The sequence below is a fragment of the Lemur catta genome, chromosome 1 (assembly GCF_020740605.2).
Source record: "Lemur catta isolate mLemCat1 chromosome 1, mLemCat1.pri, whole genome shotgun sequence".
Classification (NCBI taxonomy): domain Eukaryota; kingdom Metazoa; phylum Chordata; class Mammalia; order Primates; family Lemuridae; genus Lemur; species Lemur catta.
In genome coordinates, this window is record NC_059128.1 from 192,913,056 (window position 1) to 193,057,234 (window position 144,179).

At 31.3% G+C, this 144,179-nt stretch overlaps 1 protein-coding gene, 1 non-coding gene and 1 pseudogene across 2 annotated transcripts; all 3 read right to left on the reverse strand.

Moving 5' to 3' along the window:
• Window positions 1-6,962: 6,962 nt before the first annotated feature.
• On the reverse strand, window positions 6,963-94,160 carry SI (sucrase-isomaltase). The gene is made up of 47 exons (XM_045556529.1): window positions 94,043-94,160; window positions 92,410-92,540; window positions 89,515-89,635; window positions 89,102-89,211; window positions 88,021-88,172; window positions 86,016-86,187; window positions 84,161-84,260; window positions 83,091-83,203; window positions 80,049-80,174; window positions 79,176-79,307; window positions 78,969-79,088; window positions 77,359-77,472; window positions 68,970-69,054; window positions 68,406-68,523; window positions 66,441-66,612; window positions 62,976-63,092; window positions 60,830-60,984; window positions 59,730-59,814; window positions 59,182-59,238; window positions 58,166-58,290; window positions 56,179-56,267; window positions 52,851-52,900; window positions 51,946-52,116; window positions 49,538-49,693; window positions 44,201-44,407; window positions 42,998-43,152; window positions 41,394-41,562; window positions 39,931-40,027; window positions 39,725-39,837; window positions 39,505-39,630; window positions 37,433-37,564; window positions 36,609-36,719; window positions 34,843-34,905; window positions 31,807-31,923; window positions 30,422-30,509; window positions 29,428-29,566; window positions 23,182-23,315; window positions 22,147-22,181; window positions 21,940-22,056; window positions 19,447-19,595; window positions 17,533-17,617; window positions 17,391-17,447; window positions 16,568-16,692; window positions 13,027-13,115; window positions 9,485-9,534; window positions 9,117-9,284; window positions 6,963-7,031 (listed from the first exon to the last, which is right to left on the reverse strand). Exons 1-47 carry the CDS (start codon window positions 94,158-94,160, stop codon window positions 6,963-6,965), a joined length of 5,484 nt encoding a protein of 1,827 aa, XP_045412485.1.
• LOC123631034 lies at window positions 47,124-47,264 on the reverse strand. Its single transcript, XR_006732918.1, has one exon. It is a non-coding gene; the product is annotated as a U4 spliceosomal RNA (small nuclear RNA).
• Window positions 94,161-135,197: 41,037 nt separating the features above from the next.
• LOC123641658 lies at window positions 135,198-135,679 on the reverse strand (annotated as a pseudogene).
• Window positions 135,680-144,179: the final 8,500 nt, after the last annotated feature.

The following is a 144,179-nucleotide window of genomic DNA, read 5'->3' on the forward strand; positions in this document are numbered from 1 at the left end:
GAACTATCATTATTTTCTAAAACTTACTATTAGGAAATGAGACACCAGTATGATGATAAGTACAAAGTCTACAGTGATAATGGGACTAACATACAGTAATGTGTGTTTTCTTTTCCAGTTAATCTATTTTATTACAGTCTCATTTTAAAGTAAAATAGTGTTAGTAAGTGGTCGCTATATATTGTTAATATTCATATCAAAAGTAAACCAATATACATATCTATAATGAACAGAAAGTAACAGCAAAGAGTCTTAAAATATTTACTAAGGTGATATGAAGGATCATGAATATAATGTAATGTGTCATGGGAGAAAAAAATCTTGAAGATAGTTGGCAGAAACATAAGTGAAGAATAAAATGCGAAAATCCTAGGTGATTAAGGGAATAATTATATGATTGAAGGACTAATAATTTCAAGACCCACATGATATTTCAAGTTTAAAAATCACCTATATAGAGATATCTAGATAATTTCCATGATTACTGAAATATTTAAGACTATTACAAGGAGATATACAAATGGACAAGGAACAGAAGATATAGAATTATAAGTAAGAATATACTTTGAACAATTTCTCCAAACTTTAATTAGGCCTGAAATAGAAACTACAACAATTTAACCAAATAATATAAAAAGAAAAAATATTAAAATTTTGAGACAACACAATAAAAATTAAGAAAAGTATATGAAGGAGCAACTGCAAACAATAGTACCTAGTAACCATAAGATACTACGCATACTCCTAAGAGGGGTTTTGAGAGGATTTGTTTATTGATTAGGTTGTCATTTCATTCAATCTCTGGGGTGTAAGAGCTGTATCTTGAAAAATAAAACACATTATGGGCTAATAAAATAATGTTTTATTTCCCCTAATGTTATGACACCTATATTAATTTTGAAACATATATCCATAAAAACTTGTAACGACACAAAAGGGAAGCACTTTAATCTTCTCTGCAATCCTTCAAACTGCTCAAAAGATGAGCCTCAACACTTTCTACCTAGTTCAACCAAAAGATCTCTCAAGAAGAGAGTCCTTTGTGTGCAGTGTGAAGCTGCATTCATACCATCTATGTAAGTAAAAAATATTAGCTTTAGGTAAACTAAATTAAACACATTTTATTCCCAGCAGAGAGCATGATTGATACTGATTAGTTTGTCCCTTTCTTATTCTTGAATTTCTCCTCATGATTTTCTCAAGTCAATGCAAAAAAAACAAAAAAGAAACCATTTTTTCTTGTTTTAATTATTAAATATCAGATTATTCTCTAAGCTATTTCCCTGTCAACCACTATTTTTATTTATGTCAAATAAAAATTTTTGATTTGAATGACTTAATAATAAGAGGAAAATACATTTACTTAATTAATTCACCATTTAATTTGTAAACATGGAAAAATTTAGAAGAAAACAGAAATGTGCACAATGTTTACATAGCTCAGTCTGGATTTTTACATAATTGCTTATTTTATTTTTATATTTTTCTCTTGTTCTAATCTCTTTAGCCTCAAATTACTTAGAGGGATGACTGGTAGATACTTAGAGTATAAATTAATTTGCCAAGAAGTATGTTGCTTAATATATATAATAAGGCAGTTTTTAAAAATATAAATCCCAGTGAATTCAATACATGGGAAGCAATGAAGATTTTTGGTGCCAACAATGAAGCAAAAGACAAAAAGGAGAAGCTTAAAGAAAAGAATATAAAATTAACAGGTCTGGTACCTTGTCAACAAAGATGGCTGTCATTAATTTCTACCCCCCTTTTACATGCCATTCTTGCATGGAGAGAGTCTGTTCCTTCAAATCAGGCTCCAAAAAACTGAGCTGGTTTGTGACTATTTTTACTAACTGTACCATGTCCTACGTCTTGGACCTCTGAGCTTCCACATAAGAAGTGCAAGCAGCTCAAATATATAGATAGGCATGAGTATAAAAACTGAGATATCAAATGTGAATGAAGATGTCATCTTGGATTTCCAGCCTTCAAATGATTCTAATGCCAACCTACATCTGACTGGCACCCAACATAGGCAGAACTGTAAAAGATAAAACTTTTGTTTTAAACCACAAAATCTGGGGGTGATTTCTTTTACATACTAACAGATGGCCAAAACAACAAGTAACACCATTTATTTTTGTAACTGAAACTAAAAAATGTAGAGAGAATATGAAACATGAAAGTTATGGATAAACAGAGGCAAAAGTTGGAAAAGAGAAAATCCCTTGGGAGTGTCTGCAGAAAGGTAGTAATAAAAAAGGGAAGTGGAATGGCAGACTAGTAAAGTTGCCAATTCTCTAATAAGCCTGCCTGTTCTCCTCCCTTCTATTTCCTACTTGTGCATCTTACTTCCCTTTATGTACAAGTTTCGTTGCCTGAGTCAGTCTCTTGCAATCTAAAGAATCTAACAATTTAAGATGAGATAAAATCTATGCTAATCAAAGTTGGCTGTCAAAGCTGTTATAACATAGAATCTACCAGTCCCTCTTGGAAGTGTCCAAAAACAAGTGTCTAGGAGACTTTAAAACAATTTTAAATTATTCTCTGCCCAAATCTCATTTCTCAGTCTCTGTAACTGCAATTAACAAATTCCTTTCTTTTATAAATTACCTAGTTCCAGGTATTCTGTTGTAAGCAACAGAAAATGGACTAAGACAAAATTCTTCACATATTCTTCCAAGAAATAGACAAGGTAAGAACCTTTCCAACTAATTTTATAAGACCAAAATTAGCCTTACTACTATAACCAAAGATCTCAAAGAAGTATACTATATAAAAATATCGTTTATGTTTTGCTAGTATTTTGTTGAGGACATAAAAATCCTTAACAAAATATTAGAAAACCAAATTGAGGACTATAGAGAAAGGAATATAAACCATGATTAATTTGGGTTTATTTCAGCTATGCAAGGTTAGTTTGCCATCCAATGAACAACCAATGTAGTGCATCATATTAATATAATAAAGAACAGAAAACACATAATAAACTGAGTAGATACAGAAAATGCATTTAACAAAATCCTATACATTTTTATGGAAAAAATACTCAATAAACTAGGAATAGAGGAGAAAATCCTCAACCTGATAAACAGCATGTGCAAAAAACTAATAGCTAACACACTGGTAAAAGACTGAATGTTTTTCCCCTCAGATCAGGAATAAGACAAGGATATCTGTTCTCATTACTTCTATTAAAAATTGTAGTGGAGGTTCTAGCCAAGACAAATAGGCAAGAATAAAGGAAAAGCATACTGATTGGAAATGAAGAAGTAAAACTATCTCTATTTTCAGATGACATAATCTTTTTTGTAGAAATCCTAAGTAATTCCTTCCAGAAAATAATTATAACCAATAATATACAAAAACCAATTGTACTCCTATACATTAGCAATAAATAATCTGAAAATGAAATTAAAAGGCAATTCAATTTACAGTAGCATTAAAAAGAATAAAATATCTTGGACTAAAATTAATGAAACAAATACAAAATTTATACACTAAAAACTTTAATGCATTGTTGAAAAATATTTTAAAAATTGAAATAAATTGAAAGATATCTCATGTTTATGGACTGGTATGCTTGATATTGTTAAGATGGCAGTACTCTACCAAACTGAGCTAAAGGTAAACAAAATCTCTATCAAATTCTCACCTGCCACAAAGAAACTGAAAAAAAAAAAAAAACTAACCTGCCATTTTTGTAGAAAATGGGTGATCCTATAATAAAATGTATAAAAACAAGCTGATCCTAAAATTTATAAAAATAAAATTCAAGAGACCCAGGATATCCAAAACTGTTCTGAAAAAGAACAAAATTTGAGGACTTATACTTCCTGATTTCAAAACTTACCATAAAGCCAAAGTAATCAAAGCAGTGTGGCACAGGCATAAAGGGAGACATATTGATCAACGGAATAAAATTTAGATTTTTTTAAATAAATTCTTAAATTTATGGTTAATTTTTATATTTTATAAATGACATAAAATTATACATGTTTATGGGGCACAATATGATGTTTCAATACATACATTGTATGATGAACAAATCAGGGTTGTTAGCATGTCCATCATCTCAAACTTTTATAAATTCTTCATGGTGATAACTTTCAAGATCTTCTTTTCTAGCTATCTTGAAATATACAATTCATTGTTCTTAACCATTATCACCCTACTATGTAATATAACACTTGTACTTATTGCTCCCATCTAACTGTAAATTCGTACCCATTTACCAACCTCTCTCCATTTCCCCCTCCTCTCTCACATTTCTAGCTTTTAGTAACCACTACACTGCTGTCTACCTCTATGAGATCTTTTTTATTAATAGATTTCATATATGAGTGAGATCATGCAATATTCATCTCTCTGTGCCTGGCTTATTTCACTTAACATTATCTTCTCCAGGTTCATCCACGTTGCCACAAATGACAGGGTTTCATTCTTTTTTATAGGTGAACAGTATCCCATTTTGTATAATATACCATATTTTTTTTAGCCATTCATCCATTTGTGAGCCTTAAATTGATTCCATTTCTTGTCTATCATGAATAGTACTGCCATAAACATGGGAGTGCAGATACCTCTTCAACATAGTGATTTCAATTTTTTTGGATACATAATCAACAGTGGAATTGCTGAGTCATTTAGTAGTTTTGTTTTTAGGTTTTTAAGGAACTTCCCTACTTTTTGTCATAATGACTATACTAATTTACATTCCCACCAACAGTGTATAATAGTTCTCCTTTCTCTACAATTTGTCATTTTGATAATAGACATTCTAAATGGGGTGAGGTAAAATCTCATTGTGGTTTTGATTTGATTTTTCTGATGATTAGTGATGAGCATTTTGTCATATACCTGCTGGCCATGTGTATGTCTTCTTTTGAGAAATGTCTACTTAGTTCTCTTGTAATTTTAAAAATTGGATTTTTTTTTACTATTGTTTGAATACCTTATATATTATGAATATGAATACCTTGTGAGGTGGATAGTTTGCAAATATATTCTCACACTCCGTAGGTTTTCTCTCCACTCCATTGATTTTTTTCCTTTGCTATGAAGAAATTTTTTAACCTGATGGAATCTCATTTGTCTATCTTTCCTTTTATTGTCTGTGCTTTTGAGGTCCTATCCAAATAATTCTTGCCCAGACCAACATCATGGAGGGTTTCCCTTCTTTTCTTCAACTAGTTTTATAACTTCAGGCCTTAGATTTAAGTCTTTAATCCAGTTTGAGTTGATTTTTGTGTATGATGAGAAATAGGGATCTAATTTTATTCTTCTGCATGTGACTATCCAGTTTTCCCAGCTAAATGAAAAAAATTGTCTTTTTCTCAATGTGGGTTCTTGGTGCCCTTGATAAAAATCAATTGAATGTAAATTCATAGATTTATTTCTAGACTCTATTTTGTTGCATTGGTCTATATATCTGTTTTTATGGCAGCACCATGATGTTTTTGTTACTACAGCATTGCAGTGTATTTTGAAGTAAGATAATGTGATGCCTCCAGCTTTGTTCTTTTTGCTCAAGGTTCCTTTGGTTATTTGGGGTCTTTTGTGTTTCCACATGAATTTAAAGAATATTTCTTTTTCTATTTCTGTGAAGAATGTTATTGATATTTTGATAAGGATTGCATTGAATCTGTAGATCGCTTTGGATAGCATGAACATTTTAACATTAATTCTTGTAACCCATGAGCACAGAATATCTTTCCAATTATTTGTGTCCTCTTCAATGTTTTCCATCAATGTTTTATAGTTTTCATTGCAGAGGACTTTATCCTCTTTAGTTCAATTTGCTCCTATTTTTATTTTTATAGCTATTGTAAATTGGATTGCTTTCTTGATTTCTTTTACAGATAGTTTGTTACTGGAATGTGGATATGCTACTGAATTTTGAATGTTGGTTTTGTATCCTGAAATTTTTCTGAATGTATTTATTAGTTCTTACAGATTTTTCATGGATTCATTAGGTTTTTCTATTTATATGATCATGTCATCTGCAAACAGGGACAATTTTTCTTCCTCCTTTCCAATTTTGATTTGTTTTTTATTTCCCTCTCTTGCATATAAAGCAAAGCTAGAAAAAGAAATTTGGATTTCTGGATTGATGTTCGTGCTCTCCAAATTTATACTTTGAAACCCTAATCACCACAGTCATGGTATTTGGAGATGGAACATCTGGGAGACAATTAGGTAATGAGAATGAAGTTCTTATGATGCGATTAATGTCTTTCCAGGCACGAGACAACTTGTTTCCTCTCTATCATGTGAGGACACAAGAAAACAGATGTCAGTAAACTAAAAAGAGTGCCTTGTTGGACACTGGATCTACTAATGCCTTGATCTCAGACTTTCCAGAATCCAGAACTGTGAGAAATAAGTGTTTGTTGTTTAAGCCACTCAGTCCATGGTAAATTGCTATAGTAGCCCAAATTTATTAAGGCAATTACCTTTAGGAAAGAGAGAAAAAGTGCACTCTTTATATAATTATATACTTTTTATTTTCTGTTTTCTAATTAAATGTACATACTAAGAAATAATTAAATCTTGTGACAACTGTTGTTACATATCTCAAATCTACTAAACATTGAGAAACTATTGTATATAATTTACAATTACATGAGGATTTCACTTAATTTAAAATCACCTGTTTAAATTGTATCTTAGGTATACATATACATACTTAATAATTAGTTTACACTTAAGCTGATACTTAACAAGGGTAAACAGAACTATTCAAATTCTGTTTGACATGTTTTAGAAAATTGAATCCAGCCCATACTAATATAAAATTAGCACCACCATCCATGTACACTGTGCAATAACTTTTAAATAGATGTTATGAAAATTATATTTTATAGAATATAAGAAGCCAATGAAGAAAGAAAATTATAAGTGCTGTAAAACATAAATCCATGTATTTCTTTCTCTTTGATGACTGGAACTGATGGTAACCTTCACGACCAGGAGATTTCTATTGGGTCATCAAGAGTAACACTATTGCCAGTCAGGTCAATATTTAATATCTAAAACAAGTAAAATGATAATTAATTATTTAATGAGAACCACATTTTTATTTTCATTTCTGTTTTAGTGAAGACTATTTTCATGAAAGATGTTTTCTATGTAAATAGGATATACCTTGCTTTTCTTTTTTATTTTGATGAAGTTTTCTTCTGGAGACCTTACAATTTCAGCAATAATCTCACTAAATCAACCCATTTTACAGAGGATGAAAATAAATCCAAGAGAGGCAGAGTGAATGTCAAAAGATAATAAAAATCCAAAATTCTTAACCAATTATATTCATTTCTATTTTTTAGTTTTTCCACATGATTACCATGATACATATGGAATTATTTGTCACTGCACTACATGGATTTCTAATGCTTCACTTCCTCAAATGTTCTCCAGTCATGTTCACCCAAAATTTAGATTTAAAAATATGCATTATTTTGCCTCAATCACAAATAGTTTTGTGATGCTTAATTGATTGCTAATAATTACAGTTTTATATGTGTTGCTTTCTTTCACTGGAGAAAATCTCACTTTATATAGGGGTTAATCATAGAGATGATGAATTGCAACTCTAGTCAAACAATCATCTGTCATATTTTTATGACATGATGATTTCAGGAGACCTTACCATTGCTATTTTTTCCCCAGTATACTTACAAGACTCTCTGTGCCTTAGCTCAGAAATTTTGGATTCAAGGATCAAATATGCAAGAGAAGGGGAAGTAAAATTAACATTCCTTTGCTGCCTAGCACACACCAATCACTCTACTAATGGCTTTATAATATGTATTCTTCACTAAAGCACAGCAATTTTGGATTAATACCACACTTTATAGAAGAAGAGTTTAAAAGGTAAAAGTTAATAATTGTATCAATTATTAAACTTAAACTAGCTCTTTTTATTGAAAGTGACAAGTAACAAATATACTACATAGCTTTTAATACCATGTGCAAAAATCAACTAGGCATAATTATTGCTAGGAAAATGTTATAAAAATCATATTGATAGAGCAATTAAATCATCAATTGCATAAAGTGAAGAGCAACCAGGACAGAGAAAGAAACTAACCGTTCTCTCCTTTTCCTATGTATCTATGAAGGTTTGGAAAATAGGAAATGCTCATAAATATTTGCTTAATTTAAATGCACTTAGAACTGCCAACTGTTACTGGTTAAAGTAAATATCTTCTTTTGATATCTAGTTAAAGCAAACATCTTCTTTTGATATCACTAAGGTAATAAAATATTGTCAAAGATATTTTTCTTACTACTGCTTTAAGTTGAAGTCAAACAACTATTTTGTAAGTTAAGTTCACCTAAAGTTTTTGATTAATAACTCATTGTTTTTACCCAAGTTTAAACACAAAAGGGTGTGTGCACATACATTAACACAGTTTCAAGCGTGTATACATAGCTTTAAACTTAGATCAAATACTTGCAACAGTTAGCTGTTTTCTAGAATATGTGTTGTTTTAAATCTACCTTTACAAGCCATAGATTCACGGAACTTAGGATAGGAAAGAGGTTAAGAGATTGTTTACTTGTATATTTTTTATTCAGTTGGAAAAAACAAGAAGGGCTAAAATTATTTATTCAAAGTAAAAGGCTAATTACTGGCAGCAGTGAAATTTTAACACAAGAATCTTGACTACTTGTTTACTGTCTGTATCAAATCTCTCATACTCCCATATTCATGAGTGCTAAGAAATAGTTCCATAAATTTTGCAAGAATTTTCAAATACATATTTATCTAAGACATATGCAATGTTATTTGTAGACATTTTATTTCGAAAAGATAATTTTTGAGGCACTTTACTATATAGGTTATTTATAAGTTTAATTTAACAGTTATTTACAAGTTTAATTTAATTTAATCTTGCTTTGTGTCAGGACAGTAATAAAATCGATGTCATTAGATTGACAGGTTACTAAGCATAATGTTTGTAAATAAATATAGAAGTTTAATGAAAATGAATATGTAAGGAATGTCATAATTGACTCATAATTATGTTTCTTTATGGCTGAGAAATATAAGAAGTTTTGTAGATGTTTTGAATAGCTACATTTAAAAAATATTTTCTTATGTCACTTACCTCCTTATCTGGTTCTTCGGTAAAATTAAGTGACACTGTATTTTCGTTATATAATAGATTAACCTCGTTGACACTATTCGTTCCTTTGCCCCACACATGGATGTATCCAAGCACGATTTCAGTTTTATTTATGTAACCACTTTTCAATATAGTGCTGGTCAAAGTGGTCTGTAAAGATAAAGAAATAATTTAAACCTCTGATTTACAAAAGCCATTAAATCTTTGAAAAATGTCTGTTAACCAAAAATATATTTCATAATATAGCGAATTGTTTATTCAAATATTTGAAATGAGGTATTTTACATTATAAACACGAATTAAAACTTCAAATATTCTTCTAAAAGTTGCATATTAGTGATTTTACGCACCTGGTTTAAATTAAATTGTACCAATAAGTATATGTCTCTTTCATAGGTGTCTGCAGAGAGAGAAAAAAGATAATATATTTTTATTTCCAAAGAACAATAGTAAATATTAGGATATTTTGCTTCTCTTTCCAGGATAAAGAGTAGCATATAGTATCAATGCATAACTAATTTTTCTCTAATGTTATTTAACTTCTTTAGACACAGGTCAAGAAGCACTGGAAATGAAGGATGAATCACCAGAAAAGATCCTAAGGGGACAAGGTAGATTGGGATGTGTGTGTGTGGTGTGTGTGTTTATGTGTGTAGGAGGGTAACACTAAAGCTGTAACAGGTATAAAATCACTATAGCACACATCTCTAGAAAGGTGGCAAGAAGTGCACAGAAGTGCAAGAATAAACAGAATTGGGTGGCAATAGCAGTGAACACTTACTTGCCACATCAGTCAGTGACTGATAAGATAGTATTAGTTTTAAAGGAAATGAAACACGGCAGCAACACATTGTCATTTAAGAAAAAATTCAATTAATAAATATTGTTCCAGGTCAACTAAAATCCAACTGATAAAGCATAACATTTATATCTACTGTTTTATCTAAAGTATAATCTTTCATATTTAAAATCAATTTTAATAATAATCTTACAGCTAAAACTTATTAAAAGCTTACTGTTTGCCAAATTCTAAGTACTTACCACAACTCCTCTAAGAGATATGTATTATTATTATGCCCACTGATAAAAGAGGAAAGTGAGTCTGAAAGAGGTTAAATAAATTGCCAAAAGTGAAACAACTAATTACTGTCAAGGTCTGGGATCAAGCCCAATTTTCCTTGACTTTTAAGATTGTGCTGCTATGTAAAAAGTAAAAGCATGCATAAGACAGAAAGGGAAAAGTAGAGTCAAATGAATGAAACAAGTACTGAAGTAACTTTGAAAAAGGAATGTATTTTAATTCTTGTCTACTTAGACATCATCATATTCATTAATCCACTAAAATTAATTAGCACTTAATTTTGTCTATACTAATATTAATATTCTGCCTAAAAATTTTTCTATATATATGCCAATCTATGCATGACTAATTTATTATGCATTATGAGGCATTTTAGTGTTAATATATCTTAAGTATTTGTTTTAATTTTAAATATAAAATTTTAGGATGTTTTGAATGAGTAATTTTAAGTAAAGAATTCTGAGACAAAAAACAAAAGTGGCAGCTATTTGGAGGATATGAGCACCTTTGTTGTTTTTAATGAATAAGAAGAAGATAAGGGCATACCCATATCTATTTCATTAGGAAAAGTAGGACAAATTAACATTTTACTAAGCTATACCTTTATTAAAAGCTAGAATTGTCAAAATTTATTTAATGCTCACAAGCTAAATGACAGATTCATCTCTCTCTATCTTCGATTTTTTTTTTGAGAGAAAGAATTTGTTAGCCCATTATAATATATCACAAAGTTTGAATGTATTTGCTTAAAAGGAAGGAATCATTTCAGATTGGTGTGCTTGCTGTGAGAGAAAACTTCTGAAATTGTGATCTAATAAATTCAGAGAGGTAGCATTTGCTGTATATTGTTTCTGTTAAGTGAAGAGATTTCAAGGGATTACTTAAAATTTTTATATTAATTATATAAAATATACTTAGATTGTGAAATATAACAAAATAAGCAGATATAATTGGCTAAAACAATTTTGTATGTTTGCATGGAGAGATCATAGAAAAATATTTGATTTATACTCAGTTACTTTCCAGTGATTACAAAAATCTGTCATGAAACGTGAATAGGGTAAAGGCCATACCAAGTTATTTCATCTACATCTTAGTCTGATAGGAAGAACTGGAGAAAAAAATTCTAAGAGAAGATTTATCTACCTAACTGTTAGAATTAATCAATTCAATTTATTAAATTGTGAGATTCAAAGATTCTATGACAAAGACACAAATTATGAGTACTTCAATTTTACACCCCAGTAATATTAATAGCAGGCAAATTCAAAGTGCATCCTGCTGGTCCCAGGTGAGAAAGAAAGGCTGCAAGCTTTGTAGGACCTCAGTTAACATAGTCCATCTATGTAAAACTTCAACTTTACATAGATGTTAGTCTTTATGACTGAAGTTTGTGTCAAGAAAATGTTCAGAACACCCATCAAGTAGAACTGGCACCATTGAATGGCAGTCAATATACTTCATTTACCAGTTTTTATGCACAGCATAAGAATCTCTGGGAACATTGTACTCAAAGGTAGATTCCTGGGTTTCTTTCCAAACTAATGGAATTTGGATGAGCCCCAGAATCTGCATTCTTAACAAGCTATCCCATTTGTTTCTGATGCCAGTAGTCAATAGAGTGCACAAGGCTAGGAGCTTAGAGTTCAGTCTGGTATTGAGGAACAGTTATGGAGGCAGTAAACATAGATCTAAGTTTAAGGATGTTCTTTCTTGTACAAAAAAAAAAATGTTAAATATTAAAAACAAAACCAACCAAACGAATAAGCAAACAATAACCATAAAATACACAGACCAAATTTATTTGAGTTTGGTTTCTGGACTGTCTCTTTGTTTTAGAAGCATCCTTTGTGCATTGTTGGGTCTCAAAAAATGATATTCCAAAATAAAGGCTTCAGAAGCAAAGTTTCTCTCTGACCTTCTCCTGCCTTCCTGTCTCTTGAGCCTCATTCTCCAGTCACGGAAACAAGAACCCTTTCCCCTGCCAAAGCTAGCCATAAATCCTAAGAATATTACTCTAAGCTTCCTCCTGCCTTTCTGTGTAATAACTTGCCTTAAAGAAATTAGATCTTCATTACAAAGAAGTTCTACCTCACACCTGGGAGGAAGAAATGCTACAACAAAGAGGACAAGAAGAATCTGAACAGACAGACATTGCTAGGTTTCCCCACTCAGTCTATTTCCATTAGCTCATACACTTTTTGTCCAATCACATTTCTCCATGGCTGTTCTTGCTTAATTGAATCAAAGCATAACATCAGATAACTTTCCCTATATCTTTGGGTCTTTATTTCGAAGGCTCCCGTGTCACATAAAACTATGATTAAATAAGTTTGTTATGCTTTTTTATTGTTAATTTGTCTTTTGTTATAGGGGTGTTGGCTATGACTCTTATGATATGGCTATGATCCCTTATGAAAGGGATCACACCTTTCATCCCCTACAGCATCAATATATTCACACGGAACATGACTGTTGAACTGACTAAAGTCAGTGTCTGTTATGTAAAAAGCACTGTGCTATCTTTTGGAAATACAAAGATCATAGATAAATAATCCCTACCCACACAAATTCTTAGTTATTCAGACATTTACCATAGGTATTAACTATATTTAGGATAAGGGAGGTCTTTAAATGCCTGTGACATTGTTTATCTATTTAAGTTGATTCAATAAATTATTAAACTCTTTTAATTTTGAATAACAGTAATAGCTTAATACTCAGCATCCAAAGAATAATAGGTAACATAAAATTAATGTTAGAGAATATGTATGTCACCAACTACATTTATCTACTAAATGGAACACTCACCTATAGTATCTCCATCATCCCAGAACAGAGATCCTTCTGCGATCTGATTATCATCAGCAGCAACGATGAGCTTCATGTAATTTTGTCGACTATAAGAAAGAAATATATAGTTTTACCCATGTTTATAGAATAAAATATGTTTAGTTATGATATGGCATACATATAAGTATCTAAAGGAACACAAATTAGAATAGCAATTAAGTAGAATGCAAACTGACATACAATATAAATTATGAAATTCTTTATATCTAATAGAAAATATCATTCATGTCTTTTGTTCTCAAGAGTTCACCTACTGTAACAAATCAGAAGTGGCCTCATTTACAGCAATTAAAATCACATTAAGTTATTTATTTATTTATTTTTATTTCAGAATATTATGGGGGTACAAATGTTTAGGTTACATATATTGACTTTGCCCTGCCTGAGTCAGAGCTACAAGCATGTCCATCCCCCAAACAGTGCACATCGCACCCACTGGGTGTGAATATACCCATCTTCTCCTCCCCTCTCCCACCTGCCCAACACCCAGTGAATGCTACTACTATATGTGCACTTAAGTGTTGATCAACTAATACCAATTTGATGGTGAGTACTTGTGGAGCTTGTTTTTCCATTCTTGTGATACTTCACTTAGTAGAATGGGCTCCAGTTCTATCCAGGATAATACAAAAGGTGCTAGATCATCATTGTTTTATGTGGCTAAGTAGTTATTGATATGGTTATTGATATATTTACTTATTCTTCTCTTTGGTAATCCTGTCAATGGCCATTAAACATAAAACTATTTTTATAGCATTTTGATCTCTTATGATTTAAGTCTTCCTCACATTGGCATACATAAATCACTGAATTATTTTTGGCCATTATTAATAAGAGTGTATAGAATAGCCAGCAAGTTCCAAGTTCTATCTTTGTAATAGAAAATACCTCCCAAGTATGTGCCTATGTAGGCCTATTTATGAACTAAATACTTGCTTCCATATCCAGTGATTATGGGACACAACTTGTTTTAGCAGCATCGTATTGTTAAGGAAGGATTTCTCAAACAAATAGTTTTAACTAGCTGCCTTTTCCAATCACAAATGTTGAAGGATGTATATCATGGAAGTCTCCTAAAATATTCATATTTCTGAAGTTCAGATCTCCACAGTAACTTGATATTTTCCAGGTAAAAGATGTTAACAAACTTTAGCATGAATACGCATAAGCATTTCAGTTCACAGTCACTGGGCTAAAAGTATAACTTAGAAACATTAAAAATCTGATTTAACCTGCAATTTCCAGACATATAATAAGACTTGAGATTAAAAAGAGTTTCACAGCTTTTATTCTATCCTGTACAATGGTCTCTCTCCTGTCTCATAACAAAAGCAAGGATTCTTCAAGGCACAACTTATGAATGGTTTCCTCCATGAAGCCCTCACTTAGCGGGTGAAATTGTTTTTCTCATCTTTAATTGATATCAGGATAGAATATTGACAGAAATGGAGCTGAGTGGTTCCAGGAGATGAGAAGAGTCTATTCATGTCAACAAAGGTGTCAGTATGCAGATTACCAAGAGAGTTGATATAGCATGAACAAAAAGAAAAATAGGGACCGAGTCCTCTAGAATCTGAATGTGAAAGCCGGCAATTTGGGCGATGGAAATAGAAACTCTGTGTCTGCTATAAGAGACTCCACTTTTGCATCAGTCACAGAAGAGAAGACAAAGTGGACCCATGGTCTCTGGCATATTGCTGAGTGAAAGAGAGTGAATACCTGATAGAGGTGCCCAGACAAAGAAGAGAGGGTCCTGGTCAGATGATAAATTATGAAGGGTGATAGAAAATCTGTGTTATCCTTCATCTCTATATGGGACAAGACCACTAAGAAACAAGTCTGGCTCCTCTGTGGACAGCAGGGAGCTTAGCAGTTTGAAGGAGTACTGAAATAGTCAGTGGATATATACATTTTCATGGACTATAATCAGTCTGGAAATATTAATATATCACAAGGAAGTCAGAGGAAGGCAGAGAAAGGGAAACAGAAAAGAACTGGGAAGGGAAGAGAAGTCTTCCAAGCAATATTGACTTAAAGTTTGTAAAAAGGTTCACAAAATGGAAAATATGTATATACATATATATATATTTCAGTGATAAAAAATGAGATACTAAGCCATGAAAAGATACAGTGGAAACTTAAAAGGGAAGAAGTAAATTTGAAAACGTTACATACTGTATGATTCCAACTATATGGCATTCTGGAAAAGACAACATGATGAAGAAAGTAACTTTTTACTGTGGTTGCCATGGGTTGGAGGCGGGTTGAAGAGAGGGAACATTGAGGATGTTTAGGGCAGTAAAATTACTCTGTATGATACTACAATGGTGAATACGTGTCATTATACATTTGTTCAAACCCACAGAGGCTACAATACCAAGAGTGAACCCTAATGTAAATTATAGACTTTGGTTGAAAATAATGTGTCAATGTAGGTACAACAATTTTAAGAAATCTACCACTCTGGTGGGGGATGTTGATAATAGGGGAGGCTATGCATGTGTGGGGGCAGGGATTTTATGATAAATCTCTGGCTTTTCCTCTCAATTTTGCTGTGATTATAAGACTGCTCTAAAAAATATAGTCTTAAAAACAAGTTCATAAAAAATCATGTTTTCATGAACTAAGTAATAGTTTGTTCCACAGGTTAGAGGCAGAAAAAAAGATGAAGACATTTAAAATATAAGACTTTCATTTGCCAGTACTTCTGCATATTATGTACAGAAGTCATAGAGTTTTAGTTTATATTTTGGTCTGAGGGGCGGGGGGCAGGAAATTCACAACCAATGGAAGTGGAATGCACTGTATGGGGGAGGGGCACCCTTGTAGCCCTTGCTTGGTTAGGGCAAACAGCATTACACGTAACCAAAATGTTTGTACCCCCATAATATCCTGAATAAATAAATAAATAAAAGAGAACAACACAGAAAAAAAAAAAAAGAGTGAATGTCATGTTGGAAGACAATTTTCCATTAGTCTCTTGCATTACTGTATATCTTACATGTAGAGATCCTGACCCTGACAGCTTTTCTTCTAAATTCTTTTCAAGGATATTTTAAAAGTGAATAGCATTGGAGGACAGGGAAAATTTTTTTAAAATATATTATTCTTATTATTACTGTCCAGTATAAAAAAGATAATGTCTTCCTTTAAAGCAAAGAAAGGATAGGTTTGCTTGTAGTCTTATAAAAGTTTGGGTTTTTTTAAACTTGGGGATCCTCAGCTGTGGCACAAACCTCCTATATGTGCAGCATCTGCCTAGGCCACTTCATGTCATCCTCATGGGGATTGGGGGACAAGAGAAACTGATGCTAATATAAAGTTCCTCTTTCTTGTTATGCTATAAATAATAAACACTTTTGTCTCTTCCCAAGCATCCATGATACTGTGGCAGACTACTGTACTAGCTTGCAATTGGGGTAAAATAGTTCTAGTTCCTGACAATTCCAGCATGATGTATCTCAAAATTTAATCTGAGCTCTGAAAACAGTTCATTTACCTGAAAACTGTGGTTTGAGCAGGCTCTTGACATGGTAGGATGTAGCCACCACGGACATGTAAGTTTATTGTATCATAAGAAGCGTTAAAATAATGATATTGTCCTCTGATACCAATATCTTCGCCCTGGAAATGAAAGGGGTGGAAAGAACAACAAAAGGAGCAAGAGGTGGAATCATCAGCAATATTGGTAAGTGAGGAGACACGTTTGTAAAGTTAAACAATACACTTTTCAATTTAAAAAATTTAGAAACAAACATTTATCCAGGAAATCTTAATTTAATTCACTATAGTAATTATTTTACTATTTCTGTGTATCCCATAATATCTATAGTGTATACCTTGCATATATACAATAACATTTATTTTTAAATATATCTTTAGTTCCTAAATATAAATCCTTATGATAACTTTGCAAGTAATTTACAGATATTTGGTTTTGTGGAGCTCACATGCAGAAAACGTGCGAATTTTTGAAAGGTCACAAAAGCTGTTCCTGAGTTGTCATGTACATTATTTTTGGAAGGACTGCACTACCATTAATGATCATTTTACATATCCAATAAAAGGCAATGACCTTTTTGTTTGTTATGTGCCCTTTCTATGTTTATTTGCTAAAATAAATCAATGACTGTATAACAAGCCATGGCAGAATAAATTAACTCTATTTCACTGTGTGTTAATTTGATTCAGGTATGAACAGCAAGAAATATCTTACTTTTTTAAGTAGAAAGTAAATCATATACATAATTAATGAAAAGGCTAGGACCAAACTATTACCCATTTCTGTTTAGACAATTCCCCAGAATTCTTTAAATACTTACTGTATGGTAGTCAAACCACCGAGCATTAGGGACATAGCCATAGACAATGTCAGCATACTGAAATTTAAATGTATAGCCATTAAAAAAACATATAAACCAAAGAAAAATTATTTTGTGAACAAAATTATGTGGTAGGACTTACAGGTTCCAATACAGGTGTAACCATAAATGCTGGACCCCATAAGAACTGCTTAAATATATCCCAGGTTTCTCTTTCATCAAAGAACCTTGACAAAATAATTAGAAATAATTAAATTAAGTCAAATAACTTTATCTCTTCAGAATACCACTAGAATAATATTCAAATCACATTTTACAGTATGGACTTTTGTGGATAAAATGAAAATCAACCTAAAAAAAAACCATCAAAAACAATCCTAGCCCTCGGAATTCAGTGTGCAGCAGTACCATACTTTATGAGTAATTCTGGACTATGAATAAATTTTCTGAAAAAATGCAGAGAATTGTAATGAACATGTAAGACCAACTGAATGAGGAATCACCATAGAAGAGAGCTCATAGAGGTACAAATGTTAACTTTGCCTAATGTATGATCAACAAACTAGGAAGTAAATATAAATACCCTGGAAGAAAATTGTGAGACATGTGCTATAAGAATCTTAATCTGTTAACTTTAAAAAGAGTTTGATTATCCTATTCAATAGAGCGGTCTAAATGCTGGATTTACATGTCTTTAAAGGTTTTTCCATATGCAAAATTTGCTGAATTTTAAATATGATGGCTAGAAAAAACAAAATCTGCTTTTATATTTTGAGAATAGCCAGTATTAAATGCTCACATTTCTTCTCCAACTTAAAGGAAAGAGAAAAGTTGTTTTTATAAATTTGTTTATTTTAGTTTCATTTTGTTTTGCTTTATTAAAAAGTGAGATTAATACTGAATTGGACAGCTGGGTTTACTCTTCCACGGACTTCCCCAGAGAGCCAAGACATAGGCATTCTCAATAGGACAAGAGTCTGCCTAATTAATAATGTTTGTGGTTGGGGACTCAGTCCAGAGCTGTTACTCCAATTATTCTGGAAAATTTATAGGAATAAGACAAAGGGGAATAGTCTGTAAATGAAAAAGGAAGAGGATCAATGAAATAAAGAAGGGATTATGGTAAATAAATTAATAAAGTAACTAGCACATAATTTGAATCTAGAAAGAATTTTTTTATTTTAAGAAAACTGGATTTCTTATACTATTATCAAAAAAGAAGGCATATTGATCAATTTATTTTTTTGGTAATGTTATTTTGGGTACCATTGCATTAATTCTGGTAAATATTTGCCACTGTTTTAGTGGTTTATCAATAGTGAAATCTAACAAATCACTTCATTTATTCTGATAATATAAGGCACACAAAAAGCTAAATATACTATGATTATTGAGGGATTTTTGTTTTTCTGTTTGATTATGTGTTTTGTTTATTTGTTAACATCCATAGTAAAAATCTGCTTGTATTTCCATTAAAAATAGAACAAGTTAAAATGTTTGCAACTATGCTCCACGTAATAGAATTTTCAAGGTTTTGTCATGTATTAGTTGAAGTTTTAAGGATGAATCCAAAAAAATAAATTTCTGAGGAGAATGATGGAACTGTTCTAGCATATCTTATTAACACACCTCAAGGAAAAGGTGAGATTGTCTTCTTCAGTTATATATACATGCACGGTAGATTTACTTAACTGCAGTAAACCTTAATTAATTAATTCATAAGGGATAATATTTATTTCCAAGAAATTTGTGAAATAGTAAATGAATTATGTATATAAAACATCTGAAATCATATTTGGTACACAGTTGTTATGCTTGAAAATTATTGCTTTTTAATAACTGATTAAGGTGTTTCATTCTTAAATTGTATATATTAGTCTGTTTATTAGTAGATTTATTTATGTAAATGATTTATTAACCTAAAATGAATGTTAAAATATCAAATAAAAAGTTTCCAATCTAAAATATTATATATTGCACTAAAAGAAATTATTGAATAAATTAAATGAAAGCTACATATCTGTGGAAGGAAAAAACAAAGAAACTTTGTACTTACTCATGCAAAAGGGGTCGGATAACAGTGCCACCATTAGCATGAATTTCATGCATTTGTGTATAGAAAAAGGGCAATAAGTTGTATCTAATCTTTAGAATGTCCCTTGACATAGTAGCAAAAGTTTCATTCCAAGAAACAGGATCTTGTCTCTGAAACAAATAAAAATTATATATAGCTATAAGCCCTTGCTCATGTTTAAATCATAATATTCAAATACATATCTGGAGGAAAAAAGTAGAAAATGATATCAATTCATTGTCTTGTGGTATGCATTATATTTTCTTCACAAAAATCTTATGGGATAATGTTTCTGTTATATGACAGAAAGAGAAGGCATAAATTAATATTTTAATAAGAAAAACTCCAATAATTTCACAACTTGGTTTAGTTTAGGTGAACACGCACAATGAATAGTTCACATTTTAATAGATGACAGATATATTGTCAATTAGGTGATAGTGTTGGGGTAAGACATCTAGGAGAGAAAAGAAATAATATGCTACACAAAAGTGGATTGAAATAAACACAGATATACAGAGCAAATCATAGTGGCCTTGCACATTGTGAGTGTTCATGAGAATGAATACATTATGGTGTTAAAGAATTAATAGTACAGATAGAATAGAGGACCTAATGATGAATGAATGGAAAGAACATGCCTACCTTTGCTTTGTCATACACACTCCATCTCAAAAGATTAAAATCAAAAGTGGAAGATTAAAAGCCCATAAAAATGTTGTTGGACATATTAGTTAAAAAATAATAGACAAGGAAAGTGACTAGTTTTATATTTTAATATGTATCAGAGGAATAAAAAAGGCTGTCACATAATTCCATGGGGGGTAACACTTTCCATGTTTGTTGTTAGCATCAGCAAAACTGGGAGCTTTTAGAGCTGTCATGTCTGTGAAGATTCCAACTTTTCTAGATTTGAGGATTGATAAAGTTTGGATGATGATTGTCATCACTGTTGTATGCAGTTTTAGAATAAGTAAAACCTTGAAAGTAAAAATGGTCCGAGATGTTTTAGGCTATATGTGATCCCATTGTTAGCACTTTCAAAGTTAAACAAGAAGAAAAAGACAAAAATCACATCTGTTGCTTATTGATTTCATTGATAGTTCAATTTTAAAATGTTGATTTAAGCATTTAATTCTAAACCATATATTCCTAAGTTCAATTATATTAACTTATATTTATATTTAAACTTAAGTGGAGGTTTCTGTCCCTGTGATTTTTATTTACAACTACATCCTCAGTCTTTCCCTCCTTTACATTTCAGTTTTCCTCAAAAAATACAACCACATTCCGATCTTACAGTGTTTCACTTTGTTCCTCCCATCTTCTCCTCCTCCATATATTTATATTGATTACTCTTCCCCTATGTCCATCTCTGCTCTAATGTACCTTCATCCAAGTCCTTTCCGAGCTCCCTTTCTAAAACAGAACCCCTATAAATCTCTATCATTTTAGCTTATTCTATTTTCCCTTATACACAAAAATTTACTGATATATATAATTGTTTATTATCTCTAACTCCCCTTAGAATATATAAGTCATTAGGACAAAGGCTTTTTTAAATATTAAATAGTAGACTCTGAATAAATACTTGTTTAGTTTAGTGAATCGCTGCCCAGGCTTTTATTGACTCTTGCACCATCTGCCCTGTATTTACAGCTCTCTAAAGTGCATTATTGACAGCAAATTTTCCTGTTAAAATATTCTTGTTCCATCAAGTTATATCTCTACTGTTCAATTTTAAAATTCTTCCAAATTGTAGTTCCATTCTGCCTTTTATTCTTGTATTGCACCATTTTCTAGAATAAATTCTCCTTTCTATTTCAATTAAAATTTCTCATGGGTGGCAAAATTTCACAGCACATCATGAGCCCTACTATTCAGTTACTATGACTGGAACACATCCTTCACAGACCTACCCTGTCTTCAACTCCTCCATGCTGTGCATTTTGCTAATTTATCTTTTCCCTGAACTTCTTCACTGAAAGCATTATGAAATTTTGTGCTAGTTGTGCTGTCACACAGAAATTAGTTCTCATTAATCCCTTTTCCTTTTATTAATATATTTTTTCAATTTCTCAACTTCTTCTAACTCTTGCCTTTTAAATCTGTTCATTTCATGCATTGATACAAGTGACTTTCACTTCTAATTATTTAATTTGTGGCTGATTTCCTTATTGTTCTATCTCAGTTTGGAAGAAGTTCCAGAGGCAGGTTGTTTTTTTCTCCTAACTACTCCAAAATTATATAGGACAGCAGTAAATATGCTGGCTAAGCAAGCCATGTGTCCTAAAGTATGATGAAGTGTATCCCAACTCAGAATACTCTCAAAGTGATGGTTTCAGATGTCTTCCATAATTATGAAGAAGTTTAAAAACATTCATCTGAAAATCAGCCAAGTAAGATGCATTCTATTAAAAAACTTCTAAGGTTAGTTGCAGAAGAAGATCTAAAGTAAATGCAGTAATTACATACTCTAGTCTTTTCAATGTTGTGATTTCTTGAGTATGGATAAAATGCTCCAAGCTGCATCCAGCGGGTACAGAGATGATATTCCGAATCATTGAAAAAACCACAGATGTCTGCTCCAGTCTAAAATATATTGTTATATTTAATTAGTTTTGAATAGTTTGTTTCTTAATATTTATAATTTAGAAAGATAAAAGGAATAAAGCTACTTACATATGATATTCCAAAGAGACTAAATTCCATCATACCTAAAAAAAAATAGGAAAAATTTTAGAAAGCTACTATTTCATGTATTTTAATACATTTTATTTCTATTCATGAAGATGCTCTCTTTCTAACATCAACCTCCAATTTAATGAAACATTTTTCAGATTATAAATAAAGTTTTACATCACTTCTCATAACGTTCATTTTTTATTTTATAGTGTTAATGATTATAAAAATAAGATACTATAAGCTTCCTTGACATTTGCAACATGACATATTTAGAGCACAAATCTGTTATTGAACACATTATAGTGTGATAAGAAGGTGGTAGTGGTTTCCCAGTTTGATTTTTGAAAATAAATAGACTGTTTCTGCAATTAGATAACAATACATCTTATCATTTGAGACAAATCAAATTATCTTCATTTAATAAAATCCTCTTAAGGAATGATCATTTCAATGCAATAGAATGCATGTGTTTTCTGAGCTCTTCTTTTAAAGGAATGTTTCTAAACATCAACTGTTTTCCTTGAATCTATTTATCGATCGTAAAGAATTTTCAATACTAGTCATGACTCATTAAAGTATCTTTTTTTTCCTTTAAAATGATAGTGTCTTATTTAGCACTTATTCAACTGTTGTCACAAAACCCTTTCCAATTTGGTGTGAAATGTTTCATTCTTCAGCATCTATTAGTAATTCTTATTCCCTACAATTTAGAATTTCTATTCATTTCCATTTCTTAGTTCTAGATGTTATCTTTCCCAGATTATGCCTTTTTCAACCAGAAAACTTAGGCCTAAAAGGAGAATATTATTTTCCCAAAACAAACTAGGTGGACATCATTAGTTTCTACACAGTATCCCCAATCCTGCTTCCTGGCCCACTGCCTTTTTCTGATTCTGATGATAATATTTCATAAAATATGATGCCACAGTATAATTCTGAGGACTTATAAAGTATATGAACTAGCACAAACAAAAGTGAATACTTAATAGAAAAAACAAAAGAATAGTGATAAATACAGTGATTCTCACTTACCAATGATCGATTTATCCAGGTTGTCCCATCGTGCATAGTTGTCTCCAAGCCAGTGTCCTGCCCACCGTCCACCAGTAGGATATGTGGAACGAGAAATGACAATCCCTCTTTTGCCAGTTGTCTTCTGTAATGCACTAATAAAGATAAAGAAGGATTTTGGGTTTTTACATGAAATATTGTCCTCAAATATTTCTACTTACATCTACTTTGTGGAAAAAAGTGTTTGATTTATGGTATTCAAGTTGTCTCTTTTTTCAACTAAGTCTTATTAAGTGAGTCTTCCCTCATTATACTACAAAGTCTTCAGGGTATGAAGGACATTTTTCTTTCCTCCCAATATTTACCAGAATGACATGCAGATATTAAGTGATCTTTATATATATATTTAATGAATACAAGTTAAATCAACTATTACTAACATCAAATCAACTAATTAATCTAACTTTTTAAATCTATTTAAATATTTTTTAATAAAGGGCTAGGCTCTATTTATCACTCCAGTTGTTCTCAATTATAACTTGTCAACACTTAATGTACATATTACTGTGCAGAGAAATCCTGCTATAATACTTCCTGTTTTTGAGGCTAGTTTAAAAAGAGAAAGGCTTTCTTGTGCCTTATTAATAAAACTAAAAATAATTGTTCAATTTCAAGCATAGAATCTATACCAAGTAAGATCTCATCAAGGAAAAAGATGATGTTTAATGACATTATATATTTTTCTTTTCTCCCCTCCCCAGTCTTTGGAGAGTGACTTTAATAATTTATGCATATTAAAATATGTTATAGTTTTAGGAATAATGCAATAATGCATTATTTTATATTATCTGCATCTCTTTTCCTCCATATCCTTTTTTCTGCCCTCTTTCTATCTTTTTCTCTCTCTCCTTCTCTGTCTCTCTCTGACTGTAGACTGAGATTACATTATAAGAATATAAAAAGGGAAAATTATTTTGTTATTATATTAACTGGAAATAAAAATTTATTTTTGTATTACTCAAATAATTTGTATATGAATAAGAACCATAGAACTATCTAGGGAGAAGATACCTCAAATACCTAATTAGACAGACTTTACTACTCACTGACATATTGTCAACATTATTGCATCATTTCCTTTTTATAGCATGCACCACAGTGTTTTTACTCATTTGTTTATAGATAAAGCTTCCTCCATGAGATTTTGAGGTTCCTGTAGTCAAGCATTATGTTTTAATTTTCCTTGTATCTCTTATACTTAATACAGTGCTTAGCATGTAATAGTAGCTCAAGAAATTTTTGAGGCAATGAATATCTCAAATCAAAAATACAGGAGATTAAAAATATATTAAATAGACATAAGATGATATATTGAACCATTTTTTGATAATAGAGACAATATTGTATTCATTAACTTAAAACTTCCAAGTTGTACATTATGTCCCTCTTCAAAAAGGTCATATAAGAAAACCATCTTCATTGCTTTATTTTCCATAACAAATATAAAGGGGCCAATATACATGGAATATTAATATTCTAAATACATATCACATATATTTGCTGATAATAAGAAATAAATGTGTACTTATAAGAGAATAAAATAATTGATAATAAGTCTATAAATCTATGTGAAAATATACTTTCTGGGTTTAGTTAATTTGCAAACAAAATTAATTTTATTTAAATGATATGAAAATTATTTACAAAGACTCAGTTGTCTCAAATTCCTAATGTGTTCACATGCAAGAAAATCATATTCCTGAAAGATTTTTTTTCCTATTGTATATCTTACTTCTGCAAAAATTCTTCATTGACACTTTAAATTAATAACTGAACCTATGCCTTCTCTGATTTTTCTTATTAAACAGGATTTTGCATAACATATTTTCATACAGTAAGTACAAAGTTACAGTTAGACAAAAAGAATAAGTTCCATTGTTCTATTGCACAGCAAGGGGACTATAGTTAATAGTAACATACTATATGTTTCAAATAGCTAAAAGAGAGGATTTTAAATGTCCTCACCACAAAGAAACGATAAATATCTGAAGTGTTAAATATGCAAATTTGGTTAATTTGATCATTCCACATACATGTATCAAAATATGACACTGTACCAAATATGTACAATTGTTAAACAAATATGTACAATTGTTTACTTAAATATAAAAAACTATATAAACAAATAGAATATTTTCAGAATAATTTTCTCCTGAAGGAAAATTAACCTCTTACATTAGAAGAATCTCCTCTGTAATTTTTCACATAAAATATTTATTTACCACCACTAAAAATAGAGTCCTATCGCTATAAATATATTCTAATTATTTCCAACAATGTCCCAGCTTTACAAATGGGTTAGTCATGATTAACTTAGCCTAACTTGTAATTTTTGAGAAAGACTTTTTAACCATAAGAGTGTTCATTCTTTGTTACCAGGTATATTTGGAAAATTGAGTTCATACAAAGGATTTTAATGTTGTGTTACAAAGGTATTTTTGTTATGAATTTATTATTGCCTATGTGAGAATTTTCTTGAAAAGTATTAGAAAAATTATAAACATATCTTTAATTTTTATTTTAAAATGTTTTCTAAAAGGAAAACAATATTTAGAAGCTCTACATGTGTACTATAAAAGTACCAGATGGGAAGAGGAAATAATGCATTTTAAAATTTAAAACATATTTTAAAGCTTTCAGCAATAAATGATTATCTTATCCTTATTTTAGTTATAGTTTCCAAAAGAAAAAATTTCAAATTAATTCACTTGATTATTGTCTTTAATTACTGATGAAATCAATTTATAAATGTGCTCTAAGCACTTCTAGTTCATGATTGGGTGCTATTAAATTCTTTTAGAATACAGACTGGTATCACATGGAGAAAAGAAAATTATTACAAGTTTTTGCTTCTCAACTTTATAAAAACAACTACTGGAAACCAAAGATACACTATCAAATCATTTTCAAAAAGCAAAACATTCAGTATTATGTGTTTAATATCCATTAGAAATAGAAACTTGCCCAATTCACATCTCAAATATTCACCATTAGGTCAGAAAATGAAATTTCAGTTTTAGTTTTAGACCTGGACAACAAGTATTTTGTAAGTTAAAATACTTTCATTGTTTTTTTGTTTTGTTTTGTTTTTTGTTTTTTGTTTTTTGAGACAAGAGTCTCACTCTGTTGCCCAGGCTAGAGTGCGGTGGCATCAACCTAGCTCACAGCAACCTCAAACTCCTGGGCTCAAGCGATCCTCCTGCCTCAGCCTCCCGAGCAGCTGAGGCTACAGGCATGTGCCACCATGCCTGGCTAATTTTTTCTATATGCATATTTTTAGCTGTCCATATAATTTCTTTCTATTTTTAGTAGAGACAGGGTCTCACTCTTTCACAGGCTGGTCTCAAACTCTTGAGCTCAAACAATCCGCCTTCCTCGGCCTCCCAGAGTGCTAGGATTACAGGCTTGAGACAATGCGCCCGGCCACTTTCATTGTTTTTGAGTACATAATAACTTAAATTTGAAATTTTCTCTAGTGAAGACAATGTGAAAAGTTAAGCCATGAAAATAGGTTTATGGATTAAGATCTTAATATTTTTTTAACACTGATCTACCAGCTGTATCAATGTTTTAATCAGTCGTATCATTGAGAATGTAATGTCTAGGAGACATGTTTTCAGTATTTTCTCAGGTAACTAAGAGTTAATCGATAGAAAGTTACAGCTGTAACTAAAAACTTCCAAATTAGTGGGAAGATGAGCTGAATTGTTTGTTTTTACCTACACTATTTTTTTTTCATTTAAAAAATGTAAGAAGAGACCACTACCTAAAATATACAACTCTCTCAACTGAAAAGGCACTCTTACTTTTCCAAGAAATTACATTAAACATAGCAAAGCAATATAATTTTCCAAGTTGCTAGTTAGCTAAGTCTCTATAAATACCTGAGAAAGTAATTTATGTCTATTGACTTTTTCATTCCATTCTCAATTATGATTATAAAAGTTAGGGGCACTTATTTAAAAATTAGAAAATAAAACACAACCTACACATCCAAAGGGAGTCAAAGATTTTATTTCTCTTTAAGTCCTCTCTAGTGAAAAGTATCTAGTAATTCCTAAAGTCTTTCAAGGTATTGTTGAAGACGAAAATACAAAAGATAGTTCCATAATCCTTTAATGTTTTTCTGAAATTTGAACACACAATTTGAGGTAGATTTTTAAATGTACTTCTCCCTATATTTGAAGCACAGGCTTTATTTCAGTACAACATTGAATTTTAAATTATGAGAGAAAAGCATCCGATGAAGACAGAAAATATTTTGTATGGAATTTCTGTATGAAACTTTTTTATTTTCCACTGGTATCTATGGTTCTTTCTCTAAAACTATTTACAATTTCTCAAGCTAATTATGTCCTGTTTCTGAATTTACTCAATCTATTTTTTATTGCATTGCATAATTTGTTTATTGTTAAGTGAAGAGCACAGTAGCAAGAAATAGTTGAATGTCAAATGTGTGGTAGTTTTTAGGTAGGAAATAAAAACAAAAGAACAAAATGCTGCTATGTTCTGGATGATTTAAGGAAAAAAATTAGGTTTATAATTTGTACAGCTTTCCTCTATGATAAACAAAAAAGTCTTTATTCTTCATCACTTGCTTAAATGTAAAATGTAATTCATTTATAGTGCCTGTTTACATTTGTCAAGGTCTTTAAACATAAAGTGAATATATTTAATCTCTAAAATCATCTGAAGGAGAATTAACTTTTTTCATAAATCAAAAAATTATAATATTAAGAAATAATCTGAAATGTGAAAAATCTAAAGCTATGTATAAATTAGGCTATTTAACTCAACATTTAACATTAAAATAATGTATTCCATTTAAATAACAAATATAATTGAAATTTTTACTGAAAAATGTTATGGATAAGAGCAAAATTAACATTATTAAATAAATGTATTTTGCTTTCATATTGAAGGATATTTTATGGAAGAATGTGTTGACTTATTCTTCATAAGTTTATTTAATAGTGGAAATGGACCTTAAATATTCTTAAATATCTTTGTATGTCAACCAGTTAGAAATTTATCTACATCTACCTTGAACATATCCACACAATTTTGATGCCTATAGTTATAGTAGGATAATAGTTGATTAATTTAAATTTACTAGGCATCCACAGTGTGTCAGGAACCATGCTAGACTCTTAATTTACTGCTCTCTGTGGAGAGGATGTCACCTATTCTGAGTTGAATAAAAAGTGCTTGAAATAAGGTAAGCATGTTTTACTAAGTGAGGACTTTTATTCATATTCTTTACTACAAAATGCTTCTCATTCTTTTGCCAACTTCAGTAATTTACTAGAATGGTGATTTTCAACCCTGGATGCTCATTATAACTACCTGGGGAATTTTCAAAATCCAGATGCTTTTGCTGTAGAAGAGACCAATTAAATCATCACTTATTAAAAATCTCCAGGTGATTACAATATGTAGTCAAGAGCTAGTGATCTAAAGCCTTACTGTCTAACATATGAATAGTAGCCATTTGTCATCTATTATTTTATTTTTAATTAAGTACTATTATTTAAAATTAAATAAACTTTACAATTCCATTCCTGAGTCACACTAGCCACATTGTTCAACCTCCATATATAAGCTAGTGGGCACCGTATTAGACACTGAGAATTATATAACATTTCTATTATTGCAGAAAGTTTTATTGGACAGTACTAATAAAAAACTTGATATTCAGAGAATGTTATATGTTCTATTATCATTGGCCTTACATAGGAGTTTGTTAAAAATGCAGATGACTAGTATGAATATTAAAGTTTGAGGAGCTCAAGATCATTCAGGAATGCTCTAATTTGCTAATAATGAATTTAAATAACCGATTTAGCCAAGATTTAATTTCTAAATTAATGACTTCAAATTATATGTTATGTACTCATGTATTCATTCAACACCACACACTGATAACCTGCTATTTGCCATGCACTGTGCTGGGTACATGGTTGGGAACAAAATAAAAATGATGATTCTCTTTGTAATAGGATAAAAACGAAAAACAATAACAACATAGATCAATACATACAGACACAAATTTTCTAAATTCTGTGAAGGAGGAACTAACTTACAGAAAATATCAGGAAGGAAAAGGCTACCAGATAAGGTCAGTGGGATTCTTAAGATAGGTACCATTAAATTTAAGGTCTGGAGGACAAAAAAGAGTCAGAGAGGATAATTATGAATGCTGCTTACTCATAAGTAGGTTTTATTTGTGACCATCCATACAGATTGTGAACATCGTAATGCAAAACTGATGATCCATCACTAAGAATCTGCTCAGTTTCCATGCACATTGTTCTGAAATGTAATCCGTCAGTTCTTTTTGTGAGTTCTGGGAAGAATCAATGAAAAAATATTAATATAGTATATAATCCCATGTATTGAAATATATACCACATAAATACATATACTTTTGGCAACATTAATCATTGTTTTAAAATAATTATTGATTTTTTAACCATTTGTATACTTTATGCTAATTATAAATAAAAAATCAGTTTGCAATTATAACGATTAGATAAATTAATAAAAACTTGAAAAATAAGTATATTTCCAAATGCATATTATTTCTAATGAATTTAGATGGAAAATACTAAATAAATTTTTACCAAAAAATCCACTTGGTAACATAATACCTTGAGATTAAGAGCCAGGTAAATGCTATAACTCTATTTACTTTTTCTCAGTTTAAGGTACCTTTTTTCAGAGCTTTGTTGTCACTTTATATGTTAATGGTTTATAAAGGTTTCTGCCTATACAAGAGAATGAGAATGAATGTGGAAGGTCTGGCCCTTTCCCTTCCAGGTGAGGGATAAGCAAAGAAGTATTATTAGTATACTTTCATTTATCCCTAGTAAAGAAAAAAATGAAAATAAACTTTTTAAGACGAATTTTATTTTTATCTTAAAGAGTATTTAAAATTTTCAAATCTGGGAAGATTCTTAAGAAAACCAAGGTAACAATTTAAAGCAAATTTAGGTTTGTGTTCATATACGTAAAACATGTTTCTTAATTTTTCTCAAACTATTGTTAAGGAATATTGGTAATGGGTCAAGTTGTCGTCCAATGTATGAGTGGGTAGTGAAAACTGGGAATGTGAATCTTACTCTGCATCCTTAGGTATATATAAACTGATTAATAAAAATAACAACATAATAATATCAGATGCATAGCAATAATATTGTACCTGGGAAATAAGGTGGATAATTTAGATCTACATTCCTGCATTCATTAGTAGTTGTTCCATTTACAAAACTTGATGGTTCATTCATATCCTTAAAAATGGCAAGAGAAAAAGACAAAAAATGAATTTAGAACATATATTCTGAAAAGAACTAATTCTAAAAGTGAGTAAATTAGAGTAGCATATTTGAATAATATTTCATTTGCTCACTATTATATAAAACAAAAATATAAAACACTTTGATGCTAAAGAATTTAGCTTAACTCAGTGTTTCTTAACTTTTATCAACCTATGCCTTCTTTTTAGAAACAAAAAATGTCCTATTTTTTTCTTTCCTGTGTATTACACATATAGAATTGAATAGATTTTTATATTTCCAAGACATGAAAATTAAATTACAATAGTGTATATCCCATTATCACCTTCCCCTCCATTCCTGCCCTGAGCCTGGTATTGATTGCTGTTATTTTTAAAAACATAAGATATTGTTCACAAATAGAGAAAATTTCAAGGAGTATCTCTATTGAGCACATATCTCAGGATTACATTAGCCATGCATAAGGGGACCATGATCTAAATATATAAATTAGCTACCATTTAAGTGACTTCCTCTACTTGAAAACAGGTTATTTTCTCTGAATCAAGGTATCATTCTCAGAATATACTTAATAAAATCCCTTATGGTACATAAATTTATACATCCAATAAACATATGTCCCATTAATTTTTTAAAAAATCTATTCCTTATGTAGTTTCATATCCTCAAGGCTCTACATAGTGGCACTTCTTTAAAACTATCTTTAATCTAAAAAAATAAGTAAATTAATGCCTTGCAGTGGAAAAACCAACAGAATAAGAAATTATACCTCCAGAAATTTTCAGAAGTATTATATAAAATCTCCTGTGCTAAATATTTACTTGTGGTAAAGTAAATTCTTTTTTATGCTATCTCAAAATTATATTACTAAAAATTTTACTCCTAATATTGTAAAATTACCTCTAAGAAAGAAACTATTTGAAAACAATATTGCTAAATTTATGAGATTATTTCTTACACTAAAGATTGACAGTTATTTGAACATGAGATTAACTCCTACATTAAATGACAATAAAATGCATGTTTACATGTATTTATTAGTAGCTAGAGTAAGAGGCCACATAGGTTCTTTGGTCAAGTTGAAAATGTCCAGGAAATACCATCAATAAGCATAAAGTGAATTTTTAAAAGTTTATATTGGGAGATTTTGTATAAGAAAATTCTATGGGAAAAATGAGTGGACTAATTTTTACAAAGAATATTTTACTGACATTATTAGAGCCTATAAGAACTTTGCATAATCACTGCACAATAAATAACTTAAAAGATAAATCTATCAAAGCTTACTTACAATCCACAAGCCATCAAACTTCATCTGGTCATTGTAGAAATCTATAATTTCCCTTGCCCACCACTGTGCTGTGGCATTCCTGAGGAAATCTGGAAAAGCTACATGAGCTCTGGAAGCCTTTAAAACCAAAATTCAGATCCACATGTTGAAAGTCATGACAGAGACCATATGTGTCTAAATCTAAGTTTATCTTTCAGATTTATTAATACAAGTCACACCTGAGTGATAATTAAAGCAACCTGATAAACTTAGTTATTAATACATAAATGTATGTGATTTTCGTTTAACCATCTCAGCAGCCAAGGGAAGTACAAGGAGAGAGAGACATATACATACATGGAGAGAAGAGGTCAGCCTTGGGGCCCTATGTGGGTTATAAAGAAATAGTTCAGAATACACAGAAATGTATTTTTAGTGCTTCCTAGAGTGATAGACAATATTTTTCTCTGTATCTGTAGAGCCCTATAATTCAGATTTATTTTTGTAGAGCATGGTGGGAGCAGAAAAAGCCTGAAGTAAAGCCTGTTTTTCTGACTGAAACATGTTTACCCTGGTTTCTGAACTCCCAGAAACAGCAGATCATCACACCACCCCAACCAACTGCTTCTCTTTCTCTCTCACATCTATCCCTTCCCATCCCAGTAAAGAAGAGGTATTTTATTCCATTCTCTACTAAGAAAATTTTCTACTTGCTAATTCACATATATGACTTCCAAGGTCAGAGGAACTATGTGTTAGCCAAAAGATTGACTTTCTGCAGGTAAATCAATTGGAAATGTCTCGTAAACATAGCATATGTTATGTATTAACAGCAACAGCAGGAACAGTCTTCTCCATGAACAGTGAGAACAGGGATGTGGGAGGGCAATGTGCATAGAGAAAATGCAGAGTAGGGAATCCAGAGATTTACAAAATATGTATCATGGATATTTTTAAGAGTTGAAAGGGACTTAAATTATCATCTTGTCCCAGAATTACATTCTACTCATAAGGACAGAAGGGTTAGTGGAATTGCACTGAATGAATATTTTCTATGCTAGGACCTCCTCCAGATCACAATGATAATTAAGAAGAAAGGAAGCTCCAGATCTTGTTTCTTAACTTCCACTTTTATACTTTTTCCACAAATCATTTTTTGGTTTATTTAATTCTTGTTGGTGAATGCTTTTATCTCTTTAGTACAAATCCTTGCTTATATCTATAAAATTAATCAGGTACTTGTGGTCCAACACTCCTTATATCTTTTGTGGAAGACACTCTCAAAGATTTCTACACAGTCATTTTACATAAATTGAAGCTGTCCTCCTACAGCTGTATAAGAAGTCATGCCTTTCTCTCCAGTGCAGCACTACTATCCAAGAGTAGTGCATAGAACTCAAATTGAATTAAAACTCTGGATTTTTCCTCAACAACATAATTAAGTATGTTTATTTCTTTGTCTCTGCATTAGAAGATGTTTTCATAAGTTTTAAGCTTCTTAATTTTTTATACTTATATGAACTTGTATGATTTAATGCATATAATTTCTTCTACCTAATAGAAGGATTGCCAGCTCTCAGCTTTGTTTATTTTTTTCTATTGATTTTGTATTCCTTATTTTGTTATTTTCTCCTCTAATGTTTATTTTCTTCCTTTGCTAACTTTGGGCTAAGTTTGTTCTTTTTTTTCTAGTTTGTAAAGGTCTAAAGCTAGGCTGTTTCTTTGAGATCTTCTTTTTTAATATAGCTGTTTATCATTATAAAATTTCTTCTGAGTACTGCTTTTGTCACATCACAAGTTTTGCTATGATATAGATTCTTTTTGGATTTCTAAGAAATTTTCTAATTCCACTTTGATTTCTTCTTTGACTCATTGGCTGTTCTATGGTGTGTTCTTTAATTTCCACCTATTTGTGAATTTTCTTGTTTTCTTTCTTCTGTTGATTTCTAGTTTCATTCCATTGTGGCCAGAAAAACAAAATTAGTATGATTTCAACATTCGTAAATTTTTTAAGACTTGTTTTGTGATCTAACATGCAATCTTTCATGAAGAATGTTCCATGTGCATTTGAGAAGAATTTATATTCTGCTGCTGTTGAGTACCATTTTCTATATATGTCTGTTAGCTCCATTTGGTCCATAGTGTTGTTCAAGACTGCCGTTTCTTTGTTAATTTTCACTCTGGTTGTTCTATTTATTATGGAAAGTGGAATATTAAAGTGTTCAACTATTATTGCATTGCTGTCTCCTTTTCCACTCCTGTTATTTTCTTTTTATACTTAGATTCTCTGATGTGGGGTGCATATATATTTATAATTGTTATATCTTCTTGATGGATTGACCCTTTTATCATTATGTAATTAATGACCTTCTTTGTCTTTTGTGATAGTCTTAGACTTAAAATCTATTTTCTATGATATAAATATGGCCACTCCTGCTTACTTTTGTTTATCATTTGCATGGAATATCTTTTTTATTCCTTTTGTTTTCATGGATGAACCTTGAGAATATTATGCTGAGTGAAATAAGCCAGTCACAGAAAGCCAAATGTTGTATGACTCCACTTATATGAGGTATCTAAAATAACCAAACTTATTGAAGAAGAGAGTATACTGGTAGTTGCCCAGGACTGGAAATAGGGGATATTGGAAGTTCCTAAGTAATCGGCATAAAATCTCTATTACTCAAGATAAACAGTCCTAGAGATATGCTTTACAATATCACCCTTATATTTTATAATATTATATTATGCACACAAAATTTTGCTAATAAGGTAGATCTTATGTTAAGTGTTATTACTATAATAATTTTTTTTAAAGAATGATTGCTTGGATTAAATATAAAATATAAAATTGGTTAAAATAGTGACTGATGTACTTTGTTATTTGGAGAAAAAAATGGATAAATTTGACCTAAGTATGATCTGATACAGATAATTAAAAATAAGTCATATATTTTTTAAGGGAAGTATTCAAATTAACTTATTGTTTAAAGTGATCATTAAGTACACATTTTGAAATTCTTTTAGTAATATATAGTTAATCAATGTAAAACTTACATTAACAGCTTCATCTTCAGTTAGAGTATCATCTATTGTTATATTTGGCAAATCCGGCCAAACCTACACAAGAGCAGAAATGGATAAACAGTTCAAAATAAATTCAATATGATATGATTATGATGTAAATAATGTGTAATGGAACACTAGAGATATATTAGACTCAAGATCTCCAGATCTATAATCTTTTCAATTCCCTTTTTAGCATATTTATCATTTGCAAGTTATTCCCACTTTCCATATTACTCTACTCTTTAATATAGCAAATAAAAAAAGAATTGCTAACCTTTGTGGTTATTAGTGATTTTGAAAACAATGTGTGTAACCAAAAGGTCTGGTAAAGAAATAATATGAAAAACATATACTAAATTTAATTTAAAGTCTTTCTAGAATTACTCCAGAATTGAAAACTAAAAATGATAAATATTTTTTATTTGGAAAGAATTGAAGATCTGGTTTGATAAAGTCATGCTGATTCAAAAATCCCACTGATTTCAAAAGTTAGTACTAAATTCTCATCTCCCTTCATCACCACCCCAAGACACACTGCCTACCAATGTTTTCCTCTACTCCAGCAAGAAACACACAAAATAGAGCTCAGGTTTAATCATGCTGAATGCTCTTGGAATTTGAATCTGTGTAGTAAAAGTCAGAAAGCCCCATATAAAAATGTAAATAATTCCCAAAGACTAATTATTTACAAGGCATTAGTTTCTAGCAGAGAATAGTGCTCTAAAGGAAGGGAAAAAAGAGTAGAAACCTTCAAAAATGTGTAGGAGTATGGAATAAAAAGAAATTAGGAAGAAAAACAAGTCCCCCTCTATGGCCAATATGCTGTACTCTATATTTGAATGTTTCTTAAAATATTATGATGTTACACTAATGTATCATAAGATTTTTTCTATTTTATTTTATTTTTATCATTTTATTTTGGAACATTTTTAGACTTACATAAAAGCTGCGAAAATTGTACCTAGAGTTTATCTATATCCTTCACTAAGCTTCTTCTAATGTTAACATATTATATAACTGTAGTATAGTTATCAAAACCAAGAAATTAATGTTGATACAACACAGTTAACTAACTTATAGAATGTTTTTGAATTTTACTGCTTTTATCATTGATGTCTTAAGTTTGGTTCAAAATCCAAGAAAAATCTCACATTGCATTTAATTTTGTCTCCCATCATGGGATTTTGTGGGGTTTGTTGCTGTTTTTGTTCATTCTAGTTATGCCTATTGGATTTTTTCTTATTTTATATGAAAACCAAATTACAATATTTTTATAATCATATACTCAGATCTGAATATTATTGATTATTAAGTATATAAAATACAGTTAATTATATTTCTTGTTCCATCTTAGAGCTATGAGTGTAGCTCTTAAAAATATTGTTTTTATTAATGAGATCTTTTAAAGAGAAATACAAACATTTAAATGACTCTTGCAGTATAGAAGAATGAGTAGCCATCTTACTAATGGTTGTTTTATAATAAACCACAGAAGATATCAATAAATATAATAAAATATCTTTAAGATGAAACAATTAGTATTTGGACATAAGATGTGTATGCATTCTTCCTTTGCATCTAATAATTTGGATGGAAGTCAAAGAACATATAATATTTTATTAGTTGTTAAATCATTACATTTCTGTATATCTCTACTTCTCAATATGTTTTTAACATTTTTAAAAAATTAAATGGAAATTTTCAATGAAATGGCATTTTCATACATATTCTATTTCAAGATATAAATTTAGTACCTTTGCCCAGCAAATATCATTGGTGTTAGGCCATTTGACAAAGACATCTTTCTCTATTCCTCTATCAAATGCAGGGTAAGGTCTTGTTTCATTTCCTGAAATTGCTGGATCCTAAAATTACAATGAAATACAAACAAGGTATATATGGAATAAAAGCATAGACACTTGAAAAGCCATTATGAAACATAATTTTTCATTATTATATTATCATAATATTGTACTTTCACATGGACTGACAAATGGTATAAACATCAGTAGTCTAGCTAGATTGTTCTCTGAATTTCTTAGAAAAAAATTCTAAGGACTTTTGAAAATGTATAAGTTACGATTTCAAGCAAGATTATCAGGGATTTTTGTTTTGTTTTTGTTTCTATGGTGAGATTTCTGGCTACCTAGCTTGCTCCTACAAGATAGTGATAAAAAAATTCTCTTCACAGAATTACAAACCTGAAGGCAAATTTTTAAATATGAAAAACATCAGAAGCAATCCTAGAGAATGTCTTCAGAATTGCATAGAAATAGAAAATCTACAATTACTTTTTGATAACCTCCATCAATTGAGGCCGGTCTGTAGCTATGACGATACTCAGAAAACAGCCTGCCTTTCTCTCCCAACTTTAGACTTAGAGCTGTAAGGGTATACCTAAATCCAAATGTAGCTGGTGGAAGCCCATGTAAATAAAATAAAGTGGGAAAGGAAGAATTTTTTAGATTTGGGAGTAGAATCCAAACTTATATACTCCCTATTTTGAAACTCCTTCTCCCATTTTAGGAGAATTAATAAAACCAAGATAGTAAGACTCAGATAAACTATAAATACTGACCAGGATAACTATGTATCTCATTCCTTCTCCTCTTATTCTGTCAACAAACTGAGGAAGGTCATGGAATGCTTCTTCATCAATTGTAAAGTCTAGTTGCCTTTCCATGTAATCAATGTCTGTGTATTGAACATCCTGAAATAAATGAGAATCATGACAGTGGGATAAGAAACACAAATGGATAAGTGTATCATATTCTATCATACTTATTATAAAAGTAACAACAATAAGAAAGTTTCAATTCTTTTTTCCTAGATCCTAAAAAGAATTAATCAACAAATTCAGTGTTCAAGGAATAAAAGTAGCACATAAAAATGCAAAATATTCTAAGAAAAACTTCCTATAAATGTTCAATTGTGTTAATAGTTTAGTAATTTTGATTTAGAAGTAAAAATTCCTTTAGATTAGTATATATTATGTAATTACCAAAGGAAACAGGAGGACACAGGGGTAAAAGAATTTATGATGCTATGAAATTATGTTAAATGAAAAATTAGAATTTTGTACAATGTATACACAAACAAGTATTGTTCTATTTTGAGAACTATAAAGAAAATGTGGGATAATTTAAAATAATTTTAATATTGGCAAAAGGTGAGAAAGGAGTTAGGAACTTCATCAATTATTATATAATTTTTCTTGTATTATCCATCAAAGCCATTTTTAGTGTAACAGCCCAGCTTAAATAAGTAAAGTATTACTTACAGGTAGGTACTTGCAAATATGTTTTAACTAAACAATGTTTCAATCTTATAATGGAATCTTCAATTAAGGCCTAAATAACAAATTTGTTAATTATTTCCCATTAATTGACATTAGCTAGATTTCTTCTAGGTGTTATAAAAAGTATGGCAGATATAGTGGGCTTAATAATGTAAAATCTCCCGTTTGATAATCAAATTCCACTTGCACGTTTCTATGTCACCAACCTATACAATTAATTTCCCCATTATAGTGTATTCAGGAACCATACATTAGATTCTACTGTAAATATCAGTTATAAATGAGGCCCTTCTGATTCTTCTTAGAATGAAATCTTATACCAAGCATTCTATATTTCAATGCTTATGTGTTACCAGCAGGACCCATGGGATCCCTTAATCTTTCTAAAAAGTAAAATTTCAGGGACTATGTGTGGATACTTCGGAATATTTATTTATTTATTTATTTATTTTTATTTCAGAATATTATGAGGGTACAAATGTTTTGGTGACATGGATTGCTTTTGTACTGCTTGAGTCAAAATTATAAGTGTGACCATCACCCAGATAATGCATATTGTGCCCGTTAGATATGATTTCACCCATCCCCTCTGCCCCCCCTTCTGCACAGTTGCATGATTTCTGTTGAGTTTTACTTTCATCTGTGCACATGAGTGCTAATCGGTTAGTTCCAATTTAATAGTGAGTATGTGTGGTGTTTGTTTTCCATTCTTGCAATACTTTGTTTAGGAGTATGGTCTCCAGTTCCATCCAGATTGTTGCAAAATGTATTAATTATTTTTTTATGGTTGAGTAATACTTCATGGTGTACATATACCACATTGTATTAATCCACTCATCAATTGATAGGCATTTGAAATACTTAGTTTCCTGAACATTGGGGGAAGAAACTATTTTGCAAATCCTATCAATCTGTACTATACATTACAGTTATTATCTAGTCCAGGGAAAAAAATTACCCAACTTGTTCTCTGTAATTTGTCACATTTGTTGATGATACAGTTTCCTCTGAACTCTTCTAACACAAAGAGAATATACAGAATATGTCTGACTACCTATACAACCCAGGGTTTATGAGAGGAAAGCAAGTGCTTGGTTACTTGTTGAGCACAATTCAGGGTCATAGAATTGGAGAGGAAGAAAGAAAAGAAAGGGTATTAAATATTATCCTTTATCCTTTATTAACCTGACAAAGACATTGTATATAAATCTCATGTCTGATTCATAAGTTAGTACTAAATACTGAGCGTTATTACCAAATGGTTAAATCAATTTTAAAGCATATAAATGTTTAATTATTCCATTCTTTTTATATGTTCCATATTTAACAGTCTTAAAAATTAATATACATACGTAGGGGATCTGAGCAGCCACCATTCCTTCGTATACTTCCACAATCTCTGAAGTATTTTTGTATCCATAGCGACAAATTTGGAATCCTAAGGCCCAATAAGGTGGCATTACTGGATGGCCAATTACCTTTAAAAAGAAATTATGTGTGAACTAAGAGAATTACTTTATATTTTTATTTTTTTTTAATTTTATATTTTTAAAAAGAAATATCCAATCATACTTCATGGTACTGCTGTGTTGCAACTTCTGGAGTTGGGCCCAAAAACATATAAAAATCCAAGATTCCTCCAACTGTGCGGTAAGTTAGAGCAGGAGTTGGCTGGAATGTAACATCTGGAAATCCAAAATAGGATTCAATTTTGATTTATGTATATTAGTTTATTAAAAAGTCACAAATATGAGAAATTCAACACACAGTTGTTTTACCCATTGCATTGCTGTTGAGTAAGAGAACTCCATAAGCATTGCCCTCCTCTTCCAAAGCCATGTAATAGGGATGAAATCCATAGGAATTAAGTTTATACTGAAATGAAAAAAATTAAACACAATTTATGTTTAAATAATGATAGCATTTTAATTTTAATTAAATTTAAATTTAAATGGAATTTAATCAATGCTATTTTAAATTCATTAAGATTGACCTCTGGGATTTAAATGTTCCTATTTTGTACATTCAAATTATGCTTGAATTAAAATGAATGTATTTCCCTTAGAAAATAATTTATTATTTGAACTGTTACTGCTTTAGAGAACATAAATTAATAAGCAAATATGTAACACCCACAAATACTGACACGTCAACTGAGAGGTACAATGTCATTGGCATTAGAGTAGTTGAGTTTCTTTCCAAAGGCTATATGTCTTAATTTATTTATAAATTGGCACTTCTTTTTCTATAATACACTGTCCTAGAAATATTAAAGTGATGGAAGTAATTTTATATATATTTTATGTTTATAAAACACATTTTTATATTTACAAAATATTTAATTTGCTGTCCTGTATTTGAATCGCAATAATTTATGAACATGCGAAAGTAATTTTATATATTGAGCATTTTGATCATATTCACCTAATAATATCTATACCAATGCTGAAGAATTTTTAAGAAATAAATTTTGGTATAAATGGTATAAAAATTGATATAAATAGAAAACAGCCTTCAATAACCTTAGTCTGGACTATTGTACAAAAAAAAGTTGTTTTAGCACCTAACAATAAAAAATGGTTGCAATAGTACATACACTTATAGTGTGTTACTGAATAGATACCTTAAGTACGCATAACGTAAAAAATGGAAATGAGATAATTTTTACTGAAAAGTATTTTTATGATATGTTTTGAATAATTATAGTTATAATTTTATGAAAGTACATTAAATATTAATAAAATCTGTTACATTAAGATGATACTTTGAAAAAAGTTTCATGAGTATATAAAAATCTTATATTCTAAAGATATAATTAGCAGGTAGGCCTCATAAAAATACACAACTGCAGCTATGAGTTATAAAGAAAAAAAGTTAGGATTAAATTAACATCTAAGAAGAAAAAAAAAATCAAGGAGAATCCTAGACAGTTATTTTCTAAAAGCTGGGAGTAAATGTAAGACTTGGTAGGGAATACTGAATCAATATGTTCTTTCTCTGCAGTTGAAATGGTTTGGGAATTAGGTCATAACCTGGCTTCTCACACTAGTCAAGCAAGTTGTTATCCATCCCCTCCTCTACCTTCACCTGCAATTTATGGTGACTTTTTGTTTGTTTTTCAGAAAATCACTATAGCTACTCCTAGCCCCTTTGACATTGCTTCAGTACAGGCCTACAAAGTGGTTTGGATTCTAATCATGGTCTTAGTTGCCTCATGGGGTAGTCAAATGCTGATACCTACACCAGGGGGTTGATCTCTTGTGAACATTCCCCAAGTATGCCAGTTCAGATCTCGCTTAAATGCTGTGTGTTCCACTTCCCCAAAACCATAAACATATTCTGATGGCAGTCTAGTAGATAGCTGAATAAACTGATCATTAAAAGTAAATCCAGGCAGGCGAGAATCCCAACTGAAAACAAAAGAAAATAATTCTATTCCTGTAAAAATATATGCAAAGTAGTATCACAAGTAATAGGTGATCTGAAAATCAATATTCTTTTTCCTGTATACCTAATTATATCCAGGTACCAAATAGAAATGGCTAATTAATAATTTTTTTCAGAAAATACATGAAATATGTAAACTATCTTTCATATATTTATACATGAATCACAAATATTATTTTTAAAAATAAAATTAATATGAAGTTATGAGTTACTCAGTAATATATGGCCTAGAAATTGAAAGTCCTCCATTTTCCTGCTCCCCTGAGATAATCACTATACTTTTTTTCCTACAAATGAAATAAAACAAATCAATATTACAAAGAACTGAAAGCATAATGGATATTTAAATTTCAAACTCTCCCCAATTACTACTCTCAATTGTTTTCTTCTTCCTTTATTTTGTATTTATATAAATCAGTGTTTATATAGTGTGTGTATATATATATATATATATATGTTTCAAAGAACATATTGTTATCAAAGTCATTTGAAAAAATAACATAAAAGAGGAAGAAAAGAATATAAAGTTGGTCAGGGGAGGAAATACAAATATTACAAATAATCTGAGACCTATTCAAAATTTTTATATTAAATATTTTGGAAAACTTTTTAATAGGGAATAACGCTTGGCAAATATTAATAGCAATAAATGATGCCCTTGTACCAGAATTTTTTACAAAATGACTTAGTTTCTCATCCTTTTGAACAAAAATATGGTTATGGCAACAAAATTATTAAAACAATTCAAACATAGTTTTATTTACTGTTTGTACCCATCCTGACAATACCTGAAAACATCCTGACAGCATCATCTAAAGAATGGCATGGCAAGCTTAAGTTGCATAAATATATATTTTAATATACTATAGTTTGTAAAGCTTTTTACTAAAATGAAGACTACAATTTAAAATTAAATTTATTCATTGTAATATAAAAATATATCTAGATTTTTATGTCTCAATTTATTTTGATTAATACTTGAAAGAGAAATTATTAACTATCAGTCTCCAGCTGCAATAAACAATTTCAATAGTTCTAATACAATATTTACTTCACTCATTTTTGATTACTTATTTTTGTCAACATTCATCATGCATTTCAAGAAAATTCTTGGTATAGTTCTCAACTTAATTAGAAGAATGAGCCTGATACTTAATTATGAAATTGATCACATCCAAAGTGTAAATGAAATTGTGGACCAATCCTTTATGATAGTCCTATGGGCATGCTAATTGTTTAGGTTAGAAATACTGGAATAGGCCAAACTATTTAACACAACTAAATCTTTTAGTGTTTTGCTACTCTAGCAAAGGGAAGGCTGTGAAAATATGCATCTTACTTTTCCATTCCTAAGCTAACATTAAAATATGTTTCTTAGCAAATAATTCAATCACTTACATAACTCTTCCACTGCTTCTACGTCGAATCTGGATGCCAAAAGGATTTTCTTTGATTTCAGCATCATAAAGTCTGTTTTCATAAGTACTTGTTGGAGTGGTTGGAATATTTAATGGTACTGGAACTTCATATCTGCTGTTTTGGGGATCATAAATCTATTGCAGAGAAATAATAAAAATAGATACAGTGTACTCTTATTGCTGACATAGCATGTAAATATCATTAAATAATTTAAATAATGGTTCAAACAAGAGTATTAAGAATTGTTGTTCATATAATTCCTAATTTTACATCCATGGCCCATATATCTATATAGAATTCCATATATACATATATGGCACTAAATTGAGTATTGCATTTTATACCTTTTAAAAATTTTTGATTACTTTTCTACACAGTAAGAAATCAAAGATAAAACTTTTAGAGCCAAATATTCTATTATATGGATATACCAAAATTATTTATCATTTCATGATTAGACATAGAAGTTGTTTCAATATTTTCTGCCATACATGTGATCATACAATAAATGTTAATGATAATATGTTTTTATTCCCACTTTTATTTCTTCAGTACATTTCTTAGAAATTATAGCACTTAGGTCAGAGTGTATAAACATTTTTAGGGTCCTTGATACCTACTGGGAAACTGCTTTCTAGAATTATTGTACTAATTAATGTTCTCACCAAATTGTGTACTCTAATGCTAATTTATTTTCAATTCAAAATAATTTTTTTTTGTTAATTATTTCCTTGCTGATGAGAATGAATCCTTTCGACATGATCATTCAACATTCATGTTTCCTCTTTTTTGAAATTGCCTCTTGCTCATGGAATTTTCAGAAAATTCAGGCCATGATTTAAAATGATGGAAATAGTAGGTAGGCATCCTGCTTTGTTTATTTTAATGGAACTATGAATATTTTTCAATTCTAAGTTGCTTATCTATTTAGCAAGAATTTAAATTTATTCTTTTTAAATCACCACTGTATGTTTATTCACAGATTAGCAAAAATGAGAAGCTTCATTTATTGGGCACCCAGATATGAGCTGTGCAGGAAAAAATGTTTTATTTTTATAGAATAAAAATGTTGTCAGGCCAATTAACTCTTAATATTATATTAAAAAGAAAAGCACATAATCTATTAAAAATCTTTAATGTTGAGAGCTGAGTTAGCATTGGGATAGTTTGTGTTAAGCATACCTTAAACTGTAGCATTTCATTTTTGTGATATGTCACCTCCACACGAAGAGTTGAGATGGGTTCAGAAGGTAGGTTTGATCTAACATTTTCAGTATTTAATTGGAGGTCAGCTGTAATACCCGTTGATGAATACTGAGTTGACGCGACTAAATAAGGGTTGTCTTCTCTTGGAAAGTAACATTCAGGTGCACTGGATCCAGAAGTAATCTAAAAACACAATGCAAGTTCATTGCCAGAAATTGTAGACATTGTAATATTTGACTTTCCAAAAACATAAAGTAGGTTTATGTTCAATCACATGTTGTTTAATTTACAAGTTGTATTGTTGAATACTAAAATGCAATAGCAATCATAGCATAAAGTTTCTATTATGGGATCTGAAATCCCATGTACTAAAATGTTACATAGAATATTTATATTTTGACTCCACAGAAAGAAAATTAGAGCAGAAGGAAGAAATTTCATAGATTTTCTTACTCAAAAAATAGAACTGGATTGTGTTATATGTAAAAATTAAGCATATTACTCATAAATTTTGATCTTATGCTTGTACTTACTCTTTAGATTGTTGCTTTTTGTGTGTAAAATTGGCTCTATAATGACCCTCAGAAGGCCATGTTCTTAGAATTCTTCTTATTTACTTATTATGAAACTATATCTTTTATGACTTGTGCTTATACTGGTCAATTACATCCTAACTAGGATTGGAAAGAGGAACTGTGGGTGAGGGTCAGAGCTGATTGGTTTATATAGGGTCAGTGATGGGACCTAAGAAAAAGAATGATAAACTATGACATTAATGGCTAGTTGCCTTATCACAACCTACTCGTTCTCTTCCTTATTTATTAAATTGCCATATTGTTGTGAGAAACAATATGCCCATCTATATTTCCAAGTCTCTTTTGCAGAAGTTGTATAAGTCCCCAGAAAGCTCTTTAAAAGAAAGGAGTGTAATCTGATTAAATTTAATGTCCTTTTTGATTCACTTTCTTTGTTGTTCCTGGAGTACAAATATAATGGTAGAAGCTGTGATGTAACCTTGTAGATGAAAACCAAGTAGAAAATATGGAGGAGCCTGGAGCATTGATGACATTTAAATGCCAGCATGTTTGGCCTGGGATTCCTCTTTGTAAGAGAAAAATATAATCTATTTTGTTTAACCTACTCAGATTTTAGGTGTCTGATAATCTCAGATTAAAGCAATCCTTAACTGATATCAATACTATAGTACTCATTCCAAATGCAGTGTATTAAATGAGTGCCAATAGAACCCAGAACATGAATGGCTTTAGAAAATTGCAAAGTCTGTCTATGACTTCCTCATAGCTATCTTTCTGCCCAGTACCACTTCTGCTTTATCAAGTTATGAGTCGACTAATTTATCTTTCTTATTGATAGTTCCTATCAGCATTGCTATTTTTGTGGCTAGCATGAAAATATTCTGGCTATTTAATTTTGGTAAATAGGATAAAGACCTATAGGTTAAGTATTGAACAGATAATTTTTAATTGGATTATGCAAGGAATATATAATTAATTAAATTTAAACTATATCTTTGAGTAATTTTTTTTAAAATACTCAATCCTGCTTATATCCACATACATCCATACATCTATATATTTTAGAAGTAGAGAAGTTACCACTTGTAATATCACTTCTGAGGATTTTGAATCTGAATATTTCTGGCTGAATCAGCAAGACAAAGATCTAGGCAAAATCTTTTTTTTCCTGAAAATGATCAGTGATTTAGAAAATGTCTTGTTACATTAGGTCTTGGGAAAAGATCATTCTTTCTTTCATTTTTGATTTCTTATCAGAATAAGGAAATTAAGGGTTTATACACAGAGTGATCACAACCAGAGTAACCATACCATCTAACCCTTACTATATTTGTCCTTCACCCCATGACGACTCTACTTTTCTAGGGAGCTGATTTTTTTTCTCAATCACTAAAATTACTTTTTTTCATACAATCTCCATCCATATGTCCCTCACTCACATTCTTGTACTCAGTTACAAAACCACACCCTGGAAAAACTCTACCCTCTGTCTTCTCAGTGACTGCAATTGTGTAGTTGGATGTTGCTTGAAAAATGCAAACAACCATGCTGCCTGCTCTCACAATTTATAATCATGAAAGTCCCAGTGGGTCCTAATGATGCAATCATACTACATTTTCCTAGTTCATTCACATTGCCCTATATGACATTTTCCTTTCTTCTCCAAACATCAACAAGTCCTTTCCTATTCTCATTATTGCCTAATGGTTTTCCTTGTCATTTTAATATGAAAAAGAAAAGCAGCCAGAAAAAAAATCAGAAGCAAATACCAAATCTACCCACACATCCAACTCTTCAGCTCTTGTGACAAATTATGTACTGTCTGTCTTCTATGCAAGGTGAACTATTTCGTGTGCCCAATTCCATGCCTCTTTACCTGAAAAAGCATTTCTCCTTAATTCTCCACTCTCTCTCCTGTATCAGTAATACTGCATTTATTGTAGGTTATCCTTAACAGCATAAACGTATATTATTTCTTCAATGTTAAAATAAAAAGTAAATGTTACCTCACTAACTTCTACTACTGGCTCTTTGTTTGTTTGTTTGTTTTGTTTTGTTTTTTGCTTTATAGCAAAACATAGAAGAGTTCACCATACTCACTATCTCTAATTTCTCCTAATTTTTACTTCAACTCACTGTAACCAGGCTTTTACCCCCAGCACACTACCAATATTTACTTGTCAAAGTTACCAAAGACTTACATGCTGCCAAATTGAAATGTCAGTTTCCAGTCCTTATCTTACTGACTTACAAGCATAATTTGCATAGTTTGTCATTTCTTTATTTTAAAATGTTCTGTTCACTTGGCTTCCAGAACCCAATATGTTCTTTGGTTTTTTTTTTTCTTTTTTTTTTTTATTCAGTCCCCGTAGGGACCGTCAAAAATTGCCAATGCCAACTGTATTGCAAGTCGTCATGGCTGGGTATTGGGAAAAGTTTTCAATTAGCAATAATTGCACCTCGGATAAACCTCATTGGCTACGATACTGCCACTGCGCAAAGCTATTCTTTGTTTTCAACCTAATACTTTTGCTAGTCTTTCTCAGTTTTCATTTCTTGTTCCTCCTCACTTTTCTGACTAAATGTAATGACCCAGGGTTAGTATTTAAACTCCTTTCATGTATTAAAGCTCATTCCCTTGAAGATACTATCCTATCACATGCCATCAAACACTTTACAGGCTAATACTAAATTTTACATAATACCTGTGATATAAAATTCTCAATTTCAAGAGTTTAAATATATCTCACAACCAGACAGTTGCCTTTGGATTTCTATTGGGCATCAAAATTTTAATTTCTCTAAACATAACTTCCCATCTAAGCTCTTTTTTACCAGTTTTTCAAAATAAAACCTTGAAGTCATTCTTTACTCCTTCATAATGCACATTAATTAAAAAACAAAATTTTTGGCTTAGTCTTAAAAATACACACAAATTCAATCACTTCTTATTAATTGTACCATTATCACTCTGTTTCAATCTGTCAATGTTAGTTTGCCTTGATTATTGCAACAGCTTCTTTCCTGGTCTCCTTGCATCAATTCTCTAACAGTCTATTTTCAACACAATAGCCATTATGGTCCCCTAAAATGGAAGTTCAATTTTGTCACTTGTCTGTTCAAAACTTTCCAGTAGCATCCTATCTCAAAGAAAAGCTGGTAATACTAAAAATGGCTTGATTGATCTAAACTATCTCTTTCCATATGTCTATGACATAATTTCCTGCTGATATTCCCTAACTAATTCTATTTCAAAAACACTGGCCTCCTGCTGTTTGTGAACTATATGTGCTACATTCTCACTTCAGATGCACTTCAGGTTAATGTTAATATCCCTCTGGAATATTATTCCATTCATTTTTTTTCTTCATCTCTTTTAACAAGTGTCACCTTCTCAAAGAAACTTTCCCTGTCCAATCATTAAAATTACACCATTTGTATTCTTCCTTTCTTCCCCTCTCCTGCTTATTTTTCCTGTATTATTTATCTAACATAACATATAATTTTTTTCCATTATTTTTTTTTTGTTTTCCCACAGTATAAAATAAGCTCTATCAGGATGGGAGAGTTGTTCATTTTTTTCACCTAGAGCAATGACTAAAACATATCAAGTCTCAATAAGTATTTGTTGAATGACTAAATGAAGAAACAATGTGGTCTAAAGAAACACAAAGAAGTATATCTGCACCCTAAGTCATCAAATTTAATTGCCTTCTTTTGCCTGATTTCCTAACATTAAAGTTTGACTTAACCTAAGAATTTGTAAGTGTTGAAATACAGTTCTGAAAAACTCTATTTACATTTTCATGCTTAGAAGTTACCTGTGCTTTAGTGAAATGAATATCCCTAAGATATGTTTTGCTGATGGAAGTAAGTGAGCATACTGAGTGCAATGGGGGATGGGTCTAGATTTCACTGGAGTGCTGCATTTTAAAGAGAAGATGGAGAAATGTAAAATACTTCACTATATGACTTTTCTGAAATCTTTTTCTTCTCCTTACTTTTTCTGTTCTTCAATTCTTTCCTAATCTTTACTAATGATAAAGATTATTCTGCTTTACCAATTGATACAGAGAAATGGGGTCAACTTCCCTCGAGGCAGAGATTGTATGTATCTCCTCACAAAAATACAGACATCTCTGGAAGTTGCTGAGAGATGTGTCTTGACTCTCTTCAATGGTATAACACATGCATTTAATTATTTGATTATATGAAATATTTTTTTTTGCTGACAAAATCTAATGATGTAACCAAAAGCCCAAAATTTGAAAACAAACATAGCAAAAGAGGATATTTCTTGTATCTCTTTCCTGTAACATTGGTAAAAACAGCTGCCATCCACAGCCATTGTTATTTTGTTGAAATGATGTCCAAAATAATTGACCAGAATTATCACCCCTTAGTAGAATAAAACTATCCAATCACTCAACTTCATAAGTTTTAATAATTTTAGATAATGCTTTTGAAAGTCTGTCAACTACTGGCATAACATCTTACCAGAACAACAAACAGAGTACTATTTTATTAAGTAAAGTTACACAATCCAGAGTGCCTGGAAATCAACTTACACATTCATTTAGTCTGGCATTTACTAAACTACTTCTTTGGAGACTTCATAAGCTAAATTGTCTATCAGAGATGCTATTTTCATATTGCAAATAATTCTCTATATGAATTTAGTTTGTATGCTGCAGAATAACAAGTATAATATGTAATGTTTTCATTGAAATGCTTAGGTGAAAATGACATCAACAGTCATAATTAAAATTATTATTACCTCTCTCCATAAACAACCACGTTGTTCACACTTTTCTTGAGTTGCGGTGTCTGCATCTGGGTAACAGTTAAATGTGTCATTTTCTGAGTAAATTTGATTCCATTGAACATAAAAGCTTTTTCCAAGGTTAAGGCTGAGATTCGTAATTAGAAGAAACTTTGAAGAAAAAATAAAAACAAAACATTAAAGATTATTTCTCACCATTGCACAATTTAAAAATATTTAACATTTTACAAAAGGTGGCAATTATAGCAATTCTTCAAATCAAATCATTACTAGTTTTAATACAATACTTCAAGAACAGAATAGACAGGAAAAAAGTGCCATGCCACTGAAATACCTAGAACCCCAAGATGAAAAAGCTATGAGAGATTGAAGAACACTGTGGAAAGCATTATCTTTAAATTCAGACATGAGTTCATTTCTCAGTTCTGCCATTTAATGCTCATGAATCTTTGGAAAAATTATATATTATGCATTATCCTCAATTTCCTTTCCTGTAAAATGGGGATAATAACTCCTACTAAATGGGTTGCTACACAGATTGAATGAGATGTAAAATTTAAAGCATCTAGGACAATGTATAGGACATGCTAAGTTTAAAATAAATGTTAGTTCTCTCAAGGAATACACAGGGAAGAAAATATTGACCACTTTAGTTGATATGGAGGCTCCTAAAGTCAGAGACGGGAAATACATATTTCTTTAATTCTAAATCTATTATTAACCACTACTTACAATGTTTGAGAGACAAATTGGAGGGGAGAAAATATGGCATTATGCAAAAAAGAAAAAATAAGAGAGGATATATATACATACACATACAGAATTATTTTATGGTGCATATATATTACATATATATGTACACATGATTATTTCTGTTATTGGTATTGCAAAGTTAAGTTTGGTTATTGCTTATATATCTTAGGAATTAACATGGGCAAGATTTATCCCAACTAGATTTTCATCTGCATAGCTTATTCTTTCATATCCACCAAACATACTTTCAAAACTATACTTTGAGAAATGAAAGTTCATATAAAGATCAGTCTAAGAACAGCAGAATTACAAAGCTGTATTACTGGTATCTGTGTCTATATTTATTTAAGCATAAAAATAGACATAAAAATACAGATATAAATTGATTTGTACACATAACCAAGCAAACTTATTTATGTAGTATGCCATCTTGTAATCTTTGTTAGATTCATAAAGTTCTCAATAAGCTTGCAATTATTTAATTTATTCTTACAGTGCTAGGAATATATATATGTTATATTATGTTTACTAGATAAAAAATGATTAACCATTACATATTTTTCTGAAAATTGTTAAGTGAATAGCATGGGGCCATAGAGCATAAGGGTTAGACAAAAAATGTTATAAGACAATGCTCTATATCTTAAATAATTTAGAATTTATTTATGCAGATATTAATAATAATTTGGCATTATATAAATGGTGGAAAGGTAAATACCAAAAAATTGTTTCATGTTTTAAATTGGTAGTTTCTGTGACATTTCAAATACATTAACTTACTGCCCAAAGCAATATTATGACTTAAATATTACACTTTATAGATGAGGAAGCTGGGATAATGAGAGATTGATTTAATGTGCTTAAATGCAGGGCTGGAATTAGAGCCCAGTTCTGTAAGTTCTTTTCCCTCACTACTACACCTTTTAAAAGAGACAAAAATCACAAGATAAGGAAGGCCTTCTACAGGAAGGAAAAAATGTAAAAAAATTTTGATGTCAGGAAAGTACATGATACATTCTGAGGGCAATGAAAGTTCATAAAAGAAGGGACAGGGAGAATGATCAAAGAAATGGATTGGATAAATATGCTGAGGAATTTTAAATGGGAAGCTAAAACATTTGGAATTTTTGTTGTATGCAAGAGGTAGGTTAGAGTTCAAAGCAGTAGAATGATATGAAAAAATATTGGGAAGGCCTATATAAATGACATCCAACAGAAAATGAAATGAGGGAGAAGTAGCAAGAAGTTAATTCATTTTGTTATCTAAATACAAACTAGAATGACCTAAAATGAAAGATTGGCAGCTAAAGTGAAGAAAAGAGAAATGAAAAAGAAAAAAAGAGAGAGATAGAGGAAGGAAGGAAGGAAGGAAGGAAGGAAGGAAGGAAGGAAGGAAGGAAGGAAGGAAGGAAGGAAGGAAAAAGAATAGAAAAAAAAGAAAAAAGAAAGAAAAGAAAAGAAAGAGAGACAGAGGTAGGGAGGGAGGTAGGAGGAGTATCGAGAGGGTGGGAAGGAGTAGGGAGGGAGGATGGAAGGAAGACATGGCACGAAGGAAAAAATTAATAGAATAAACCAATTGCGTGAATGGTTGCATGATGTTAAATGTGACAGTACATAATAGCTAAAATATTTTAAAAGATTGTATTTACCTGGTCTGAAGCATCATAAGTAAAATGTCCGTGATCACTCATTGCTTCATTGTTTTCTGCCACTTGAACTTCTGTAACAGTGTCTGTCAACCCAAGAACTTTTATTGTCTCAAATGCTAAGGTAGTTCCTTCCTCATATGTTGCATGTGTGCATGTAATACTTAAAATGTTCTGGGGAAAAAAAGTATGTAATATTATATATTAAGTCATCAGATACAAACCTTAAATAACAATATAGGTGTGAAATAAGAGAAAAAAATAATCATCTACCTCTCTATTCCTACCAACTCTCCCTATCCAAGGAACATACATAAATATAAGTATGAATAACTCTTTTCATTTTTTTTGTATATGTGCCATAAAACTTTATTTTCAGAGATAATCTAAATCACTCATGATGCAACACATATATAACCCTTCTTATTCTAGCTGTAAGATTGATTAAAAAAAACTTAGCTTTGGCAAAAAAGAATATATAAAGAAATCCAACATCTATGAAAATCATTCCTATTAATTGTTCAGAGTTTAACTTTGCACATAGGTTTTTCATTCTTACCCCAAATCTACACAGGTTATTACTGATACATTAAAACATTTTCAAATATGTTGAAATTATTTTCATAGGGCATGTTGCTTAAAACCAGACATAACACTTTAAGAAGTCTAAAGATTTCTGTGCATCAATTTCTCATCTATTATACTTAAATTTAAAATTTTAAGATAACAGTTTGTTTATAATTTAAAAATTTAAATTTAACAATTAAATGTAACAATTTATTTCATTAAATTTAATTGAAATCTGGAGGTAAATATAATATAAATATCCTTTCAAAACATTCATGATAAAATAACCTAGACATTAACAAAGTATACATTTAACTACCGTATCAAAGAAGAATGCTTACATTAGAAACTGAAAATGTATAGAATATGTAGTTGTCATTCTCTATGGTATCTGAAATGAAAAAAATGAAGCTATTAAAACAAAATGGAATGTTAAATTATCTGTTCTATTTTGTTACAATTATATTATATAACACAAAAAAGTTGAAAAACATAGATATTACTAATTGAGCATTCTAAACAGATTTTTTAAATTAAGTATCTTAGCTGTCTCTAAACAAAATAATGTTGGTATTTTATATTCCCAATAGGTAAAATTAATGTGTGTATATATATAAAATATGACCTAGTTTAATTTTTCGAAGACTGTTAAAAAATGTTTCTGGTGGCCGGGCGCGGTGGCTCACGCCTGTAATCCTAGCACTCTGGGAGGCTGAGGTGAGTGGATCGCTCGAGGTCAGGAGTTTGAGACTAGCCTGAGTGAGACCCCATCTCTACTAAAAATAGAAAGAAATTATCTGGCCAACTAAAATATGTATAGAAAAAATTAGCCGGGCATGGTGGCGCATGCCTGTAGTCCCAGCTACTCGGGAGACTGAGGCAGTAGGATCGCTTAAGCCCAGGAGTTTGAGGTTGCTGTGAGCTAGGCTGACGCCATGGCACTCACTCTAGCCGGGGCAACACAGCGAGACTCTGTCTCAAAAAAAAAAAAAAAAATGTTTCTGGAAATTCAGGGAAAGGAAAACTTATAGTACCAGATAAATAATTATAAATTTATTTTTGAGTGGTATCTTATTCCCTTTCTAGTAAGCCATGTAACTAACAGTACATTTTCCCTAGGAAAACATGGAATATCATAATTTTATTTTGCATATTTTTGTTTATGTTTCCATCATTTTTTATTATTTGGGGAAAAAGAATGAATCTGGAGACATGTTAAAGATTGAAATAAACTTTAATGAGAAAAATGGAAGACAATAATTTGCTGTACCATATATAATAAAACTTTATCAACACATCTCTTTAACAAAAATACTGAAGATTAAAACTAAAATAATTTAGAAGAGAGTGTGAAAAATACAAAGGGAACCTTAGGATTTATAGGATACTTTCAACATTGCTTAAAATTCTAATCCTGAAATAAAATTGCAATCAGAACTTGAGGACACTTTATTGTTTGTCTGTTTGCCTACAAATTCAATACTCAGAATTATAATTTTCTTTAAATTTTTATATGATTATAACTATATAGATGTAAGATAACTAATTAAATTATATTCTTCATATTCTTAACCACCTACTTACATGAATAAATTATTAATATAAATTTTTACCAGAAGAAATAAAGAGATGTATATGGAAAGATGTATATAATTCAAGAAATAGGAATAACCTTAAAGTCTTGCCCCACAGGCTATCAATAGAGGTATTATGTCAACAGCATTGTTTGATGACTACAATTAATTTAGGTTCAGCTGGAATCCACTTTCACAGAACTTCTATGGTAAGTGCTTGAAACCTATTCTCATGGGAAATCTCACATCAGTGTGCTTAAGCCTCCAGGTGTTTGAGAAAGAGCAAGAGACTTGGTGTGCTGAAATAGAATGAGAAATGGACAGTAGTTGGGGATAGTGAGTGTGTGTGTGTGTATGTGTGTGTGTGTGTGCACGTATGCACACAACAGCACAGAGTACAGATCATGGTAAGCTCTCTAGATATTGGTAAAGACTGTTACTCTTAATCGAGTAAAATGGAGAATCATTAGAGGATTTTGAGCAAAGGTGTGATGATTTGAGTCATCTTTTAAAAGGATTACTCCACATACTGGATTGTAATAGAATGCAAAAAGGGATTGACAAGAACTATAGACTTATAGATCAGTTAGGGAGCTATTGTAGTAATTAAAAGAGAGTGGTGATAGTGATGGAGCTGATGGGAGGATCCAGATCAAGGTAGAAGCAATAAAAATTAATAGGTTGTGAGAGACAACAGTCAACTCCAAGGTGTTTGGCATCTGTAGAGATGAAGTTACCATCAACTGACAAGGGGAAGACTCTAGGTGGAACAGATACATGGTGGGAAGGTCTGAGTTCTATTTTGGCAGGTTACATTTTAGATTTTCATTAGACATACAAAAGGAAAGTTTAAGTACAGAAAAGTCTGGTCTGGAGATATAAATTTGGGAGTCAGATAAATGGTACAAAAGACTACACTTATCAAGGCAAAAACTACAACTAAAGAATAGAAAAGAACAGAGGACATTTATGATAAATGGCTGTGAATGTTATATCTTAATTGACAGCTTGCATCAAGGAAGATCTCCCAGTGAATTGATTATTCTATAGAATGAATTTTATTTTGAATACATTGGTATAATACCATAAATAAAAGTTATTTATTTAAACAAATATTAGTTAACTGAGTATGACTATCACAAGTCTTAGGAGAGAATTATTGGATCCCTGTGGTAGTTTTAAAATATCTACATTTTCATAAATAGATAAGACTAAAAGACAAGATTTTTTTGTAGGTTCTATTATTTTCAGATTGTAGGAGAGTACACCAATACATAGACTAGTTCTTGAATTAGGTTAGAAATATATGAATGTTTCCTATACATTTATAGGCATTTAGATATCCTTTAATACATCTGAGGAGTAGGGAGGGAAAATAGAAGCTAAACTGTAATTTTTTGTACACACATATAAAACACAAGACTAAGAGCCCTCTGTTAAAATAAATAAGATTTTTAAAAACCTTTAAATTTATGAAGAAAATTATAATTGACTAATTAAATCCAAATTGAGAAAATTGCCATGGAATAATTACATATAAGCACAAAAAAGCTCATTTTTTCAATTTGCTTGATATACTGAATTCTCAAGTTTAGAGCTCAAGAAATAAAACTAAAGATACTTAATAAGGAAAAAAATTGTGAACTATTTATATGAAGACATTTTCAACTCAAATTACTTGACATTATTTAATTAAATCTTTAGATGTTGGGGTTCTTTTGTTTACAGTAACAAAATTTTAGTTTTAACTATTACAATAATTTAAAAGAGTTAAAATATGATGCAATTTGTCCATCTTGAAGCTTGTTAACCATTTTTATTTAAAATATTAATCTAATAGATAAATATAAATATAAAATATTGTCAAATATTTTTACAACAAATAAATAGACAAAATTGGATATTTTAATTAAACATATATAACTTACATAAAAATGTTAAATTTCATAACATAACCTAGGCCTACAATATATAAAAATAGGCATTAGAAATGAAACTGTGTGATATTTTAAAAATGGATGCGACTTACATAAATAAAGTCAAAATTTCCTGTCATCAGAATGAACATTTAAAATTTTGTCACTTTGAAACTTACTTCTAGTTTCTCCATCATCCCAGAAAAGGTCTCCTATTGCTGTGTTATTTTCATCTAATGCAATTATAAGTCCTAGGGGATTTTGACGGCTGTTAAGGAAAATTAGATACATATATGATTAAAAATAAATATATCATAGTAAAACATCCTATAACTAAGTCCATTTCAACCTATTTTATTTTATTTTATTTATTTATTTATTTATTTTTGAGACAGAGTCTCACTCTTTTGCCCTGGCTAGAGCGCCATGGCGTCAGCCTAGCTCACAGCAACCTGAAACTCCTGGGCTCAAGCAATCCTGCCTCAGCCTCCCGAGTAGCTGGGACTACAGGCATGTGCCACCAGGCCCGGCTAATTTTTTCTATATATTTTTAGTTGTCCAGATAATTTCTTTCTATTTTTTAGTAGAGAAGGGGTCTCGCTGTTGCTCAGGCTGGTCTTGAACTCCTGACCTCGAGCCATCCTCCCACCTCGGCCTCCCAGAGTGCTAGGATTACAGGCCAGGCGTGAGCCAACGTGCCTGGCCCATTTCAACCTATTTAATAATAAATTTGTTTATATTAATAATTTTACTATCAATTTTCCTATAAGAATGCAGAAATAATTTATATAGTTAGAAAATAAAGGAATAAATATAATACTGGATTTTTTGAAGGCAGAGACACCTGCAAATTGAAACAGTATATTTAAATTCAGAAAGAAAAATTAAATGTGTCCTATGAATGCTCAGTTTAACCTGTATAACCCTAAATTGCAATGCATTAAGTCTACATCTCAAGTGTAAAACAATGAAAAATATAATATAAAAATTTAAAAAAATGTTTAGCGGAATCTCTAACAATCTTAAAAAGGAAACTAATTGCAACAGAGAAATGAGACATATGATAGATCAATAAAAATATTTTTCTTATTTTTATATTACCCTAAAATGGTATCCCTGAGGCTGTACCGTCTAGGCAACTACTCTGTACAGAATATATTCCTTCCAGCAATCAGTTACCAAAGTGTATGTTCCTCCTTTTCAGGACATTTCTAGAGTATCACCAGTTTTTTAGAGCATAGTCATGAGACAGTTACATTATGAGAATAGTCAATTCTAGAATGCCAAAATAATTAAATTACTAATGCACATTCATTCTCTCATTAATTTGTTCCCTCAACAAATACAGGAAATATAGAACCTATTATGGGCTGGACACTGTTAAAGATTTGGGGGATAAAGTTGCAAAAGGTCAAGTCCCTGCTTTTATGACATTTATAGTCTATGTGAGGAGGTACACTCTATACAAGAAAAAGTAAATAATATAATTTCAGATATCCTTAACATTATAAAGAAAATACAGCAGGGTAAGGAATAGATAGCAACTATCTGTTGGGGTGCTGCAGAATATAGAAAGGCATGTGAATTCAATATGATACCTTCTGTGCCTTTGTACTCAAAATGAATGCTGCAAAAGTTTCAAGTTTCTTCTATTTTTCTAAATATTTCTGAGTTTTACTCTTACTGAACAACTTAGTTTCTCTCTTACTCTTTACCAAACCTAAAATATCCACCTATTTTGTCAACTTGAAAGTAAAACATTTTAGCAGAAAGAAAAACTTTGTGACTTATTTATGTATAGAAATTCATGTAAAAATCAACACATTCTCTTCTCAATTATATTGCAAATATTAATATTTCATATTTTGATTAAGTATGAAAGATTATCTTCAATTTTGCATATTATACAGAGGATATAAGTAAATTTTTGGTACAGGAAAAGAATTTCTAATCTAATCATATTCATTAATTTAATTCAAGACATTTGTAACAATACACATAATTTGATTCTTTTTATAACAATTATGGGCATAGTTAAGTATTACTTCTGTGTGTCAACTCTCTTCTGGTGATAAAGCTAAACATTAAACTCAGATTCTTAATAAAAATATAAAATATTAAAACTTAAATTTTATTTCAGGTCTCAGTTAATGATTTTCATTTTACCTTGCTGTTGTTGTTACATCTGGTTGTTGAATGGGGATGATATAACCTCCTCTAAGATGTAATCCTATTTTGTCTGCTGGAAGATACATATCAACACTTTCTTTTTGCCAAGACCTTTTTGCACCCTAATATGTGGAAGATACAAAGATTTTTTATTGTTAGTGAAGACTTCAAACTCTATTTTATAAGAATTAAAATTTATACATGAAAACAATTTTTATCATGAGCAATTCATGCTATCCAAATGATATCAATATACTGTTTTCCAACTTTTAGAGAGAATTTTCTTTTGCTTACTGAACAAGTCAAAAGAAAATATGTTTAATTTCTCAAAAATGCAATCTACATAAAGAAATCCATTTTGTATCTATAATAATTAACAATATATTTAATTATCTCCATTTTTTATTTTTTGTTTTGGTTTAAATTTAACCATGTCTTTAGAAAGGATTTTCTTAAAATCAGTTTCTACAAAAATAAAGGGCTTGCTTAGCAAATATAAGTTATATGCAAAATATACTTTTAAAATAAATACCTCTCAAGAGGTCTTGGTAAATGGAAAAAACAGATTACGTGTATGAATGTATGTATCTTGACTTTTTAAGGTTGAAATGAAAAGACTTTTCCAAATGTTGGGATGTACCATATAAAAACAACATATAAGATTAGCTCAGTACTCAATTTTTCTGTCAATAAGATTAATACGTAAAATTGGAAAAAGCATTAAAATAAGTTGCCATTTTTTCCTAAATTACTCCTGACCTTTTACTTCCACAATTTAAAAATGAATAATAGATATTTATACTAAGGAATATAATTTCATATTAAAGTCTAGTTCCTGGGTAACAAAGAGTATACTTATGGAAATGTTTACACATTACTCAACTTGAAATTATTATTTTTATAATAGTGATAGAAATCCTAAAAATAGATACGCTGTGTGTTGGAGTTAAGTTTCCATGTGCAAATGTTTAAAAATATACTTGTAAGTCTGTAAGTCTATTAAGGTTACTTACAGTTTCATAATCATACCAAGTAGCATCAGGGATATATGCACTCACTGTATCTGCTCCCTAAAATAAAGCAAGATAATGCATATTTTTTTAATTTCAATTTTTAACATACAGAATCTTATGAAATATTAAGTCATGTTTTTCAGTCAAGGGAAAAAGAACTTCCTCTATGTAGCTAAGCTCCATATATTTCCTATAGATCATAAGGCTGTTTTACTGGCTTTAGAAAATATCATAATGTAAAACACACAACAAGCAAAGAGGCAAAGGTGAAATTAATTGAGTTGGGAATTAAAATAATACATCCATGAATGTCAATTTTTGTAAACAATGCAGTCATTGTGAGTGTGAACATATTTATTTCTGTATACCTCCATAGACACCTACTTTTAAAAAGTAGATAATAACCACATGTCGTCACACTCCACAATTTTTCCAACAATTACAAATAATCACCTGGTTTTCAAGTTACCCTTTATTTATACTTTATTGTGGATTTGGTTATACATAATTCTCTTTAAGCAATAAATTTATTAAACTTGTAAACCTACCTCTGTTAAAACAGGAGTTATAAGTAATGAGGGCCCCCACAAAAACTGAGTATCCTCAGTCCAGGTGTTTGTATCCTCATAAAACCTAAGAACAATGACAATGGTTAATATATAATAAAAAACAAGTCCATCCAAATTTCTTGTCCACTTTATCTTTTTAGATTTTTTTTATTTCTGGGAAATATTACTAGCTTTAACTTTATTTATTCCATATGACATTTGAATCTTTAGTTCTTATATCCTTTTAAATAAATTTTATTTATTACATATGTCATTTGAATCTTTAGTTCTTATATCCTTTATTAGTCTCCTGAGACTCAAGAAGAAAGGGAGGAAGGAAAGAAGGAGGGAAGAAAAGGAGGAAGAAGGGAGGGAGGAAAAAAGGAGAGAAGGAAGAAGGAAGGAAAAAATAAATGAAAGTAGGAAGGAAAAAAGGAATGAAGGAAAGAAGGAACAAAGGAAGGAGGGGAATTATCTTGTACTCAAAAAAATCTAACATAGAAGATAAGGTATTTTTATCTGTAGTAAACAACTATTCTGTTTAATTATTTTTCTATTGTAAGACAGGCTCACAAAGTACCAAAAATCTTTCATATTCTGCTTTCTTCTTTTTAAATTTCTTCATTATAAATTCCTGTTTTGACCTGGATTTGAAAGGTTTGGAAAGACCTTTAAGTCATTTTTTGAGGAAAAACCTTGCTCTGCTGAGTTGATGATATGCAAAGATAAGCACAAATCACTTTTTTTGCAATTACTGTAATACACTTTTGATCTATATTTAGATTATTTTCTCAATATCTACTTGATGCATTTTCTATAATTCTATGCTTAATCTTTCTTACTGATATAATTTTCCTAATATATTTTACGTATCTTTTTCCTTGTGTATTCTATTAATTTTCCCATTTGTACCTTTTTTTGTCCAATCCACCAAATTACAGTTACTACTATCATTATACAGCTCATGTAATCATTTATATAAATGTCAAAACAAGCAGCAGAATTTTCTACTTTATATCTTGATTTATTTCTGTTAATCTTTTCAATATATGCCTGAATATACTTTAAAAGATATTATGATTCTTGTACATAGTACTCACTCATGAAGAACTGGCCTTGCTACTGTTTCTCCAAACACATGGGCTTTATAAAACAGAGTATAGAGGAAAGGTAATAGGGTATAACGAATAGTTAAATAGTGCTTTGATGAATTAACCAAAAGTGAATTCTGTCCAAAAAATGCAGGATCCTGATGCTGTGGAAAAGGAAGAGAAATTAAAATAAGAAAGCTAAAACATTAATGTAAGTTAAAACAGAAGCATTTTAATCTATTTTTAAAAACAAAATTGTATGCATTTTAGCTTATTTACAAAAAATTAAACATCTCTATTTCATCATCAAGGTGTCTTAATATATCTAGCTTTTGTGTTTTCATTTGGTTATATGTTTTAATTAAACTTAACTTTGACGTGGACATTTCAAGATATTTAAAGCAATGTAAAGTGTTGATTTAAATATATGCACTTAGTAAAGATGACATATTTTTTAACACAGTGGAGTTTTTCATGTTAATTGTGGTAGGATGAATTATTGAACTATGAATTATTTTCGTGCTTCCTTGAACCCACAATGTTTGCCATGTGACTTGTGAGTCCCTACCAGTGAAGGTAAAGTGTGCTTTCCCACCTCTTAGTTTGAGCTCAGCCATGTGACCTATTCTGGCCAATGCGATGTTAGTACATGTGATATATTCAAGAGAAGGCTTGAAATATACTAGCCTGAGGAATTACTGTCTTTGCCTTGCCATTTTCATTATACAAATAAGCCCCGGTAGCTGCTGGTTCAGGGACACAGGGAACAGAACTGCCGGGCCCTCCTGTAGGCCTGTAATTTGAAGTACAGCTTCCCTACTGACCTCATTCTAGATCATCTGACTGACTCATCCTAGGTGCACTGATGTGAGCAAGGCTGTTTAGATTTCCTGCTTATGGGTAACAAAATTAACTGAGGATTTCAGCCACCACCTGCCTGCAGCCACCATTACGTTTGCACTGAAGTCATGTTTCCTTTTGGGTCTCCCAATCACTGAATGAGCGAGGTGAGAATGCTGTGCAGGCTCTTTCCCAGGAGATACAGGGAAGGTCAATGGCCAACTTTGCCTTGAAGATTCCTCTCTGATCTGACTGAAACTTTGTTAGAACTGGACTGTAGTTTGTAGTTTTCCCTGCCAAACTGCCTCCCTTCCCCCATCATCTTCACCAGGTTCAGACCTGAACTGTGGTCTGAAGGCTCTCTCCACTTTCTCACGCTCCCTCCCCTTCATCCTTCATGAGTACTTCACCAATAAATCTCTAACATATCCAATACTGTCTAGTCATCTGCTTTTCAGAGAAGACGAATATAGAATGTAATGTAATTAGTGTCAGAATCCCCTATGGATACAGGTTTCTTGAAAATATCATTTACGTGGATTAGGAAGTAACTAAGCTCTTATCTGTACCTTTTAATTCTCTTCTAACATGCTTCCTTCCAGGCTGAACTGAGTACGTTTCCCTCTTAGGCAGAATATCAGCCCCATATGCAACCAATGTGTGAACATAGAATGATTTCTTAATCAACATGTACTTAATTACTTATCAGAATTTCACCATTGCCTCTAAAAAATATGCCTATGACAATCACAGCATGGTGAATTTCCAGTTCTGGTAGAATAGCTCTGTAGTCTCTTGTATGTCTGCTCCTACTAGCTCAAATTCATGTTTTAAAAGTGTCAGTTTTGTTTTTCACTGATATATTTATTCAACATTTCTTTATTATAGAAAGACTCTGGACTCAAATTGCTTTGCAAATGTTAATTTGTTGTCTTTCTTTAACAAAACAAAAACTGGAAATCCTTGATAGTATATATTTTATGAGAGAAAAATTACTTGCAACCTACATTGGTAGAATCCAAGAATCCATACTCAAAAAGATTTGGCTCTAATTTAAAATACTGATGATTTAACACACTATATAGTATATGCTTTAGGATTAAATAAAATATTGAGGTTGTGAATACTTTTTTTTCATGATCCTTATTTAAACTTTTTATGTGCAAAATATAGATAGACCTTAAGAAGAAGACTTCTAACTATTCTTTAACAATCATTCTACAAACTTTCAGATCATATCTTTTATAAATTTAAGTGGATTGTTAAAAATACATTTGTGTTTTATTTTAAAACATGGAGAACAAGGGGCACTTACCTCATATCCGTCACTATTGTGGTTTCTGGAGAATGGATAAAATGCCCCAAGTTGCATCCATCTTCTGCAAAGTTCTTCTGTGGTTTCACCATCAAATCCACAAATATCTGCTCCAACCTAAATAACAAATATATCGATTATTTATGATGTTAAGATTCTCAAATTTGCCTAGAGCCTCATATTTTATGCCTCAATTGATTATTTTGCATTATTTACTGTTTGTTTTTGTCTTTATATACTCTTGTTTTGTCTTTATATACTCGTCTTTATCTGTTTCTTTATTTTCCATTTTTGCTCCATCCTTATCTCTAATTGCATTAGTTTACATATTTTCTTCATTGTCTCTTTAAGCATTTTCCTAGTGTCATGTTTTTATTTTTAATTTAGTTTCTCTTTTGATCTAATCTTTAATTCAGTTATAAAGATTATATTTTTATTAATGTGTTGCTACTTAATCCAAAATTCACATCCCTTGATTTGATTTTCCTATTTATAGTATAATATATTAATGTAGGAATAAATAGTAAAAAATTATGACTATATTAATGTTGAGCTTATGAAATACATTAGTCCAAATAAAATTGAGCTTTGCCCAATGTGTACCCACATAAGATTGCATTACCCTTATTCCAGAAAATACCATCCTGAATTTAATATTTATTATTTACAAGAATTACTTTATTTTTGCTTTGTAAGTATATATATTATATATAAACAATATATAGATTTTTTACATGTTGATTAACTTTATATAACAGTACAATTTCCTTTTTGTGTGAGATTCAATTATATTAATGTTGCTCTAGTTTTCTATTGTATGGGGATTCATGACTGTAGAAAATGCCTCTATGAAATAAATATCCATGTTGAGCATCCACTGAAAATGCAAAATCTGAAATGCTCCAAAATCCAAAACTTCTTGAATGCTGACATGGTACCAGAAGTGGAAAGTTCCACATTTGAACCTCATGTGATGAGTTACTAGCAAAACACCATCAAAACTTTGTTTCATATACAAAATTATTAAAAATATTGTATAAAATTATGTTCAGGCTATGAGTGTAAAGAATATATGAAACATAAATGACTTCCGTATTTAGTCTTGGGTCCAGTTTTCAAGGCATCTCATTATGTATATGGAAATACTGCAAAATCTGAAACACTTCTGGTCCTAAGGATTTCAGATAAAGGATACTCGATCTGTATAGTTTTCCTTGTGAATATGTTAAAAAAAAAACTTACATTTATTCTATGGTATATATACACAGGATTATTTTTCTGGTTTATTCGTAATGTGCGTTGTATAATTAGAATTGGTTGTAACCATTTACAAGCAATATAACAGTACATGAAAGTTCCCATTATCGCTTTTCTTACTAACTCTTCATATTTTCAGATTTTTGATTTTTATCACCTTTCTACATGAAATGTATCTCATCAAGGTTTTTATTTGCATTTCTCTGATTCCTGGGGAGGTTGAGAACACTTTCATATATTTATTGAGTCCATATGGGTTTCTCTTTCTATAGAATTGCATTTATATCCCTTACTAATTTTTCTATTGTTATTTTTATAGATTTACAGTAGACACTTTAAATTGAATATCAATTATTTATTGGCTATATGAACTGAAAATATAATTTCCCTGTGTGTAAATTGATTTTTATTTTTAACTTTTTCAAATTATCTTTGATGAACACTTTTCATTTTGTTGTAGTCAATTTATATACATTTCCTTAATGATTTGTGTTCTTTGTGTTCTGTTTGAGAAATTATTCCTCTAACTTCATGTCATAAATTTACCCTTTTAAATGTTCTTCTAAAATAGATAAAGTTTACTTTTTACGTGTGGGTTTTTAATCTATCTGGAATTGATTTTTGTGTATGGTGTGAGAAATAGCCCCATTTTATTTTGCTTTTTAAATGGATAATCAATTGTCTACATGAATAGTTGATACTTTCCTCACTGATCTACAGTGATAGCACTGTCATTGAAGAAATTTCTATGTATGCATAGACTTGCATCTTATTTTCCCATATTAATCTATTTGCATAGCCATAATCCAGTATCATTGAAACAAATCCTCAGTGTTTTCCTAGTTGTTTAAAATGTATCATCTTTAAAATGAAGTTTAGAATAATCTTTTTATGTTCCTTAAAATCCTTTTTATGGTTTAAATTGGAATTCCACTGAATTCCATTTATGGAAAATGAATATTCCTAATACACTGAGTGTTCTTATTATTGAATATGGAATGTCTTTTATTTAGTTATCATTTAAATATTTCTCAAAAAAGTCCTACATTATTTTTAATATTTACTCCTCATTATTGTTTGTTCATTGGTTGCTATAATAAATGATAGTTTATATTAAAATACATCCTAATATCACTTTTTCTTTTTTGACAAAACGTGCCATAAATGTGTCTATTTTATTAAAATTTTCAAAGAGCAACCTTTGTACTATGAATTTTTAAATTTTTTCTCTAGAGACTTTACTTTCATTATATTAATTTATTCCCTTATTTTTATCACCTATATCTTTCTTTAGATTTATTCTGTTTTCCTTTTTAAATTCATGCACATTTTAAATTCATGAACTTGACCCACTAATATTCAGCCTTTCTTTGCTTTTAAGTATGTAAGGCTATAAGTTTTCCTTTAAATGCTAATTTTACTAAAATTCCACAAGGTTTAAGAAGTAAAATTATTAACATTCAATTCCAAGGTTGTTCTTTTCAATTCCACTCAGTTTATTTTTTGACTCATGAATAATTTGATAATATGTGTTTCAATTTTCATCTGCAAGATTTTTTTTTGTGTGTGTGTGGTTGGTTGGTTGGATTTTAGTGTTCATTTTATTGTGCATATGAAAAAAATAAATGAATCACTATAATTTTCTAATATAGTTGACATATTTTGTTAGCGGCTCCCTTTAGTTTGGAATATCAACATGTGTACTACATTTTTTGTTCGATAGAAGTAGAAACATGCCAGATTTCTTATGATAGAACTTCCTAGCATACATCATCTCCACTTTTGAAATATTGGACACTTTTTCTGTCTTTACCTTTTATCTTCTAAACAAAATAAATTTCTTATTTTTAATCTAAACTGATAATCCAGTATTTTAAATGGATTTAGATTTCTGAAATTTATCTTTATTATTATTTTCATTACCATTTATATTTATTTTATAAACTTCTTGTATGCTTTACTTATATTTAGACTTGTTTTCCTAAATTTTTTGTTTTGATTAAATTTTGTTAATTACATTTTCCCATTCCAATGATTTGAATATTATAAACATCATCCTTCTTATTTTTCTCATAAATTCCTTATGAATAAAAATGTAATTCTTTGTTACATGCCTTTTAATCATTTTACCAAAAATCATTAAGATGATATTAACAATGTAAGTGTAATTGCTGTTTTGATAAATAACACTGTATGAAATTGCCGTACCAAAGGTATTCCAAACAAACTGAACTCTAACATTCCAGCAATAGACCATTTCATTTGTTCCCATGAAGCAGTATTGTCTCCTAACCAATGTGCAGCATAGTGTCCAGATCCAGCAAACGTTGACCGAGTAAGAATAAAGCTTCTCTTATCAGGAAAAACTGTTTGTAAAGCTCTAAAGACAAAACCAAATGAATAAGCAAGATTTATTTTAAAAATAAACTTGAAATTTATAAATTCTAAAATATTAATTACAAATGCATATTTTACAATTCCCAGAGCCAAGCCATAATTTTGCAACCATTTTGTCAAAATTTAATATCAGTTTTGTATTTACCCTTCAACATTTACTTATTTAAATACATTCTGATAAAATACAGTGAAAAGAAGTCTTGTAGAAATGACAAAGATTTTGAATGACTTCAGTCATTTTTTACCAAATTAAATAAACATGTGCTTTTGATATCCACTCAACATTCATTTTGGAAATATATGGTTTAAACTCCTTGAAATCATTTTATAAATATAACACTTAGTAACCTGAACTTGAACCCTGAGCAATGATTCTAATTATATCTTAATGTCTGCATTGTCAAATATTAGCAAGCAATGTTGGAATTAAACTTACACATTTAAGAAGCATTTCTTGTTTTAGTTTCTAGAAGTCAACTACCATCCACAACTACTAGCACTATTCATCTCTATTGGTATGCAACTATTACTGGTAATTTTTCCATAAATGAGAAATAATCAGGAAAAATACCCCCAAAATTAAATCAATATATAAAATTATCCAGACTCCCCTAGTAAAAATATAATAATATTCCCAGGCACTTTTGCATCTTATAATCTTTATCATATCAAACAATAGGTTTTTTTTTTCTTATATAGAATTTATTGACTTAAACACTGCAATATATAATACTCTACTGTAGTTTTTGATATCATGATGTGATTTGGGGCCAGAAAAACATGGGTGTGATTTAATACTCGCTCATAAATATTTAATTATGAGAAAATTACAAATGTATTGAAAGCAGGATGTGTGTTTTACTGACTATTTTATTATAGAACCTTAAACAATGCTTGGAAAATAGCAAATAATCAACATATTGTCTCCTTCTTTTGTTTTTTTATCATACTTTGTGACACATTGCATTAGAAAATTACTTGGGGGAATACTACTTAGTGAACTACATTTTAGTTGAAACACTAGTTTTTGAAAAATAGTTGTATTAAAAAAAAAAAAAAGATCTGTTCTAGGAGAAACATTTTTCTAGGCCAACTGTCAAGTTCATGCTTAGAACACAATTATATTCAGAGATGGCAAACTGAATCAAACTTTTAGAGCCGAGGTCCCCAACCCCAGGGTCGCAAACCAGCACAATCCATGCCGCCAGGAACAGGACCGCATCCAGGAGGCGAGAAAAGCCCCACCTGCAACCACAGCCGCTCCCCATCAGTTACATCACTGCCGGAACCGCACCCCCAGTCAAATCAGCAGCGGCATCAGACCCTTACAGCAGCGGGAACGCCGCTGCAAACTGAACGTGCGAGGGATCCAGGTTGCGCTCTACCCATGAGAATCCAACACCTGAGGATCTGAGGGAGAAGACCCCCCACCCCCGCTCCCGCCACGCCATCTTGTGGAAAAACTGTCTTCCACAAAACCAGTCCCTGGTGTCAAAAAGATTGGGGGGGACTGCTATTTTAGAAGATGACTTAAATCTATGAATTAAAAAAGAATCTATCTATCCATCTATCTACCCTGTAATTCTTAATAACTGAGTTCCAAGTTTATGAATATTAGTAAAAAACAGATACTTTCAATGCGATAAATTTTTAGCAAGAAAATATTCTCTTTGTTTTCTTTCTTATTCTTGATATTTCCTAACTATATTGATAAATTACCAAAAACATTTGTGGATATTACATATGAAGAGATTTTCTGAATGAAATCACACTTACCTCTCTGTGGCTATCGCCATGCTGTATCCATAGAGGCAATGAACATCATACTGTTTCCCCCAGTACTGCACAGCATCCATGCAAATTGTTTTAGAATACAGGAGTTTGTCAAGAATATCTTAGAGAAAACATATAAGAAATATTTCTTAAGAGACATTTTTCTATTTTAAACTTTATAGTCCTTTTATGATGTGCTATATAATATCATAATTTAATTAAACCACCTTCCACTCCTGTTGAGCTTGGAATAACTATTAGATTTACATTTATTAATACATTAATAATTATTCTCCTTCCTGACTTCAATAATAAATAAACCTATTGAAAAATAGCTTTTAGTAGGCATATAGAAATAAACACATACATAATGTGCATCATATATCTACAGGCCCATTTTAACGATTTGTAGTAGATTACTTAAATATAATTCTAGGTGGGAAATATTTTGAGTGAAAGAAGAAAAAACCAATGATTTTAAGATTTCAGAATTATATTAAAGATTATAATTTAGAAATATATGCTAAAACTTACCAATTAAGAAGAAAATAACCAGATAAAATTTACCTGGAGTAAAAGGTGGATAATTCAACGTGTTGTCAGTGCATCCTGTATTTGAGCCTTGAACAAAGCTGGAAACTTCATTCATGTCCTGAATAGATATAAAATAAAGAACAGCATATTTAAAATACTTTCAAATCATATAAGCAGAAACTGTCTAGTTGTTTGAAATGTTTTATATAAGGCAACCATGATATTATTTCCCTCTGAGAAGACAAATATAAGCTACCAACCTAAAAATAAACTGAATGTGTATATCAGGTAACAGAGGTGTCTTAGCTGGGATTGAGAAATTTTAAGCAGTTAAAATGTATTTCATTTACCTAGTTTTAATTACACATATAAGATATTAATTGTATTATAAGTATTAAGCAACTGTCTTTTCTAAATAGTTATGTTGACATTCTCACTGTGAGTCTATCATTATATACATTCCTAGCACATTCATTTATTCAACTTATTTTGTTTTGGGTGCCATTTATCTAGCCCACAGCTCCTATACTCTCATGCAGGAATGAAAGTGAAAAAAGGTAAATAGTGTTTAGTATTCTAATTAAAATAGTTATAACCTCACAGAAATCCTGAAAAGTTCTCAAGAAGCCAATCCTAGGTCAGCTTGACCATATTCTGAGAACTAGTGACCTAAGTAAGCATCTTTTGGAGAAATAGTGATAGGATATTATGTTCAAATATTTTCTAGCAATTTAAATCTAGGTCCCAATTTTCTTTCACTACTTACTAGTTGTGTGACCATAATCAATTAAGTAGTGTATTTATAATAAAGAAAAGTATATAAAATTATATAACACACATGCTCAAAAAACATATATTTCTTCCTCCTCTGTTAATTACATTGGGAAGTTCTATAAATTTTAAGTCTTATTTTCCACATCTCTTTGATATCATAAATTGCCTCTGCTCTCATAAAGGTATCACTCAGTCACATCCTTATTTCTTTGTTAATTTTATTCCCCTCAGAAGTATATTTTATTTATTGCACTTTTCTCCTCCCATCCACATTGCCTGTGTTTTAAGACTCAAACCATTTTTCATCTTTTTGAGTCCTCCCCCTCTTATTCTAGCTTTCAAGCATCTCCTTTAACTTTAAAACTTCTATATTGACTTTGCAATGGTTGGATCTGTCTCTTGTACTGCTTTCTGAATCCTCCTGAATACTCATATTAATATTTATTAATATATTTGAAAGTGTTCTGACAGTGTCACTTAAAAAGACTAATAAAAACACTTTTTAAAAAAATGTAAAAATGAATCATTTGTATTATAGTTAGACATTACTTTTTCATAAAATTATAACTGTAACAAGTAGATATACTAATTTAGTTTGTAAAGCCTTCCTGAATATTGGCTTCTTCTGACGCCATTACACTGAAATGATTACTCATCTCTATTATTCTCCAAACAATCTCATGAAAGTGTCCAGATTATGGATATAAAAAGAATCTAGGGAAACCTGTCACATGGAATTAAAATGAGAAATTAAGGGTGCTCAAGGTTTATCATTGTGATGCAGATTTTAAAAGGTAAATATCTCCATTTCTGAAATATTTTCAGAATAGCCAAGAATGAGTGACAATAATGTAGTTATTCTAAAGCATAAAAATACCTAAAGCTACATTGGAGTTATTTCTTTAAAATTACCTGGATATTATACTCAATTTAGTGTGGCTGTGTCCAGTAAAAATTAATAAAGAAACACAATGGTTATACAAACAATAAGTTTAGGTAAACATAATTATTTTTTCTTCAAGAATCTACCAATTAAATTAAATTTAAAAAGAAACTGCTGAAATTCATAATTTGGGAATAGTGAGTTGTATTCATTTAATTTTAACAGAATCCTTTTCTAAACCATTTTAACATCATTTGTGTATAGTATAGTTGAGAAATTACACAGCAAGACACTCAGCTATGAAATTAATGTTATTTCTATTTGAGTTATATATATGCATACTTGCCATAAAATTTATAAAAATTTTCAGCAATCACTCAAAGTAGACATTATTATGTAATTTAAGAAAAACACAATTTTTAGAAAAAATTGATTTCACATGAAAGGATTAATCAAAAATATTTAGATATTAAAAGTTTTATCATACAACCACATAAATATGATTACATCAGAATGTGATAATTTTGTCAGTTCACAATATAAAGAAAAATAGTCTTCTGAACTCAAGAAGACAAATTATTAACCTACTAAAGGAAAAATTAAACAGTTTTACATGATTTTAACCATATTTTACATTAAATGTGTCATTTAATATTTTATTATCTCTCATTGAAATATATCTAAAGTATGTCTATTTGGCAGGATTGTACTAAGTTATACTTACTACATATATTTTAATAGAATTTATCTCTTTTAATGTATTTTGTAAATTTATCATTTTGAAAATTCTGAAAACATTTTTCTCAAACTTAACAAAATGATTTAAGTTAAATTAGTTGTTTAATGTTATGTAAAAGTAAATTCAATTAGTATTTTAAGTATTACAACTAGTAGATTCAAAGCATTGTAGTTGTAAGGCAAAAGCCTCAGTGGATTGATATTAATAAGTACACATAAAGATATTCAAGTATCATTCAAACCATTTTAAGCATACTAATGCTATTTTTAGGAATTGTCAATTCTGTTGTGAGGATGTTTGCAAAGGTTCTTTAAAATTCATTGAAAATTGTGTGTAGTAATCTGATGGCATTTTATGCCCTCACATTTAAGCTAAATCTCAATAAATATAACCCCATTTTTTAAAGAATTTGTAAAAGAATTTCATTTTTTATGAGAACTACATAAAATATAGAAAGACTATAACCAAATACGTTTCTAGGTATTTTAATATATAAATACATTTGTATGTATCTTCTTAATGAATTTCATGTTTCTAAATATTCTATGGTAAATTATTACATTTCTTCACTGAAGAATTCTTCTTATATTTTTAATAATGAAACCCTAATAAGAACATAACATAAAAAAATATGCCCATGTGTCCTGAAAAATAAAAATGGCCTTTGTATTTTAAAAATATCACCTAATGATTTTATTTTGAAATCACGGTTTTAATTTTAATTATACCAAAAAAAGTAGGCTCTTGTTTCTCAAGTATTAGGAGATTATCTCTAGAATGATAAAGAAAAACCAGAATTCAAGCTTATTATATTTTATTTGCAAAAATCTATATTTCAATGACAATTAAGCACACATTATTTCCAAAAGTGATATTAATATTTAGGCTTAAAATTCAAAAGCATTAATATGGAAACCAAATTACAAATCTATTAAGTTATAAAACTATTTTTAAATTTGGCATAGAAATAAGACCTCACCAGTTAAATAACATTTCTTTTCACTGAATTAGGAAAAATAATCTGAAGAAAGTGAAAGAATAAATATACAAATTAACAATATGATTGGGCAATTATGTAAGTAAAAGCTAGAAGCAGAATGTCCACTGCTTGTACATAGTATGTATTAATTCACTGATATTTAATGAGCCTTGAAATTATACCTTTTTATATGTAATGATTTTTAATCTGTTTGTTTAAAGCTTAGTCAAAATGCCTTTGTGTTAGTATTGGAAAAACTCTGCTTTTCTCAGGTGATGTTTTCCCTTTCATCCTCTTTCTCTTTTTGGAGATGAATCAGGAATTTCAGCTTTCAATAGAAGCAGGGAATGGAGTATTTATTCTCTCTTTCTATATCAGAAACTCTCACTTAAATCCTGAAGTATCATTTTATATATTTAACTCTGCTATAATGAAAATGTTTCCTAAGTAGGAAAGAAAAAAGACTAAAGAAACTTTTAATTTTGATTAAATAATTTAAGAGCTAGAATTAAAAGTAAAGGTCAAGATCAGAATGCAATTTTTTCATTATTTCTACCAATTATTAGGTACCAGCAGTGTTATCTCACTGATTTTGTGTTAAATAAATAAAGCCTCTCCATCTTCATTCTGTTACTACCATCATAGAAATTCTGAAGATTACTCTCACTTTTTATTCCATTCCAAATTGTCAGCAGAAAACATAATTTTCCTATTTTTGTATTCCCTACAACATACCTGATATACACATAGTGCAAAATAAACATTTTTAAGTAAGTGATTATTTGAATAAATGAATGAATAATTAAAATAATGACAATGAGTAATAATCACTTTAGGAAAATGGAGATAGTGTGGCTATAAACAGCCAAAGAAAACATAGCTATCCCTAGGGTGTTCATTATGTTTATTTTTTTTCAAAATCCTATGCAGTTGTGTATTACTTTTGAACAAAATCCTGGCATTCTCTCTGTGTTTGGGCCCATCAGACTTTATTTCTAAAATATAGACTTCTGAGATCACCAGGTAGTTTCATTTCTGAAATGTGTTATAGTTACCATAAGCAAAGGCACTAAACCTTTAACTATCATCCAATACTATTATATACGATAAGCCCAGCAGCAGGCCATCAACAGCCAGCTAAATGGCTCAAGGAGTAAAACAAAACAACAGAATTTCACCCAAAAATATGAATGGAAATCTACCTCAAATTTCAATCCTTTCAATAAATGTGAATGGCTTAAACTGTCCTCTGAAGAGACATAGACTGGCAGAGTGGATAAAAATCCACAAGCCTAGTACCTGCTGTTTACAGGAAATGCATCTGACCCACAAAGATGCCTTCAGGCTCAAGGTCAAGGAATGAAAAACAATCTTCCAGGCAAATGGAAGTCAAAAGAAAGCAGGATAGTAGCTATACTATTTTCAGATAACATAAGCTTTAAAATAGCAAAAGTAAAAAAAGACAAAGATGGCCACTTTATAATGGTGAAAGGGAAGATCCAACAAGAAGAATTAACAATTCTTAATATTTATGCACCCAACTCAGGAGTGCCCAGTTACACAAAGCAAACCTTGTCTGATCTAAATAGAATGATAAACAATAATGCCATAGTAGTAGGGGAATTCAACACCCCATTGAATGAACTAGACAGATCTTCCAAACAGAAAATAAGCAAAGAAATAATGGACTTAAACAGAGCTCTAGAACAAAAGGGTCTGACAGACCTCTACAGAACATTCCACCCAAATAAAGCCAAATATACATTCTTTTCATCAGCCCATTGAATTTTCTCCAAAATTGATCACATACTAGGCCACAAATCAGACCTCAACAAATGCAAAAAAATAGAAATTATTCCGTGTATCTTCTCTAATCATAGTGGTATAAAATTAGAGTTTAATTCCAACAGAAATGTTCACCACCTCACAAATTCATGGAAATTAAACAATCTATTGTTGAATGACTCTTGGGTCAGGGAGGAAATACAAAGGGAAATCAAGAGTTTCTTTAAACTAAATGATAATGGATACACTAGTTATCAAAACTTGTGGGATACAGCAAAAGCATACCTGAGAGGAAAACTAATAGCATTAAACACTCACATCCAAAAAACACAAAGCTCAAAAATCCACAATTTAATAAACAGTCTCAAGGAATTGGAAAAGGAAGAGTAAATCAATTCCAAACCTAGTAGAAGAAAAGAAATAACTAAGATCAAAGTAGAACTAAATGAAATTGAGAATAAGAGAACTATACGGAAGATCAACAAAACTAAAAACTGGTTTTCCAAAAAGATAAAAAAACTTGACACCTCTCTTGTGAGACTGACAAGAATTCAAAGGGAAAGGACTCTAATAAACTCAATTAGAAATGAAAAAGAAGAGTTCACAACAGACACCATGGAAATACAAAACATTATTTTTGATTACTATAACAACCTATATGCCCCAAAACTACATAATGAGGAGGAAATGGACAAATTCCTGGAAACATGGAACCTCCCTAAGTTCACCTAGGAGGTAATAGAATTTCTAAATAGGCCAATCTCAAGCTCAGACATGAAAACAGCAATTAAAAACCTCCCAAAATGGAAAACTCCTGGACCAGATGGCTACACTTCAGAGTTTTATCAAACATACAAAGAAGAACTCATACCAATACTACAGAAATTATTCCACAACATTGAGAAAGATGGTATCCTTCCTAACTCATTCTACAAAGCAAATATCACCTTGATACAAAGCCAGGAAAGGACACAATAAAAAAAGAAAACTACAAACCAATATTCCTCATGAATATAGATGCAAGAATCCTCAATAAAATTTTAGCAAATCAAATTTAGCAGCATATCAAAAAAATAATTCACCATGACCAGGTGTGCTTTATTCCAGTGATGCAAGGCTGGTTCAACATAGGCAAATCCATAAATGCAATTTGCCTCATAAATAAAAGCAAGAATAAAGACCATATGATTCTCTCAATAAATGTAGAGAAAGGATTTGACAAAGTCCAGCACACCTTTATGATAAAAACTCTTAACAAAATAGGCATAGATGGGTCATACCTTAAAATTATCAAGTCCATTTATGACAAACCCATGGCCAATATCATACTGAATGGGGAAAAATTGAAACCATTCCCACTTAGAACCAGAACCAGACAAGGTTGCCCACTGTCTCCACTTCTATTCAAAATAGTGCTGGAAGCCCTTGCCAGAGAAATTAGACAAGAGAGGGGAATTAAGGGCAACCAAATGGGTACAGATGAAATCAAACTCTCTCTCTTTGCCAATGATATGATATTATATCTAGAAAACCCCAAGGATTCAACTAAGGGACTCCTAGAATTGATAAATGCATTCAGTAAAGTCTCGGGATACAAAATCAATACACAAAAATCAGAGCCATTCATATACGCCAATAACAGTCAAGCTGAAAATCAAATAAAAAACACAATACCTTTCACAATAGCCTCAAAGAAAATTGAATATCTAGGAATATATTTAACAAACAATGTGAGAGACATGCACAGGGAGCACTACAAAACACTAAGAAAAGAAATTGTGGAAGATGTAAACAGATAGAAATATCTAGCTTGTTCATGGATTGGTAGAATGAATCTCGTTAAAATGTCCATACTACCTAAAGTGATCTACAGAATTAAGGCAATCCCTATGAAAGTACCATCATCATTCTTTGGAAATCTAGAAAAAATAATTCTACACTTTGTATGGAACCAGAGGAGACCTCATGTAGACAAAGCAATCTTGACTAAAAAGAACAAACTCGGAGGTATTAGACTACCAGACTTCAAGCTGTACTACAAGGCTGTAGTAACTAAAACAGCATGGTACTGGCACAAGAACACAAACATAGACCTTTGGAACAGGACTGAGAATTCAGAGATGAAGCCATCCACATGTGGTAATCTAATCTTTGACAAAACAGACAAAAATATACACTGGGGAAAAGAATCTCTTTTCAATAAATGGTGCCGGGAAAACTGGATAGCTACATGCAGAAGATTGAAACTGGATCCCCACCTATCACTTCTCACAAGAATCAATTCAAGATGGATAACAAACTTAAACCTAAGGCATGAAACCTTAAGAATTCTAGAAGAAGATATTGGGAAGACCCTTTCAGACATTGGCCTAGGCAAGGAATTTTTGAAGAAGACCCCCAAAACAATCACAGCAGCAACAAAAATAAATAAATGGGACCTGATCAAATTAAAAATCTTTTGTACAGCCAAGGAAACTATCATTAGAGAGAATAGACAGCCTACAGAATGGGAGAAAATGTTTGCTCTCTACATATCCAATAAAGGGCTGATAACAAGAATCTATCTAGAACTTAAAAAAAAAAAAAAAAAAAAAAAAACAAGAAAAAAGCAAACAACCCCATCAACAAATGAGCAAAGGAAATGAACAGAAACTGTCCGAAAGAAGACAGAATAATGGCCAACAAACATATAAAAAAATGCTCAACATCTCTAATCATTAGGGAAATGCAAATCAAAACCACAATGAGATATCATCTAACCCCAGGGAGATTGGCCTCTATCAAAAAATCCCAAAACAGCAAATTCTGGTGAGAATGTGGAGAGACAGGAATACTCTTACACTGCTGGTGGGACTGCAAATTAGTGCAACCTCTGTAGAAAAGAATTTGGAGATACCTCAAAGAGCTAAGAATAGAAATACCATTTGATCCAGCAATAGCACTATTAGGCATTTACCCAAAAGAGCAAAAGACATTCTATAACAAAGATATCTGCACTCGAATGTTTCTGGCAGCACAATTCACTATTGCAAGGATGTGGAAACAACCCAAGTGCTTGTCGAAAGTCTCAATTTGCATTTTTAGATCTTATTCTTTTCTAGCCCACATACATGATAGATATATTTATACATCCTAGAAAAAAATTATGGGAGTTTTAATTTCATATTGAATACATCAGAAAAAATATATCTTGATTTAATTTTTGTGAACAAATAATTTTATATTCGTTTACCAAAATTACCAGTTTAAAATAGCTACTTACAATCCAAAGTCCATCATATTTCACTGTTTGATAGAAAACACTGCATTCATTTTCCCACCAATCTATGCAGCTTGGATTAGTGAAATCAGGGAATACTGTTGATCCTGGCCATACCTAGAAGGATAGATCATGCACATATATACATAAATATAAGGAAAAATAAATAAATAGAATTTCATACTAATTGAGTTGAGAATAGTAAAAATCATTAAAGTTATGATATTGTACTTCTTTAGGTACGTGTGACATATGCACTATCTATATTCACAATAATCTCAGGCCTACTTTAAGATATATTTAAAGGAGAGAAGTTAAAGTAAAAGAGTGAGGTAACAAAGTATTTAGGAAGAGAAAAATATAAGAACATGGGATAAGGCTGACATTTGCAACTAAATTTATTTCTGAGCATCCTTGTAGGTTAGGTCAATAAACAACAAAAAAGAACTATATAACACACTCTTTGATAAAATAAATCACATTAGTTCATTTCCAAAGGCGTTTGCTTCCAAAAAAGATAAAGGCTCCTTTTATATTTAGAGTTTATTAGCAAAAATAAATATGATACATATACTGGGTACTGTTTCAAGGACTTTTATGATTATTAACAGTTAATCTTTATTAGAATTTTAGAAGGTGAGTAATATTTTTATCACTACTTTACAGGTGAGGTAGGGACTATAATTATACTTATTTTGCAGATGAGAAAATGATGCACACAGAAGTTAAATAAGTTTTTCAAAGTCAGCCCACTAATAACAGGTACAGCAGGAATTCAAACCCAGGCAATTTTATATCTGAGTCCATGCTATTAAACAATATATAAACTATACTGTTTCTTTATGATTTATGGTTCTTAAAATTATTTTATATCATTTTACATATTACTTATAACACCAGGCAAGAAAAATTCAATTTCAAATAAATTGAGAAAATTATGTTGTTTTATATACAATTAATCCATATTGGTTCTCTGATCTATCTATATCCAACACAGTACGTATTAAAAATATATATTATGTAAATATTAATGGTTATTAAGCCTAGGAAAATATGTGGGCTTTTTTTTCCTAATGGAGATCAGAATCATGTGAAAAAGACTTTCACCAGAAAGTCTCCTGATTCTGCTTCTTATTACTTCTTTGATCTTAGGAAAATTACTTCGGTTCTTTAAGATTTAGTTTTTTAGCCTGAGAAATACGAACCTTTATCATAGCAATCACATTATTTTATTGTGAGATTAAATGTGAATCATAAAACTTAGTGTCCATTAAATATGTATTTAATTTACATTTGCAATTATTTATATCAAAATATGCATGGACTTTTAATTGTTATAATTTTTGTTATTTATTATATTTTGTTAGCTTTAGTTTTGTCTAATATTGAAAATTATGTGGTGTCTGTTGTTTACTCTCTGTATGATTTCTTATAAGAACTGTTTACGAGATATTTGGAATATTTCCTTTGCCTAAAATTTCTCTCCCCAATTAAAATATCAAAACCAGAGTTGAAAGCAAATATATGTACACACACATACAGTCTCACACAAATTTTGTTGTTGCAGAGTAGAAAATTTGAATACTATCACTTTAATGAATATCATAATTTACCTCTCCAATAAGTGCTGTAGTGCCATCTGACTCATTTACCCACACACCTGCTGCATTTCCCCTGTCATAGGTTGCATATGCTGTTCCATCTGCACGTGTATCTATGGAAATTGCAGGATCCTAATAATGGAAAAAAGAAACTATAGAAAAGCTATTAACTTAAAAGTGTGTAAATACTAAAAATATATTAACATAATCAGGCATTACCAAGATGATGACATATTTCTGTCCATGGTCATGCAAATCTTGAACAAATTCAGGGAGCCCGTTAAATGCATTTTCATCGTAAGTAAAGTCTTTCTTGTCTTCCATATAGTCAATATCAGTGACTTGTGTATCCTGAAAGTAACACGGTATATTTCAACAAATAATACTGAAAGAACTCTCTAATCACATCAACTTGTATTATAAATATAAAGATTAAAAGCCTAGGCAAAATGACTCATGCCTGTAATCCCAGCACTTTAAGAGGCTTGAGCCCAAGAAATTTGAGGCTGCAGAGAGCTATGGTCTTGCCACTGCACTCCAGCCTGGATGACAGAGAAAGACCATGCCTCTAAAAAGACAAATAAATAAATAAATAAATAAAATTTTATTCCTTCTATTTCATTAAATAAGCAACGATATTGTTTATAAAACTAGTTTTCTAATTCTTAAGTACAAAAGCATTAAATGATTATCCACATTTTTTTCAATGATGATGACTGGTATGTATTTTTTTATACGTGGGTTTCATTGCCCAGAAAACAAGACCTTACACATTTCAGAATATTATTTTAAAATATATAAGCTCTAAAATTAAGGTCTATTTTAAAAACTGAATATGATTTTATTCACAGTTAAAAATGTATTCTGTTCTAGTATAACTAATAATCAGTTCTTCAGAAGTATATATTTTTAACTTTCAGAAAGCATGGGCAGTATGTATGGAGATAAATAGCTTTTAGGATTAAAAAGTAGTTTAATTATAAATATACAATATGCAATATAATATACATTAGATTTTCCTGACAATTTCCTACACTTAATGTATTTAACAATAATTGATATATATTCCCACTAACCCTTCATTCTACTTACAAATGGTATGCCAGCTTCCCGGTTTCTTTCTACCACTTCTTTCACTACATCTAGTGACCCATAATTCCAGCGACTCAGTTGGAATCCAAGACTCCAATATGCCGGCAGTGCTGGTAGTCCAACGAGCTTAAAGTAAATGAACATTTAATTAGTTTCAATACAGGGAAACGCATTTAGCATTAGTAACTAATATTAATGTGCTTCTTATTTTGTTATATCTCTAGTATTCACTTAAGTTTACATATTTTAAACAAAGATTAACCTTACCTGAATTCTAAAATGGTTCCTAGATATTCTGTTCAAATTTTGCTATGAAACACTTAACAAGTTTATGTTTTGTCCCTAATATTTTATTTTGTTTTAAAAAATTAGTGCAGCATTCCAGAAAGTAATGCTGGTTAAAATACATTTTGTTCATTATGGAAAGTTAAAGAAGAGAATGAAAGAATACCAATAAAGAAATAATGAGATGAAGGGGAAATTGTCCCATAACACCTCCACTTTCTACAACAACAAAAAAAGTCATCATGTAAGAAACAAAGACGTTAAAAAGTACACAATCTCTATTCCCTTGTACTTTAGCAGTTATTTATCTCCTGCTTTGCAAAAATGTTAGTAAAATATATGTTTTGTACAATGCTCCCAACCAGTTATTGTACAGGGTGCTTATCTCATTCACATACAGGGCCTTGGCTTCTTCCTTCCCCCTGGGGTCATATGCATCACCTTCTCACATTCCTCTAGTTGCCCAAGCAAACCCAGCGCCCAGTGGAAAAAGAGTATCAGTTGTCTCAGAAGACACGATTTTGCACATGGAAATTTAGATGTAACTAACACTTTTTTTCCCCACTAAAAACTGAGTATTAGATTACAAAAAGAGAATTAATCTTATTTGGCATAATCAATTTTCTTGGGTTTAGGCTTTTAGATATATATGTTTTTTGAATCTATGATTTCTCCACAGTTAATGTCTAAAAAACCATGATGTAAAAAATCAAGGAGAAATTACTCATGTTGAATTACTATTTTCTATTGAAATCAAGTATTAAACTTAATTTTAAAATAATGATTTCAAGTACAGTTCTCTAAAAATAACCATTTTTCAAGCTATATTCCTAAACACCTTATGATTCATGGAATTCTTTAAACATCTGGACATGTGATTGAAATTTCTTCTCATATGTGTGTGAAATACTGTTTATATATATATATAAATAAAATAATTTGCTTCTCATATATATGTAAAATATTTATTTTATATATTTATTCATTATTTATTTTATAATTTATATGTGTACATTGCCTTTAAAACTGATTAAATTGGGACTAACTGATGAGCACACATGTACACAGAGGAATGTAAAACTTAATGGAAATCGAGCAGGGAACAGGGGAAAGGAGGGGAGGGATGAAAACCTACCTAATGGGTACAATGAGCTCTATTTGGGTCAAGGGCACACTTACAGCCATGACACAATTTGTACCCCCTTAATACTTTGAAATAAAAAAAATAGGTTTCAAAAAACCCTGATAAAACAATCTGGTCAAAAAACCTTGATAAAACAATTAATTATGTTTTAGTTTTAGCATATTGAGACCACTAATAGGTTAGATTATTATACAAAGAGGATAATTTGTTTTCCTTCAAATAAGAAATAAGTTTTCTTCTGCCTACTCTCTACACAATTGGAACCTCATTTAAATGTAGCAGTGGTTACTAGTGCTATATTTTACACCAATCTTTCACCTCATTGCTTAGCTTCAAGCCTCTACAAGTCTACTCATAAAATGTTGTTAGCAAGTACACCACTATACTGTATATATGCTGCATTCACATGTCAAGCATGCCTCAAACTCAACTCAATTACTGGTGACCACAGACTTTATTCAGCATTAACGTGGCACAACTATGCCAACAAATGTTTGACCAATCAAATGTCAAATTCTTTCTAAAAGCATGCTGTCCCTCTTTTTTTTTTCATGTGATAACCATACACAAATATTGTATATACAACCAGGCCAGCCCTGAAATGTAGTTATAATTTTATATGACAGAAACTGGAAATTTTGTGCATTTTTATCTTAAAATTCACATTTATATACAGAAATTTAGGAATTATTATACATCGTAAATGATTCAACTGTGTAAAATTCTACCTACACTCATTTCATATTTCTGTACCCTAAATGAAGAAATTTTTTGATAGTAAATACTTTGAGATTATTTTTGGAAATGCAAATTATATACCAAGAAGTAAACTAAGAAAATAAGATTTTTTTAAATAGACATGATCTTTGAATCTTATACTAATGAAAATAATTTCCTTTTCCATAAAAACACTAGGAATCATATATGCCAACCATTACAGGAGAGCAATTACATGGGAGGAACTTTTAGAATCAGGCTCGATGAAAGTCCTGGATTCCTCACCTAAGTCTATTATCTTGGGCTCAGATACATCAAGATGATACTTAATATGTAAGTGAGAGTTCCTTAGATAATTACTTAAGATGTAAGGCTTCAGACTAGGTTTTAAACTTGACCCTCTCTCAGCCTGGGAATGAAAGCCAGTTTTCCTGAAGTTTGGCTGCTATGCATTTATAGCAAGTTTTACTGGCCTTTCTCACAACCCAGTTACCTCTAGGATTTTGATTAAAAAAATACATGATCTACAAATTCATTGTCCTCACTGGTGAGGATAAGATACTTCCCTTTCTTTACTTTATTCCACTAAAGTAAGTTATGAATAAGTAAAGATTTACTATGTAACATATCAAAGAAATTCAGCACTTGAACCCAGCAGCCTAGAGGCAAGAAATCATTTTGAAATTAGAAATACAGACATTTAAGTATACATAAGGTTCACTGTATAGAGGAAAAATAGAAACCATCTATTTGGATCTTTAAAATGGTAAGATTTTAAAATACGATTAGCTAAGAGGTCCTTGATAAGTAAAATAAAGTTATTTAAATAAGTAAATATGTTAGATGAAAGAAAAGTCTGGCAGAAAATATTTTTATAAAATAGACCTAAAACACACCTCTTGATATTGTTGAACTACTTGTTCTGGTGTATCTCCTAGAAAAATATAAAAGTCCAGAATGCCACCAGTAACTCTGTAAGTTACTATAGGAGTAGGCTGGATGAAAATCTCTACAAAATAAAAATTCAGAAAGTACATGTAAATGGAAGACAGGTACATAGTAATAAAACAATTGTAAAATTGCTTTAAAGTATATTAACCACATTATTTTGCACTATTTTTAAATAATTGAGAACAAGTAAGATGTTGATTGTAGGAATAACACAGGAGAAAAGTAGAATGCTGCCATATATGAAGCTTATAATAAGATATCTCAGATATTTCCTTTTATAGATGTGGCCAAAAGCTGCCCTGGATATTGCCTTGTAAAGGATAGAGAATTAGTCCTCTTACAACAAAAAAATTTCTTTTTAAAATGACATTTCAATTAGTCATTTTAATAGAAGATTCTCTGAAAGATCATATTATCACATATTAATTTCAAGAAGAAAAAAACAAATGTTTTAAATTTAACTTTTATATATGTAAGACATAGTAATTGGCTGGATAACCATGTAATAAACTGATCCTGCTGGAACATGATTAATTTTTGTAACTTTTTATTATCATTAATTCACCTATTAAATAAATATTGAACTCACAATATTAAAAACCAAAAGACTCTACATTACTTGAATTGTGCTAAACTAAAAAATTACTCTTCCTTTTTCCCATCCTTATAGAGACCTTTGTCTTTTTTATCTGTAATGGCACATTAATCTATCTTGACAAATGAGGTTGTGGGAATGAAAACACTATTGGCATGAATGGTTTCAATTTTCCTCGCAAGAGGAAAAAAAATTGCCTGAATGGCACGACATAGCATACTTTCTCTAAAATAGAAGCATCGATATACAAAAATTTATTGACTCACTAATTTCAGGAGCTACTTATAATGAGTTCATATGCCAAAATCATTAACAGTAGAGTTTACTCTGACATACACTATGTATGACTGCAATAAAGAGAGCAGTTAAAACATTTCAAGTTATAGCTCCTTTAAACATTATCAAATAAATTAGTCTTACCTATTGCATTGCTGTTCATTAAAAAAACACCAAATGACTCTCCAGTAGTATCTTCAATGCACATGAAGAATGTTTGATGGCCATATAAATTATTATTATTCTATAAGGCAAAAATTTGAAAATAAAATTTTCAAAGTGTATTTAAAATAAGTTATTTTAAATGTGAGTTAAGTGTATTTAAATAAATCATATGTTAAAATGATCTTTACAAATTCATTTACATCTATAACTTCCCATATTTCTAATACTAATTTTCTTTACTATGTCTACCTGTACACTATATGTACATTGTAGTACAGAAATATCTAAATTATTTTAAGCATTAATATTAAATTAGCATATACATTATATGACATATATATTATACTAGTAATAAATTATTTAATTTTTTCTAATACTTTATTACGATTAAATGAGTTTTGAGAAGCTATTCATTACAACAAGGTAATGGCATGCTAATCAATTATGTCCCATGTATGAACTGCAGGGAATTCCAAGATAATGCCCACACTCATGGAACTTTTGCAGTATGTTTGTTGAGAGCTAGTGGAGAGCTGAAATCGTGGAGGCCGACTGGAGAGACACTGATAAGTTGAAAGTGAAAAGACTTCCTGACTGATTGTACAAGGAGTTTTCAAGGAAAGAATGTATGGAAAATAGCTGTGAAGTTCTCAGCCTGATGTTTATTACATATAGTGATGCTGCAAACAGACACTGGTAAAATTTATGAAGAGTTTTGTACCAAATGAGGCTCTTTAAAACAAATACTCATTTGTTTATTTTGGAGAATGAAATAGTTACCACTGGCATTATAAAACAAACATTTGACCCAAATCAGTCATGAACCAATAAAAAAATAATGTTTAAAAATGGTACAAAAACAAGCACCACATGTACTCACCAATCAAATGGGTATTAACTGATCAACACTTATGTGCACATATAGTAATAACATCTATCAGGTGTCAGGCAGGTTGGTGGGTAGGAGGGGATGGGTATATTCACACCTAATGGGTGCAGTGTGCACCGTATGGGGGATGAACACAACACGCTTGAAGCTCTGACTCGGGTGGGGCAAAGGCAATATATGTAACCTAAATATTTGTAGCCCCGTAATATGCTGAAGTAAAAAAAAAATGGTATAGTCTTTGTCCTCAATAATCTCACATTCCAGAAGGAGAAAAAAAAAAAAACATATACAAGAATAATACACTGTGATGATTGTCATACTAAAATACAAATAAAGGCTTAAAAACATAAAGACTAATTGCTCATGAGAGAGTTTGGAAGAAGTTTTTATGAGGTGAAACTTCAGATAAGCTCTCAATAATGTATTATCTGAATGATAAAGAACCTTAAGTTTTAGTACTTGCAAAGAAAACCAAATACCTGTGCAGATATTTGAATTTCTGGAAGATTGTCGTATTTTTGAACTATAAAAAGAAGGGCAGAGATGCATGAGATAATATCCAATAGATAAGCAGACACCAATATGAGGACATGTAAAATATGATAAGTGTTTGGAATTATTTTAGTGCAATGAGTAGCCATTGATAGGTTTAAGTACAAGGGTGACTGAAAACAGAATGATAAAACATGAAAATGAAAATCAAAAGAAAAAATTCATAAACTGGAAATGCCTGCTCAAATATTCATAAAATCTGTTAGTCACTGAGTTAATTTAAAACTGAGTAATCAATTCTCACCCCTAAGGTAAACAAGCTTCTAGATTATGTGTCACTGACTGTCAAATAGTTTAATTGATAATTTTAACTAACTGATGGTTTCAAATAAGCTCAAACTATTATCTGCTCCATAATACTGATTTTATTTATAAAGAAAAATAGTTTCTTACATCAGCAGGAAGTTGATCTCGAGTAAAGATTGGCCATGTTTTCCAATATAAATCATGATGAAATCTCTTATGAACATGTTCCCCAAAACCATAAATATATTCACTGGGAAGTCTGGTGGAAATCTGTAAATACTGGTCAGAGTACACCAGGGGACCAATGCTGGTGTCAAACCTACACCATAAAATAAATTCATAAATGATCTATAGACATATATAAAATGTTCTACCATATGAGTTTATATTAACATCATTCAGAATATTTCATTTTAAAAATGTCAATCTTTATATGTGGTCACTTTTTAAGAAACACTCAAATGATTCCATTACCAGAATTTGTTCATCAGTACAATTTGCTTCGTCATCGCCAATACCTTTCATATGCATTCTCTCCTCTAAGCTACATTAGAACCTTAAAATCTAACTACCATTATCAATCCCATTTCACAGGTGGGAAAATTGTTTTCAAAGACCATAAACTGGTAAGGTCTCAAGCCCAGTTCTGTCTTGTTCCGGTGACTGACTTTTAAAATACGGTATTATACCAGTTTTCACACAACCAACATTTATGTAAAAATTAAATTCAAAATCATTTTTTCCAAAAAAGAAAAAAGTTGTATATTTTATGCAGACCAAATATATACTACAAGAATTGTTAAAGTGTATTGAATATATTTTGTTTTCATTTTTATTGATAAATAATAATGTTATATACATTGGGCCCTCTGTATCTGTGACTTCTGAATCTGTGGATTCAACCAACTATAGATGGAAAATATTTGGGAAAAAATGATTGGTCACCTGTGTCCTCTGCATGTACAGACTTTTTTTTTCTTGTCATTACATCCTAAACAATACTGTATAATAACTACTTACATAGCCTTTACATTGCGTTAGGTATTTTAAGTAATGTAGAGATCATTTAAAGTATACCGGAAAATGTGTCTAGATTATAGGCAAATACTACCCAATACTAGAACCCATACCCCAAGGATACCAACAGATGATTTTTATTTATGAAGTATTTATGGTATGTTTTGATATATGTTATTGAATTTACTGAATTTTTAAATCAAGATAATTAGCATATCTATCAACCTACATCCTTTTTTTCTGGTGCAAACAGTTAGAATCTACATTACTCTCTTAGCAATTTTGAAATATACATTAAATTTATTAACTATAGTCATTATGCTGTGCAATAGATCTTGAAAAGTTATTCCTTCTGTCTGACCCTTTGACCAATATCTCTGCATTCTCTCCAACCTCCAACCTCTGGTAACCACCATTCTGCTCTCCACTTCTATGATTTTGACTTTTTTAGATTCCATATATAATTGAAATTATGCAGTACTTTTCATTCTGGGCCTGATTTTTTCACTTAGCATTTAATATTTTTATAGTTTAACACAAAGGCAATTGCAAAAGTATCAAAATATATTTAATGAAAATAATTGCTGAGATTCAATATTAACAATTGCTTTATTAACATTTCTTGGGCATGAAGAGCATTTATCTTGAAAATATTCACAGGATATGACTAAATCCCTTATACCAATACCCCTCACAAATACATTCATAATGAAGGCATTCAGCCTATATTTAATTTAATATACATATAATTTTAGTATACCCATGAGAATTGATCCTTCCCTGAATATTAACTATTTGATCCTAAAAATTGACAACAAAATATGATCAATAAGGAAGGAAAGGTACAATAGGAGTTCTAGGTATACGCAGCTATAATCATATCAGTGGTACTCTCCACCTTCACTTTTGGAGTGCTCCAATTTGTGTATTCTCATTCACGTTCTAGCACATTTAATCTACAGAAAACAAAAGCCCTCTAGCCTCATAATCTTTACAAAGATGTATACTCGTCCTCTTTTTGGAGAAAATTTATTCTTTCTGCAAATACCTTGACATTAAGACTTTCCTATTCTATAGTAATAGAATAAAATTGACAAGTTATGTTATATAAATGTAAAATAAAATGATTACTTACAAAGTTCTGCTATTGCTTTTCCTAATAACTTTAATACTAAATGGGCTTTCAGTAACCTGCACATCGTACAATGTCTCAGAAGGTGTGGGTCCAGTAAATTCTTCTACAAACTGATGAGGAACTTCATATCGTGTATTACTTGGATCAGTAATCTGCAAAGATTTAAACAAATTAGCATTACTTGATTCTAAACTATTATTTAACTTTTAAATTCTGAATTAATTATTAAATGCAAGCTCCAAGTAAAAATAATATAATTATAAATTTTATAGAAAAGCGATTAATCAAGTCATAGTCTTCATTTTAATATTGTTGAATGGCTATGCACCAACCATATAAATTGTTAAGAAATAAATAGAATTAGTTGGTTATAAAAGCACCCAATAATCAAGTGAAGATTTTTATTGACTGATATAAAAACATCAACCATAGTATTACCAAATAATGATTATTGAATATTAGACTTTTGTGGACTGCAATATTCTCAGTGCTTTTCAGTGTTCACCCTTTAGGTAATTCCATAAGAATTTTTAATTTTGTTTTAAGAAAACCCTTAGTTCCTGTGAAATTGTTGCTAGAAAGGTAATATACAAATTATATGGTGCCATTTTTACTTTCAAATAAAAAAAAATCATAAATTACTTTGTTAAAAAAAACCAGCAAGAATCAGTTTCTTTAAAATCATGAATACAATTGATACCCAGTAAAAAGGCACAATGACTGTAAGTTGCATTTACATATCATAATTAACACTTTTCTCAAATTAAATTTTACTTAATCCTTCATCATACCCTGTAGTTTAAATAATAAAAATTACTAATATTTATTGAATTTTAATTCTATTCAAGACACTATGTTAAGCGTTTTACATTGACTATATTATTTAAGTTCTTCAAAAATAAGTGCTGAAGGAAATATTATTATTGTTATATTTGACTAAACAGGCTCAGAGTAGAGCCCAATTAGTCCTTTGCTTTGGAATAAATATTTCTCAAGAGGGAAAGTATATTGCTAGTATGAAAAGTGTGTTCATAAAATGTATTTTACTATTAAATCTTCTTTAAAAATATGAAAACCAAACCTTGAACCGGAAACGATTGAGTGTCTGATTTTGAGTTGTTAAAAGAACACTGCTAATGTCATTTCCAAAGAGTGTAGGTGAAGATATCCTGTTTAATGTGGCTTCAAGTCCTTAAAGAATGAAAAAAAAGCTGGCATGAGTGATTTTAAGTGTAAAGACTAGTAATTATTAAATATTTTGTGTATTTTTATAATTTATTGCATTTATCACAAGTGAGTGCTTTCTAAATTAGTAATAGTTATCTATTAATAATCATGGAAAAAAGAAATCCTCCAGATAACCAATCTGAATATTCTTGCGTTCATACTTCTCATTGATTACATTTTACATTTTTTCCAAAGAAAATATTAAAACACATTTTTGTTTCACTTAGAGTACATCATATTGAATCATTATGATACAGCACTTCTCACCAGTATTTGTTGTTGTAGTGTCTCCTTCAACATTGTAGCCATGGTTATCTGCGAAGAAGCACCAAGGAATAACAGAGTCATTCCATGGCTTCCAGCAGCAGCCTCGCTGTTCACAAGTTACCTGATAAAATATTTTTTATAAAGGAGTAATGTGATTAGTACTATTATCAGATGTTTCAGTATCTATTTTTCCAATGAAAAGTGTTTTAAAAACAAGCTTATTTCTTCCAATATATAATATGCCAAAATAGCATTTGTTCTTTTCTTCCCTTTACTTGGAAGAAATATAAATAGTTGATGAATTTCATCAACTACAACCTGTCAGAGATTTATACTCAAGTTGTGATTATTAAATTCTCCTATCAATACAAATTTTTGTAGTGTTTGGTTTTTCTTTTTGAGACAGATCTCGCTCTGTTGCCTAAGCTAGAGTGCAGTGGCATCATCATAGCTCACTGCAATATCAAACTCCTGGGCTCAAATGATCCTCCTGCCTCAGCCTCCCAAGTAGCAGGAACTACAGGTGTGCCCCACCACACCCAGCCATACACATTTTTGTAAGCTCATGTGTTTTAAAAGGTTCTTGCCCTTTGGGAAATTTTATTCTATTCTCATGGTGTTGATGCAGAGAACTAAAATATTTTATTTGTGCTAATTATGTACCAAGCTGCAGGTTAAGCTACAAATATGAAGAGATATGGCTCTGGATTAAATCCCAGATAAAATGTTTAGGACAGTTATTTCCACCTATTTATTAGTTCAATATTTAACTATTTGAAATCTTTTCACTAGTTTATATTTCAGGTGTCACATACAGTTGCTGCAATTGCATTAAATAAATAAAATAAAATACTGAATTCTCAGTAATTGTATTATCTATACGAAAGTTGTGAAACTGAAGAAAAATTACAAATGCTAATATAAAAGATTGAGCAACATGGTGATGCTATGCATTAAGAGTGGTCTAATTATAAATCTACTTAATGTTTAAATTTAATAGTGTGACACACTTTCATAATATGAACACCTGAAGGGGTTCCCCCTCCTTGGCTATTTACCATGAAAATAAGTTAAAAGCCTCCATGTTTAGTCAATTGAAAATATACATTAAGCTTTCTCCTATTAATATTTTCCCATCAAATTTAAATGGTATCAGACACATGCACATACACATACACACATACATATCCATTTTGAACAGGATTATAATTGGACCTGATCATTCTGAAGGTCTATTACTTGCCAGAGTCTAAAGTATATGTGACTTTTGATCAGGCAATTTTACCTCTAGTTATCTAAACTATATGAATACTCTCAGCAATACAAAGAAATAGTTGCACAAAAATTATCATTTACACAGTATTTATAAAAGATTTTTTTAAATGTTAGTACAAAACAAAGAGGTAGAATTAGACATACATGTAATAATTTGGAAAGTTATAAAGGTGCTAGTTAAAAAACAAGAGAAAGAAATAATCACAGTATAATCACATTTTGACAAAATAAAAAATGTATAGTAAAAGAGGCTTACATTAAATTCCTTAAAACATACTGTATTAGTTTTCTAAGGCTTCCATAACATCTATGCAAAATGTGTCTTAAAACAACAGAAATATATTTTCTCACAGTTCTGGAGGCTAGAATTGCTAACTCAAGGTGTCAGCAGAGCCATACTGCCTCCAAAGGCTCTAGGGAAGAATTCTCCCTTGTCCATTTCTAGCTTCTAGTGGCTCTTGGCAATCCTTGGCACTCTTTGACTTATAATCAATGAATAAGCTATAGGCCCTACTATTCCTAATGTTGCCCTAAGCAAAATCTCATCTATTTGTAATTTTTCATGGCAAATTAATCAGAATTATGTTTTAAGTATGGTGTAGCAAAGATGGGATAAGGCTAATAGAAATTTCATAGTTCATTTAGCTATGTGGTGGGGAGAGTGGAGAAGTTGAGATTTGAATATTATAATATTTATGAATATTATAATATTTACAAATGCAAATATTAGCAAAATGTTAATTTTGCAGTCAGCCCACTATATCTGTAGATACAATAAACTGTAGATAAAAAATATTTGAAAAGTAACAGTACAACAATAAAAATAATACAAATGAAAATATAGTACAACTATTTGTAAGACATTTACATTGTATTATATTAGGTATTATAAGTAATCTAGAGATGATTTAAAGTATACAGAGGATGTGCATAGGTTATATGCAAATACTATGCCATCTTTTATAAGGGACTTGAACATCTGCTTCCACAGATTTTGGTAACTGCAAGGGTCCTGGAACCAATCCCCTGTGAATACCCAGGGAGGACTGTATATATACACACACACACTCAACGATCTTTACTTCCAAACAGGTTGATGAAGAAAAAGGAAGAGTCAATTCAGAGTTACATGAATCAAATCACTTATTCTTAATTTTCTGCATTTGATCTTCTTCCCTCCTAATTGTCATATAATGAAAAATAATAATTTTCAAAAAATGAGTATTATTTTATTTTCACAGGGACTTTTTAATACTTTCATTACAAATACTCTAATGAAGCAGAGATATTTTCTTTCAAATGTTCTATATTATCAAAGTTTATACTTTTTATCAAGAGGTAGATTTGAGAGGATACAATTTCATAAAAGTTTACAAAATTAACAATAACTTGTTAAGCATAAGTATTAATTTGCTAATTTGCATTGAACAGAGATACAGAAAAGCAAGCTAAGTAACTTCTGTCATCCATCATTTATTTATACAAAACTACAATAAAAAGATAAATGCAGCCTAATTAACATCTAGATCCTTAATAATATGGTATTGATCCAATATTGGGCAATTATATAAATTGTGATTTATATATTGATAAAAAATATTAAGGACTTTTGTTGCAGACCTGTGTTGGAAATTGTTCTGGAATGCAGTTTATTCTCTCATTGACAGTATCATTTAGGTCATCTGGACATTTTCCTAATTCAGAAGGATCTGCAGTCGTAGCTGGACTTGAAGTAGTAGAACCACTAATTTCTGGGAGGGGAAAAAACTCAATAAAATAAAACATGACACTAAATTAATTTTTTAAGATTTTTCAAATAATTAATATTTCATGAAACATCACATGTACTCACCGTCAAATTGGTTCCACTGATAAACACCTAAGAGCACATTTAGGAATAACATTGATCGGCTGGGGGAGGGGATGGGTTTATACATACATTAGAGTGCGATGCACACTCTCTAGGGGATGGACACGTTTGAAGCTCTGACTCGAGGGGCGGGGGGGGCGGGGGACAAGGGCAATATGCGTAACCTAAACTTTTGTACCCCCACAATATGCTGAAATAAGAATAATAATTAAAGAAAACAAAAAAAGAAAGAATACGTAAATCCATATGCTAGAAATGGAAAATATATTTTGTATTAAAAAGGACCCACAAAACTGAAGCCCTAGTTATCAAAAGGAAAAGATCCAAACAATACAGAAATTGACGGTGCAGAATCATATTGACTGTGTCTTCAGAAAAAATACATTCACAGGTCTTGGTGTAGATTCAAAAGGAAACAAAATATACATTTGTGCCACACTTAGCATTTGTATTTTATAGCTGAAAAAAAAAAAAAAGAGAGAGAAACATGAATTGCAAAAAAAAAAGAAGGTGTAAAGAAGGAGACAACAAATTAGAGAACAGAAAAATAGGAGGAAGAAGATACTTTGAAGGGAATAATTTGATAGGTAGATAAGAGAAAGCCAGAATAACAAAGAAAAAGAGAAAGAACATTCTAGGAATCAGACATGGGTAAAACAAAACTGATTGCTTTACAATACAGAGAGCTCTCAGTTGCTGGAAGACAGTAAAACAAAAGATTAAGAGCAATAGGAAATGCTAACTAGAGTTAGAATAAAAGATAGTATGTAACATCCTTTAAAATTCTGATTTTGTCAAGAGAGGATGATGAAAAAAGAGATTCGGTAGTCCAGAGTAATACGCACCGAGATAAATTAGGATAGAAATATTTAGAAAAAAACAATTAAACACCTCAAGCCTATTTTCAACTTCCTTCTACCTGCCTTTCTCATCCAACCTCTCTCTCCTTAAAAAAAAAAAAAAAAAAAAAATTGAGCCAGGGCAAAGAATATTCATCACAATCCCCATCTCCTTTGCAAATGTATGAAGGCTAGAGCAAAAATCCAATTTTCTGGCTACTGAGAAGAATCTTGTTGGCAACAGTAGGCAATCATTCCACCTTTGTTAACAACTTGAACCCTTTACCTCTTTGGTCTTTCTTAAGCAACATAAATAGGAAAGGCAATTAATATCAGTGTATGTGGATTCCTTAATTATAATGACTACTCATTAAAATAACTGGAACATAATAGAGAGAAAAAGTTGGAGCAATTGTGTAACTTACCCTAGATCTTTCTACATCTGTTTCATTTCACATAGATTATTTTTAAAAACCAATAACTATTGTGGAGTAACTTTCTCTTAACTTCACTATAATGTATAAGTATTTTTAATATTACTTACCGTTAGTTGCAGATGTCCTAGTTGCTAAAACAGCAATTAGGGCAATTGCTATTATGGTAACTATGGCAAAGAGGACAATCAGAGAGATTTCTAATCCACTAAATTTCTTTCTTGCCATCTAATGAAAGAAAAGAATATGTGTTTAAAATGTAAAATATATAACTATAATAACCACCATCAATTATCATGAAATTATATTCATCCTTTTTTTAAATAAGCACAATGCAAACAAAACTGCAGACAGCTCTATCAGTTAATAACCTGAAATAATATACATTGACAAAAAAATTAGTAACATATGCAATTTCAAATAAAAAGAATGAGTTAGTGATGCAGTAGTACACTAACATGAAAATATAGAGCAAAAAAATATTTCCAAGTAGTTGTACTTTGTCCTCTCAATTTAAAGCATTTTGCAAGTCAAGGACTTCTATTTGCACTAGGATTTTCAATTCTCACAGCAACTCTATGAAGGAGATCCTATTATTCACATTTTATTGGTTAGGAAATTCAAGCTTAAGAGAGACTAATTTATATTTTGAAATAAAAAAGTTCACTTCTTCCTAATTGAACTCTCATCCCTCCAATTCCAACACTACTTTCTATAACAATATTATGGAAAAGAATATAAATATATATATATTTGTAAAGAAAGTATATATTTGGGAATTCTTGCTCAGTTTAAAAACATTTTGGACTAGATTATCACCAAGTTCCTCCATGAAACAACAAATAAAATATACCAAACTCTCATATCAAAAATATGTATTTATTCTTAGACAACATGATGCATTTGAATTAGCATACAGAGGGTAACCAAATGTAGACTGGGAAGAATCCTTCTCTGATAATTATCTTAAAGCATAATTTTAAATTTAACTTTGACTATACATCTTCCCTTTTTCCTCGTTTTCAAGTTCTCATGAGTTTTGTGTATTCCATGGTTTTTATATAAATCTTCATTCAAAGGCATATACTGAGGTAGAATTTAGGATTTCTATGGTAAATGTTTTAATAAATTTCTGGTTTAAAAAAAACCTTTTTTTGTTTTTTGGTCTCAGAGTGGTCCCTCCTCCTGCGACTATCTACGTCAGTTCATATACCAAGTTGTTCCAACCTAAAAACCTCTTTTCCTTCTCTCATATTTTTCTAACACATTCAATTATTCAATAAGTCTTTTGAATTTACCTCCAAAATATTTTTAGAATTATAGCCTCATCCTATCCCCAACACTGCAGTATATTTTTTGGACAGCATGTCTCCTTTGTATGTGCTGTTCAATCTTACTTCAATCCTCCCCATCTACTCTTCTAGGTGAATGCTAATTGATACCCAGTTCAAATGGCATGGCCTCTGTGAGTCCATTACTACTCTTAGAGGCCGATTTAATCTATCCTTTCTCCATTTTACCATAGCACATATCTATTGCAATTATTCATATGTATGTCAATTACCTCCATTAGATTGTACATCTTAATAGCAAGAATAATGAAAGTAGTTCAAAGACTGATATTAAGTAAACACAAGCTTAATATTTAATATACCTTTAATATATCCTATGAATGAAGATTAGCATTCAATTTTAGAATATAATTTCCTGTTACATATATGTAAGCTGTTTATTGCATCAGTAATCATCAAAGAAACTGAATGTAAGCTCAACTTAATCAGAACAACAGATAATATATAAAGCTGTCTGAAAGATAAAACCCAGTTGCTGTTGTTATGTGAAAATGATGTGGTTACTTTTAATGTTCTACTTTAAAGAAGTATAAGTCTCATTTAAAGCAATATCCTATTTTGGTAGTAAGAAGCCAATAATAAGAATTGTGCTTTTAATCTTATTAAGGAAAACCTTAAAAAATGCATATTGTCAAGAAACAAACTCTCTTTTATCTAGAAATGTCAGAGCAACATTAATGTACCAAAATTAAATTACTCATATGAGTATTCATAAGCAGTCAGTACTAAAATTGTTCATATTCCATAAATAGTAATTATAGTGATCATTTTGGATCACAGTAATTTTAAGTAAACTTACTTTTGGAAATTGTATATCAATACCCTTTATCTGCATATTTGTTATGAAAATGAATAATTATTAGATGATAGCTTGATAAAAAAATCTTTAAAAGATTACTAAGAAAAAGTTACTGTTTTGTAAATGTAACATCCTACTCTATTAGATTTTCTTAAAATATATCTAAGTATACTTATTCCTCTACTTTTCAAAATATGTTTCAGTCCATTTTTCCATATAGAGCAATTAAACAAAACCAGCTATGATTTCACCTAAGTCTGACAAAAACTATAACAAAGAGCTGGGCAAAGAAAATATTCCCTTTTCTTAAAAAAAATAGAAATATTCTCTCCTGTTTTAGTACAAGGGACAGACAATATATTTAAAATGGCCACATAAAATGTATGACTTTGCTATTTCAAATAAGTGAAGATAGATGGGAACATTGCTAACATAAATGAAGGAAAGAATAATTACTTGGAAATATGAAAATGACAACAAAAAATATGATCCATAGACTTACCTTATTTCATAGCCTGTTCTGTTTGCTATGTTGTACCAAAGTTGGGTACGGCTGCTAAAATAATTATCAGGGAAAATTGCTCAGATATATATTGACCTGCTCATAAAATTTTATTGCACCCTCACCAGCCTATCAGTATTTAATAATCTTCAGTTCAACATTCAATTGTTAAAAGCCTTAAACCTGAAAGTAGTTTGCATAAACATTTTTCTCTGGGCATCTAAGTTAATTAGTAATTGTGCTATCAGATAGTCCTTGATTTCTAGAGTCTACGAACTTAAGAACATAAAAGCAGTTATTTCAATTGTTTTTTCCTATTTTAAAACTTGTTTTTTTCGTTATCTAGATGTTGCTTTAATAACTGTTTTGCCTCATTGTGTGAAATTAAAATCCTGACTGGAAAGTAGAAACATATTCTAAAGATAGAATTTGTAAAATATTTGCAGGACCTAACAATCAGAAGATGATATTTCATAGAAATCAATGATTAAATAAAATTTATCTACTGTCTTGTTTTTAATGTTAGGTTTAAAGAACTGATAAAATCCATAAGAATAAGACACAAAAGTAGAGGTATACAGATCAGTAATTCATAAATAAAATCAGAATTTTATTTTTCTATTATTATGTATAGCACTAATTTAATTATCAAAAATAATATAGTAAACATTTTCCATTTTATATCACAAAATTTATAGAATCAATTACACTTCTTTTTTTTTATTTCAGCTTATTATGGGGGTACAAAAGTTCAGGTTATGTATATTGCCCATGTCCCGCCCATTCCATTACACTTTTGGTTTAAGCTACTATAGTGTTTAAGAACAATGGATTTGATGTAAGAGGTCTGGCCATAAATGCCAGCTGTACTATGTATACCTCAGAAATTGTGGGCAAATCTCTTTACTTCTTTAAGACTAAGTCTCTTTATCTATGAAGTGTTCATTAAAATATTGATCCATAGAGTAATTGTGAGAATTGGATGGACCAATATATCCAATTATTATTATTGCTGTTCTACTATTACAAAGACAGTTCAATTTATCTTTGAAATGGTCAATATCTGAGTTCTCATTACAATCTGCAAACTACATTTTTCAAACAAATATATATTAAAATAATATATTCAGATAAAAATAAATATAATTTTAAAGAGAAAATAATTATATTCATGGATTACAAGACTCCAAGGATATATAAAGGAGAACTTCTAGTATATAAAAAATAATTTTATGAAAATAAGATTAGAATCACTCTAGAATGCTCTGAATGGGAAGAACTAAGTCCAGTGTAATAAAATTTAGGAGTGGTGTACTCTCTGTGCATGTACCACATAATTATATAAGTGGAAAATCCCATTAAATCTACCCAAATCTACTAGTACAAAGATCTGAGAAAAGCAAGGTCACAGGATATAAGGTCAATGTACAAAAGTCAATCAAGTTCCTACGGAATAGCAATGAACAATTGGAAACTGAAACTATAGATATAGATATAAATAGATAGATAAGTAATCATTCACAATAGCATCAAAAAAATTTTGATGAAAGAAGCCAAAGAAGATCTGAATAAAAGGAGAGATATACTGTAATCATGGATTGGAAAACCCAGTATTGTTAAGCTATTGATTCTCCATAATTATATCTATATATTCAATGTAATTCAAATCAAAACCCCACCAAGTAAATATTGACAAGCTGATTGTAAATTTTGTGTATCAATTTGTATAACAACTTTATTCATAATTTCTGAAAATTGGAAACAACCCAGGTGTCTGTCAACACCTGGCATATCTATACAATGGCAAAGTATTCACCAATGAAAAGTTACAGAATATTGATCAACACAACAACGTTGATGAACCTTAAATTTCGGGTTGTTTTCCCTGCATTTTCTTTTCTCTAATGGATTCAAGAAAAGTAGTTAGCAGTTTCTTTTCTTCTTTTAAGAGGGCAAACATTCTTACCAGCTTTCCACGTCTTTGGACTGAAACTATAAAGCTATGCCAAATTTTAATTCATCCTCCTTTATATTTTCTTTGATGTATAGAAATATTTTAAGTAATATCACTTGTTCTCTCCAATTAAATATTCTTATCTTCTATTTCATATCTGGCTCTCCCTGTCTGGTGCCATGAGCTGGGCTTTGCTTGGAGCAGTTTTTGTTCTTTCTTACACATCTTCTCCCACCCTAATCCTGGTTCCTTCAATGAATCTCCATCAATAGGAGAGTAAGATATTCATGAATTGCTTAGAAGGTAAACTCAGACAAAACCACAATATAGAGGCACTCAGTTATGAACATAAGAAATTGCATACAGTAATAAAAGACCATTTGAACTTAAAAGGTATTGTTTTTATTGAATAGGAAGTGCTAATTTTAAAATATTATTTATTAATATACAAATTGCACAAACATTAAAACATTATGAAGCAAAATAACTCCAAAATTCAGTTGGTTAGGCAGTAGACAGAAAAAGTTGTAAACATCAAAAGTAAAATTGAACCTTAAATGGTGATCAAAACCTAGTGTAATCAGAACAGATTAGTGCTCAACTACTCTTTTTATGGATATATACAAGTGCTAGTACTCCAGTCTTATCATGATACATGACTCAGATAACTTCTTAGTTTTTAATCTCTAGATCTGACTATTCTTACAAGCTTCAGACTGAAGTTTCCAGGTAACTCATCTTCAGTATATCTAAAACAAAACTCTTAACCATCTTCATCAAGGCCATTCTATCTCTCTATATGTCAATTAATATCTCTACTTTTCTCCAAGTCACATGAGCTCAAGATTTTCAACTCCTTTTTGTTCAGCATTATATATGTAGCCACTTAATTCTGTGTTTACTCAAATTTTCTCTTTTTCTTTTAAACTAAATCCACCTACCTCTTCCCAAGAAAATGATTCAATTTATTATATTCCCAGTGCAGTCTTCCAATGACACCTACTTACTACCTGGAGGTAGAGAACCAAACTTCTTAACCTTAGATTTAAAACTCTATTATAAATTTGCCATTCCATCTTACATCCTATAATCAACATATTCCCCTCAATATGCATCTGCTAAGCCCCTTTTACTTTCTTAAGTTCATACCCATGCTTACTTGGTCCAGAAGAGGGATCACCCTTTCTTAATGCAAATTGTATCCATATTTCAAGTTGACATCTCCTTTCCTCCAAAGGGACTTCTTCAATCCTTGTCCTTGCCCTCAAGAGCATTTTCACTCCTTTTCCCCTCTATAACAATGTATTTTATACTTGTATTATAGTATTGCCTTAGCTTGTCTTATATTAATGCTATCCATGATTGCTTCTATTGGGCATTTGAAACTGGAACACTTGGAGAACAAGGACAATGTTTCCTTGCCTTTACTTAATTTATTAATACGATGTTTTGTATGGAGCAGAATATAGCAGTGAGTGCCAACTCTATGCCTATATCAATTCCTCTTTGTCAAAATCCACCAGCCAAAGATGATCAGGAACACTATTATAGTCAAACAAGGAAGAACAGGATGTCTTAGAGGAAGGTGGAAGGCTTTTTCTGTTTGTTTTGTCCTGTTTTTTTTTTTTTTTTGATAGGACTTAAACTTGTGCTGTGTGACTACAAAGAGAGGTTCGAGAATGGGAGACTAGCTCTGGATTGGATAATGTCCAGAAGCAAAGGCAATTCAGCAATACAGTTGCCGGGTATTATAATTCTTGTTTAGAAGGTGGGAGGAACAAAGTCATGCTAGGGACATCATTGATAATAAAGCAGCAACATATTCAAAAGTCAATTGTTGCACTTACAATATGGCCTTGTTAAGAACATTTTTTATTATACTCTGACCACCAGCAGAGCCAATTTTTCATTTTTTTCTTTTCTTCATTTTGATGATAGAATCACCTAAATTCAATGGGGTCTGTGGCTGTCTAGACTACATTTTATAACCTTTCATATTAAATTTGTCTATGTAACTAAATTCTAATCAATAGGATGAAACCAGAATTTATGCATGAAACTTTCACAGCACATTTTTAAGAAGAGACTTCTTACCCTACCCACATCCTCTATTTAATATTTTTCTATGAGCCAAGAACACATATGTTCCTATAAGTCAGTTTTGACCATGTATTTCCTAGGAGAGAGATAGTAGAGTAAAAAATGAGAAGGCTCCTAGATTCTAGGACCACCTGTGGACCATAGCTACCTATCTACCCTACAACATTCACTTTCCTCTGAATGTTGAATGAGGGAGTGAACATTTGAGTCTTTTAATTAGAGGAGCTTGTTAGATTCTTATGTAATGCAGAAAATAAGAATAGATATCGGCCATTGAATTATGAATTCTAATGGTGAAATGTTAAGCATGTCTACTATGGATCCAGAGATTGCTGGTTGGATTGTGTGAATTATCTATTGCCTTCTTTGACCTTCTATTATGTAGTTTCCTAAGTATTTTTATAAATCACAAAACTATAAGCATACAGACACTACATATAGGACTAAGAAGAAATAAAAAAATCTTAAAAAGACTAATAGTGTCACTATACAAATAATTGTAAAATGGAATATAAAATGAAAAAGGGGGTTTTACTCATGCTATGATACTTTATGAGAAAGGTTTCACTTGTTTTTCTCAAATCTGCATTCTTGAAATGTGAACTGTGAATATGGGTGGTGCTATGATCTGAATATTTATGTAGTCTATGGTCATAACATCCTGAACACACCCCATCACATCTGAATGTTTATGTACCTCAAAAATTCATATGTTGAAATTCTCACTCCCAAGGTGATAGTACTAGGAGGTGGGCTTTTAAGAAGTGATTAGTTCATGGGGATGGAGCCTTCATGAATGGGATTAGGGTCCTTATACAAGAAGCCTTAGAAAGAGCTCTCATCCCTTTCACCTTGTGAAGACACAATATGAACGCCCCATCTATGAACCAGGAAATGGGCCCTTACTGGAGATCACATCTGCCAGCTCTTTGATCTTGGAATTCCCAGCCTCCAGAATGTGAAAAACAAATTTCTTTTTTTTTTATAAGCCACTGAGTTTATGTATTTTTGTTAAAGCAGCCCAAGCAGACTAAGATAGATGAGGAAGAGCCAGTTAATTTCAAATACTTAGAGAACTTCTAATAAGTTAATTTTGAAAACTGTCCTTTAATCTTTCCTGGAGAAAATAGAAAAAACAGATTGCTATTTAGTAAATTTCAATCATATGGTTTACAAAGAAAATTTTATTTTGTCTTTGTAATACTATTAGTTCTTTGACATTCACATAAAATAAAACAAATGATAAAAATGAATGTCTGAAAACAATTTTTATAATTATCATTGTAAATATTGAAAGTACATCTCATTCCTGAACACAGTCCTAAAATTTCCAACTTGTTAATAATTTTCTTTAACCTATTTCCATATTATATTGTAGGGTATTTATTACAGGAAATACCACTTTTAGAGTATGAGAGTATGAAATATTCATTCACATATTGGAAATAGCTAATAAAATAAAAGGCTAAATATAGTAAGAAATTGAAAGTAAACAGGCCGTGATTTCTCTGTAATGGCTATTAACTTATAAGTTCCTGAAATAGAAGTTTCACAAACAACTGTAAAGATAAATAAAAATAAAGTGCCTAGGGGCTGCTCTGAAATTAAGCTGATTTTCCTAGCACTGTGAGATTTACCTGCTTTTAATTAAATATTTACTAGAAACTTAAAGCCCTACTTCATTGGCAAATAAGTTGAGAACCCTGAAACCAGCTTAGAAACTTGCCTTTTAAATTCCTCTAATTTTATATTGTTAAGGGTAATCAGTAAAAACTGCATAGGCCTCTGTGTTCTTAGGACTCTGTGAAACTAATTTTTAATTCTAATTATGTAAATGTTTTAACAATGCTAGTAAGTTCTCAATGAAATATGGACTAAACACTCAGTTTTTTTCCTTCATACCTGTAACAAAATTGAAAAAAATTTGTTAATTAATTGGCAGTAACTAAAAGTCAATTTTAAATATAAATATTTTGAAAATAATAAAGCAATCTCTATGAATGAGCATCTCCAACACACGACCTTTCTAAGCCTTCAATCAAGATTAGATCAAACATCGTCTAAGATTTATTTTAGTATCCATTCAAATCTATAAGAGTTTCAAGAAACATAAGATTTTAGGAGGAAAATATGGGCTCAATGGCTCATTTAACTCATATATTTTCCAAGCCAATGAACAACCAATTGAACCAAGACACCCCTTTGAGCTCTAATATTCACATTCACCACATTTTTGGATTTTTATGATCATTCTAACCTATTGATATGTTACCAAATGCCAACTCTGCATTAGGGTGGATCCATGGATGAATGATATTTCCCATTTCTACAATCACTGCTTCATAAAGTATGTGAGACTGTGTACTATGTGCAAAAGTCTCAATTTATTACACTTTTATGATACAATAGAAAAATTGTCCAATTAAAATGATAAAACAGGCCATAGTGGAGACATTTTACAATGTTAGCAAACTTCCCTAATGTTTTCAGGATATATAAAACCAAGGTTCCAATGCTAACATTGTAATTTTTTCCCCAGAATATCTGAGAATCTGTAGCTAAAATATAAAGTCAAACTAATAGTTGGAATTAATTTTAGATTTAGAATACATTACTTGAATTATATTAAAAGAAATTCTAATCCAGGAAAATTCCATGTGTTACATGTCAGCCATAATACATATATCTAATTAATTGTTCCAATCTTTCCCACCTAAGGAAGGAAAAGACCTCAGAAAATATCTGCTTTGGATGACTACTAGACTGCTTGCACAAAACTGAAAACTCGTCACACTGAGACATATTTTAGAGGGAATAATATATCAATTTCTTCCACAGATACTGAGTTGTTAAGAATTTCTACTTTTTAGTAGGTCAGTTTGGGCAACATGATTTCTCAAAATATAGTTTGTTTTACTCATACTTCAAAATGTCTAGATTCTGGCTTCTGTGCAAAATATAGAGAACTAGAAAGATCATAATTCTACCATTTTTAAAATAACAAAAGAATTGGATACTCTGCAAACACAACTTTTCTTAGACCCATATCAGACAGTTGAGGTCACAGTAAACCTATTAACTCAAAATCTAAAGAAATCTAGAAGAACCCAAAGAGACACAGGATATGAGCTCCATCATTTGGAGCAGATGGATACCAATGCTATACAAGCCAATAAAGAGAATGCTGAGAAAATCTGTAATGAATTACTAAAAGCTGAGAGTGCATTATCAACGAGAATGTGGAAACTCTGGGAGCCAAAGACATGGGAATTTTCATCCACTCACAAGGTCTGCCAATGAATAGAACTAGAGACTGAGTGGAGAGAGTTGAGAAATGCTCCCTTACAAGGCAGGTTTAGTGGGAGGAAATGGCTGCTACTGCAAGGAAGGCACAATATCCCACCTGCTCCTATTAACTCCTCCTCACAGAAAAGGTTTTATGAGTCTTGGAAAATATAATGAACCTGGTGTCCTTAGGGTTCAGGTGAAGACCTACCCACCTATTGAAGCTAGAAGCATGAAATAGGGGACAAAATCTTCTTCTCTTGGGAAAAGGACAGGAATATGTCTTGAAACTGGACTACTAGAAGGGTCTCCCTACCTCTGGGTATGGGGCAGAATCACAGAGAAGGCCACACCCATGAGACTCAAGAACATGGGACCTGTTAAAATGAAGGCTGAACCAGAATAACAGAGAATGTTACTCCCTACCAGACTAGCTAAAGAGCATTGAGAAACAGGGAGCAGCAGTCTATCCTTAAGGAAATGGACAAGATCATGAAAAGAGATCCCTGAGGCACAGAAGAAAAGAAAAGACCTAGAGCCAGGGGTCAGTAGACATCAAAAACAACACACTCTGTAAGCCAACCACCCCTGCTCACTACTCTTCTTTCAAACTGCAGGTAACTCTAGAGAAATATGAAACTACTGGCATAATTTGGGTATCCATGGCAACAACAAAATCGAAACCCAGTTTAGCTTCCATCTAGATTGACACAACATTCCACAATAAAAGCCTAGCAAAAAGCTAAGATGTAACCATTTCCAGGCACAAATACTAACTATCTCAGTCTTTCCTATCCTACAAAAAATTTTCAGTTTACTTTTATTATCAGCTTTATATTTAATTGTCCAAACAATGCTTAATAGTGTACACCCATTAGATAATGGATGGTGTAGTACCTTCCTTTATTTACCTTATTCAATAAATGTATTGTTAATAATCTATTTGTTGACTAAAATGTATTGAATCAGCGAAGAGCGAGAGATTGATCTCATCTGCCCACATTTGGATAGAAAACCCCAAGGATTCAACCAAGCAACTCCTGGAATTGATAAATGAATTCAGTAAAGTCTCAGGATACAAAAACAATACACAAAGATCAGAGGCATTCATATACGCCAATAACAGTCAAGCCGAAAATCAAATAAAAAACACAATACCTTTCACAACAGTCTCAAAGAAAATTAAATATCTAGGAATATATTTAACAAATGATGTGAGAGACATACACACGGAGAACTATGAAACACTAAGAAAAGAAATAGTAGATGTAAACAAATGGAAAAATCTACCTTGTTCATGGATTGGTAGAATGAATATCGTTAAAATGGCCATACTACCTAAAGTGATCTACAGAATTAAGGCAATCCCTATGAAAGTACCATCATCATTCTTTGGAAATCTAGAAAAAATACTTCTACACTTTGTATGGAACCAGAGGAGACCTCGTATAGCCAAAGCAATCTTAACTAAAAAGAACAAACTCGGAGGTATTAGACTACCAGACTTCAAGCTGTACTACAAGGCTGTAGTAACTAAAACAGCATGGTACTGGCACAAGAACACAAACATAGACCTTTGGAACAGGACTGAGAATTCAGAGATGAAGCCATCCACATGTGGTAATCTAATCTTTGACAAAACAGACAAAAATATACACTGGGGAAAAGAATCTCTTTTCAATAAATGGTGCTGGGAAAACTGGATGGCTACATGCAGAATATTGAAACTGGATCCCCACCTCTCACCTCTCACAAGAATCAATTCAAGATGGATAACAGACTTAAACCTAAGGCATGAAACCTTAAGAATTCTAGAAGAAGATATTGGGAAGACCCTTTCAGACATCGGCCTAGGCAAGCAATTTTTGAAGAAGACCCCCAAAACAATCACAGCAGCAACAAAAACAAATAAATGGGATCTGATCAAATTAAAAAGCTTTTGTACAGCCAAGGAAACTATTATTAGAGAGAATAGACAGCCTACAGAATGGGAGAAAATATTTTCTCTCTACATATCCAATAAAGGGCTGATAACAAGAATCTATCTAGAACTTAAAAAAAACAACAAGAAAAAAGCAAAGAACCCCATCAACAAATGGGCAAAGGAAATGAACAGAAACTGTTCAAAAGAAGACAGAATAATGGCCAACAAACATATAAAAAAATGCTCAACATCTCTAATCATTAGGGAAATGCAAATCAAAACCACAATGAGATATCACCTATCCCCAGGGAGATTGGCCTCTATCAAAAATCCCAAAACAACAAATGCTGGTGAGGATGTGGAGAGACACAAACACTCATACACTGCTGGGGGGACTGCAAACTAGTACAACCTCTGTGGAAAGTAATATGGAGATACCTCAAAGAGCTGCAAGTAGAACTACCATTTGCATGAACTTTTGATCATCATAGCTCTTAAGAGTTCTCTCTTCAGAATTTCTATAGAATTTTAAAAACACATTTAACCTTAGATACATATCTTGTTTCGTTCCATACTGGTTTTATATGTGTGAGGCTTAGCTGTGAATATTATGTGTTAAATGTCTTACCTAAATAATTTTTAATCCTTAACAAATTATGCTAAGAATTTATAATTCCCATTTTCCAGACAATTCACTGAGACTGAGAGTACTACCTATCCCCAAATCACACAGAACTTATGTTCAATTCTACTCTGATTTATAATCTGAAGAACTTTCTACAATCATGTGTTTTCTTTTAATATATTACAGAGCATTTTATTTTTCTTTAATCTGGAAACAAAACTAGTACTTAAGAAGTAGCTATTTGTTGATTGGTAAATTAATGAACATGAGTCTTGCAAACTGAAATGAATCTATTTGATGACAAGTAAAGCAACACCAGCTTATAGGAAGAAAAAAATCATTGTACATATGAGTATATTCTGGGGTATTTATAGACACAATTAAAATCCACTGAATTATAATTCATAAGCACAAAGTAATAAAATGTGAGATCAAAAACAGGTTGCCAAATGTCAACATGTAAAAATTATATAAACAATATATTGGAGAGGGAATTAAAAAAGACATCTTTGATTACTTTTATATTATATATAATGCTTCTTGTACAATACCATTAGTTAATGTCATCACTATAGTGAAGCATCAGTCTCAGGCATCAAACACTAAAGGTCATTCAAGATTGTCTCTTTTACCTTAAATAAAAATTGTCAAGAAGAAAATCATAGTTAGAACATCTCAAAATTCTTCTTATTGAAGGAAATATTCCAAGGCATGAGAAACAAGGATTGCCTCACAAGACAAAATGGAGCAGATGGTCTCCTTTCTTGCTCTCAGCAGCTACATTAACTGCCAGAGATAATTCACCAAGGGGAAGTAGAGTTGAGGGTCTAGCAATGCTAATAGAATTCTGAGCAGATCATTCTGATTTTGATAGGATTGAGAATGCAGGTATGTAATAGAAGGAATAATGATTTACTATTTTTTAAATTTAACTTGATTTTGAACTACTGTTCAGTAGTTTAATTCCTGAAAATTAAAAAAAAACAAAATGTTTGCCTTGTTAAACAGAAAATAGAGGGAGAAAAAAGAAAAGAAAAAAGGAAATGAAAAGAAAAAGAGATTCATCACATTTAGATAGGTCTTTTCTACCTAAATGATGCTCTCATCAAGTTATTTAAGCCAATGAAATCTTCAGATAATTAACTGTAATTGCCCTTCAAATCCTTAAGGGGTAATGGTCTACATATTTGAAATATGAAGCTCTCTATTGTCTTAGAATTGCAGGTAATTAATTGGATATGCTTATACTAACTTTCTTCTGCAAACACTCTTACTTTGCTTGAAAAGCAAGCATCTGATTTTGGTCAGATGCAATTGTTTCATCTCACTTAAAAGATTAACATTAATGAATACCTATATAGTTTTGCATGCCATTAACCTGTTGATTCCACTTCGGATACTCCGTGCCAGGTCCAACCTCTTGGTGGACTGTTGTCCTGGTTCTTTGACTCCTTTCTTGGAAGAATCACAAGCAGGCCAGTGTGACAGAGTGATCGCAGACAGGAAGCAATTCCACAGAAACAGCTTCTATTGCAGAAAAGAAAGAAGCTATACAAAGTGAGAATACATTCCAGAGAGAGGAACAGGTCAGTTTCCATGAGTGGAGAAAGGTGTTAAAGATTCCCAGGTGGTTTCCTTTTATTGGCCTTGTCCAGAGAGGGTTTACAGGGGATGTGAGATGTTACCAGATGATTGAGCTACATGATTGTCAGGTGTTCTACATTTTCCTGAAGTCCCTTCCCCTAATTGGTCCCCTGGCTTGTCCCCTGGCTCCACCCCTAGGAACTACCCTCGGGCCTGTATCTGCCACGTGCAGATTTGATCCCTGCCTAACACGCCAGACAAAATAATTCAATATTACTGGGACTATCATGGATATAATTTTGACATAGAAATTAAATAATATTGATGAAGAAGAAAATGATAACTTAAAAAGAGTGACTGCAAGGACAGTTTTCAATGAACTTAAATTCTATAAGGCACAAATATAAAAATGATAGAAATAAAGGGTAAAATCAAAGGCAAATATATGAGTCACATGAGTCTTTAAGTAACTATCTGGACTCATAATGTTCTAAATTAAAGTTTATGAAAATTATTAGGCCCACAAACTACATTTGAACTCAAAAATGAATAAAGAAAATATTGTCCTTTTTTACAAATGACATAATAGTATTAGATGACAGACATTAGAAGTACTTTATTTCTTTTGTAGGGGAGCATCTCTGGTAAATAAAATAACCTTCACACTAAAACAGAACTATGGAAGAACAATCCCAAGATAGTGAAGAACATAGAAGATTAGTTGGTGTCTATACTATGGGATTAAATTTTATGTTCTGGGTTAATTTTATCTCAAATTATTTAGAAATTATGAAAAATGCTAATCATTAATTCTTGTACATAAGAATAAGAAAAGATGAAGGGATGATAATCAAAATGGCCAAATATTTCTTCTTCAAAGAAAAGACTAAAGCTGAAAATATAAATAAAATGCTATTGACTTTGCATATTGAGCCTGAGCAAAATTTTATAACTAATTATTTAAAATAATTTCAATGATTTTTCTTCAAACTTATTATTGAGGGCAAAAGTCTGGAATATATTATTTTGAAAGCATTAAAATGATTTGTGAGAATTTTATGTCAGAAAATTATCTTTGGTAGATTCAACAAATCAATTCTGAACAATATCAATTTCATTTTGGACAGGGTTCTTAAATGGATTGAATGGAAGAATCAGGAAGAATTCAAGTGTCCACATATAAGCAATTAAAAATGGTGATAATTTTTATGGACAATTGAAAGATATGAGCTATGACAGTAAAATTAGGTGATTCAGAACCGTTAGAACTATACTTCAAGTGAGTCAGTTTTTAAGCTCAAGCCAGCCTGAAAAGTACCCTAACCAAATTTATAGATGACATGAAATTGTAAGTACAGAAATACATTTTATATGAAACAATCAAAGTAAGAAATGCTTTCTACAAAGCAAAAGAGTGACAAAATTTAATAGTATCTTCTTTAGCTATCCTACTTTTGCCCTAAATCCCTTTTACCCTTTTTGTGTAATGCACATATGTATCGCTTTCTGCCTGGATTCTTAGAATGACCTCATAACTGGTCTCTCTCAACTACTGTTATGCTGACTCCTCTTCATTTCCTTCTGACTGGAGTGATATGTCCCAGATTTGCTATAGCAAATAAACATGTGACAAGATGTGCAGCATCACTGGTCATTAGGAAACTGCATATTGAAACTGCAATGAGATACTGACACAAATATATTAGAATGTCTAAAATTAAAGACTCACCATACCTAGTATAGCAACTGAACTCTGGTGCAATCACTTAGGAAAATGGTTTTGAAATTTCTTAAAATTTAAATATGCATCTACCATATAATCTAGCTATTCCACTTCTAGATACTTTCTCAAAGGAAATGAAAACATATGTCTACACAAAGACTTGTAAATGAATGTTCATAGCAGCTTTGTTTGTAATAACTAAATACTAAAACAACCTAAATATCCACTAGTGAATGAATGGTTAAACAAATTGTGCTATATCCATACAATGAGATACTAATTAGTGACACAAGAAAAGCTGAATGAAATATAAATGCACTTGTAGAAGATCAAAATATGCCATCCCCAAATATGCCACTTTAGCATAACAATTGCTTTAAGCTGGAGGCAAATGAGAATCAGCAGATGCAGAAAGTTTTCCAGGAGCTTTCCTTATCTCACTAAAAGTAAAAGCTTCTGATAAATGAGCACTACCATAAATACCCTAGGCCAGTGAAGTTTTATAACCATGAGAAAGATGGAAAGTGGGTGTCAAGATGGACCTGCACAACTAACCCCATTTGTTCTCATTAGTTTTCCCCACATGTTTACCTTCCTTTTTGCCACCCTTGGAAGCCTAAGGTCTCTTTTCTTCTAAAAATTTATTATTTTTTTGTTAAGATGCTATATGTGCCCAAATTCTAGCCACTCCTTTGAATTATTCATGTTTGAATGCTTCTACTTGTAGGCGTGATGCACATTAATATATTTCTATTTGTTGTTTTTTGTTAATTGTCTTTTGTTAGTCTAATTTACAGGGCCCCAGCTAGAGAACCTAACATGCATAGAAAAAAAAGATTTTTTCCTTCCTTATACATTCAACAGAATGGATGAAACAAAAGTGAATATAGTATATAGAATATGATTGATTCTATTTATATAAAATACCAGAAAATGAAAACTAATCGATAGCAGCAGAAAGTACTTCAACTTTTGCTAGATCACAGGGTGGTGGGGAGAAGGGTAGGGGCAAGAGTGAAAGATTACAGAAAGATAAAAGGAATCTTTTGGGGGTGATGGACTTATTTATTACTTTGCTTGTGGTCATGTTTTCATGGGTATATTCATACATCAAAATTTATCAAATTATACACTTTAAATATAGTAAGTTTATTACATGTCAATTATAGCTAAATAAGGCTCTTAAAAGTAAAATTAAAAGAAGAAACAATTATAAAAATTAGCCCCCTAAGGTGGCAACCCATGGGAAATTTGAGACTTTTAACATCTGTCACTATAAAGAAGAAAATAAAAATCATTTGCCACATATCACCACGGTTAGCTAACACTTTTAATTAGAAGTACTAATCTAAGCAGTTAGACAAAAGAAAGAAAACAAAGTTATTAGCATGAGAAAGGATTGTACTGAATTGTTATCTGTAGATGAATGAACTTATAACTACAAAATACAAGAATATCAATGGAAAGGCTCTTCAGCAACAAAATTATTAAGAATGATAGCTAGCTACAAAATTAATGAAAATATTAGTAATAATCTTAGAATGTATAATAAGAATAAATACTATTAGAAAATATTTAGGAGAACGGACTCTTTACTATGAAACCAAGTAAGAAATAAAATGAAAAAATGTGAGGTACCTATCTGAATATAACTTTGGTCCTCTTCTCAAAGACATATAAGAAAACTTAAATATAGTATTCTAATGCAAAATTCATACTTTGTTTTTAAATGGAAAGACTCCATGTTATAAATATGTTGATTCCCTCTATGTTCATCAATAAAATCAATATAATCCCATTTAAACAATTTTTTGAGCTAAATTGATATCAAGACTTATCTTGAAAAATATACATTTTGAAAAAACTGTAATATAAAAATAAAGTATTGTAATGAAAGTTGGTCTTTTCAGAGGGTAAAAGACCAGAAGTTAAAGCTATTATTATTAAAACTGGTGCTAGCATAGAAATATGTAGACAAGACAAAGAAACAGAAATGGATCAAAACACATATAAATGGGACCTGATCAAATTAAAAAAACTCTGCACAGCCAAGGAGACAATCAATAGAGTGAATAGACAACCTACAGAATGGGAGAAAATATTTGTATGCTATATATCCGATAAAGAGCCAATAACCAGAATCTGCAAAGAACTAAAACAAATCAGCAAGAAAACTTTAAACAACCCCATTAAAAAGTGGGCAAAAGAGATGATCAGAAGCTTTTCCAAAGAAGATAGACTAATGGCCAATAAGCCTATGAAAAAATGTTCAACATCTCTGATCATCAGGGAAATGTAAATAAAAACCAAAATGAGATATCATCCAACTCCAGTGTGAATGGCTTTTATCACAAAGTCCCCAAACAATAGATGCTGGTGTGCGTATGGAGAGAAAGGAACACTTATGCAGTGTCAGTGGGATTGCAAACTAGTACAACCTCTATGGAAAGTAATACAGAGATACCTCAAAGAACTAAAAGTAGACCTACTATTTGATACAGCAATCTCACTATTGGGTATTTACCCAAAGCAAAAAAAAGACATTTTCTAAAAAAGACACTTGCACCTGAATGTTTATAGCAGCTCAATTCACAATCACAAAGATGTGGAAACAACCCAAGTGTCCATCAATACATGAGTGGATTAATAAAATGTGGTATATATGTACCATAAAGTATTACTCAGCTGTAAAAATATGGTGAACTAATGCTTTTTATAACAACCTGGATGGAACTGGAGACCATCCTTGTAAGTGAAGTGTCACAAGAATGGAAAAACAAAAACCACATGAACTCACTACTAGATTGGAACTAATAGATCAACACTCATGTGTACATGTGGTAGCAAAATTCAATGGAAATCAAGCAGCTGGGATGGAGAGGTGGGGATGTGTTAATTCACACTATAATGGGCACAATGTACACTATCTGGTTAATGGACACACTTATGACTTTGACTCAGTCTGTACAAAAGCAATTCATATAACCAAAACGTCAATACCCCTGTAATATTCTGAAATAAAAACAATAAGGAAAAAGGCCCTTACATACATACAATTAAAGTAAAATAAAATTATCTTTTCCACATCCTCAATCCATGATCCTACTCCTTAGATGTAATATTTTACCTACATTTCCTTGCTATACTGTTAATTTTATATTAGGCATTCTATGACTATTTTGTGAGGTTCATTATAGTTATATCTTCTTGCCCTATTGCTACTTTTGCTATAATATAGTATATTTTTTTTCTGTTGATGCTTTTTGCATTGGATACTAATTTTTCAAGTATTAAGATTGTTACCACAACTGCCTTTCATTAATATTTGCCAATTATATATTTTCTGTTGTCAAAGTCTCTCCTTTCTTTTCAAGAGTTTCTTTTGAATCCAATATACTATAGATTCTTATTTTAAATTAATCTGAAATTATGTTTTATATATATTGTAAATGCTGTTATATTAAATTTATTTCTGGCATCTTAATTCATATTTTATTTTCTGTATCTTTGTTTCTTTTTTTCTCCTTTCTATATTTTATTTGAGTAGATTTTTTTTTCCTACTGGTGTAAGATTTTTCTTCTTATTGCATTAAAATTTATACATTTTTGTTTTATTTTTTTAGTGGTTGCTCTTGATATAAAATCCATACTCATGCTTATTTATTCCTCTTTTCTTTTGTTTTTACATTCAAGCTCTGTAGTATGCTTGTTTTTACCTTTTGTCTCCCTACTTTCTAGCATCAAGTTTCTATTGGCTAGAATTTTAGTTCAGGGTTGTGATAGATTTATATCTTATCAGTACTACTTCTTACTTATAACACTTTTTTGTGTTTATTTTGTGCTACTAAATATCCTTTAATTTTAAGGAAACATAAAATATGTTTTCCATATAAATTTAAGTATCTCACATTAATGTTATTCTTAAAAATAAATAAGATATACTTTTTTAAGTTTTTAAGTTGACATTATAATTTTATATATTCAGGGGCACAAGCTGATGTGATATATGAATATGCTGTGTAATGATTGAATCAAGTTAATTAACATACCCATCACTTTAAATACTTATCATTTATTCCTACTGTCTAACTAAAATTTTATACCCTTTGATCAACATGTCCCCATTTCTTCCAACCCCTAGCCTCTGGTACCTACCATTATACTCTCTGTTTCTATGAGTGCATTTATTTTAGAATCCATTTGTAAGTGAAAACATATAATATTTGTCTTTCTTTGCATAGCTTATTTTACTTAGCATCATATCCACAAGTTCCATCCATGTTGTTGCAAATGACAGAATTTTCTTCCTTTATAAGGCTGAATATATTGCATTGTGCCTATATACTACCTTTTCTTTATCCATTCATCTATTTATGGACATTTAATTTGGTCCTATTGTCTATCGTAAATAATGCTGAAATGAACATGGAAGTACAGCTATCTCTTCAACATACTGAATTCAAGTCCTTAGGATACAAACCCAGAAGTAGGATTGTTGGATCATATGATAATTCTATTTGTAGTGTTTTGAGGAATCTCCAAACAATTTTCCACAATGGCTGCACTAAAATACAGAACTACCAACAGTGCACTATTGTTCTTTTCCTCATCCACATCCTTGCAAACTTTTTGTTTTGTATTTTTGATGGTAGCCATGCTGACAGGTATGAAGTGATATTTCATTAGATATTAATTTGCACTTCCCTAATGATTAGAAATGTTGAGCATTTTCTCACATATCTGTTGGCTATTTGTATGTCTTCCTTTGACAAATTTCTACTAAGTTCTTTTGCCCATTTTTAAATTGGGTTATTTGTTTTATTGCTATTGAATCATTTGAGTTCCTTATATATTTTTTATATATTCCCCACAAATATTTCCTCCCAATCTGTAGCTTTTCTCTTCACTGTGTTATTTCCTTTGCTGTGCAGAAGCATTTCAGTTTGATGTAATCCCACTGATCTATTTTTGCTTTTGTTGCCTGAACTTTTGGGGTCAAATCCCCCCAAATGATTACCCAGTGTGTCACGTAGTTTTCCTTCTATGTTTTTCTAGCATTTTTACAATTCCAGGCCTTATGTTTAAGTCTTTGTTCTAGTCTGAGTTTGTTTTTTGTATACAGTGTGTGATAAGGGTCCAGTTTCATTCTTCTGCCTGTGGATATCCAATTTTCCCAACACCCATTATTGAAAAGACTGTCCTTTTTCCATTGAGTGTTCTAGGGACCTTTTAAAAAATCATTTGACAGATATGCTAAGAGAAATTATTTAAATTAAAACAAAAGTACAGTAGACAGTAATTCAAAGCCATGTGAAAATATAAAGCTCTTTAAGAAAGGTAAATATATGGACAAAAATAAAAACTTTTGTTATTATAATCTTTGTAAGTTCACTTTTTAATTTTATAGGACTTAAAAGACAAAATTAAAAATAACTATAAATTTATGTTAATGAGTACACTATACATAAAGATGTAATTTGTAACATCCATAACATGAAGTGAATGGGGGCAGAGTTGTATAGGTGTAGAGTTTTTGTATCTGTATAATGGTAGAGTTTTTGTATACAATTGAAATTAAATTGTTATTAGTTTAAAATATTTAGGTTGGTGCAAAAGTAATTGTGGTTTTGGACCCTGAATTTTAAATCATTATATCTAGGCTCAGAAACATCTTTGTTAATCAAAATAGGAACCATTGCAATCGACACATTTTTGCCAATGAGAAATAAGTTTGTTTATTCCTGTAGCATAAAAATCCATGCTTTGTTTGGGATTCCACAACCTTGAACTTTGGGAAAGCATTTTTTGCATCTTGCTGGTTGTGAAAGTGTTTTCCCTGCAAAAAAATTGTCCAGGTGCTTGAAGAAGTGGCAGTCGATTGGCGAGAGGTCAGGTGAATATAGCGGATGAGGCAAAACTTTGTAGCCCAATTCGCTCAGCTTTTGAAGAGTTGGTTGTGCAATGTGCAGTCGGGCTGTTGTGGAGAAGAATTGGGCCCTTTCTAGTGAGCAAAACCAGCTGCAGGCATTGCAGTTTTCAGTGCATCTCATCAATTTGCTAAGCATACTTCTCAGATGTAATGGTTTTGCTAGGATTCAGAAAGCTGTAGTGGATCAGACTGGCAGCAGACCACCAAACAGTGACCATGACCTGTTTTCAATGCAAGTTTGGCTTTGGGAAGTGCTTTGGAGCTTCTTCTGGGTCCAACCACTCAGTTGGTCATCACCAGTTGTCATATACAATCCACTTTTTGTGGCATGTCACAATCTGATTTAGAAATAGGTAATTGTTGTTGTTTTGAAAAGAGAAGACGATACTTCAAAATGACGATTTTTTGATTTTTAGTCAGCTCATGAGGCACCCACTTATGGTGCTTTTTCATCCTTCCAATTTGCTTCAAATACCTAGTGACAGTAGAATGGTTGACATTGAGTTCTTTGGCAACTTTTCCAGTGGTTGTAAGAGGATCAGCTTTGGTGATTGCTCTCAAATTGGTGGTTGTCAACTTCCAATGGCCAGCCATTGTGCTCCTCATCTTCAAGGCTCTAGTCTCCTTTGCAAAACTTTTTCAACCACCACTGCACTGTACATTCATTAGCAGTTCCTGGGCCAAACACACTGTTGATGTTGTGAGTTGTCTCCACTGCTTTATAACCCACTTTGAACTTGAATAAAAAATCGCTCAAATTTGCTTTTTGTTTAACATTATTTCCATAGTCTAAAATAAATATAAAATAAACAGCAAGTAATAAGTCATTAGCAAAAAAGTGAGAAATACCTGTTAAACTGATGAATAACGTTAACCACATTCATTTAACAATGTATTCCAATATCAAATAGTAAATTTCAACTATGCTAAAACCGCAATTACTTTTGCACCAACCTAATAATACCCTTCAATTTCATCCATGTTGCTGCAAATGACAGAATTTCGTTCTTTTTATGGCCAAATAGTATTCTACTGTGTATATATAGCAAATTTTGTATATCCTTACATCTGTTGATGGACACTTAGATTTATTACATATCTTTGTAATTGTGAATCATGCTGCAATAAACTTGCTAATGTAGGTATTTCTTTGATATATTGATTTCTTTTCCTTTGGGTATAGAGACACAGTAGTGGGATTGCTGGATTGAATGACAATTCTATTTTTAGTTTTTGGAGAAATCTCCATATTGTTTTCCATAGTTCCTGTATTACTTTACATTTCCACCAACAGCATATAAAAATTCTCTTTTGTCTGCATCCTGCTAACACCTGACATTTTTTGTCTTTTTAAAAATAGCCATTCTGTCTCTTTTGTTATGACAGAGGGTCTGTTCATCATCTATAGTGAATGTATCTTGCTCTTGCTCTGAGAACCTATATCTTGCTCTTGCTCTGTAAACCTGTCTTGTCCTTCCTCAATAAACTTTCATGCTTGCCAAAAAAAAAAAAAAAAAAAGGAATGGCATGGTATTTTGATAGGGATTGCAATGAATCTGTAGATTTCTTTAGGCAATATAGTCATTTTAACAATATTGACTCTTCTAATCCATGATTATGGGGTGGTTTTTCATGCTATGTTATCTTCAGTTCCTTTCAATTCTGTTTTGTAGGTATGTAGGTTTTCTTGTAGAGATATTTCACCTCCTTGGTTAAATTTATTTTTAGTTATTTTATGTTTTGTAGCTATTATGAATAGGATTCCTCCTTGATTACTCCCTCAGCTAGATCATTACTGATGTATAGAAACACTATTGATTTCTGCACATTGATTTTGTAAAACAAGATTTTTTTTACCCTCCTAAAGTGTACTGAAGTTCCCAAAGAGCTTTTGTTTACGTGGATTTTTACCTATCAATATTTGCCATATTTGTTATTTTTAATTTAAAATATTGTTAACAACCCATCACATGTTAAAATAAATATTTTCTGGAAATAGGAAAATGGTATTGTTTTACATTTTTGCAAATCTCTTTAATATTTAGCTTTATAAATGATAGTTGGATTCTCATATCTGTTTAGTTATCAACAACCTATTGTGATATTACTCTTTGAATATACTTATGAGAAATTAAGAATGCAAGCATATAATGTCTTTGTATTATTATGAACATAGTTTTGAACTTGTGGAGCCCCTGATTGCTGCTGGGACCCCATGGATCCCTGGACCACACTTGCAGAACAACTGTGCTGGGGCATCAGAAATACCTAGGAGAAACTTAGATACATCAATATTTTACAGGTATTTTAATTTATTCCACAGTTACAAAGAGATATAAAAAATAACAAAAATTTTATCAATAGATAAAAGAAAATAAGTTATACAAAATGTTGGCAATTCTTGATGAATTGTGATTTGTTAATCAAATTTGTGACTTTTAATAATATTTTATTAATAGTAGAATTAGTATAATATCCTTATACCGTAACCAAGTATGATCACAAAATATAATCCAAAGGAAGCAACTTAATGATAAGTGTACATATTGCATTTCTTCTTTCAAATGGCAAACACTTGCTATGTACTAAACCTTATGCCAGGTGGCAGAAATTAAATGAGAACTGAGTCTGCTCAAAAATATTAATGAACGTTTTCCAGAAAGTTGGAAGGAATAAATTATAACTGAGTAGCAAACATTTGCCTGGTAGAATCAGAAACAGGTTTACAAATTGATAACATATAATTTAATGTTAAGAAAAGAAGCTTACTGGTGGAGTTTTCAAAGTTTTAAGTATTAGTGAAATATTTTTGAGTTATTGAGATGGGAAAATTTTCTATATCACACTAGCCTGTTAAAAAATGAAATATTGTGCTAGTTAGTAAACTATGTCTTTCCGGTAATAACCAATAGATTTGGTCAAACTTTTCACTGATTGTAGAATAAGTGATGAATATGTACCATGCTTTAGGTATGAGGAAAGAAGCACTTTTTTCTGTTCTTTAATATTGAAGTAATGGAAACTAAAGAAAATTACAATATTAAATATAAAATCTAAAATCTAGCCCTGACTAGACTTTTTGAATTATAATTGAGAGCACATTATTTGTAAGAATGAAATATTTTGAAAAAGGTAGTGAGCTTCTATCTTTATTTATTTTATTGTATAAGAAAAAAATTCAAACATTGACCATTATAATTCAGAATATTATATATGCCTAAGAGAGAAAAAAACATATAATTGTATTGCTGTAATTTTGGTATGTTACAATCAAATATTTGAAGTTGATGTATTTTCATAAAATACAACATGAAAAGACATCTGTAATTTCTTTAACTTCCCACAAACAAAATCCAATTTGATTAACAACACAAAGTTCACTGTGATAAGAAGATCAAAGTACAATAACAATTAATTCTCTTCCATTAAATTACCTACTTTATTGGGATTATATTTGATGAAAATATTTGAACACAAAGTCCCAGTTTTCAATGCACTATGCATATGTCCTTTGAATTAAAATGAATATATTCTAACATCTTTTTAATACATCCTAAAATACCTTCATTCATTTATTCAACTAATAGTTATTGAAAACCTGCTATTTTCAATGCATTTTTCAGGTACTGGGCCTAAATCAGTAAGAAGAAAAAGAAAAATATCTCTGTCCTTATACATTGGAGCTTATATTCTAATGGAAAGTAATAGACAACAAACATGTTAAGTAAGTGTATTATATACTATATTAGAACACAGTAAGAGCTATGTGGGGAAGAGAGTAGAAGGTGATTGTGTAGGCCAGGGTACAGCATTATTACAATATTTTGTATTTTTAAATTAACATGTTAAAATTGTCTTTTATTAGTATACACTTTTATGGGGTTAACACATGTATAGATTTATGTAATCAAAATTGCAATCAAGATAAGAACAATTCTATCAACCCCCAAAATCTCCTTTGTGCTGCCTCTTTGCAATCAAATCATCCCCCATGCCAAAATCTTGACCAACACTAACCTGTTCTCCATCTCTATAGTTTTATATTTTCAGGCATTCCTTTTAAATGGAATTATACACTAGGTATCCTTTTAAAACTGGTATCTTTCAACCTGCAGAATGCCCTTGATATTTATTCAAATTTCTGCATATACCAATACTCCATTCCTTTTTATTACTCTATAGTATTTTATTGTATGAAATGTACCACAGTTTGTTTATCCATTCACCTGCTGAATTGTTTCCAGTTTGGGGCAATTATGAACTGAATTCCTATAAGTATGTGTGTACAAATTTTTGAGTGAACATAGTTTTCATTTAGGGTAAATCAAGGGAGCAAAATTGTGGGATTTTATGGTAAGTGTATGGTTCAATTTATAAGAAATTGACTAACTAGTTTTCAGAATGACTATCATTTATCATTCCTTCTAGAAATTTCCCTTTGCCTATTAATATAAAATTTAGAATTGGCTTGTTTATATTGACAGACATCATGCTGAGATATTAATTGTAATAGCATTGAATCCATTGTGTTTGATGGAAAAACTAGATACTATATAGTCTAGCTAGGCTTACACATGAAACTAACCATCACAGATTCCCTGGGATTTCCTAGGTAGATAATCATATCATCTATGAATAGGAAAGTTGCATTCTTCTTTTCCCAATCTATATGACTTATCTTTTCTTATCTTACTCTACTGGCTAGAACCATCAGAACAATGTTAAATAAGAATGGTGAGAATACATATCCTTCTTTTTTCATTATATTACATAAAACTATTCAGTCTTTCAACTTTCAGATTGTTGTTGGCTGTGGATATTTTGTATACACTCCAATCAGATTGAAGAAATTTCCTTTTATCCCAAGTTTGTTGAGAGTTTTTATTATGAATAGATGTTGAATTTTATCAAAAATGCATTATTTATACAATAATGTCATAGGTTATTTATTTTTGTATATTGATTTAGCCTTGCATTACTGGGATAATTCTCACTTGGATATAGAGCTTTGAGGTTTTTGTTTCTGTTATGTGTACATATTGGTAGACTCAACTTGCCAACATTTTGCTGAGGATTTTTGTGTTCATAGCAGATACTAGTATGCAGTTTCCTTGCCTGTACTCTACTTTTCTGGTTTTACTGTTAAGATCATGCTGGCCTCATAAAAAACATTTAGGAAGTTTTCTTTGATTTTTCTGGACTATCTGGTGCAGAATTGACATTATTCCTTCTTTAAAAAATTGGTAGAATTCATCAATTTAAATGTCTAGGACTATAAACTTTTTTCAAATGATTATTTAATTACAATTCCAATATCAAACAGTTATAGAATTATTCAAGTTATGTATTTCACCTGGGTGAGTTTTGATATTTTTTTTAGTTTTGGTGCATTCTATTTAAGTTTTCTAATTTATGTGCATACAGTTGCTCATGGGATTCCCTTATCCTTTTAATGTCTATGGAGTTATTAGTGATGCCATCTCTTCCATTCCTGGTATGAGTTATTTGTGTTGTCTCTCTTTTTTTTCTCTTTCCTTTTGGTTTGGGTATTTATCTACTGATTTACCTTCTCACAAAATCAGCTTTGGTTTCTTACTTTTCTCTATTATTTTTTTTCTGTTTGTACATTTAATATAACTATTGATAGGGTTGGGCTTAGGCATACCATTACAGATATTCCTCAACTTACAGTGGGTTCACTTCCAAATAAACTTATCAAAATATCTTAAGTTGAAATGTTAGGATGAGTTTATCTGGATGCAACCCCATTGTAAATTGAGGAGGATACGGAATGCATATTGCTTTTGCACTATTGTAAAGTTGAAAAATCATTAAGTTGAACCATTATAAATCAGGGACTGTCTGTATATTACTTGTTTTCTGTTTGTTCCCTCAGGTTTTCGTTTATGTGTTTCTTTTTTCCTGCCTTCTTTTTAAATTTTTAAAACATTTTTAGCATCTCTTTTTACTTATTTACTACATTTTTGAGATACATTTCTTTCTACAGTTTTTTTTTATTTATTTATTTTTATTTCAGCTTATTATGGGGGTATAAAAGTTCAGGTTATATATATTGCCCATGCTCCTCCCCATCTCCCTGAGTCTGAGCTTCATAAGTGGGGTTTCTAAGCATTAAAACACATATACTCAATGTTTGCTTTCTATTCTGGCATATAAAGAGCATGGAAGTTGTCACGACATCCTAACAACAAATACAAAGCTGAACATACTAAAAAGCAACAACTCCTCTTAGATTCATCAGAGAAGTGAGGTCACAGGGCAAACTGCTGCCCCCAAAAGTGGAGAAACAAGCATGTGGATACAGAGGATCACAACTTAATAAAGCAGAAATTTCCGCAGGAACCAGTGCCAAAGTAGAAAAAACTGAGCTGTAATTGATAAATTCCTGGGGGCTCAGTGTCACAACTCTGAGTGCTAAAAACTCTTAGGGGACTCAGGCATAGGTGGAGAGGCAATCACTTATTAGTTTTAACTCCAGAAGCTTATCATGAATAATGGTGATAAATCTCATCATGCTTTCAGCAGGAGTAGGGAAAAAGAAATATTTTGAAATATGCTAGAGCATATTTCATATTTCTGTTCTTCTTAACAGGGCCTGCCCTTGAGAGAAACTATTTTACCAGAGGCTAAATTATTAGAAATTTTTGAAGCGTAACTGACCTTGGGGAAGGGAAATACCCAACTCCAGTCCACTCTAGCCATCCTGTCCTGGAATGAGAAACACCACTTTGATATTGGGATGGAGTTCACCAATAAAAGGAGGATGTGTAGGATCATTACCAACAATAAGCAAAATCTTGAAAGATATGGTATTCTATAAACAATACTTCTTCATTTGAAGCTGGGTCATCCATGACTTCTTACTGCTCCTGTAGTGCACTGGCAGTATGTGCTTGTTGATATGCTTGAATGCTCTGGAGTTCTCAGGGCGCCAGATCACAAAAGATTTCAATGTGCAGCCTGAAACACTGTCCCCAGGCAAGACTGTTAATTTGTCCTTAAAAGCCTTGAAACCTGACATTCATTTTGCCTTTTTATAGATGAAAGTTCTTTCAGGTATCTGTTTCTAGAATAAGGAAGTTTTGTACATACTGAAGATTTGTTCTGGCAAGTAATTTTTCTCCATGATCAGCTTATCTAGAGTTTTAAAAAATGCCTTCACATCTGCACTGACAGACTCACCACTCACTTCCACATTATGTAAAAATAACGATTCTTGAATCATTCCATCTACCCAGAGCCAGCAATAAATTCAAGTCATAGTGGGGTCTACCATTGTCTTTCAACATCGGAAATAAACTCTTTGGTTTGGCCATGATTGTCAAGGTGCTAAGAGGAATCCTCTTCCATGTCTGGTCTTCAAGCCAGGTCATTAGAAGTTTCTCCATATCTGATACAGGTCCTTTTCAAATTATTGTTAGTCCCATTGCCTTCAATGAATCAGATCCTTTAACAGTTTCCATCACATGGTTCTTCTTTTTTAAGATGGTAGCTAGTGTAGAATGGAATATGCCTGACTGGTGAGCAATAACCATCACTAGCTTTCCACCTTTATAGTCCTTAATCACTTTTAATTTTGTGTTCAGGTCAATCACTCAGTGTGGCCTCTCACTGGCAACACTAGCAGTGGATTTTGTATGCTTAGGGACCATGATGAGTAAAACCACATGAGATTAAATCAAGCAAAGGACAAAATAATACAAATAAGAGATGCAATAAGCATACTCTATATGAGGCTGCTGCACACTGTTTTATTGTAAACTCTTTTTTATAGGTAGAAGGTTTACATTCTAAAATAATGATAAAAATTATAGAGGAGTAAATACATAAACCAGTAATGTAGTCATATATTATCATTATTAAAGATTATTACCATTATTAAAGATTAACCTATACATAATTGTAGGTATTATAATTTTACATGACTGGCAGTGCAGTAAGTTTTTTACAGCAGCATCATTACAAACACATGAATATTGCGTTGTGATGGCTATGACATCACTAGGCAATAGGAATTTTTCAGCTCCCTTATAATCTTATGGGAATATCATTGTATATATGGTCCAAGGATGACTAAAATGTTATTATGCAGCACATGACTGTACATAGGAAATGAGTACTAATGTCCATAAAAATAACAGGTAGGTCAAGTGAAAAGAAATTGTAACCACTCAAACTTTCCTAGAAATATTAGAAGACTAACCAATTGGGAGAAAGGGAAACCAAGTGAGAATAGATCATAGCTAATTTCTTAATATCTCTGGACTTTCCTTGCATTTGGATTTAAAAAGATAATGTTTTAAATAACATTTATAAAAGATAAGATAACTTTGATATTTGTCCAAAGATAAAGGAAAGGCAATAAAGGGAAAAAAATGAAAATATGCAAGTGTCCTTTGATACTGATTCCAGAAGATTATGTAAAGGTTTCAACATAGTAGGTGCTCAATAAATATCTGTTAAATGAAGGTAATGATTTATCAGTATGATATTAAATGTTTTCTTCATGTCATAACATTTCAGGAATTGTGAGGTTTACTTGTTTGTTGGTTCTTCCATGTGTTTATTTCTAAAACCATCATAAATTTGGGATGGTTAACATCACCATACCTTAAACCCATGGCAATTGGCTGTCCTATCCAGTTGACTGAACATTGGTCTAGGAGACAGGAGATCTTGCTAAGCTACTGGATACTTAAATTTGAGACTGAGCAAGTCATTCACATTCACCTCAGCCTTCTCATTAATACAGTAAATTTTATTGTAACTAAATCTCTGTCATTCTGTGAGAGCTAATTTTCCCATCTCAGATAAATATTACCTTTCAACACTTTCTGCTTTTTGCTACCAAAATAAAATGCTAGGTCTAAAATTAAGAAATTCTTATTTGTGTGTAATCTGTATTCGTGCACATTTACAGAATAGCTTTAAAAAGAATGGAAAAATAAGCACCACATGTACTCACCAGCAAATTGGTTTCCCTGATCATCACCTAAGTGCACATTTGGGAATAATAGCAATTGGGTTTCAGACTGAGGTGGGGGTTGGGGGGAGGGGATGGGGGGTATAACTACATGATGAGTGCGATGTGCACTGTCTGGGGAATGGACACGCTTGAGGCTCTGACTACGGGGGATGGGCAGGACATGGGCAATATATATAACCTGAACTTTTGTACCCCCATAATAAGCTGAAATTAAAAAAAATAAAAATAAAATAATCTCTTTAGATGCACCTATCTGAGGTAAACAAAATAACCTCAAATACCTGAGTTCTTCTTCCCCCTTCCTATTCTTATTTCTATGTATCTGCCCTTTACAAAGGTGCAATTATCCTTTCTGGCTCACTAATCCCTTTACTTTCTTTTTATTCTATCATGCTACTGATAATATGCCTACTGATGCCTGCTAACCATTATGTCAAGTTTTGCGGTTAGGATGACTGAGGAATGCAGGGGGGAATAGACATTGAATAAGATGATTACTATTGCTTGAGCACTTTATGGATTAGAAAGGCCACAGGTGTGGATCAGATGTGACTGGGATAATAATAGAAATAAAGATTGCACATGAGGACTATGACAATAAGAGAGATCAGCAGATCAGATCTATTGATAACTAAATAATAAGAGAATTTTAATCATACAGAACTACATTTTGTTCCTAAAGTCTAACTCCAGAAATCAAGAATGGAAGCCCATTATGTAAAATAAGTAGTATATGCATTCATTTCTTTAAATTACAATTTCCTTTGTTTCAAGGTTAGCCTCAGGACACAAGAGAATACAAGAAAAGAAGTCATAAATAAAGTTAGATGTGGGAAGTTGTAAATTTAAATTACATCTCCTTCTGCATGTGTTTTGTGATAAATAACATTTAAATATTTTCTGCATTAAGCAAAAAATAAGAATCTGCAATTAAATCAGATTAAATTTATTTTTGGTATTTTGGTGGTCACTGAGCTACAAAAAGGAAGAGGTATATACATGCTATTTATTTGAAAAAAATATTTTCTATTATTATAACATCAGTACTCAAAGTAATGCCAACAAGCCCCAGTGAAGTTTTTGAGATATCATGAGCCTACATTTTCTCTTTCAATATCACTAATAACAAAACAATTTTAAGAAAAGCAGCCAACAGAAGAGAAATCTGTGAAAGCAAATGACCAAAAGTCATGTAACATAGACATGGAAAGATAATAGCATTCAAAACACAAAGAAAAATGGTCAGATTCAAAGAAGTCCTTTAACCACTGAAAATGTCCAATGTTACATGATTCTACCTTATGTTGACCTTTTATTTTCAAAATTCACACATTGATTGAAATAAAACCAATTACTTGGAATATTTTGGATACTTTAGGTCATTTTATAAAGTTACCTTGCTCTAAAAGGAAAAAAAAATCTTAATGAGAAAACTAGGTTCTGTAGAAAATTATTTTAATAAATAAAGACTTTAAAATGATAATAATATGTTGGGAGAGTTATTACAGCAAATTTTTGAATTAAAATGAAATATCTGATATCTGTAATGAAAATGATTACCAGTGAAGGAGAAGAAAGGAAAGTGAGTTCAAATTTCTAAGCCTTTATATAAATCACTTTGCTATATTCTTTTCTCATTATTTAATTTGATCCTCCAAAGAAAAAAACACATAAACTGAGCAGTTGTTCTACATAAACTGAGCAGTTGTTCTAGAGTTACAGGTGGAGAAGAGGAAGTTAAATGTCCACAGTCAGTGCGATACCCAAAGGTTTCTATCTCTAAAGGCCATGATCTTTGTGTTAAAACATGAATAACTTTGGAGTTTAACCTATCTTATATTTTAAATAATACATAATGAATATCTGAATTACGTGGGTGAAGGTCCAGAGTTCATCAGGTCACTTTTATTTATAAGGATACATTATCTTTATTATGACAGTGTACATGCAGGGAGCACATGTCATAAGGGAGACTAGTTTCCAATAAGAAACTGTCAGGTAAGGCATATTTCATCACTGTCAACCACAGACACTGGAGATGTGAAAAGGAAGTGACAGCTTTTGAATTAAGTAAAGACAACAATTCTTATCAAATTACTAATGTCATTTTTCACAAAATTAGAAAAAAACAATACTAAAATTTATATGGAACCAAAAAAGAGTCATAATAGTCAAATCAATTTTAAGCAAGAAGAACAAAGCTAGAGGCATCACATCACCTGACTTCAAATTATACTAGAAAGCTATGGTAAACAAGATAGCATGGTACTGGTATAATAACAGACACATAGATCAAAGGAACAGAATAGAGAATCTAAAAATAAAGTCATATTCCTACAACCAACTGATCTTCAACAAAGTTGAGAATGATATACACAAAGAAAGGACATCCTATTTAATAAATGGTGCTGGGAAAATTGGATTGCCTTATGCAGAAGAATAAAACAACATTATCTCTCACCATATACAAAAATTAACTCAAGATGGATCAAAGATTTAAATGCAACAACTTAAACATAAAATCCTATAAGAAAACCTAGGAAAAACTTCTGGACATTGGTCTAGGCAAAGCATTTATGACTAAGTCCTCAAAAGCAAAGATAATAAAAGCAAAAATAAATCAATTCATGAATGGATTAGTAAATTGTGGTATATGTATGCCATGGAGTATTACTCAGTTATAAGAAATAACGGTGATATAGAATCCCTTTTGTTCTCCTGGATAGAGTTGGAACCCATTCTATTAAGTGAAGTATCCCAAGAATGGAAAAACAAGCATCACATGTACTCACCAGCAAATTGGTTTCCCTGATCATCACCTAAGTGCACATTTGGGAATGACACCAACTGGGTATCGGACTGAGGTGGGGGGAGGGGAGAGGGAATGGGTGTCTAACTACATGATGAGTGCAATGCGCACTTTCTGGGGAATGGACACACTTGAAGTTCTGACTCGGGGGGATGGGCGGGACATGGGCAGTGTATGTGGCCTGAACTTTTGTACCCCCATGATGATAAGCTGAAATAAAAAAAAAGAGCTTCTGTACTGCAAAAGAAAGAAAATCTACAGAATGAAAAAAAAATATTTGCAAATTATACATCTGGCAAAGTGCTAATACTCAGAATCTATAGGGAACACAACAAGAAAAAAAAATAACCCCATTAAAAATGGGCAAAAGAAACAACAGTCATTTTTCAAAAGAAGGCATACAAGCAGAAAACAAACATGAAAAAATGCTCAACATCACTAATCATCAGAATATTGCACATTAAACCCACAATGAAATCTTACACCAGTCAGAATGTCTACTACTAAAAAGTCAAAAAACAACAGATACTGGAGAGGATACAGAGAAAAGGAAATGCTTATACACTATAAATGGGAATGTGTATTAACACAACCTCTATGGAAAATATAATAGTATGGAGATTTCTCAAAGAACTAAAAATAGGACTACCATTGGATCCAGCAATCCCACTATTGGAGTCTATCCAATGGAAAAGAAATCATTATATAAAAAATATACCTCACTCCTGTTTGTCTCAACATTATTCACAATAGCTGTCATAGAATCAACCTACATATCCATCAAGGAATGGTTGGATAAAGAAAATGTGGTATATATACCATGAAATACTACTTAGCCATTAAAAAAGAATGAAATCATGTCTTTTGTAGCAACACGTATGGAACTGGAGGCCATTATCCAAAGTGAAATAATTCTGAAACAAAATCAAATACTGCATGTTCTCACGTATACGTAGGAGCTAAACAAGGAGTATCCATGAACATACAGAGTGGAATAATAGACACTGGTGACTTCAAAAGGTGGGAGGGTGGGAGGAAGATGAGGAATGAAAAGTTACCTGTTGGGTACAATGTATACTGTTTGGCTGATTAGTAAACTGAAAGCCAAAACTCCACCACTGTGCAATATATCTACATAGCAAAACTGTACTTCTACCCACTATATCTATAAAAATAAAAAAGCAGTGCATGCAAATGATAAATATTGTTGTATATCCAGGAGTGTTTGTATAGCCTAAGCATATCTAAGACTCCCATCCACCTTCAGAAACTCTAATAGAAGCTATATTTAGAAATCTTGGGAATTTTTGTGTATCAACTATAATGTTTATTTGAATTACTGACTCTTCCTAAGGAGGAGATAACTGTTAGTGTATTACTACAGCATCTTTTAAAATTTTTAATGGTCAAGTTTTCTCTCCTCCTTGCTGGCTGAGATTATTTAGCTTTTCTCTTTATCCCTAATCATTACCTAAATCTTGCTTACAGAGGTTGCACTAAAATAAACACTTACCTAAACAATTAAATATGGTCTAGCCAATCCATTACTGCTTTCAAGTTAAGGCAAGGCTTATGAAGTATTACAATGTCTTCCTGATATGTGTTAAATATGGGCAACAGGGGGAAGATGACTTTTTACATAGCCTACCAAATACTATTTAAAAGATTTCTGGACCTTAGAATTAGTATTTCAAATCAGTGGGAAAAAAGATTATTCAATAAAGAATGTTAAAAGAAAAGGGTAGTTTTGGAGAAACAAATAATGTTTGGAGTACCTCACCAAAATAAATCCTAGATGAACTGAAAATTTTAACATAAAAAAATGAAGCTATAAAAATACCAGAAGAAAACACAAGAAATTGTCTTATATATTCTCTTCGTTTTTTAAAACAAGCACTCAGTAGGGAATGTATCTAAATGTTTCAAAACTCAGAAGCTAAAAAGAGAAAATATTGATAAATTAAATACATACAAATTTAAATGTTCTTCTTAGTTCAAAATACCCTAAACAAAAAAAAGATAAAATGAAAAATTGAGAAAATTTTGGCAATTTATATCCAACACCAAAGGTTACTTTCTGGAATTAAGATAATCTCTTACAAATCAATAAGAAATAGACCAATGGTCTAATCAAAAATGACAAAAGATATGAACAAGCATTACCCAGAAAAAAATAGCTCTTAGAAAATTAACTCAGTCATAATAGGAGATATAAATATTAAAACTGCCAGATCATTCACCCCAAGCAATAAGATACTTGGATAACACTGTGATGTAGAATGCATGGAAAACAGTCCTTTCTATATGTGTAGCTGGGTAGGAAATTGCTGTCACTTTGGTGAATGGCCATTTTAAAATATCTATTAAAATTAAAAATGTATATGTTTGTTGAGCCAGAAATACTGCCTATGGTTTTTTTTCTACATTTAAAATTGTATACATTAAGATGTAGTTTATTCACTACAGTTTTGTTTATAATGGCAAAATATGAAAAGAATCTATAAGTTCAATATTTTATAACTAGTTATGGTACACATATATGTAGAGAATATTAGAAAAGACATAAAGGCCTGGGTAAATGGACTGTGAGAAAGGTGGAAATCTGACAGTTCTGCAAACAGGACTTGGGATATGATTGTTATCAGCCAGCTGCACACAGCAGGCTTTGGAATGTATGGAAGTGTGACTGGTATTGGGTCCCTGCCCTTTCTTTTATGGCCTTAAGGAACAACAAGGAAATAACATGATAATTATAAGTTTAATGTATCTCACTAAATAGACTTGTTTAGAACAATATGCTTACTATATGACACCAAAGATTTTATCTATATGTTTTTTACTGTAAACACATATACCTTTCCTTACAATAAATATGGAGATTTAGAGAGGTTCCAGAGCTCTTTGAAATTAAGAGTCTCTCTTCCTCCTTCATCCTGAGACTGTGATCTGGAGCATTCTTCCTTGCGCCCCAACACTGGTAGAGATGCTGGACGACCTCTACAATATAAAACAGAATATTGCACAGCAATTTTAAAGAAAGACAGATATGTAGTGGCTTACATGACAGGACCACCAAGGGAAAAAGGTTAGGAGCAAAATAGTGTCCATAGAATATACCATTTATGTATAAAATATGTATGCATATATATTTGTAAATGTATAGAATGTCTCTGGAAGCCACTGATAATAGTAATTGCCTCCTAGAAAAGAACTAGATATTTATAACGTTTGAATATATATATATATTCTGAACTTCATGAGGCATTCACTTTGGTAGCCTGCTTGGTGCAAAGGAAAAAACAGAATCAGAATTAGCTAGTGTTAGCTCTTGTACACAAATCTCAGCTTTGACAGTCATTGACCATATAAGTACCCTAACTTTTCTTTGTCTCAGTTTACCTTATCTATGAAGCAAAGATAAAAATCTTATTTTCCTGACAGACTGCTTATCATAGTAAATCAGGTCTTGGATTTTGGGATTACAGATTAAGTTCTTACTCTATTTCATGCCTTTGTGTCCCTAACAAGTTAGTGAACCTATTTATGCTTCAGTTTCATAATTTATCACATGAAAATAATAGTAGTACATATCTCCTAGCAGTGCCAATGAAAACACTGAGGTTCAGAAAGGTTAAGTGATGTGGTTCGAGACATACAGACTATTATAGATGAAAAAGACTAGATTTGTTGTCTGATTAATTTAGTAATGTATTTATAACATCATAGGGTAAATTCTCAAACAGAATTTCCTTAATACCAATATAAAGAGAAAGTACACACATACATTTTCTAAATTGTTCTTAACATAAACTTTGTGGTCATCATGTAACTTAAAAGAGGTTTCATTAATTTTGGAAAGTGTATTTAAATTACTTATACAAAGAGTAAACTAGAATATTACATCTCTGGGAATTTTAATATTAGTATCTGACATACAACTTAATGTGTATTATAATTGTTCCAATAGAATAGCATAGTTATGCCAAATAAAAAAAAAAACAAGACAATCAAGTATATTCCTTTAAAACAATGAAATAAATATTTATATACAATAGCTTGATTAAACAGTTGTATTGGAACCATAGCAAAACAAGTATTTTAGAGCTGGAAGAAACCTTAGAGACCAAATCCCTTCCATACAAAACTAAAATACACATTGTGTTATCTCTGGGTCATGCACCAAAGGCCTTACTAAGATATTACAGATCACTCTAGCACTACGTAAGGACAGGGATTATGTCTCTTGTTTGGGGACACTATATCTCCGGTGCCTTGTGCAGTAGCTAGCATCTGGCATCTGGAAGGCACTCAATAAATATTTGCTGAAAAAATATTTGCTGCAAAAAACGTAAGCATTAATTACATGTTTAATTATGTTTTAGTGTAAGAATATTTTTAGTTATTAAAACAATGGAATGTATCTCTGTTACCAGGGCTAGTCCTAGTTACAGATTACTCAAGGTATTCTTTTAGCACTACTTTTATTAAATTCTCCTTCCACTGGATAGGGTTTTGTCTACTCATACCAGGTTTGAAAATTCCTACTTAATCACTAATGGACCAGGCAGCATAGAGATGATGGTCAAAGGATCAAGATTAAATTACTACAGCCACCAACTGAAATTTGGCTACTAGGTCAACTCCTCATCATGACATTTCTTGATGGTCAAAGGATCAAGATTAAATTACTACAGCCACCAACTGAAATTTGGCTACTAGGTCAACTCCTCATCATGACATTTCTCAGATTATTTTGAGCTCTGAAGAAAAAAGATGTGGGGCATTTTGATATGACTAAATGGGAAACCTTCATGGATATATCCATAGCAGCAATAAATCTTGAGGTTAGGGGAATTAGAGTATTAAAAAAATTACATCAAGTCATGGGGCATGTGGAAGGGTAGCCAGGTAAGATGAAGTTAATATGGGAGAGGGGTCCTAAAACTGAAAAACGGATATTCAAATATAAACCTCAATTCTTGCACAATTGTGCCAAAGACTTGTACTGAAGATTATAATGAATGTAAAAAGTTACAGATGGTGCTGAATGTAACAAACAGGTGTATCTTTATGTAAACTGAATGTAAATCAAATCACATAGCTATAAAGTTAGATAAAGCCTTTAAGGTGACTTCTTTTAACATGAAGAAATAGATATTAATAGTAAATGATTTGCCCAAAATCAGAGTTCTAAGACACATATCTAGAATCTAAGTCACCTTCCTCCCAGTCCAGTAATATTTTCACCTTACCACATTAACTCACTTCAAACATTCCAAATTAAGTAACATTTTATATGCATCAAAAGGACTGTTTTTATTAATGCTAATTAATTTTTAAGCATTAGATATTCTTAAATGTAGATCAGACTTTAAAAGTAAAAAATATTAATTTAGCCAGCATTAAGAGAACTACCCAAATTTAGGGATTTTGCAACTTTTTCATTTCATTGTTTTTTTTTTTTAATTTCAGCATATTACGGGGATACAAATGTTTAGGTTATGTATATTGCCTTTGCCTCACCCGAGTCACAACTTCAAGGGTGTCCATTCCCCAAATGCTGCACACCGCACCCATTAGGTGTGTATATACCCGTCTCCTCCTCCCCCCTCTTTGACAACCTCCCACCCCAACCAAAATCTCAACTTTTAAGTTACTATTGAAAAAGTCATTTCTTTTATAAAAAGTTTTTTTTAAAAAAAAAATAAAAAAAGCAAGTGATGCTATTGGTTTGTCATTAAGACCACCACATAGTGAGACTGAATCTTGTTAAGCTACCCAAACTCTCTCCTAGTCCCCATTTTGACCAACCAATGCATGACAACACTGGATGATTGTAGGGGTGCAGTCCATACTGTGAAACTCTCAATGAAGCTCAAAGGTTCACACAGGTCTTGGCCTTGCAACCTTGGTCTCTTCAACACCTACTAAACTGTAATAGGCCTAAATAATATTTAATATCACTACTGGAATTAAAACTATTTTCAAAGACTTCAGTTCAAGAAAAGATTTAAAGTTATGCTATGAAAGAGCAATCTGACAGAGGAAGACTATATTAATTCCCATGAGAATATTTTTTATTCACGTTAACATTTTTTCAATTATTATAAAAATTTAGCAGCATGTAAATATAGACCCCCCCAAATGATTACTCCAATCTCTATTTCATAGTAGGTCTGCTTTAATAGGAAAAATTATTAGGAGTCTTATAGTAATTTATCTACTATAGAAAGGAAATGGCCTTTTAACATTTTCCATTGCCTTGTAGTTTTTTTCATTTTTTCTTTTTATAGAAAAAAAAATAATATTTTTTGGAGAGTGACATTAACTAATAACAGTGGAAAACGGGAGAAAACCTTTGTGAACAGTGTAACTGTACATTCAATAAGGATTACAAACTATCAACAATTCTACTTCTAGAAATATATACAGCAAAAAAATACTTGCGTAAGTGCACAAAGATGTATGTTCAATGACATTCACTGTAGCATTTCTTATAAAACTAAAAATTTTGAATAACCCAAATGGCCCTCAATAAAGGATTGGTTAAACAGATACAGTAAACTCATTCAATGGAATACTAGGCAGTCAATAAAAATGATTTGGTAGCTCTTTTTGTACTGATATGAAAAGACTTCCAAAATGTACTTCAAATTTTAAAAAAAGAAAAGAAAAGAAGAGATAATTTCAGAAAACTATGTTTGATATGATTCCCCTTTTTATTAAAAATGCATATTCCATAGCCAGGCACCATCACGAGCATCTGTAGTTCCAGCTACTCCAGAGGCTGAGGCGGGAAGATTGCTTGAGGCCAGAAGTTCAAGGCTGCCACATGCCATGATTGCATCTGAGAATAGTCACTGCACTCCAGCCTGGCCAACATAGTAAGGCCTTATCTCTTAAAAACAAAAATACATATTCCTATGTAGATATTTAAATATAGATGTACCTATTACTGCCAAAATTGGTTCTTCATGTGGAGTGATATAATAGTAATTTTGCTTTCTGTGTTTTACAATGTTTTAGTTTTTATGTTTATATCATTACTAGAGTAAGAAAAAAATAAAGATTCATAAATACTTTGTAAAAAAAAAACTCTAGGACATGATGACTAGATTAATCAACAGGAAGTCCACAAATTTTTGTACCCTCAATATTTCACTAAAACCCATCATAGAGTCTCAACTGAAGTTATAACTAGTAATTAATTTATTTATGTGACTAGACAAAATACACAACAGAGATGATTTGAAAGCTTCATTATTTGTTTCACACCAACGTTACCATTTGGTAAGAAAACCAGGAAGTGATCAACTACATGCCCAAAATCCCAAGACAGAAATCTCAGATACTCAGTTTCTTTTTCAGAAGCATTGCTAGTTCAAATACCAAAACTCAGGGAATACTGCCACTTGGAGTGAAAAAAAATTCTACTGTCATTTTAAATAAGCATTTAAGATAAAAGTTAACAGTTTGCATAGAGTAGAAAAAAATTAAATAATATTAAAACAAATGCTAATAATCTAGTGTAATTATAAAAATTACCCCTTTTAGTTAAGTATGCCTTAAGAAAAAGTACAAATTGTATTTACATAATTTTACACTTTGTCTTTGACTTCTTTTTCTTCTTTTTACCATCTTCACTCCTACTTTCTTTATGGTTTCAAATTTCTCAAACTAATATATAGAAGATATCATCAATATCCTGTCTTGTCTTTGGAGATGTTTCCATAAAAAGAATTCTGTAGCTTCTTGCTAAGTCCAGGGCTTGTTTTGTGTCTAATATTCTTGAAGGCAAACCACGTTTATTTCCTACTGGGACTATAGGTACATCTTCAGAGTCTTTATTTAGCTCTTTTAAATTGTTCTTGATAATAGCTTAATGTGATTAGTATCATTTATGGTAAATACACAAAGAAAGCCCTCCCCAGGCCTCATGCACTGATACCTCATTGCACTGTACGCCTCTTCATTTGCTATGTCAATAATATCCAAGAGACACTTTTCTCTATCAATTACTACTTGCTTCTTGTAGGAATCCTCTATTGTTGGATCATATTCATCCACAAAGTGATTCTGAATTAGCTGTATCTTCAAGATACTCTTGCCTACACCACCAGCTCCAACTAGCTGAAGTTTATATTCAGTCATTTTCAGCAGGCTGCTCTCCCGCACCTGGGAGCCATAGAGGCTCTGGCCCTCCACTACCACCTTCAGTGCCCCCGTGAGGTGAGGGGATGGGGGTATTGGCTGAGCAGCCGCTATCTTGGGAAGATATTCAGTATGTTAAATTTAGAGCTTCTTATTAACCTATTATTGTCTTATGGCAATGAAAGCTGAAACATCTTATCACTCATTTTTATCATATATTTCTCCTCTCTTTCTAAAAAGCAGTATTTAGCAAAATAATTTGAAAATTAAAATTCGTAGGATTTAATTTTGTCTTTGATTCTTAGGGCAGAGGGAGGGTTGGGATAAGCTTCAGAATAATTAAATATAAATGGCACAACATGGATTAGAAATTAATAACTTGAACATATTAATATACATTAGTTTGGGTCAAGAACATATGTCCCTTTCTATGTATTCTTTAATTCCAACTTGTTTGGGGATGTTTAAAATAACTTTAATATTTATGGTTCCAAAATTTATGGTACTACTATTGCTCCGTAATAAACATAATCTTTCAAAATGGCTCTGGTTGGAGAAAACTGGAAATTCACAATTTGGCTAGGAAACTAATTTATACAAATGATTTTCCTAAAGAACTCATATTTAGAGTATCAATGTTTAGCACATCTCATGCCAACCCGGAATTCAAGGCTCCTAAATACTTTTGCTATTCAAAAATTTTCTCTTTCATTATAAACTTTATCCCTAATATCACCACACTCAATTAGTAAGTTTATTTTATCAGGGTCACCTTATGCCTCATTCTTGTTGTACAAATGATCAGCAATATTTGCATATATATACACCTTAATTAAAAATAATAGTTATTTGAATGAAGAGAGCAATGTAAAGGGAATAGATAGTGTCCTTTACTAAAAAAAAAAAAAAGTGTGAATCCCTCACTGATGTACAAAGAAACATAGTATAATAGCATTATTAAAGATTAGAATAGAAGAAAATCATAGAAAGAACAGTTGTAGTGAACTTTAAAGAGAATTCTTTCTATTCAGGTAAAATATGATTTAAGTAAAAGACTATGAAATGAAATAAATAACAGTCCAGGATGATCAATAGACAACATTTGTTTGAGGACAAAATGAATCACTCAAATGCATTCTTTACTTCCAAGTTTTAACCAGAATTTAAAAACTTATATTAGAAAAATAATACAAGATCTACTGAGCATTCTTAGTCATTGAGTTAGAATATGTATGTAAGTACTGAACCTATGCAACAGTTGACAATTCAAGATAGGGAAAGAATATCTATGCAATCAATCAAAGAAATTTCATGTTTAATTTTATGTGTTAAGCAAATATAAATGAAATAAAGCCATAAATCACATAGTTGTTAATAGTGTGTTCTGATTTTGAATAGGCTTGGTGAGCAAAGATCTTAATTTATTGATGCTTCATAGGACTATGTACCCTCTATTATCTATTCAGTTCACAACATGTATTGAACAATGTCTTGAGTATTCTAAATGTGAAGTCCAGGAGTTACTAATTTCAGAAATAACAAAGCAATAATACCTAGCATTCTGTAGTATTGGCAAAAGTACTCATAAATTTCTCCAAGTGTAAGATAAAAGAAAGGTATCTGACTGATTTATAAAGATGCTCATTATAGTATTCAATTCCATTGACAGAATTGTTAGGACTGTCACATGTTCTTCAAGATTAGAATAACTACAATGTAAATATTGGATGTTTTGCACTTCAATATAATGTCTTCAAGTGTGGACCTATAACTCAACATTGAAAGAAAGATACATAAGAGCCTCATAAGAAATAATTTGTTTACACTGCAACTAATCAACCAGATTTGAAAGTATACATTTATATTATCAAAATAGTCAAACTACTAGAAGTCAACAGAAACAGATATTCTGGTGCATTCTCTGAGGCTTTCTACTTTTATATCAAACAGAGAATTATTTTCAATGTTTGAAAGAGTAATAAATATTTTCTCAAAAATTAATATGTAACAATTATTTCATCACTAGAACTTTACAGAGACAAAATTCATCCAAAGATATACTTAAACTGGATACATTTTATTGTATGTAAATTATATTCTAAATAAAGTTGACTTTAGGACTTTTATAGAGTCTATAGATTCACTGTGAATAAGAATTTAAGACTCACTCATATTTGATGTGTGCAGTCATAAATGTCTCCCTGATTCTGCTGTGAAGACTTTTACAAACATGCTCTTACCACACCAATCTATTACTGATTCTGTTTCAGTGTTTATCAAACTTGCCTGTTCATAGGAAGGCCTGTGTACTTATTAAACACAGAGATAACAGGGCTCATCTAAGACCAATTGAATCTGTATGTGTAACAATATCAGGTGATTTGTAAGATGAGCACAATTGAGAAAGTACATTTGTTTCCCCCACCTCCTCTTGATAGTAATTTTTCTACTCAGTTTGCTAAATAAATTCTTCCAGTCTGAATTTCTGTTTCTTTGAATAGTCCAAAATTTTATGGACCTCTGCTTTCTAGAATTCCAGATATGGCAGTGTGCATTGATAACATCCTAATCAGGAATTCAAAAGATAATAAATATAAGAAAAGACTAAAGAGCTCTACTTTGGTTCATTACATCAGGTAATGGAGTGAAAGAAAAGAAAAATGTGGCATTGGCACTTTCAATGTCACCTTGCTAAGCTTAATACAGCAATAATACTAGTATTCCAACCTCCAAACACATGATGTAATTTGCAAAAAAAAACAAAAAAGTTTCAAGCATTTTTAAGGTGATTTAATATCTTTGAAACAAAACAAGAACAAACAAACCACATCACCTAACAAACAAAGCTATATTATTTCACTAGTCATTGGGAAAAGCGAATTTACAAATTTGGAAAAGGAATTTTAAAATTCCAAGCAGTTACCTATTTCTTAGTTCAATAGAATTATACCTGCTTGTTTTGGTTATATACAATTTTTTAGATTAAGTGTACAATGAATAATACAGATAGCTCTCATTAAATAATGTAATCTCAGTATTTTAATTATTTTTGTCATCTTCACAAATTTCAAATTATGGAATCATTTTGATTGTGGTTACAGAAAGTTGTCTGAACTCATTATAAATGATGTCAAATGTCTGAAATTTCTGCTACACAAATAGGCATTACAAAAGAAGCAGTCTCCCAGTTTGTTAGCAGCAAGCTTATTTGTTTTACCCAAATGTACATCTTTAAAGAAGTCACATTGGAATCACCTGGAATACTCATCAAAAACAGACTCCTGAACCCAGAGCCAGCAATAAGAAGTCTAAATCTTAAAGGCAGTTGCCTAAGAATCTGTCCTTTCTAGATTCTTAGCAATTCATATGATAAAACGACTTGGGGGATTGCTTTGTATTTTAAGAATTTTGTATTTGACCAAAATAAGATTCTGCCATTATCACTGATATCACTGTGGCTTTGTCATTGGCCAAAAGTACAGAAGAGTCTGTGTGACAGTATTATGCTTAGTAACTATAAAAGCATTTTTCCCAAGTAAATAACAACAGAATCATTAGAAAAACCTTCCTCAGAGCCATCTGATATTGATTTTTGGCTATTCCTTTACATGAATTACTAGAATCACGAACTGAAAGAAGCAGTAATTTTTTCCTTGAATGCCACAATATAGTCACTTGTGTGTGTGTATGTGTGTCTGTACACACACACACACATACACACACACACGTATCTTCATCTATCCACAGAAGCAGTTTTTCAAGATATTTCCTGCTGGCAAAAATGAGTTGGAATTAACGTGTAGATAAGGGGATGAAGGTATTACATATGTAAGAACAGTGATTTAAAAATTCTAGCAATACTGTCACAAATATCGAGGAAACTGGTAGAAGATACAGGAAGAAGTAAAAAGTAGCAATACATTGTTTTGTCGAACTTTTTAGTTCTTTTCTGTTTATATATAATATTCTGTTTTCTGCCTACCATCTTTCTCTCTCCCCTCCCTTTTCCTGACTCTTGACTTTTCATCCTACCCTACACACTTTCCTCATTCTAGTATTGCCCAATCTGTATGTAATATAATCACTTTATTTTCAGGTGAACAGCTTATCAAGTTTTTACAACGTGTACTTTAAATATTTTGGAGGACAAGTTTTGATATCAAACTGATTCCACTTAATAACAAGCCACATTATAATAGCATTTTCCTGAGCTTGTTTTAGATTGATCTTTGTCCAGTACACAAATCCTGTAATAATCAGTGCCATAAAAATGATTAGATAGCACACAAGATTAGGGTTCAGTTTTACCACACACGGTGGAAAACGTGCTTTTGCAAGGCAAATGCATGAATTAAAGCAAAAAGACTCAGAATACAAAATATATCTAGTTTGTACAATATTTACATGCCAAAGTTGACCAGGGGAAATATAAATATTTCATTTATTTAATCTATCCAATTTTTTTTCTGATCTTTAAAAAAAAATAGTAAGGAAAAGCAGTCAGCACTAGTTGGCATAGAAATGGCTCAGTGAAGCCGTTTTCTAAAGAGCACCTTGATGGCCGGAAAGTCGATGCACCTCAAATGAAGACGTTTCCAGGAACCACAAAGAGGGTCTAGCAGAATATTTATGTGGTGCCATTTTAAAGTAGGCTAAATAATTTATTAACATGACCCCATTTCTTTCACAACATTTTGAAAACAAAATGCTTTTAAAATTGAATAATCATTTTAGCAAGGTGAATCTTTCAGAGATAACAGAAAAAAACCTTGAAGAGATGCAATTAAAATCACGACAAAGCACTAATTAAAAATTGAGCACATGTTCCAATATGAATATTTCTACCACATATCAAAGTTACAATCTTGGGGAAATTTACAATATTGAAGCCATTGCTCAGACAACATCATTTGTTAAGCTGCATGGACTTTTTATTATGATGCTTATTACTTTATTTATTTTTAAATCTTGGATAATGACTTTCACTCCATGTTTACTCATGTGTTTTTAAAATTATAAAATTACTTTCCCATTCACAAAGATTTAGTTTTAATTTCCATATTTTAGAGGTTCCCTTAAGTCTTAGAAAAGTATGTACATATGTATAATAGATATTTATATGTGTACAGATGTAATGAGTCTATCATTTTCATGTGCAGATGTAGTAGGCTGCTGGAGAAATTACCTGCCCAGATTGGATCAAGGCTGACACAGTTGTGCATCTTCCCAACAAATGCCAGAATATACCAAGGCTCAACTATCCCTTTTTCCAGTGGTCACATGCAGAGGTCCCACTGGAACAGGAATAATCCCATGATCTCTGTAATGGACAGAATGTGCTTCCCCAGATTTCATATGTAATCTTAATCCACCATGTATATTAGGAGGTGAGGCCTTTGGAGTCTAATGAGGTCATGAGGTTGGACCCTTCATAAATGGGATTAGTGCCCTTATAAGAAGAGACAGGAGAGTTTGTCCACTCTCTTGGTTCTCTGCCATGTGAAGATACGAAAAGAAAATGGCCATCTGAAAACTAGTAACCAGACACTCAGAGCTGCTAACACCTTGGTCTTGGACTTCTTAGAGTTTAGAACTGTAATAAATGTTTGCTGTTAAGCCACCCAGACTACGGTAATTTGTGAAAGCTGCCTGGTGAACTAAGACAGCCACCAAGATTAATTGTGCCTTCATGGCTGCCCCTCCATCCCTCTGCTTATTAAATGCACTTTCTTACCCAATCTCTATGAGCAATGGAAAACACTAAAAGGTTTTAGTGAGGGGAGCACTAAAATCAGGTTTGCATTTTTGAAAACTAAATGCATGTAGGGGGACATATCGGAGATTGTCACGACTGAAGGTTATTGTGGTAATTCAGGTGAAGAATAATATTTGCTTGAGTTTCAATATTGACAGTGAACATGAAGAAAAGAACCAGATTTGAAATAGGACATGAAGTCCTCTGCTGCTGACCTAAAAACTGAAGCTGTAGGGCTAGAAAATTTTGTTCCTTGCTCTTAAAAGGTTTCCATTCTAGCAGAGGGCTACAGACAATAAAAAATAAAACTAATAAAAAGTAAAAATATCCAAGAGAGCTAATAGTTGTTTAAACAAAGAAAAGTGAGGAAGGGAGTGTGGAATATTAAGGGTGGTGATAGTTGTACAATTAAATATCAAGGTCAGATGAAGCCTCCTTGAGAAGGTGTAATCTGAGCAACACCTTGAAGGCAGTTAGGGAGTGAGCCACATGTGTTAATATATTTGGGGGCAAATACCCAGGTGGAGAGACTGGAGGCAACATTGAATCTAAGCAGTTGTTCGTATGTGTTGGAGAAACAGCCTGGAGCAGGGAAGCCCTGTGGACCCGAGGAGTAACAGCTGCTGAGGTCTGTGCTCTGTCTCACTGCCCTTGAGTGCCCCCTACTCACAGGCTGGCTAGACGTAGGGACCCTAGCAGGTGCTCACCCAGGCTGGCATTCCAACTTTGACCTACATCTGGGAAGTGGGGCCGGTCTCTTTCCCTGACAACCCAGGGCAATGTCATGAGGTGAGTACACCTGGCAGGCATGGAGGGAAGGTCCTGGAGGTTGGAGGTGGCCTAGGGTCCACGCGGGCCTGGGGGGTTCACCACAATTTGCTGGGTCCCCAAAGTACTGAGGGAGCTGAGGATGTTAAGAGGAGATGCAGACTCCAGTCTCCTCAGGCTGGGCCCTCGTCTCATGAGAACACAGGTGTGGCTTAAGCAGCACAAGTGAGGAGGAAAACTGTGTGGTTGGGGGATGTTCTTGTGGTGCCTTGTGAGTCATTGTGGGATTTCAGCTTTTTGTTGAGTCCAGTGAGTGCCATTGTAAAGTTTTGAGCAGACAAGTCACACGGTTTGATTTCTGTTTTGTGGGGCTCTCTGGCTGCTGTGTGGAGAATAAATGGCAGGGTGATGTTTATTTTAACAGCAGAGACTACCTGTGACAAGAAATGACAGACATGATGGTGGTTCACCCCAGGCTAGTAGTGGTAAAGGTGGACAGAAGTGGATTCTGCATTATTTTAAAAATATTTTTGAGAGGCAACAGGAAAGAAACGGCAATCAGTTTTACGCGCTTTACTCTCCTTTTTTCCCTCCTTTCTACCTAGCACCAATTCTCAAGTCAGATTAGTGTTCTAAAAGCACATTTTTTTTTCCTCCTGTGTTTCTGTTATTTTTGTTATGGATGAAGTTGCCTAAACCAAGTACAGTCAATCCTCAACATTGAAGACAGTAAAATATTTTTGCTTTCTTTTGGCTTTCTTCTCAGTCACACCTCCAGGAATTCTCAGTCGCAATTCTAAATCTTCAGGAAACCAGTAGAGACCTGTATGGGTTAAGGTCAAACATAGCAGGAACTGTGTGGCTCACCTTAAGCGTGTGTTCCTTTCACATTGGTGTTTTATTGATTACAGTGCTATTAATCTATGGGAAGGGGGTTGAAATAGCACAGCCAAAATTTAGTACCTCTTTGAATGTTTGGGTGATTGCCATTTATTTCAAAATTTCTAAAAAAGGGAAAATTGTGGTCTTTATATTCTCCAAAAGTGGCTATAGCTATATAAAAGACCAAGAAACACTGTATCAGAAGATTATGTATTATTTGGTATTGTCTGATTCTTTTCATTCTTTTATTCCATGTAAGGACTAACCCCTTTAAGATCAAAACTGTGATTCAATTTTTTTTTTAAATAGTGAGAGTACCCTCATTGTTCCTTAGTGGTGGAATGAGTGTCGGAAAGGGAGGAACGAGCTAGGAATTGTTTGTTTAATTAAACTTCTTATTTTGAAATAATTGTACATTCACATATACTTGTAAGAAATAATACAGAGATATCCCAAGTGCCCTTTACCTAGTTTCCTTCAGTGGTAACTGTAGTATTTAATACAATATCATAACCAGACTCTAGGAGAGTCAATATTCACAACCAAAAGAACACTTTTATAGCCTCATGTTGTTCTTTTATGAACCATACCCAATTTACTTTCAGTCTTCACCTATTCCTTAATTCCCAGCAACCAATCATCTGTTCATTTCTAAAATTTCAAGAATGTTGCATAATTGGGGGTTGATCCAAATACAGTGGTGTTTACAACTAATTGATCATAACCAGTTACATATTCCTTTGTTCCTTCTCCACTCCCACTGGTGTACTTGACCAGAAATTAAATAAATAAATAAAATAAAATTAAAATAAAATTAAAAAAAGAATGTTACATAATTGGAATCATACAGTAAGTTACCTGTGTTGATTGGATTTTTTCACTCAGCATAAATCTCCAGAGATTTATCCAAGTTGTGTGTATTACTAGTTTGTTCCTTTTTATTTTTATGTAGTTTTCGGTGGTACAGATGTATCACAATGTGATTAACCACTTACAAGCTGAAGGATATCTGGGTTGTTTAAAGTTTTGGGCTATCACAAATAAACTTTATATAACATCTTTTCATGATTAAAAACCCTTAACAAATTAGGTAGGGGG

Bases quoted from the DNA above. Each gene is read 5' to 3' on its own strand.
- SI (XM_045556529.1), bottom strand. From the start codon at position 94,160: ATGGCAAGAAAGAAATTTAGTGGATTAGAAATCTCTCTGATTGTCCTC. The intron at 84,261-86,015 runs GTAAGAAACTAT...TTTGCCTTATAG, and splicing joins GAGATCAACTTCCTGCTGAT to AATAATAATAATTTATATGG. The intron at 30,510-31,806 runs GTAAGTAAGCTT...GCCATTTTTAAG, and splicing joins AGTTTGATGGCTTGTGGATT to GATATGAATGAACCATCAAG.